Below are 144,179 nucleotides of genomic sequence, written 5' to 3' on the forward strand. Positions count from 1 at the left end.
ATAAACATATCCAGGTGTTAGAATGGCCAAGTCAAAGTCCAGACCTGAATCCAATCGAGAATCTGTGGAAAGAACTGAAAACTGCTGTTCACAAATGCTCTCCATCCAACCTCAATGAGCTCGAGCTGTTTTGCAAGGAGGAATGGGAAAAAATTTCAGTCTCTCGATGTGCAAAACTGATAGAGACATACCCCAAGCGACTTAGAGCTGTAATCGCAGCAAAAGGTGGCGCTACAAAGTATTAACTTAAGGGGGCTGAATAATTTTGCACGCCCAATTCTTCAGTTTTTGAATTGTTAAAACAGTTTGAAATATCCAATAAATGTCGTTCCACTTCATGATTGTGTCCCACTTGTTGTTGATTCTTCACAAAATACAGTTTTATATCTTTATGTTTGAAGCCTGAAATGTGGCAAAAGGTCGCAATTTCAAGGGGGCCGAATACTTTCGCAAGGCACTGTACACTCAATTAGTATTTGAAAGCATTGCCTTTAAATTGTTTTACTTGGGTCAAACGTTTCGGGAGCCTTCCACCTGCTTCCCACAATAAGTTAGGTGAATTTTGGCCCATTCCTTCTGACAGAGCTGATGTAACTGAGTCAGGTTTGTAGGCCTCCTTGCTCGCACACGCTTTTCAGTTCTGCCAACAAATGTTCAATAGGATTGAGGTCAGGGCTTTGTGATGGCCACTCCAATACCTTGACTTTGTTGTCCATAAGCCATTTTGCCACAACTTTGGAAGTATGCTTGGGGTCAATGTCCATTTGGAAGACCCATTTGCGACCAAGCTTTAACTTAACTGGTGTTCTTCGGCTTGCAAGCCTCCCTAGTTTTCCTCCAAACATAATGAAATGTTAAAAATATTAAACAGAATTGCTTTATCCACGCATATATAACAAATATATTTTATCTTTGTTCTGCCCCAGAACAAGGAAGTTAACCCACTGTTCCTAGGGCGTCATTGTAAATAAGAATGTGTTCTTAACTGACTTGCCTAGTTACATAAAATAAATTAATAAATACATTTACAAAAATAAATTGAAATACTATTAGTCAGGTCAATATTATAATTAACAGTTAACAGCAAATACATACCCCAGCTACATTTTTACAAATGTTCAAGCAAAGTGAATTTTTTTTGCTTTAGTAAATTACGATTTTATGGAAAATGTGACTCTTCCTCTAGTATCCAATACAATCGGGTTTGCTTTGGCACGCTTGCACCCAAAGCAGCATGTCAGAATGGGTTTTGATAGCAGTTACCATATATTGATTGTCAGGCTAGCAGGATGTGGTTTATTACGACCTTATTTATGGAGAGTAGATTTCCATCTCTGCAGTGAACCGATGTGGTGTTGAGGTTTCGAAACAAGTGTGACACCAACTTGTATGTTTTAGCATATTCAAACACTTTGACAAACACACAGGTGTTATGCATCAAGTTGATTCAAGTCCATTCTTTGATTAATGAGCCTATCTCAATGGTTTCTGCATGGAACAGAGCGAGGAAGGGTACTGGTCCGATCCAAATTGGTTCGAAATTGGTTCAACATTTTATTAGAAGTGAACCGCACAAAAAAAAACAATAAAGAGCCACCGACACATGAAGATATGGCGTGCTCACAGGCAACTACACATAAACAAGACCCCACAAAACACAGTGGGGAAATGGCTGCCTAAATATGATCCTCAATCAGAGACAACGATAAACAGCTGCCTCTGATTGGGAACCATACCAGGCCAACATGGAAGTAAAACAACCTAGATTACCCGCCCTAGTCACACCCCGACCTAACCAAAATAGAGAATAAAAAAGGCTCTCTATGGTCAGGGCGTGACGGTCGCCCTGGATAAGAGCGTCTGCTAAAGGACTAAATTGTCAAATAAAAATGTAAAACACGCAGACAGACACAGACAGGTATAAACACACATGTGCACACACCCAGATTTACAGGATTAGGTATACACTGTCTTTAATTTATACTAATTCTTGTACATGTTCACATTGGGTGGCCTCCCAGCTAACTACAAACGTTCCCACAATTTTAAAGAATGTTCGTCGCCAGACCCACTGGCTCCAGGTCATCTACAAGTCCATGCTAGGTAAAGCTCCGCCTTATCTCAGTTCACTGGTCACGATGGCAACACCCATCCGTAGCACGCGCTCCAGCAGGTGTATCTCACTGATCATCCCTAAAGCCAACACCTCATTTGGCCGCCTTTCTTTCCAGTTCTCTGCTGCCTGTGACTGGAACGAATTGCAAAAATCGCTGAAGTTGGAGACTTTTATCTCCCTCACCAACTTCAAACATCTGCTATCTGAGCAGCTAACCAATCGCTGCAGCTGTACATAGTCTATCGGTAAATAGCCCACCCATTTTTACCTACCTCATCCCCATACTGTTTTTATTTATTTACTTTTCTGCTCTTTTGCACACCAATATCTCTACCTGTACATGACCATCTGATCATTTATCACTCCAGTGTTAATCTGCAAAATTGTAATTATTCGCCTACCTCCTCATGCCTTTTGCACACAATGTATATAGACTTCCCTTTTGTTTTCTACTGTGTTATTGACTTGTTAATTGTTTACTCCATGTGTAACTCTTTGTTGTCTGTTCACACTGCTATGCTTTATCTTGTCCAGGTCGCAGTTGCAAATGAGAACTTGTTCTCAACTAGCCTACCTGGTTAAATAAAGGTGAAATAAAATAATAATGAAATAAAAAAATGTTCCTTTACGTAACATTTTCATAGGATTGTCACAGTGAGGACTGTTTCCAAGATACCATTCCATCAATGTCAGCTTTAATATTGCATTGGCTTCTTTTTTTGGTATTTTACCCACTTTTTCTCCCCAATTTCGATCTTGTCACATCGCTGCAACTCCCCAACAGGCTCGGGAGGCAAAGGTCAAGTCACGCATCCTCCGAAACATGACCCTCCAAACCACGCTTTCTAACACTTGCCCACTTAACGCAGAAGCCAGCATCACCAATGTATTAGAGGAAACACTGTTCACCTGACGACCGAGGTCAGCCTGCAAGCGCCCAGCCCGTCACAAGGAGTCACTAGAGCACGATGAGCCAAGTAAAGCCCCCCGGTCAAACTCCTCCCCTAACCTGGACGACGCTGGGTCAATTGTGCACCGCCCTATGGGCCTCCCGATCACGGCTGGTTGTGATAAAGCCCGGGATCGAACCTGGGTCTGTAGTGATGTCTCTAGCCCTGCAATGCAGTGCCTTAGACCGTTGCGCCACTTGAGATTGCGCCACCTCAGATTGTGGCTTCTATCAATGTAATTGTCTGCATCATTTCCAAATCGCTATTTTTAAAACAAGCCATAGAAAGTTGGTTGCCATTTCAGTTTAATTAGCCAGAAAAGACAGAACAAACATTACAACATATATTATGATTAAACTCAAATATACTATTTGATTCGAAAAAAAATGAAAAACTCATAAATAGTAATCGTGGAGTTGTCACACGTGCAGCTAACAAAAATATATGGAAATGTCTGCTCTATCCAAAATTACAAACAACTAATTGCAGCATTTACCACCCAAAAAATGGAAGAGATACATAAAATACATGAAAAGGTATGCCAGTTTAATTTAAGGACCAAAAAATTGACAGATGTGCCATATAGATTGCAAAATAGTTTGGAAGAGATTTTTGATGTACCGATTCCATGGCACATGGTTTATGAACGAATACACAAAATGCCAGAATCAAAACTTAGCGTTTAAACAAAATTCTTGAAACCAATAGATTGTTATACATCATTTATGGGGGGGGGGGGGGGGGGGGACACACACAACCATCCCAGCTCTGCAGATTTTGCTGCGAAGAGACAGAATCATCCGATAGTTTGTTTTGGTACTGTCCACATGAAGCTTGTTTTTGGTCACAGGTTAAGAAATGGCTGAAGAACTGCAACATTTACCTGGAGCTAACTCTGCAAATAGCACTGCTGGGTGATCGGAAAAGTCATTGTCAATCGATTAATAATATAATAATATTCGTAGCAAAAATGTTTATCTTTAATTTATTCTGTAGAAACTATGAGAATAGAAAGCACAGTTGAACAAAACTGGATGGTGTTCAGAGATAGATGGTAGGGATTGAGTGGAGCTGAAGGAACGGACTAAAAACAAACCAAATATAACTAATGTAAAGTATACTGTGTCCATAAAATGGATATAGTATGTAGAAGCCTAAGTGTTGTTGTCCATTAGTTTACTCCAATTAGGGGAGGGGTGGTAGGGTTAGGGGAGGGGTGGTAGGGTTAGGGGAGGGGTGGTGGGGTTAGGGGAGGGGTGGTAGGGTTAGGGGAGGGGTGGTAGGGTTAGGGGAGGGGTGGTAGGGTTAGGGGAGGGGTGGTAGGGTTAGGGGAGGGGTGGTAGGGTTAGGGGAGGGGTGGTAGGGTTAGGGGAGGGGTGGTAGGGTTAGGGGAAAATAGTGAAGGAAAAACAAAGGAAAAATATCATGTCAAAATATAACTTTACACAGAACGTGGTTACCATGTTCTCAGAATATTCAATATTAACGTTCGTATTCTATATTCTGAGAACATGGTAACCACGTTCTGGGTATGTTTGGTGTGATGCTGATAGAATATTCGCATAACAATCAGGAAATTGGACACATGAATGTTCTTGAAATGTGTCTAGAACATGAATATCTTATATTCTGAGAACATGGTAACCGTGTTTTGTGTGCCGTTGATAGAATATTCTCCTAACTATCAGAAAACTGAACACATTAATGTTCTTGCAACAATCCCACGAAACACGTCTAGAGCATTAATACCTTACATTCTGAGAACATGGCAACCATGTTCTGTGTATGTTTGGTGTGATGTTGATGGAATATTCTCTTAACCCTCAGGAAACTGGACTGGAATATTAATATTGTAGGCTATATTCTGAGAACATGGTAACCACGTTCTGTGTATGTTTGGTGTGATGTTGATGGAATATTCTCTTAACCCTCAGGAAACTGGACTGGAATATTAATATTGTAGGCTATATTCTGAGAACATGGTAACCACGTTCTGGGTATGTTTGGTGTGATGTTGATGGAATATTCTCTTAACCCTCAGGAAACTGGACTGGAATATTAATATTGTAGGCTATATTCTGAGAACATGGCAACCACGTTCTGGGTATGTTTGGTGTGATGTTGATGGAATATTCTCTTAACCCTCAGGAAACTGGACTGGAATATTAATATTGTAGGCTATATTCTGAGAACATGGTAACCACGTTCTGGGTAAATCCTGCTTGACGTTAAAATAATTTCCTCCTACCTCCTAAGGCAAAAACATTCTAGATAGGTTAGAGTTCAAGTGGTTCTTCGCGGTTCGGCAATAAAGGGAAAGGAAGGGTGCTCAACAACGAAATAAATCACGAGAATGGCTTACCAAGAAAATGACAAAATTGCTAATTCGAGCTAATAAGGAGTTGGAACACTCACCAAAAAAAGGCAGTGATTCATTTTTGCTCACTATAATCCATTGTACGTGTGACTAATGTTTCGGCATCAAGCTAACGTCTTCCTCAAATGAGTCCTCTTCAAAGTTTTTATTGGTAAGCCATCCACATGCTAAATAGGTTCTCAGGAGGTTTTTGCCAACACACAAAGAATGTTCCTGTAGCTAACGGCAAAATGGACACTCAAACATCAGGGAAAACTAACAGGTAACACTACAAAAAAACGTTTTATCTCACTAGAATTGTTAGCTGGTCTGTGCCATATTGAAGATGAACCTACGGTGTATCCAGCGCCCTTTCCATTTCAGTCATCTCGTTTTGCTATTGTTTGTTTGTTATTTGTGTTCATTAGTTCATTTATCCACCTATACATTTTGTGGACCTAATAGCCTAGCTTGTGTTTCACTGTTGTACCTGTAGACGGGTTCAAGGTTCCCAAAGGTGCCATCGTCATGCCCTACTCCCTCCACCGTGACCCGCGCCACTTCCCCCAGCCAGAGGTTTTCCCGCCCGGAGCGCTTCCTGTCGGAAAACTGCGTCAGGAGACAACCTTACGTCTTCGTTCCCTTCCCCGCTGGACTCCGCGATCGCATTGGTCAGAATAGGAGACATTTAATACATTCAATTAAAGTAGCACTTAAAGTAGTACAACATTTTAGAAAATTGGTAAATCAACATCATTCCATTTGAGATTAATGACACAAGATTGGTCACCTTTGGCGGCAATTTTCAACTTGAAGCCAAAATAAAAGATTTTTAAATAAAACAAGGATTGGGTTGTACAATGTCACAGGTATTGATCAATGTTTTATCAGCTTGAAAGTGGACTGTCCACTACAGTGGGCCTGTCCTACGAAGATGCTTACAAGCTATCACTACCTTAATGATAGTGACAAACTAAAGTTTAACTTCAGACAACAACAAAAAACAACATGGAGGATTAAAAGTGTGTATCCTCACATGCTCTTGTTACACCCGTGCCCCCAGGTCAGCGCTTTGCCGTGATGGAGGAGAAGGTGATCCTGGCATCCATCTTGCGCTACTTCAACGTGGAGGTTGTGTCAGAAGCGGGAAGACCTCCGTCCACTAAGGGAGCTCATCCTTCCCCCCCTGAGAATGGCATCTGGATCAAACTGGAGTAGAGGAATCAGCATCAGCACTCACAGGATGCGTCCCAATGATATCTCATTTCCCCTGAAGGGCACTTCACTACTTCCTACGAATCTAAAAGCATTGGATTAATGGAGACGTGGGCTAGAGGGGAGTTTCTACCATGTTTCTTACACCAGTCATTTCCTTTTCAATCAGTGAAGGAGATGTACTAGAGAGCTCATATCTTTGCATATCTACCTCGAAGTGAAAGTAATACATTTCTTCTTCTTTGACTTTAACAAGTGTATTGGCAACAAATGTTCAGCAAAAGTTCCCAAATAATATAGACAGAACTTCAGCCTCTTCCAGGCTAATCAGTCTCCTATGGGGGCTCTAGATCTTTCTTTGATGACAAATTGGTTATTAGTGACTAATTGGGTTACCCGTAAAGCAAGGTGGTGAGCCAATCAGAAAATTGCATGTTGCCGCCTGATCTATGGTCAGTTTTGCATTGCCCCCCACCTAAATCCTAGATCTAGAAAAAGCCTTGAAATGAAGACCTCTCACAGTGACAGGGTTATAAATGTATACGCGATGAAGATTGCGATTAAATAAAAACATCTCACTGACATCAAGCGACGTGTGTCCTGACATATCCGTGTCCGACAACACAAGTGTCCTTGTTAGGACTCAGTTATTGGAAGCTATTATCATTTCTCGAGAAGATGTTATGATGTTCAGTATGTTATTATCTGAGAACATATTGAAATAGTACTGATAATGGAGGCTGTGGTTGTCAGGTTCATTGTTGCATGTGATGTGGTGAAAAGGGACCTACTGTTTATTCTCCACAAGGGGGTGATAGTGGTCCTCTTTTCCCTCCTGTTATTGACAGGGAGTGTGTATGTGTGCCCACGCATGTCAGTGACAGTCTCACGATGTGTGTTAGTGTGCATGTCAGTGGTTGTTTGTGTGCGAGTGTGTGTGTGCGTGTGTCCACATCAGTGGCTGTGTGGTGCGTGTATTGTCTGTATGCTACATTTGTTGGGGGTATGTTCACTCTATGAATGGGTGAGCACTCAAGGACAAGACACTGCCACCACCTGCCCTGCAATCTGCACGACCACAACGAACCACATCGTCAGAACAACAGAAGAAATAAAAGACACCCCAGAGGGCTGCCAAATCTGAATGAGAGAACTTTGATGTGGCAACCCTCCCATCTTTTTTTCAGACTCCTCCTTTGCCTCTACCTCTCTCTCCATCTCCCTCTGCCTCCCTCTCACTCTTAGCTCCCTCTCCCTCCAGCTCCAGTCATCTCCCTTTTAAAGAGAATCTCAGATGCCGTATTCACAAACTGTCTCAGAAGTGGTGATCTAGGATCTGTTTAGTCTTTTGCTCATTATGAATACGTTTAGCTGATCCTAGAACGAACCTGATCCTAGATCAGCACTCCTACTCAGACACCCAGAGCTCCGATCAATGCAATCGACCTTGTGTGGCGCTCCCCCAAACAATAGCTTTCAAAGACAGGGAGCGAGCGGCAAGGGAGAAAGCCTAACCACTATCTGCAAAGGCTGTTGTTAAATTCCCCAAAGAGGATGTGTCCAAAATACAAATAAGAAATAGTGCTGGATAGCAGGGAGGGAAGAGAAGGAAAGAGAGGAAAGTATTGATCGTTTATTTCTGAAGAGTGATAATGTTGAGGTGGGGGCAGGGGTTGTTTAGGGATGATGGGCATTCTCTTGTCCTTTCTTGTGGTTCCACATCTGTGGGAGGAGCTATAGGAGGACAGGCTCATTGTAATGGCTGTAATGGAATAGATGGACTGGTATCAAACAGATTAAACATATGGCCACCACGCAACCGTCCTCCTATAGCACTTCCAACCAGCCTCCACCGTTCCACATACTCCATGGGGTGTGTGTGTGTGTGTGGTGTGCATGTGTGTGTACGAGGATATGCATATGTTTACAAGCATACTGTATATATGAGTTCCTAAAAATAAAATAAAAACAGCAAAGCAAGGGAATTCTGTCGCATCACCTCTCGGACCGAATCAAACAATCTCATTGGTTCGTGCCGAGACATACCTCTCAAAATACACAGGGACGGACTTATAAATAACCCTCGCTCTCAGCCACATTCTCTCTCACACACACACACACACACACACACACACACACACACACACACACACACACACACACACCACCAGTGATCGCTTCATCCCTCTGTCTCACAGAATACACCTCTCTCTCTTGCTCTGGCCCCGCCGGGCTCTCCAGTCACTGTGGTAACCTACGAAAACAAGACAGTGGCAAGTCAAGTACAAAAACACCAGGGAAATAGTAAAGCTCGCCTCTGGACCTCTGCACAATGCTTCAGAGCACAGTGATGCGAGAGAGAGAGAGAATAGGGAAAGAAAGAGCAGGAGGGAGAGACAGGGAGAGGGAGAGAGTAAGTGAGGAGAATGAGAGAGGTTGAGAAATTCATCACCCCTCCGTCACTCCCTTCATCACCTCTCCATTACCCTCTTCATTACTCCCTTCATCACCTCTCCATTACCCTCTTCATTACTCCCTTCATCACCTCTCCATTACCCTCTTCATCACTCCCTTCATCACCTCTCCATTACCCATTCATCACCCCTTCATTACTCCCTTCCTCACCCCTCCATTACCCTCTTCATAACTCCCTTCATCACCCCTCTATCACCCCCTTTATCACTCCCTCCATCACCCCCTCCATCACTCCCTTCATCACCCCTCCATTACCCTCTTCATTACTACCTTCCTCACCCCTCCATTACCCTCTTCATAACTCCCTTCATCACCCCTCTATCACCCCCTTTATCACTCCCTCCATCACCCCCTCCGTCACTCCCTTCCTCACCCCTCCATTACCCTCTTCATTACTACCTTCATCACCTCTCCATTACCCACTTCATTACTCCCTTCATCACCTCTTCATTTACCCTCTTCATCACTCCCTTCATCACCTCTCCATTACCCTCTTCATCACTCCCTTCATCACCCATTCATCACCTCTCCATTACCCTCTTCCTTACTACCTTCATCACCTCTCCATTACCCTCTTCCTTACTACCTTCATCACCTCTTCATCACTCCCTTCATCACCCCTTCATTACTCCCTTCATCACCCCTCCATTACCCTCTTCCTTACTACCTTCATCACCCCTCCATTACCCTCTTCATTACTCCCTTCATTACCCCTTCATTACTCCCTTCATCACCCCTTCATTACCCCCTTCATCACACCTCCATTTCCCTCTTCATCACCCCCTTCATCACCTCTCCATTACCTGCTTTATCACTCCCTTCATCACCCCTTCCTTACTACTTTCATCACCTCTCCATCACCCCTTCATCACCTCTCCATTACCCGCTTCATCACTCCCTTCATCACCCCTTCATTACTTTCTTCATCACCTCTCCATTACCCTCTTCATCACTCCCTTCATCACCCCTTCATTACTCCCTTCACACCTCTCCATTACCCTCTTCCTTACTACCTTCATCACCTCTCCATTACCCTCTTCCTTACTACCTTCATCACCTCTCCATTACCCTCTTCATCACCCCTCCATCACTCCCTTCAACACCCCTCCATCACCCCTTCATTACTCCCTTCCTCACCCCTCCATTACCCTCTTCATCACTCCCTTCATCACCCCTTCATTACTCCCTTCATCACACCTCCATTTCCCTCTTCATCACCCCTCTATCACTCCCTTCCTCACCCCTCCATCACCCCCTTCATCACCCCTCCATCACCCCCTTCATCACCCCTCCATCACCCCTCCATTACCCTCATCACCCTCTTCATCACCCCCTCCATGACCCCATTTTATGTTGCTCCTACGGACCAAGGACACATCTTCTCAAATTAACAGTTATACACATTGCATTCAGAAAGTATTCAGACTCCTTATTCTAAAATGGATTAAATTGTCCCCCCTCATACATTTTTTAAATATGAATTATGACATTTACATAAGTATTCAGACCTTTTACTCAGTACTTTGTTGAAGCACCTTTGGCAGTGATTACACCTTAAAAGTGTTCTTGGGTATTTATTTATTTATTTATTTCACCTTTATTTAACCAGGTAGGCAAGTTGAGAACAAGTTCTCATTTACAATTGCGACCTGGCCAAGATAAAGCAAAGCAGTTCGACAGATAAAACGACACAGAGTTACACATGGAGTAAAAACAAACATACAGTCAATAATGCAGTATAAACAAGTCTATATACGATGTGAGCAAATGAGGTGAGAAGGGAGGTAAAGGCAAAAAAGGCCATGATGGCAAAGTAAATACAATATAGCAAGTAAAATACTGGAATGGTAGTTTTGCAATGGAAGAATGTGCAAAGTAGAAATAAAAAATAATGGGGTGCAAAGGAGCAAAATAAATAAATTATTTAAAATTAAATACAGTTGGGAAAGAGGTAGTTGTTTGGGCTAAATTATAGGTGGGCTATGTACAGGTGCAGTAATCTGTGAGCTGCTCTGACAGTTGGTGCTTAAAACTAGTGAGGGAGATAAGTGTTTCCAGTTTCAGAGATTTTTGTAGTTCGTTCCAGTCATTGGCAGCAGAGAACTGGAAGGAGAGGCGGCCAAAGAAAGAATTGGTTTTGGGGGTGACTAGAGAGATATACCTGCTGGAGCGTGTGCTACAGGTGGGAGATGCTATGGTGACCAGCGAGCTGAGATAAGGGGGGACTTTACCTAGCAGGGTCTTGTAGATGACATGGAGCCAGTGGGTTTGGCGACGAGTATGAAGCGAGGGCCAGCCAACGAGAGCGTACAGGTCGCAATGGTGGGTAGTATATGGGGCTTTGGTGATAAAACGGATTGCACTGTGATAGACTGCATCCAATTTGTTGAGTAGGGTATTGGAGGCTATTTTGTAAATGACATCGCCAAAGTCGAGGATTGGTAGGATGGTCAGTTTTACAAGGTATGACGCTACAAGCCTGGCACATCTACATTGGGAAAAGTTTCTCCCATTCTTCTCTACAGATCCTCTCAAGTTCTGTCAGGTTGGATGGTGAGCGTTTCAACACAGCTATTTTCAAGGCTATCCAGAGATGTTAGATCGGGTTCAAGTCCGGGCTTTGACTGGGCCTCTCAAGGACATTCAGAAACATGTCCTGAAGCCCACTCCTGCGTTGTCTTGCCTATGGGCTTAGGGTCGTTGTCCTGTTGGAAGGGGAACCTTCGCCCCAGTCTGAGGTCCCGAGCGCTCTGAAGCAGGTTTTCATCAAGGATCTCTCTGTACTTTGCTCTGTTCATCTTTGCCTCGATTCCGACTAGTCTCCGAGTCCCTGCTGCCGAAAAATGCCCCCACGTCATGATGCTGCCACCACCATGCTTCACCGCGGGGATGGTGCCAGGTTTCCTCCAGACGTCGACAGAGGAACTCTAGAGCTCTGTCAGAGTGACCATCGGGTTCTTAGTCACTTTCCTGACCGATGCCTAGCTCCCCTGATTACTCAGTTTGGCTGGGCGGCCAGCTCTAGGAAGAGTCTTGGTGGTTCCAAACTTTTTCCATTTAGGAATGATGCTGCATACGTTTTTTGGGACCCTTCCCCAGATCTGTGCCTCGACACAATCCTGTCTCAGAGCTCTACAGACAATTCCTTTGACCTCATGACTTGTTTTATTGCTCTGACATGCACTGTCAACTGTGGGACCTTATATAGACAGGTGTGTGCCTTTCCAAATCATGTCCAATCAATTTGAATTTACCACATGTGGACTCCAATCAAGTTGTAGAAACATCTCAAGGATGATCAATGATAACAGGATGCACCTGAGCTCAATTTCGAGTCTCATAGCAAAGTGTCTGAATACTTATGTAAATAAGGTACTTAAGTTTTTGTTTTTTCAATACATTTGCAAAAAATTCTAAAAAACGATTTTCACTTTGTCATTATGGGGTATTGTGTGTAGATTGCTGAGAATTAGTATTTATTTAATCAATTTTAGAATAAGGCTGAAACGTAACAAAATGTGGAAAAAGTCAAAGGGTGCGAATATTTTCCGAAGGCCCTGTACATAGTTATCACTGAATGGAACTCTTTACCAACTCATATTTCCCAAGCAAAAAGTACATTTACATTCAACAAAATATTTTTTAAATCTTTGAAACCAGATGGACCATGTGACTGGACAGATACTGAATCTGCTTATTGAATGTTACATTTTACCTTTCAGATATATAAGATGATAAATATTTGTTTCGACCTTGTGTTGCGCTCCCCCAAACAATAGCTTTCAAAGACAGGGAGCGAGCGGCAAGTGAGAAAACCTAACCACTATCTGCAAAGGCTGTGTCCAAAATACAAATAAGAAATAGTGCTGGATAGCAGGGAGGGAAGAGAAGGAAAGAGAGGAAAGTATTGATTGTTTATTTCTGAAGAGTGATAATGTTGAGGTGGGGGCAGGGGGTGTTTAGGGATGATGGGCATTATCTTGTCCTTTCTTGTGGTTCTACATCTGTGGGAGGAGCTATAGGAGGACAGGCTCATTGTAATGGCTGTAATGGAATAGATGGACTGGTATCAAACAGATTAAACATATGGCCACCACGCAACCGTCCTCCTATAGCACTTCCAACCAGCCTCCACCGTTCCACATACTCCATGGGGTGTGTGTGTGTGTGTGGTGTGCATGTGTGTGTACGAGGATATGCATATGTTTACAAGCATACTGTATATATGAGTTCCTAAAAATAAAATAAAAACAGCAAAGCAAGGGAATTCTGTCGCATCACCTCTCGGACCGAATCAAACAATCTCATTGGTTCGTGCCGAGACATACCTCTCAAAATACACAGGGATGGACTTATAAATAACCTTCGCTCTCAAAATCAATTTTAGAATAAGGCTGAAACGTAACAAAATGTGGAAGAAGTCAAAGGGTGCGAATAGTTTCCGAAGGCCCTGTACATAGTTATCACTGAATGGAACTCTTTACCAACTCATATTTCCCAAGCAAAAAGTACATTTACATTCAACAACAAAAAAAAAAAAATCTTTGAAACCAGATGGACCATGTGACTGGACAGATACTGAATCTGCTTATTGAATGTTACATTTTACCTTTCAGATATATAAGATGATAAATATTTGTTAAAGTTGGTAAATGTACATGTACATGTCTTTTTTGTTAGTCTTTTTGGGGCACCTATCTGCCCCTGACACCTAACCCCAGAGCTATGACTCTCTTGTGCCTGTCTAGCTCCCATATCCTTCCTGTCCAGGGAGTTTCTCTCTCTCCGGTCTCTCTCTCTCTCTCTCTCTCTCTCTCCGGTCTCTCGCTATCTCTCTCTCTCTCTCTCTCCGGTCTCTCTCTCTCTCTCCGGTCTCTCTCTCTCTCCGGTCTCTCTCTCTCTCTCCGGTCTCTCTCTCGCTCTCCGGTCTCTCTCTCTCTCTCTCTCCGGTCTCTCTCTCTCTCCGGTCTCTCTCTCGCCGGTCTCTCTCTCTCTCTCTGCGGACTCTCTCTCTCTCTACGGTCTCTCTCTCTCCAGTCTCTCTCTCTCTGCGGTCTCTCTCTCTCTTCGGTCTCTCTCTCTCTCTCTCTGCCTCCCTATTTGCACGTCTCTCTCTTTCATGTCTCCCTTCATCTCTCTCTCTCTCTCTCCGGTCTCTCTCTCTCTTTCATGTCTCCCTTCATCTCTCTCTCTCTCCCTCCATCCCACAATCCCATCTCTTCTCTTTCAAGTGAGGGTTGCCCCCCACTGAAATCCCAGTAATCCCAGTCTATGGAAGTATTGCAGCAACAACTGTTAGGTAATGCAATCTTGTGAAGCTCCAACAAATATCACCCACCCAGGTTGTACTGTACTGAGTGTCAGAGTAGGATCAGTTTTACCTTTTGGAAGATAATGAGATTAGATGGACAGGGGGGACCTGATCTTAGATCAGCAGTCCCTTCCTTTTAGAGGCCCTGGAAATAAAAGAGGGCCCAGAGGCAGTGGCGTCATGCCTGTATCTGTTCTCTGTTCTAGGAACTCAGTGAAGTCATACAGTAATCTGAGTAGACCCGACGAAATAGGCAGCCTCTCCCTTCCTCTCTCTCTCTCTCTCTCTCTCTCTCTCTCTCCGGTCTCTCTCTCTCTCTCTCCGGTCTCTCTCTCTCCTCTCTCTCTCTCTCTCTCTCCGGTCTCTCTCTCTCTCTCTCTCCGGTCTCTCTCTCGCCGGTCTCTCTCTCTCTCTCTGCGGACTCTCTCTCTCTCTACGGTCTCTCTCTCTCTCCAGTCTCTCTCTCTCTGCGGTCTCTCTCTCTCTTCGGTCTCTCTCTCTCTCTCTCTCTCTCTCTCTCTCTCTCTCTCTCTCTGCCTCCCTATTTGCACGTCTCTCTCTTTCATGTCTCCCTTCATCTCTCTCTCTCTCTCTCTCTCCGGTCTCTCTCTCTCTTTCATGTCTCCCTTCATCTCTCTCTCTCTCCCTCCATCCCACAATCCCATCTCTTCTCTTTCAAGTGAGGGTTGCCCCCCACTGAAATCCCAGTAATCCCAGTCTATGGAAGTATTGCAGCAACAACTGTTAGGTAATGCAATCTTGTGAAGCTCCAACAAATATCACCCACTCAGGTTGTACTGTACTGAGTGTCCCAGAGTAAGAGTAGGATCAGTTTTACCTTTTGGAAGATAATGAGATTAGATGGACAGGGGGGACCTGATCTTAGATCAGCAGTCCCTTCCTTTTAGAGGCCCTGGAAATAAAAGAGGGCCCAGAGGCAGTGGCGTCATGCCTGTATCTGTTCTCTGTTCTAGGAACTCAGTGAAGTCATACAGTAATCTGAGTAGACCCGATGAAATAGGCAGCCTCTCCCTTCCTCTCTCTCTCTCTCTCTCTCTCTCTCTCTCTCCTCTCCTCTCCTCTCCTCTCCTCTCCTCTCCTCTCCTCTCCTCTCCTCTCCTCTCCTCTCCTCTCCTCTCCTCTCCTCTCCTCTCCTCTCCTCTCCTCTCTCTCTATATTTAAGGGCTTTATTGGCATTGGAAACACATGTTAACATTGCCAAAGCAAGTGAAATATATCATAAACAAAATATTATATGAAATTAACAGTGAAAATTACACTCACATAAGATTTAAAATGTAAAATTATGTCTATATGCAGTGTTTGTAATGATGTGCAAATAGTTCAAGTACAAAAGGGAAAATAAACATACAATGGTGTTTGTTCTTCACTTGTTGCCCTTTTCTTGTGGCAACAGGTTACGCATCTTGCTGCTGTGATGGCACACTGTGATATTTCACCCAGTAGATATGCGAGTTTATCAAAATTGGATTTGTTTTTCGAATTCTTTGTGGGTATGTGTAATCTGAGGGAAATATGTGTCTTTAATATGGTCATACATTTGGCAGGAAGTTAGGAAGTACAGCTCAGTTTCCACCTTAATGTGTGGGCATTGTGCACATAGCCTGTCTTATCTTGAGAGCCAGGTCTGCCTTCTGTACATATTCAAATATTACCTTAAGTTTGAGTCAGTCTCAGTGGTCAGGTATTCTGTCACCGTCTACTCCCTGTTTAGGGCCAAATAGGATTCTAGTTCTCTAGTTTTTTTTATAAATTCTTTCCAATGTGTCAAGTAATTATACTTTTGTTTTCTCATGATTTGCTTGGGTCTAAATGTGTCTTTGTTCTGTGTCACACACACACACAGTCTGTCTCGCCCCCCTCCCTCTCTCTTTCTCTCATTCATTCAGAGGTGTGTGTAGTGTGTTTCCCTTACGTCTCTGCTCACTTCAGTGCCTTTTTATTTGATTCAAACCATAGATTTATTAGTGATTGGTAACGCAGCAGAACCATGTGTGTAACAATCCTCATCGGGAGAAAGAGAGGAGGACCAAAATGCAGCGTGATGATTATCCATTTTTAATGGGATACTTAAACAACGAACAAAAACAATGAACCGACAAAAAAAGAACAAAGACGAAACAGTCCCGTACCGTGACTAGGAACACTGGAAACAGGAACAATCACCCCCACCCCACAAAACAGGCTACCTAAATATGGTTCCCAATCAGAGACAACGACTAACACCTGCCTCTGATTGAGAACCATATCAGGCCAAACACATAGAAACAGACAAACTAGACAAACCTCATAGAATGCCCACTCATATCACACACTGACCAAACAAAACAGAAACAAACAACGCAAACTATGGTCAGAGTGTGACAATGTGTATGATTCTGTTTTTTTGGGGGGGGTTGCTTTGTGAGATTCACTTCCACTGTGACTAGGATTCTTGTTTGGACTAAAAAGTTTGGATGCATTGGTTTCCTCACTCATTCTCTATTGTCTGAAATAGTTTGGGGGGGGGGGGGGGGGGGGGGGGGGTGTTTGGGTTTGTTTAGCCAGTATCAGACCCAAAGAGGATGATAGAAAACTCAACAGATCACAGGGTCTCAAAACTCAGAATCTCTCTCTCTCTCTCCCCTCCCTACATCTCTCTTCTTCTTGCACTCTCTCTTTCCCTCCTTCTAGCTCTCCTCCCTCTCTGCCTTCCTCTCTCAATTCAATTCAATTCAATTCAAGGGCCTTTATTGGAATGGGAGATATATGTTTACATTGCCAAAGCAAGTGAAATGGATGAACAAAAGTGAAATAAACAAACAGTAAATATCTCTCAGAAGGATAAGTTCAGCAGGAGGGAAACCTGTGGAAGTGCTCATTAGGATGGGGAAAGCACGTTTCTGACCACACAGCGTTCTGGGGTCATTTATTATTTGTAATGTAACCTTTATTTAACTAGGCAGGTCAGTTAAGGACAAATTGTTACTTACAATGACTGTCCTACCCCGGCCAAACCCTGACGACGCTGGGACAACTGTGTCTGGACGTGTGCGTATGCGAATGTGTGTGTGTGTGTGTGTGTGTATCATGCAGGGGCCATGTTTTTTTGGAGTGACCTTTGCCCTCTCTACAACTTAACTCAAGTCTATTCCTGGTTCACTAACAATTTAGTCTGGATAATATTTTTTACTACCACACATGGACACATTACAACCTTATGACAGGTGGTAATGGGTCTAACTTCATACTGCCTTTCAGGGCAATATGTTAAAAAATTTTGACAAGCTAAAAAAGCATGGTGGACATACAAAGTAGCCTCATATAGTAGCCGTGCTGGGTCAGACACAGTGTTTGCATCGCAAACAGCGCCCTGTTCCCTTTTGTGCACTTCAGGGCTCTGGTCAAAAGTAGTGCACTATATCGGGTATAGGGTGCCATTTGGGACAAAGCCCTGTCCCGTCCAAACTGAATTACTTGAGTAGTGCTCAATCAATCAATCAATCAAATTGTATCTATATAGCCCTATGAACAAGATGTCAAAATGAAGCTGCTGCTATCGTGAACAAGTGGCTTTTGCTAAATAGATTTGATCTTAATGAGACTAGCCTGTAACCTCCTACAACCACCCAGAAGTCTTACGGGTTTACATTCTGTTTTGCAACACGGATTACATCTGGCTATGGGTGGAAGATGTGAGCTTGGTGCCCTCACCGTTTTGTCAGACCAATCAGCGTCCTTTGATGAACTATGGGGGTGGTTTAGTTGATGGCGAACGCGAAGCGCCACTGTTGACAGGCACCATTGGGCTTTAGTTCAGTTGGCATTTCTTGGCTGAAGCCAAGGCAGTAAGTAGATAGCTATGTCAGCTAAAATGCTTTTGCAGCCAGGTCATCAGGATGCAAGTCAGTATTCAACGTCCATCCATGTCCAAGGACGTCGGGAGATGATGTGGAAACCGGCCACTAGGGGCAACCATGAGCGCAGTTAACTTAAATTGGGTTTTTGTTTTGCTATGGCGTTTTGCTAAGCATCTGCCTCTGATTCCAAAGGTTGCAAGTTCGAATCCAGCGATAGAAATTTGTTTTTTGTGATTTTTTTTCAAGCCTATCCCAAACCTCAACCCTTACCTTAACCATGCTGAGTTAATGCCTAACTTTAAGATTTTGGGGATAACGCCTCAACTTAAACCCTAACCTTAAAAACTCTAAGCTAATGCCTAAACTTAACCTTAAACACTACAATAATATACTTCGAAAGTTGATGTTTGAGAAAGTTGGACGAACGTCTAATTCTGACGTGAGACTGTGAGACCTAGTTGGTTTATGTCTTGGTACTCGATGTGCCTTTCTCTGCAAAGACGACAAGTGCTGGTTTTACTTCTGCAAAATGCGGCGCTGTGGCATCTGTTTTCTGACTGGTTGAATATGATCCAATTACTTTTAAAATGGGTTTTTCTGCAACACCACTCGGGCAAAACGGCTTCAATTGTATCTCTTCCAGAATGATAGTGCAGCAGTAATCAGTCTGATAATTAGGAGCCTAATTTACTTGTATTAAAGGATAAATATGCTGACAATAACCAAGCCTAGAGCCTAGGGTTTTGAATTAGCCCTTAACAACGTTAATCCAACACACAAACTGCTGATGTTCTGGGTTGATTATAAAGGTAATTTGAACAGATGGACCTACCTTCTACTGTGAGACAGACTATTTTGAGTCGGTGGTCTGGCTCACGGCATCTGGACTCACTCACTGAGACACGCACACACACACGCGCACACACACGCGCACGCACACACACACACACACAAGGATAATGGGGAGAGGGAGAGCTGGAGGGAAAGAGAGTGAATGAAAGACAGAAGGGGAGAGAGAGAGAGAGAGAGAGAGAGAGAGAGAGAGAGAGAGAGAGAGAGAGAGAACATAGCCCACACAACCTTTTTAATGAACTGCCATACTCACAGCAGACATATTAGTGGGATGTCTCCACATTAAAGTTACGTTCGCATGGCAGAGGAGGTTTGGGTGACAACCCCTCAACAGCGTGTGTGTGTGTATAAGGGGAGGTGGCAGTGTAAAGTATCTGCCATGTGCTGACATTTGTGTGTGTCTGTGTGTGTGTGTGCTTGTACGTGCGTGTGTGTGGGCATTTGTGCAGAATAAAGCGATCATAAATGTACTTATAGGTCGCAGGGGCGCAGTTTCCTTTGGTAAAATAAACGTAACCTAACCGCGTGTTGCCGTTTCGAGTCAGTTCCACTATATTTCCCCAGCTCAGCTACAAGCAGTCTCCTCAACCTGTCTCTATAAGTCTGCACATTCCCATATAGTGCACTACTTTTGATCAGATCCCAATGAGCCTTGAGCAGAACTAGTGCATGGGGTACCATTTGAGATGCAATTCATGTTTCTATGTCAGAGTTTGTAGTTTATCTTGATATTCTGTGGTACTAATCATGTGGATTCTGCTTTGCATCACATACACACAGAGAGAGAGAGAGAGAGAGAGAGAGTTAGAGAGCGAGAGAGAGAGAGAGAGATGCACATGACATTATATTCTCTCATCCTGACCTATATATTGTGATCTAACATATCTTCTGGATTTACATCCGTACATCTGTCTAAATCTTTCTGTCTCTCCATAACAATTGTAAATATGTTATTTGAATAAATAGTACTTTCTCTATCATAGTAATTGGAATCAATTCCAATAATTGATATTAAGCATAATCATTAGGATAATTTTAATAATGCAATAGGCTAGTCAACATCCTTATATCGACATGTTATAAAAGGTGCATGCTATCTGCTCCTTTAAGTGTGAATACATCGATGTGGGAATGGATAAAATATGAACTATTCCTCAGAAATAATGATCAACGAACGCATGAATAAATGAATGAGTCGCTGGAAGCAAAGCAATAATTGCGAGGAGAGCTCGCAGCCAGGCTTCAAAACACACCCGGGGAAAAAAAAGGAGTGCCGCCCGGTGCCGTCCACTGTTTTTCCCTCTTTCGGGCGCTGAGAGGCAGCATTAGGCTACCACTTACCCGTCACCACCCACGACAGGCTCACTGTAATAACACAATGTTAACATGGGAAGGTTTGGAGTTGCCTCTGAATGTCACATACCAACAATGTGATGCGTACACATATAGCCATGTACGTCTAGACTCTGACACGCGAGCATTGTGACTAGAAGGATAAACAGAAGGTTGTCTACGGGAGCTATAAACTGGCAATATGGAGAGGAGGAAAGCCACGGGAGAATACCACGGCATCCCTGTATCCAAAATGTAGACTACATTTTATGGGACGGGCGGTACGTTTACTTCGCTAATTGGAAAAGTTATAAAATATACAATGATTATCAATGGGTCTTATCTGAACAGGTCGTCGCTGGACCCGTACGAGGAAGTGCTGAATCGCCCTCCGTGGGTTACTACAACTTTGGGGTGCTTCCTCATATTCACTATAGTGGTTGATATTTTGGGCAACCTTTTGGTGATATTCTCTGTCTACCGGAATAAGAAGCTAAGGAATGCAGGTGAGTAATATTGTGCATGAGGTCGGAGTAGCCAAAGTATTGTATTGTGTTTATAAACAAGTTTCAAAGTGTTGTAATTGACACAACATTATTGTTTTGATACATTTGAGTCCGAAATATGACAACAATAGACCCGCGTTTGGGTAAAGTTGTGTACACTTCGCGCGCAATTGTCGAAATGAACAAGAAAAGTAGGCTTATTTGGGATTCAGAAATTGTGATAGGCGTACTACATACATCGATGAAAATCAAAAAAGCGCATTGGTCTATCCCAATTAATTTAGCTTGGGTTTAAAAGCTACGGTGAAAGTAATGTCCCGGTGCCATTTGGAGGTAGCTACCCGAGCGTTATAGAGGATTCCATGTCAATGTTGGTAGCCTGATTTTATACCTTATGATGCTATACCCCAAACAATGTATGTTATATACCGGTAGGTTTTATATAGGCTAAATCGGCATGTCATGAAAGTTAGATTATCGCCCTCGTATTATAACCGTGTATGGACGCGCAAGCTGCTCTGACCAGACCGAATAACCATGTCTAACTAAACATTTCTCTGTTTAATCTCCGAGCGAGCAAAGATGAAATAATAACTAGAGAGTGTCAACGAATGAGGCTCTTCCAAGAATGAAAAATAGACTCGCGGGGATTGATTGACACGCGCCGCCCGAAGCCACTCAAGAGAAACTACAGAATGGACAGCAGTGTATTTTTAGGAAACATTTGCGCCACAGCCTCGGCATGCTTAGCTCGGGATTGCGTTTCACATCCTATCAATAGCATGTAACTAAACTTGGAAGTTGAATGAGAACGTCTTGTACTATCCGTTTTATTTTTCAATGGAACATTTGGATTTAGGTGACGGAACATGCGTCACGTGCGCACTTCGGTTTTATGAATTGGAATCGGAGTGGGGCTGCTGTGTCTCGACCAGCCCATTAACACCAGATATTATATAATGTAGCATAATGCTGTTTATGGGATAATGTTGTGTAGTGTGGATATCTTAAATTCGTTATAGTATGGTACTGTGGCGTGATTATTTAACGTATTGTTTGGATGATTATATTCCAGTGATTATATTCCGAAGTACTGTACTGCTGTAACCAACCCTGTGATAAGAACCTATGGCATTATTGTGTGAGAAAACGCAATAATATACACATCATAAAAACGAAATACATCGTGATTTGATAAGTTAGGCTGTTGAGAAAATATACATTTTGTCCTACATTATTACAGACTGGTGTGTTCTCCAAATACCAAGTGGACATGCTTTGCGCTCCGGTGCTGCTCTGGCCATTCAATGACAGATTGGAATTCTAGACGAGCCCACATTGTAGATAGATTTGAGTGCTTTATCGTTTACTGGAATGTGTATCTAGCTAAATCACTATTTTTTTTACCCCTCAGATTATTTTTTATTTTCTTTGATGTTTCATGTTATTAGTTGCGTTTGTTTGTCACAGCCTAGAAATAATGTCAAACGCAGAGGATTTGTTTTGTGAATTAAGCCAAATGGATTTGTGCCAGTCAAATTAAGGCCCTCCCCCTAATGTGATGAATATGGTTATTATAAAGACTTCCTGTAATTCCTCGTCCCACCCCCCTCTCTATCTTTATTTATCCCTGTAATCACTTCCATTTGAAAAAACATACACCAAATTGCACAATCGCTGTGTCCTGGATATGAGCTTTTAATAGTTTATACAGTAAATAGAATCGAAGATACCATCAGGTGCAGAGAAAATACAAGTTTGATGACATTTTATGCTGCCCAGTCTGTGACAAACACAGATACTTATTTAGGGAGCACATCTTTGATCTTTGAGGAGGGGAGGTCCGATTCATTTAAATGTAAGTGCACAGAGTTCAATTGATTTATCAAGTGCAGTCTCTCTGTTCATCTCAACAGTCTGACGCGGTTCCTTCTCCTTCTTCTGAATCAATAATGGCTGCATCTCAACAGTCTAAAGTGACGCCAACTCCTTGTCTCATGTCCTTCATTTGCACTGGTATGAAAGTCCTAATTGTAGTCCCAAATTATTAAACTGCTTCACCTGTTCCGTCCAGCCCTGCCCGTTCACATCAGTGCAGATGAAGGAAAGGAGACAAGTCGAGGAAGCAACTTTAGACTATTGATATGAAGCCGTTTTTTTCCCCCAGTTCAGAGTAGCTGAAGTAGCACTGCTTAAAACTAACAATATGTTAAGTATCTAAGATGTGCCAAATCAATTATCTCCAGTTTAGGTCTCCAGCTAGGCATTTGGTTTGCTAACTTGCTGGCTAAGTGGCTAACTTGCTAGATCAAGCTTCTTGGTTACAGCCGAGACAATTAATCCCGTCCTCGATTAAGATCCCCGCTGCCTTGCTTTTATATTAATTTAAATTTAATTTCTATGCTTTGAAAGAAATAGCGCCCCTTGTCTGCACTGCTGGCAATGCTGTATACCCCGGTATGGTACAGGAACGGTATGAAGGTATGAAATACCGCCCAACCCTAGTTAGAATATTTTTTTCGATGAAACCATTCACAGTACATTGACATTAATATCCATTCAGTCTTTTGTCAGCTTTCTACACAACAATAATTGGCTTTGTATGATGTCATCAATAATGGACATATGTCACAGGCTTTTTGAAAATGATTTCTCTCTCTTAACACTGTTTCCACAACAGCATTTGGCGACTACTAACATCCCTTAAGCAGGCCAGCCACCCGGTTTCCCTGTATCCTTAGGTTCATACCTTTCAGGAGCGTTTGCAATTTCTCAGCCCAGTTCCCAAAGATGGTGCCTGTCCTTCTATTCAAGCCAAAGAAAAAGAGAAACCCTGCATTGGCAAATCGTATACCTCATGGCGGCCATATTGATTGACACAGAAACTTTTCTTTTGTACTTTCTAGGTCTATCTGCCCATGTGGCCTGCCCCTCTGCCAGCGAACAGAATGGCTGTGCCGCAGGAGAGTGTGTGTGTGTGTGTGACTGCACATTGAACTCTGATCTGAAGCACTCTCTCTCAACCCAGCGATGTTGCATTGTTTTCCATCCTTTCAGAAGCAGAATGTTGTTTGTGTGCCAAAGTTTTATATAGACGCTACATGCACGCACACGCTTGTGTGTGTGTTTGTAGTACACCAGGCACAACAACAGTGTTTACTTCTCATGTTGTGTATGGTTGAGGGCAAGTCATTGAATTGAATTCATCATTCAGGTTGTAACAGACAGTACATCTTGACAACAGAGAACTTGAAGACATGACATACATGTAAAGTGCATTCGGGAATATTTTCAGATCCCTTGACTTTTTCAACATTTTGTTACATTACAGCCTAATTCTAACATGGATGAAAACTAACATATCCTCATTAATCTACACACAATTACCCATAATGACAAAGTGAAAATAGGTTTTTATAATTTTTTGCAAATGTTTTAATAAATACAAAACAGAAATACCTTATTTAGATAAGTATTCAGATACTTTACTATTAAACTCGAAATTGAGCTCAGGTAGATACATCCTGTTGCAGTTGATCTTCCTTAAGATGTGTTTACAACTTGATTGGAGTACACCTGTGGTAAATTCAATTGATTGGACATGGGTTGGAAAGGCACACACCTGTCTATATAAAGGTCACATTTGACCTTGCATGTCAGAGCAAAATCCAAGCCATGAGTTTGAAGGAATTGTCCGTAGAGCTCCGAGACAGGATTGTGTTGAGGCACAATATCTGGGGAAGGGTACCAAAACATTTTTGCAGGTCCCCATTCTTAAATGGAAGGTTTGGAACCACCAAGACTCTTCCTAGAGCTTGCCACCCGGCATAACTGAGCAATCGGGGGAGAAGGTTCTTGGTCAGGTAGGTGACTCCACCAAACAGGCCTTTATGGTAGAGTGGCCAGACTGAAGCCAGTCCTCAGTAAAAGGCACATGACAGCCAGCTTGGAGTTTGCCAAAAGGCCCTTAAAGAGACTCAGACCATGAGAAACAAGATTCTCTGGTCTGATGAAACCAAGATTGAACTCTTTGGCCTGAATGCCAAGCTGGAGGAAACTTGGCACCATCCCTACGGTGAAGCATGGTAGTGGCAGCATCATGCTTTGGGGATGTTTTTCAGTGGCAGGGACTGGGAAACTAGTCAGGATCAAGGGAAAGATGAACGAAGCAAAGTACAGGGAGATCCTTGATGGAAAACCTGCTCCAGAGCACTCAGGACCTCAGACTGGTGTGAATGTTCACCTTCCAACAGGACAACGACACTGAGCACGCAGCCAAGACAACGCAGGAGTGGCTTCGGGAGAAGTCTCTGAAAATCCTTGAGTGGCCCAGCCAGAGCTCATACTTGAACCCAATACAACATCTCTGGAGAGACCTGAAAATAGATGTGAAGCGCCGCTCCCCATTTAAATAAAGTAAAGATATCTTAATAGAAAATGACTCAAGTGAAAGTCGCCCAGGAAAATGCTACTTGAGTAAAAGTATTTGGTTTTAATTATACTATAAGCATCAAAAGTAAACTTCACTTCAAATTCCTTATATTATGCAAACCAGATGGCACCATTTTTTTGCTTTTGAAATTTTTTACAATAAGCAAGAGGCACACTCCAACACTCAGATGTAATTTACAAAGAAAGCTTTTGTGTTTAGTGAGTCCGACAGATTAGAGGCAGTAGAGATGACCAGGGATGTTCTCTTGTTAATGTGCGAATTGGACCCTTTTCCTGCTTAGCATTCAAAATGTAACGAGTACTTGTCAGGGAAAATGTATGGAGTAAAGAGTACATTATCTTCTTTAGAAATGTAGTGAAGTAAAAGTTGTCAAAAATATAAATAGTAAAGGACAGATACCCCAAAAAACGACTTAAGTAGTACTTTAAAGTCTTTTAACTTAAGTACTTAACACCACTGGTATTTTTACCTGTTTTTCTAAATCTGATTCTACTGCTTGCATCAGTTACCTGATGTGGAATAGAGTTCAATGTAGTCATGTCTCTATGTAGTACTGTGCACCTGTTCTGGACTTGGGGATTGTGAAGAGACCTCTGGTGACATGTCTTATGGGGTATGCATCATGGCTTTCCTGGCTGTAAATACATTAGAACTCACTCCCAGATGCCTTAGTTACCTCACAAGGGCAACAATCATAACCACATAACTTCATATAAAGTTACTTTGAAATGATTTGTGCATGCAAAAAAAAAGTATAATATCCTCAGATTGTGTTTTTCTGTCTCTGATGTGGAATGGAAAGTTTTCTGTGTTTACGCTCATGAGAACACTTCCTTCACTATGGCCTGACAGAGCTTGAGAGGATCTGCAGAGAAGAATGAGAGAAATCTCCGCCAAAGTGCTTCAACAAAGTACTGAGTAAACGGTCTGATTACTTATGTAAATGTGATATTTCCATTTTGTTTCAAGAAATTTGGTAATATTTCTAAAAGCCTGTTTTGCTTTGTCAAGATGGGGTATTACAGTACCTGTCAAAAGTTTGGGCACACCTACTCATTCCAAATTTGTTATTTATTTTTACTATTTTCTACATTGTAGGATAATAGTGAAGACATCAAAACTATGAAATAACACATATGGAATCATGTAGTAACCCAAAAAGTGTTAAACAAATCAAAATGTATTTTATTGAGCTTCTTCAAAGTATCCACCCTTTGCCTTTAATGACAGCTTTGCACACTTTTTTAACCCCTTTTCCTCCCCAATTGGTAGTAGTTACAGTCTTGTCTCATCGCTGCAACTCCCGCACGGACTCGGGAGAGGTGTAGGTTGAGAGCCATGCGTCCTCCGAAACACAACCTAGCCACACTGCTTCTTGACACAATGCACATCCAACCCGGAAGCCAGCCACACCAATGTGTTGGAGGAAACACTGTACACCTGGTGACTAGGTCAGCGTGCACTGCGCCCGGCCTGACACACGAGTCGCTAGTTTATGATGAGACAAGGATATCCTTGCCAGCCAAACCCTCCCTAACCCGGATGGTGCTGGGCCAATTGTGCGCCGACCCATGGGCCTCCCGGTCGCGGCCGGCTGCAACAGAGCCTGGGCCCGAACCCAAAATCTTTGGTGGCACAGCTAGCACTGCGATGCAGTGCCTTAGACCACTGCGCCACCTGGGAGGCCAGCTTTGCACACTCTTGGCATTCTTTCAACCGGGTAGCCATTTACAGGCAACATTCACACTAAGCTAAAGGGTAGAGCTGCCGCTTTCAAGGTGCGGGACTCTAACCCGGAAGCTTAAAAGAAAACCAGCTATGCACTATGATGAACCATCAAACAGGCAAAGCGTCAATACAGGGCTAAGATTGAATCATACTACATCGGCTCCGACGCTCGTCATATGTGGCAGGGCTTGCAAACTATTACAGACTACAAAGCGAAGCACAGCCGCGAGCTGCCCAGTGACACGGGTCTACCAGACGAGCTAAATCACTTCTATGCTCGCTTCGAGGCAAGCAACACTGAGGCATGAATGAGAGCATCAGCTGTTCCAGATGACTGTGTGATCACGTTCTCCGTAGCCGACGTGAGTAAGACCTTTAAACAGGTCAATATACACAAGGCTGTGGGGCCAGACGGATTACCGGGACGTGTGCTCCGGGCGTGTGTTGACCAACTGGCAGGTATCTTCACTGACATTTTCAACATGTCCCTGATTGAGTCTGTAATACCAACATGTTTCAAGCAGACCACCATAGTCGCTGTGCCCAAGAACACGAAGGCAACCTGCCTAAATGACTACAGACCCGTAGCACTCATGTCCGTAGCCATGAAGTGCTTTGAAAGGCTGGTGATGGCTCACATCAACACCATTGTCCCAGAAACCCTAGACCCACTCCAATTTGCATACCGCCCAAACAGATCCACAGATGATGCAATCTCTATTGCACGCCACACTGCCTTTTCCCACCTGGACAAAAGGAACACCTACCTGAGAATGCTATTCATTGACTACAGCTCAGCGATCAACACCATAGTACCCTCAAAGCTTATCATTAAGCTAAGGATCCTGGGACTAAACACCTCCCTCTACAACTGGATCCTGGACTTCCTGACGGGCCGCCCCCAGGTGGTGAGGGTATGTAGCAACACATCTGCCACGCTGATCCTCAACACGGGGGCCCCTCAGGGGTGCGTGCTCAGTCCCCTCCTGTACTCCCTGTTCACCCACGACTGCATGGCCAGGCACAACTCCAACACCATCATTAAGTTTGCTGACGACACAACAGTGGTAGGGCTGATCACCTACAACAACAAGACAGCCTATCGGGGGGAGGTCAGAGACCTGGCTGGGTGGTGCCAGAATAACAACCTATCCCTCAACGTAGCCAAGACTAAGGAGATGATTGTGGACTGCAGGAAAAGGAGGACCGAGCAAGCCCCCATTCTCATCGATTGGGCTGTAGTGGAGCAGGTTGAGAGCTTTAAGTTCCTTCGTGTCCACATCACCAACGAACTAGAATGGTCCAAACACACCAAGACAGTCGTGAAGAGGGCACGACAATGCCTATTCCCCCTCAGGAAACTAAAATTATTTGGCATGGTCCTCAGATCCTCAAAAGGTTCTACAGCTGCAACATCGAGAGCATCACTGCCTGGTATGGCAATTGCTCGGCCTCCGACCGCAAGGCACTACAAAGGGTAGTGCATACGGCCCAGTACGTCACTGGGGCTAAGCTGCCTGCCATTCAGGACCTCTACACCAGGCAGTGTCAGAGGATTACCCTAAAAATGGTCAAAGACACCAGCCACATCTCTACTACCACATGGCAAGCGGTACTGGGCGGTACTGGAGTGCCAAGTCTAGGACAAAAAGGCTTCTCAACAGTGTTTAACTCCAAGCCATAAGACTCCTGAACAGGTAGTCAAATGGCTACCTGGACTATGGCTGGCTACCCAGTTGAAATGGCTACCCCCCAACCCTTCTTTTACACTGCTGCTACTCTCTGTTTATCACATATGCATAGTCACTTTAACTATACATTCATGTACATACTACCTCAATTGGCCCGACCAACCAGTGCCCCCGCACATTGGCTAAACGGGCTCTCTGCATTGTGTTCCGCCACCACCTGCCAAACCCTCTTTTATGCTACTCTCTGTTTATCATATACAGTGCCTTGCGAAAGTATTCGGCCCCCTTGAACTTTGCGACCTTTTGCCACATTTCAGGCTTCAAACATAAAGATATAAAACTGTATTTTTTTGTGAAGAATCAACAACAAGTGGGACACAATCATGAAGTGGAACGACATTTATTGGATATTTCAAACTTTTTTAACAAATCAAAAACTTTGTAGCGCCACCTTTTGCTGCGATTACAGCTGTAAGTCGCTTGGGGTATGTCTCTATCAGTTTTGCACATCGAGAGACTGACATTTTTTCCCATTCCTCCTTGCAAAACAGCTCGAGCTCAGTGAGGTTGGATGGAGAGCATTTGTGAACAGCAGTTTTTAGTTCTTTCCACAGATTCTCGATTGGATTCAGGTCTGGACTTTGACTTGGCCATTCTAACACCTGGATATGTTTATTTTTGAACCATTCCATTGTAGATTTTGCTTTATGTTTTGGATCATTGTCTTGTTGGAAGACAAATCTCCGTCCCAGTCTCAGGTCTTTTGCAGACTCCATCAGGTTTTCTTCTAGAATGGTCCTGTATTTGGCTCCATCCATCTTCCCATCAATTTTAACCATCTTCCCTGTCCCTGCTGAAGAAAAGCAGGCCCAAACCATGATGCTGCCACCACCATGTTTGACAGTGGGGATGGTGTGTTCAGGGTGATGAGCTGTGTTGCTTTTACGCCAAACATAACGTTTTGCATTGTTGCCAAAAAGTTCAATTTTGGTTTCATCTGACCAGAGCACCTTCTTCCACATGTTTGGTGTGTCTCCCAGGTGGCTTGTGGCAAACTTTAAACAACACTTTTTATGGATATCTTTAAGAAATGGCTTTCTTCTTGCCACTCTTCCATAAAGGCCAGATTTGTGCAATATATGACTGATTGTTGTCCTATGGACAGAGTCTCCCACCTCAGCTGTAGATCTCTGGAGTTCATCCAGAGTGATCATGGGCCTCTTGGCTGCATCTCTGATCAGTCTTCTCCTTGTATGAGCTGAACGTTTAGAGGGATGGCCAGGTCTTGGTAGATTTGCAGTGGTCTGATACTCCTTCCATTTCAATATTATCGCTTGCACAGTGCTCCTTGGGATGTTTAAAGCTTGGGAAATCTTTTTGTATCCAAATTCGGCTTTAAACTTCTTCACAACAGTATCTCGGACCTGCCTGGTGTGTTCCTTGTTCTTCATGATGCTCTCTGCGCTTTTAACGGACCTCTGAGACTATCACAGTGCAGGTGCATTTATACGGAGACTTGATTACACACAGGTGGATTGTATTTATCATCATTAGTCATTTAGGTCAACATTGGATCATTCAGAGATCCTCACTGAACTTCTGGAGAGAGTTTGCTGCACTGAAAGTAAAGGGGCTGAATAATCTTGCACGCCCAATTTTTCCGTTTTTGATTTGTTAAAAAAGTTTGAAATATCCAATAAATGTCGTTCCACTTCATGATTGTGTCCCACTTGTTGTTGATTCTTCACAAAAAAATACCGTTTTATATCTTTATGTTTGGGGCCTGAAATGTGGCAAAAGGTCGCAAAGTTCAAGGGGGCCGAATACTTTCGCAAGGCACTGTATGCATAGTCACTTTAACCATACCTACATGTAGCTACTACCTCAATCATCCCGACTATGTAGCCTCGCTACTGTTATAGCCTCGTAACTGTATATAGCCTCTCTACTGTTATTTTTCACTGTCTTTTTACTGTTGTTTTTATTTCTTTACTTACCTATTGTTCACCTAATACCTTTTTTGCACTATTGTTTAGAGCCTGTTGTAATGGTTTTCTTCATCTGAAGGAGAGGTGGACCAAAGCGCAGCGTGGTGGTTATTCATATTCTTTAATTTATAAAGAAACTACACATGAGATAACTAACAAAAACAACAAATGTGAGAACCTAAAACAGTCCCATCTGGTGCAAACACAAAGACAGGAACAATCACCCACAAACACACAGTGACACCCAGGCTACCTAAGTATGATTCTCAATCAGAGACAACTAATGACACCTGCCTCTGATTGAGAACCATACTAGGCCAAAACATAGAAAACCCCAAATCATAGAAAATCAAACATAGACTGCCCACCCAACTCACGCCCTGACCATACTAAATAAATACAAAACAAAGGAAATAAAGGTCAGAACGTGACACCTGTAAGTAAGCTGTTGTATTCGGCGCACGTGACCAATAAACTTTGATTTGATTTGTCCAAACTTTTGACTGATACTGTATGTGTAGATTGACGAGGAAGAAAAAACAATTTCCTCCATTTTAGAATACGGCTGCAGCGTAACCAAATGTGGAAAAAGTCAAAGGGTCTGAATGCTTTCCAAATGTACAGTATGTCTATATCACAGAGTCTGACTATAGAGTCTGGTGTAAAAGCTATATCAGGTCTACAAGCCATCTGTGTAAATTTCAAATTCATGTCTTTTCATGTATGCACATTACAAGTTTCAATGGTGTTACGGTAAACTTCAGATTCAATCTTCAAGTCCCAATGAAGTTCCTTAGCTCAAAGCACGATTCGATTTGCTACCGGATGTCCCCAAAGTTTGTTTTCATTTCATTAATGTTATTTTGGATCATCATAGAATCCAAACCCCACTGCCCCTCCAGAGTCTGTTGCTGTAGCTCCAAGCGTAATACATGATTTCTAAGCATATAATACGGCATTAAGTGCTTTGCGTATGTCTCCATTTACGACAAGCGTTTATGGCCCCTAAATATCCCACTGGCTTTGTTGTTAAACCTCTTTAACGTAAATTGGCACACAGCGTAGTGGCGTCAAATTAGAGAGCTCAGTGAAAAACAAAAGACAAATCCTCATTTTGGAGGGAAATTGAAATATTTTAATTGCAGTGATTCCCCCCAGGGTCCTGTTTGATTTTCATCTAGAGGGAAACCATTTTATATCCCAATTAAACTCTGGATCGAACAAGATTGAGGTTTGTACTTTTGGGACTATTCCATTGTACTAGTCACACCTAACCAACAGCAACTCTAAAGTATAAGAAAGTATTCAAATATTTCGATTAGAAAGATTGAGGTTTGTACTTTTGGGACTATTCCATTGTGCCAGACACACCTAACCAACAGCAACTCTAAAGTATAAGAAAGTATTCAAATATTTTGATTAGTTTAGATAGTATTTTGTGTGTTTTCACAGAAGTGTCTATTATATACAGAAATTGCACTGCATTCAAAGAGATTCCACAACAAAAAGAGAAACCTAATATAGTCACAACATCAGACATACAAATTCATGAATGTATTCCTATTTGACACAGGTCTGGTATTTACTAATCATCTGGATGGTGAATGGACAGCCTAGCATGTTTGAGTGACAGGAAAATACATGGGTGTTGTGAACAAAGCTTTTTGTCCACCTCTCTGATAATCTGCTGCTCAATATCTGTCATTGGAGTGTACCAGACAGAAGGAGAGTCCCATTTTGAACCTGTCTTGTGAAGTGCAATGTTCATTTGGCTGTTCATGTTCATTTGCAAAGTATTACCAGAATGTAGTGTGTTGTATTTACTTCACAAGGTTTGGAATGAGTACATTTTGGCACCGGGTCGATTTGTTAAATCCAGTTGCAGTAGTCAACTTCTATTGCGTAGTCGAAACAATATCAAAGTGAGCTGTCATGCTGTTCCATAAAGACAACACATAAAGTCAACACCACCTGTTTTCGAGAGACACGCTCAATAGGCTTGGGCACTATACCGTATATACCCTATACCGCGGTATTTTGAAATACCAATGGTATGATTTTCAACAGCGTAAAAAAAAGGGATAAATAAATTATCTCCAGCTCAGGGCTTCAGCTATGCATTTGGTTGCTAGATAAGTGGCTAGCTTGCAAGATCACGTTTCTTGGTTACAGCAGAGACAATCAATCTCCTCCTGGATCAACATCCCTGCTGCATAAATTAGCTTTGTGCGCCCCAATCGGCCCTAATTAATCGGCAATAAATCGGTCGACCTCTAATTTAAATCCCAAAAGCGTTCAAACAAAGCAGCAACAGTTCCGCTCTTTCTTCTGTAAGACTTGCCGGGAGCCCATTTTGACTTCGCTTTTTCTGTTGGCTTTTTCTGTTGGATCAGTGCAGCTATAGGTGATTTGAATGTGGGGTGGAGTGTCACACACCAGGTGTCCACTGCTATGTGAAATTGAACAACGGCTGGCTGATATGTTTGAAATGCCCCACCACTGTGAGCGCTGCTACATCTGACATATTGTTACTCAAACACTGTGCTTGCTCGCTTTCTCCTCTGGCTGCAGGGGAGAAAGCTATCATGAACAATGTCCTTGAAACCCCTGTTCCCATTTCTACAGAGACATCGTAGACACGTTGGTCGTATAGACTGTATTGTATACATGAGACATCACTCAATCTTGCAAAGGTGAATACCAGTAATCTGCTTCCGCAATCTCTCTGTAGACACAGTTCCTGTCTTCTTTAGTTGCATAACTGTCTCAGTTGGGATATGTCTAGCCTTGGTTGATATGCTCAAACTTTTCATCATGTCTGTCAAGAGTTTCTACAAAACCATCAGCCGAGAACCAGTCTTTTACCAAAGAGTTTGCCTCGCTACACTACACAAAGCACAACTTTCCTATCAAGGGAATTGGTACCATTCTTTCAGTATAAGAACATGTTTAAAAAAACACCTCAAGGCATCAAAACGATATCCAGGAAGTCACATTGCGATCAACATCTTTGTCAACTCTTACATGTGAACATTGGCCAAAAAAAGCTGCATGCTCCTGTTGACGTCCGTTGCCGCGGGGCGCTGACCACACTAGGAGTCAAGCAGTGGCGGAGGGATAGGGCACATTATCAGGACCGTTATCAGGATGGTGGGTAAACTCAGGTGACTCAGGTGAGAGTGGCCGCGGGGTTGCATGACATTGGGGTGCCTTCCCTGTGTGTATGTGTGTTGGTGGCTTCCCTGAGTGTATGTGTGTGTGTGTGTGTATTTTGTATTTTATTAGGATCCCCATTAGCTGTCGCGAAAGCAGCAGCTACACTTCCTGGGGTCCAACCAAAACATGAAACATGACGTAATACAGAACATTAATAGACAAGAACAGCTGTGTGTGTTTGAACCTTTCATGAGTTACGCCAACAATACTATTCTTTGTGACACTGTGGTCTTTTCTGGTGATCTGTAAATTGGCCAATGTGAATTCTATTGGAGTGCCGTCAGGTGCATGTGTCTGTCAAGCCACCCTGGAGCAGTGAGCAAACCTAATGAAAGGTTTGGATTGTGTGGTTTGGTTATAAGTCTGCTGTTATCCTCTATTGTGCTAACTCCCATGGGGATGGACAGAGTGGGGGGAAAGAGAGGTAAAGAGAGACTAATAGAGAGGGAGGGATACAGAGACATTTCATCTTTTGAATTTGTTAATTGAAGATGAAAATATAGCAATTTTCTGGGTCCCTCTTTTTTGCCTATTCCATTCCCACGGCACAGATGTCAATTCAACGTCTATTTCTTGTTTGTTCAGCATATTTGAACTGAAATGGCGTGGAAACAATGTTGATTCAAGCAGTGTGTGCCCAATGGGTTGCTATGTCTCTCTTTCTCTCTCTCTTCAATACTTTCACAAGTACCTTAAAAGCCCCTGTGCCCATCCCCCACCTCTTCCTTCCTCATCTTTATCCCCCACCTCTTCCTTCCTCATCTTTATCCCCCACCTCTTCCTTCCTCATCTTTATCCCACCTCTTCCTTCCTTCCTCTTCTTTATACCCCACCTCTTCCTTCCTTCCTCTTCTTTATCTCCCTCCTTCCTTCCTCTTCTTTATCCCCCACCTCTTCCTTCCTTCCTCTTCTTTTCCCCCCACCTCTTCCTTCCTCTTCTTTATCCCCACGTCTTCCTTCCTTCCTTCTTTCCTTCCTTCCTCTTCTTTTCCCCCCACCTCTTCCTTCCTCTTCTTTTTCTCCTCCCACCTCTTCCTTCCTCTTCTTTATCCCCACCTCTTCCTTCCTTCCTTCCTTCCTTCCTTCCTTCCTTCCTTCCTTCCTTCCTTCCTTCCTTCCTTCCTTCCTTCCTTCCTCTTCTTTATCCCCACCTCTTCCTTCCTTCCTTCCTTCCTTCCTCTTCTTTTTCGCCCACCTCTTCCTTCCTCTTCTTTTTCTCCCACCTCTTCCTTCCTCTTCTTTATCCCCACCCCTTCCTTCCTCCCTTCCTTCCTTCCTTCCTCTTCTTTATCCCCACCTCTTCCTTCCTCTTCTTTATCCCCGACCTCTTCCTTCTTCTTCTTTATCCCCACCTCTTCCTTCCTTCCTTCCTTCCTTCCTTCCTTCCTTCCTTCCTTCCTTCCTTCCTTCCTTCCTTCCTTCCTTCCTTCCTTCCTTCCTCTTCTTTTTCCCCCAACTCTTCCTTCCTCTTCTTTTCTCCCACCTCTTCCTTCCTCTTCTTTATCCCCACCTCTTCCTTCCTTCCTTCCTTCCTTCCTTCCTTCCTCTTCTTTTTCGCCCACCTCTTCCTTCCTCTTCTTTTTCTCCCACCTCTTCCTTCCTCTTCTTTATCCCCACCCCTTCCTTCCTCCCTTCCTTCCTTCCTTCCTCTTCTTTATCCCCACCTCTTCCTTCCTCTTCTTTATCCCCGACCTCTTCCTTCTTCTTCTTTATCCCCACCTCTTCCTTCCTTCCTTCCTTCCTTCCTTCCTTCCTTCCTTCCTTCCTTCCTTCCTTCCTTCCTTCCTTCCTTCCTCTTCTTTTTCCCCCAACTCTTCCTTCCTCTTCTTTTCTCCCACCTCTTCCTTCCTCTTCTTTATCCCCACCTCTTCCTTCTTTCCTTCCTTCCTTCCTCTTCTTTTCCCCCCACCTCTTCCTTCCTCTTCTTTATCCCCTTCCTCTGCTTTCCCCCCCACCTCTTCCTTCCTCTTCTTTTCCCCCCACCTCTTCCTTCCTCTTCTTTATACCCACCCCTTCCTTCCTTCCTCTTCTTTTTCCCCCACCTCTCCCTTCCTCTTCTTTTCCCCCCACCTCTTCCTTCCTCTTCTTTATCCCCACCTCTTCCTTCCTGTTCTTTATCCCCACCCCTTCCTTCCTTCCTCTTCTTTTCCCCCCACCTCTTCCTTCCTCTTCTTTTCCCCCCACCTCTTCCTTCCTCTTCTTTATCCCCACCTCTTCCTTCCTCTTCTTTATCCCCCACCTCTTCTTCCTCTTCTTTTTCCCCCACCCCTTCCTTCCTCTTCTTTATCCCCACCCCTTCCTTCCTCGTCTTTATCCCCACCCCTTCTTTCCTCTTCTTTATCCCCACCTCTTCCTTCCTCTTCTTTTCCCCCCACCTCTTCCTTCCTCTTCTTTATCCCCTTCCTCTTCTTTTCCCCCCACCTCTTCCTTCCTCTTCTTTTCCCCCCACCTCTTCCTTCCACTTCTTTATCCCCACCTCTTCCTTCCTCTTCTTTATCCCCCACCTCTTCTTCCTCTTCTTTTTCCCCCACCCCTTCCTTCCTCTTCTTTATCCCCACCTCTTCCATCCTCATCTTTATCCCCCACCTCTTCCTTCCTCTTCTTTATCCCCCACCTCTTCCTTCCTCTTCTTTTTCCCCCACCTCTTCCTTCCGCTTCTTTATCCCCACCACTTACTTCCTTCCTTCCTTCCTTCCTTCCTCTTCTTTATCCCCACCTCTTCCTTCCGCTTCTTTATCCCCCACCTCTTCCTTCCTCTTCTTTATCCCCACCTCTTCCTTCCTCTTCTTTTCCACCCACCTCTTCCTTCCTCTTCTTTATCCCCACCTCTTCCTTCCTCTTCTTTATCCCCCACCTCTTGCTTGCACTTCTTTATCACCCACCTCTTCCTTCCTCTTCTTTTCCCCCCACCTCTTCCTTCCTCTTCTTTATCCCCCACCTCTTGCTTCCTCTTCTTTATCCCCCACCTATTCCTTCCTCTTCTTTTTCCCCCACCTATTCCTTCCTCTTCTTTTTCCCCCACCTCTTCCTTCCTCTTCTTTATCCCCCACCTCTTCCTTCCTCTTCTTTTCCCCCCACCTCTTCCTTCCTCTTCTTTATCCCCCACCTCTTGCTTCCTCTTCTTTATCCCCCACCTATTCCTTCCTCTTCTTTTTCCCCCACCTCTTGCTTCCTCTTCTTTTTCTCCCACCTCTTCCTTCCTCTTCTTGATCCCCACCTCTTCCTTCCTCTTCTTTTCCCCCCACCTCTTCCTTCCTCTTCTTTTCCCCCCACCTCTTCCTTCCTCTTCTTTATCCCCACCTCTTCCTTCCTCTTCTTTATCCCTACCTCTTCCTTCCTCTTCTTTTCCCCCCACTTCTTCCTTCCTCTTCTTTATCCCCTTCCTCTTCTTTTCCCCCCACCTCTTCTTTCTTCTTCTTTTTCCCCCACCTCTTCCTTCCTCTTCCTTATCCCCACCTCTTCCTTCCTCTTCTTTTCCCCCCACCTCTTCCTTCCTCTTCTTTATCCCCACCCCTTCCTTCCTCTTCTTTATCCCCACCTCTTCCTTCCTCTTCTTTTAACCCCACCTCTTCCTTCCTCTTCTTTATCCCCTTACTCTTCTTTTCCTCCCACCTCTTCCTTCCTCTTCTTTATCCCCACCTCTTCCTTCCTTCCTTCCTTCCTTCCTTCCTTCCTTCCTTCCTTCCTTCCTTCCTTCCTTCCTTCCTTCCTTCCTTCCTTCCTTCCTCTTCTTTTTCCCCCACTTCTTCCTTCCTCTTCTTTATCCCCACCCCTTCCTTCCTTCCTTCCTTCCTTCCTTCCTTCCTTCCTTCCTTCCTTCCTTCCTTCCTTCCTTCCTTCCTTCCTTCCTTCCTCTTCTTTATCCCCACCTCTTCCTTCCTCTTCTTTATCCCCCACCTCTTCCTTCCTCTTCTTTATCCCCCACCTCCTCTTCCTTCCTCTTCTTTATCCCCCACCTCTTCCTTCCTCTTCTTTATCCCCACCTCTTCCTTCCTTCCTCTTCTTTATCCCCCACCTCTTCCTTCCTCTTCTTTATTCCCACCTCTTCCTTCCATCCTCTTCTTTTCCCCCCACCTCTTCCTTCCTCTTCTTTTTCTCCCACCTCTTCCTTCCTCTTCTTTATCCCCACCGCTTCCTTCCTTCCTTCCTTCCTTCCTTCCTTCCTTCCTTCCTTCCTTCCTTCCTTCCTTCCTTCCTTCCTTCCTCTTCTTTTCCCCCCACCTCTTCCTTCCTCTTCTTTTCCCCCCACCTCTTCCTTCCTCTTCTTTATCCCCACCCCTTCTTTCCTCTTCTTTATCCCCACCTCTTCCTTCCTCTTCTTTTCCCCCCACCTCTTCCTTCCTCTTCTTTAACCCCTTCCTCTTCTTTCCCCCCCACCTCTTCCTTCCTCTTCTTTTTCCCCCACCTCTTCCTTCCTCTTCTTTTCCCCCCACCTCTTCCTTCCTCTTCTTTATCCCCACCCCTTCTTTCCTCTTCTTTATCCCCACCTCTTCCTTCCTCTTCTTTAACCCCTTCCTCTTCTTTCCCCCCCACCTCTTCCTTCCTCTTCTTTTCCCCCCACCTCTTCCTTCCTCTTCTTTATCCCCACCCCTTCCTTCCTTCCTCTTCTTTTTCCCCCACCTCTTCCTTCCTCTTCTTTTCCCCCCACCTCTTCCTTCCTCTTCTTTATCCCCACCTCTTCCTTCCTCTTCTTTATCCCCCACCTCTTCCTTCCTCTTCTTTTTCCCCCACCTCTTCCTTCCTCTTCTTTTTCTCCCACCTCTTCCTTCCTCTTCTTTATCCCCACCTCTTCCTTCCTTCCTTCCTTCCTTCCTTCCTTCCTTCCTTCCTTCCTTCCTTCCTTCCTTCCTTCCTTCCTTCCTTCCTTTTCCCCCCACCTCTTCCTTCCTCCTCTTTATCCCCACCTCTTCCTTCCTCTTCTTTTTCCCCACCCCTTCCTTCCTTCCTCTTCTTTTTCCCCCACCTCTTCCTTCCTCTTCTTTTCCCCCCACCTCTTCCTTCCTCTTCTTTATCCCCACCTCTTCCTTCTTCTTCTTTATCCCCCACCTCTTCCTTCTTCTTCTTTATCCCCCACCTCTTCTTCCTCTTCTTTTTCACCCACCCCTTCCTTCCTCTTCTTTATCCCCACCTCTTCCATCCTCATCTTTATCCCCCACCTCTTCCTTCCCCTTCTTTATCCCCCACCTCTTCCTTCCTCTTCTTTATCCCCCACCTCTTCCTTCCTCTTCTTTATCCCCCACCTATTCCTTCCACTTCTTTACCCCCCACCTCTTCCTTCCTCTTCTTTATCCCCCACCCCAAATTGGCGGACTCAATCAAGTATAACCTAATGCTCGTCCGTGGGGAACCGTGCACAACATATGCATACAGTAGTTTATGCCGGGTTAGAGTATAAGAGATGTTGTGAACATGCACACACACACCCACGCACACACACTTAAAGGCTGACCACACCGCTCGCGTTGCTAAATATATTTAGAAATCTATGTTATTCAATTGTTCCACCCACACTGCGCGCGCCAACGAGCATCTGCATTGCCAAGGGCTAAAATATTCAGTTGACCGTTTTATTTCTGGATTAATTGTCGGAGTAGAGGACCTTGGGCATTTCAGGTAAAATAACAGCTCAGTGTTTATATCCTAGGACAAATTAGCTAGCAACCGCAAACTAGCTAAATAGGACAAATTAGCTAGCAAGTGCAAGCTAACTAGCTAAATTGCCATACATGTTTGTAAGCTTTTCGACCTGTCCCCAAATTAATGTCATCGGCTAAGAGTTTGTTTTGATATTTTAACCTGCGTGTTGTGATCGCGTGTGGTGTAGGGTGACAAAATACATTTATGCACGATGGCGCACGCGCGCAGCCGGTTTGGGTTCCGTGTTACGCCTCAATTACACTTACAGCACCATTGCGCAAAATGGTGTGCAGCATCATCATGAAAATTCAACATTCAGGTTCTTAAAAAAAAAAAAAATATTGTATTGAAAGCAAACAATATACTTGCAGTGAAGCCGCTCAACAACTACATAACATTAGTCATCTAACAGACTCCACATCCAGAGCGACACACAGAAGTAACCAGGGTCAACAGATCTCCCACAAGGTCAAAAAACGGGGACCTGAACCAGCGATCCATCAGCCACCAGCCCAAGCTCCCAACCGCCAGCCCTCCCAAGATCCCACCCACAGTTCCCCAAGAGCTGCCTCTCAACCATCCGAGACCCTCCCCACAGCCCCCCCCCCTGAGAAAATTTAATTATAATAATTAATTATAAATAATTATAATAATGACAAAAAAAAAATCCATTCCCCCACTCCCAAGACCCCCCCCCCCACCCAATGCACCAACAACCAACAAAATTAACAAAAGAGAAAAAAGAGAAAGACAAAGGAAAACCTGAAATAAACTATGCAAAAACCAACAAAGACATCAAGGACAACAACAATCACAACAGCAAGGTCAACTGAATATGTTTGAGTGCATGTATGGCACTATTTACCTGTGTGTCTGTCTGTGTATGTGCACATGTGTGCATTTGAATGAGTGTGTTCTGCTACCATTTATGTCAAGCCGTCTACACATACGATTTGATACATACGTTTGATAAATGCAACGCATGCGCCACACTGAACACACTGCAGCTGCCTCTGACACACACAATGCTGCGAGGCAAACACAGGGTTCCATTGGAAATTAATGTGCTTCTGGTGTGTCAAAATGCAATGACACTGTATGTGTGATCAAGGCGTTACTGGGAAGCTCTCCCCTCCGGTGCGCCTGTCTGTTTCCCCAAAAGAGCTTGGGCATGATCCACTTATGTTTGTGACATCGTGGTCAGGTTTTATATGCGGATTGCGAAAGGACGTTATTTCGACATCTGTCTATAGACCAGAAAAATGGATCTGTGAAATCTACGACCAGAAAACCAATTTACAACCAGAAAATGTCATACATCGCATAACACATTTGGCCTTCTGGTTAAACTCAGGAATCATTACTACATTAACTTTGGAACTAGTGAACAGTTGAAGTCAGAAGTTTACATACACCTTAGCCAAATACATTTAAACTCAGTTTTTCACAATTCTTGACATTTAATCCAAGTAAAAATTCCCTGTCTTAGGTCAGTTAGGATCACCACGTTATTTTAAGAATGTGAAATGTCAGAATAATAGTAGTGATGATAGTAGTAATGATTTATTTCAGCTTTTATTTCTTTCATCACATTCCCATTGGGTCAGAAGTTTACATACACTCTATTAGTATTTGGTTGCATTGCCTTTAACTTGTTTAACTTGGGTCAAACGTTTTGGGTAGCCTTCCACAAGCTTCCCACAATAGGTTTTGGCCCATTCCTCCTGACAGAGCTGGTGTAACTGAGTCAGGTTTGTAGGCCTCCTTGCTCTCACACGCTTTTTCAGTTCTGCCCACACATTTTCCATGGGATTGAGGTCAGGGCTTTGTGATGGCCACTCCAATACCTTGACTTTGTTGTCCTTAAGCCATTTTGCCACAAGTTTGGAAGTATGCTTGGGGTCATTGTCACGACTTCCGCCGAAGTCGGTCCCTCTCCTTCTTCGGGCGGCATTCGGTGGTCGACGTCACCGGCCTTCTAGCCATCGCCGATCCACTTTTAATTTTCCATTTGTTTCGTCTTTGTTTTACACACCTGGTTTCCCCAATTACATCATTCATTACTTACCCTCTGTTTCCCCCATGGTTTTTGTGCGTGTTTGTTTATTGTAAGTTTGGTCCGATGTTTGTGGGCCTGGTGTTACTTCATGTATTTTAATGTTTTTAGTAAAGTTCCTTGTGTTACTCATCTCTGCTGTCCTGTGCCTGACTCCTCTGCACCAGCTACACCCAGATCCTTACAGTCATTGTCCATTTGGAAGACCCATTTGTGACCAAGCTTTAACATCCTGATGTCTTGAGATGTTGCTTCAATATATCCACATATATTTCCTGCCTCATGATGCCATTTATTTTGTGAAGTGCACCAGTCCCTCCTGCAGCAAAGCACCCCCCCACAACATGATTCTGCCATCCCCGTGCTTCACTCCAAACATAACGATGGTCATTATGGCCAAACAGTTCTATTTTTGTTTCATCAGCCCAGAGGACATTTCTCCAAAAAGTATGATCTTTGTCCCCATGTGCAGTTGCAAACCGTAGTCTGGCTTTTTATGGCAGTTTTGGAGCAGTAGCTTCTTCCTTGCTGAGCAGCCTTTCAGGCTATGTCAATATAGGACTCGTTTTACTGTGGATATAGATACTTTTGTACCTGTTTCCTCCAGTATCTTCACAAGGTCATTTGCTGTTGTTCTGGGATTGATTTGCACTTTTCGCACCAAAGTACATTCATCTCTAGGAGACAGAACGCGTCTCCTTCCTGAGCGGTATGACGGCTGCGTGGTCCCATGGTGTTTATACTTGCGAACTATTGTTTGTACAGATGAACGTGGTACCTTCAGGCATTTGGACATTGCTCCCAAGGATGAACCAGACTTGTGGAGGTCTACAATTGTTTTTCTAATGTCTTGGCTGATTTTTTTTGATTTTCCAATGATGGCAAGCAAAGAGGCACTGAGTTTGAAGGTAGGCCTTGAAATACATCCACAGGTACACCTCCAATTGACTCAAATTATGTCAATTAGCCTATCAGAAGCTTCTAAAGCTATGACATAATTTTTTGGAATTTTCCAGTGTTTAAAGGCACAGTCAACTTAGTGTATGTAAACTTCTGACCCACTGGAATTGTGGTACAGTGAATTATAATTGAAATAATCTGTCTGTAAACAATTGTTGGAAAATGTACTTGTGTCATGCGCAAAGTAAATGTCCTAACCGACTTGCCAAAACTATAGTTTGTTAACAAGATATTTGTGTGTGGTTGAAAAACGAGTGGTTGAAAAACTAGTTTTAATGACTCCAACCTAAGTGTATGTAAACTTCCGACTTTAACTGTGTCATAGATGAACGTGAACAAGAGACTCTCCACTCACCCCAGTCTTCAGAGTGATTAACTGATTCACAATGTACGTCCCAAATGGCACACTATTCTCTAGTGAACTTCTTTTGACCAGCGCCCATAGGGACTTTATAGAGAATAGGGTGCCATTTTCGGACAAACCCATAGTGGATGATAGGCACTTTAATGTTCTTCTTTAATATCCACTGTGAACACTTGGTCCCCTTCAAGCTTTATCTGAACGCTGCCTCGGCGTTTCCTTGTTATTATTAGATTGGCAGTTACATTTATTACAATCAGAACTCACATAAGTAAGAGAGAGAGAGAGGTGGAGAGAGGTAGAAAGATGGAGAGAGTGAGGTAGAGAGAGAAGGAAAGGTAGAGAGAGAGGGAGAGAGAGGATGAAGAAGAGCAGCGAGGTAGAAAAAGAGAGAGAAAGAAGGGGAGAGAAACAGAGTGAGAGAGGGATGGAAGGAAGGAAAACAGCATGACATATATGCAGAAACCAGCAAAGGATGACACGAGGTGATGAAACATCACTGTTGTCTTTGTGTGCCAGAGGAAAAGAGCAAGAGAGGAATACAAGCCAAAATATGAAGAAAAAACCTAAAGAAAAAATCGTATCTGGTGTGCCTCTTTTTATTTTGGGCAACAGATTTGTTGGAAATTATAAAGTATCACGATGCTCAAAGTGTCATTACAGAGACAAACTTTTATCAAATGGGTATTTGTGCTCAGCAGGATAGAAAGAAAGCCAGTTCCACCCCAAGGCGAGATGCGTTGACTCCTTCCATGTGATTAAAACAATTATCCTATTGTTTTTTTCTTCTTGTGCTTGGATCAATTACGGTATCTGGATTTTCAGCAGGGGTCGGAACTAAAATTATTTTCCGTTCTGAAAAGAAACCATAATAATTTTGGTTCCGTTCCTCTCTTACGTCCAGCTAAATAAAGTTCTGATCCGGTTCAAACCCCCAAAAAGTAAATGGTTAATATTGTTCCTTTCTGTTCCTTTTAAACGTCTGAAATTGGAGACAGCCTCGTATTTAAACCTCTGAAATCAATTTTGTACGTTTAGCTCGGCATTAAATTACTTCACCAATCAGTGCAGATGGAGCAGCTTGCTATAGAGCAGGCACGCTATTGTTTACATGCATTGGACAGACAAATGTAGGGCGTGTGATGCGGTTGACATTTTGTGGGTGGGGAGAGAGCATGAGACTGTGGAGGAGGAGGCTTGGCTTGAAGCGCTGGGCATCTCGTCATGACATGCATGATCTGAATTAGGCCCACAGAATTATACCTATGGAGGAGTGGCTTCCATGAAGGAACTTTGAAAGTCTTTGAACTTCCCAAGGTTGGTTTGATGTTGGACCAGAGCTAGCTAGCTAGCTAGCTTACACAGCTACTATTCCTTAATAGAAAATTACTCAAATAAAAGTGAAAGTCACCCAGTAAAATAATACTTGAGTAAAAGTCTAAAGGTATTTGGTTTTAAATATACTTAAGTATCAAAAGTATAAGTATAAATCATTTCACATTCCTTATATTAAGCAAACCACCATTTTCTTGTTTTTAAAATGTATTTACGGATAGCCAGTAGGGATGACCAGGGATGTTCTCTTGATAAGTGTGTGATTTTTTTCTGTCCTGCTAAGCGTTTGAAAATGTAACGAGTACTTTTGGGTGTCAGGTAAAATGTATGCAGTAAAAGTACACCATTTTTTTAAAGAATGTAGTGAAGTAAAAGTAAAAGTATTTTTACTTAATTAAGTACTTTTCACCGCTGGTGCAAATCGGCACCAGAATTAAAATAAAACACATCTTACCTTTTTGTAGTTAATAAATCCAATTTGAAACGTGATGACTATACTATCCTTAATTAATTAGCATTGAAAAAGTTAATCCATTCTTCTCGAATAAAAATCTTTCTCCCGTATTTCTGAATCACACTTGTAACATCAGTAGGCTACAGTAGACTATGCTTCGGAAGGGAGAGGGGCAGACAGCCTACACACGCACGAACACTGGTAAAGATTTTCAGCTAGCAGGCAGACACCAGAATAAGCTTCTGAGAATATGTTCACCAGAACGTTATTAACCGGTTCTCATGCTTTTAAAATAACGGTTCTGTTCCGGAACGGTATAGATTCACTTTCTTTCTCGGTTCAGATTCTGGTCCTAGAAAAATGTAGTTATTTTCCGGTTTTCTGTTTTGTTTCCTGAACCGGTTCCAGCCCCTCTGTCTGTGGATAAATTTACCCTGGAATCCTAGTATTCACCTAACACTGAAGGCGTTAAAGGGCTGGTTCTGTGAACCATGTTCACATGACAAGTAACCTTGCCTGAGACTTGAAGACTTGCATTAGCGCTCAGAGCTAATGCCTAAGCTTTAGCTCAGCGGGATAACACAGTCTTGTGGTGCACAGTTGACTCGGTTTCTAGCCCAGACATCCCATTTCAACATTGCTACATGGTCATTTCTCTCCTTAAAGAATTGAAAGTCTTATCACACTTTCAAACTCAATGCAGTGCGGATTACAAGGGCCAAAGACATGAGACGAGTATGTGTAATATCATTTAGCTCTTCTTTCCAGAAGGACTTACAATGAGCGCATACATTTGTTGTATATGTGACCCAGTGGGAATCAAACCTACGGCCCTGGCGTTGCTAGAGCCACGTTCCTATAACCTAAGGAGGTTATAGAGGACCAGCGAAACCACGTAGCTGTGAACTGCCAAGATAAGCCATTTAACGTACCTGTCCTCGTCACACGATATGCCAATATTACCCGATAGGTTTTCCATAGCCACCCCATTGTACTGACCAACCGCTAATGGCTTGTACTGTTGAGGCCTGCAGATGTGGTAACACATGCATCCCAAATAGCACCTTATTCCCTACATAGTGCACACATTTTTAACCAGGGCCCATAGTAGTGCACTATGTAGGGAATAGGGTGCCATTTGGGATGTAGACTTTGTGTCAACGACCGCAGTTGTACTTCACAGTACTGTATGTGTGACTATTGTGACAGGGCCGTCCATGTACCAGAGGACATTGGTGTCAGCTTCTCCCATAGGGCGGTATACATTCCCTTGTCTGGATGGACAAGTAAGCACCCCCTCTGACTTCTCCTCCATTGTCATTGTCACATAGTGAGAAGCTTTTGACTTATAAACAGCTATAGCAGCTCATGGCTCCGAGTAACAGCCTATATTTTCAGTAAATGCATCAATGAGGCCTTCGTTATGAATGAATGAATTGCGCTACATATAGAGATTGTGTAGTAGTAGCAGATTGTGTTGCCAGACTTTCCAAGGATATTTATACCTCCAGTATGTGAACTGTATGTCCCAAAACCGCAAAGACATCTCTTGTAGAATTGTATATATTGTTTTAGAATTTGCCATTGACTTGCAAGGATGGGGGATGAAACAGTAACTTTCCGTTTGCTAACGCCAATGTGAAAGTGGGTAAAAATTGTTTTGCTTCCAAGCTGTATGATTTCTTTTAACAGGCCATTAAACAAACTCTTTGAAATTGGGTTAGGGTTATTTCATAGACTTTCAAATCCGTTACACTCTCCCTCCGCCTGCCTGGCTGCTTAGCCCTTGTCCAAGCCAGCTAGTCCAGAGCCGCCCCCCCCGTGCACTCCGACGGCGATGAAATGGCATTTGAAAATGATGCAGTAGGAAATAAGATGATCTCGACCATAAAAAATACCCGCACGTCCAAAACTCGGCCGAGCCGTAGTTTCTCAGAGGCCTTGAGCCTGTCAGAAAACACTTTTGGATGTGTTATGAATCCAAAAGGAGTGACTGCCGTGCTAATGTGGTGGTGAAGACAGCCTGGCGTTTGTCTATAATTGATATCACCTCTGGTATTTTAGGGGAAAAGATAACATTGATGAGCATTTGGCGGTTGGAAGGTGGCTGCATGGGTGTGGTTCACGGATATTTCTCCTCTGTCAGAAATGGTGTGGCTTCCAATTTGAGTGAGCTGCGCTCTGTATCAAATGCCAAATCAGACCGTAGCAGCTTTGCTGTCGTTACCTTGTGGATTATCCCACATTTCATTCTGCTGCTCATATCAGAAGGAAATAGAGTGAGAGAGGAAGAGAGAGAGAGGAGTGGAGGGGAGGGAGGAAGAGAGCGACAGGAAGGGACAGAGACCGGAAGGGAGGCGACAGAGAGATAGGAAGGGAGAGAGACAGAGACAGAGACAGAGAGAGAGAGAGAGAGAGAGAGAGAGAGAGAGAGAGAGAGAGAGAGAGAGAGAGAGCGAGGGACAACAGGAGGGACTAAGCACACACCCCTGATGGGCCCCAGTGTTGAGGATCAGCGTGGGAGACCTGTTGTTGCCTACTCTTACCACCTGGGGGTGGCCCGTCAGGAAGTGCAGGATTCAGTTAAAGAGGGAGGTGTTTAGTCCCAGGGGTCTTACCTTAGTGATGAACTTCGTGGGCACTATGGTTATCCGGGAGGATGCTGTTGATGTGAGCCATGACCAGCCTACCGACTTGAGTGCTACGGGGCGGTAATGATTTAGACAGGTTACCTTCGCTTCCTTGGGCACAGGGACTATTGTGGTCTGCTTGAAACCTGTAGGTATTACAGACTCGGTCAGGGAGAGGTTCAAAATGTCAGTGAAGACACTTGCGAGTTGGTCCACGCATGCTTTGAATACACATCCTGGCCTTTGTGAATGTTGACCTGTTTAAAGGTTTCGCTCACATCGGCTACCGAGAGCGTTATCACCCGGTCATCCAGAACAGCTGGTGCTATTTTGCATACTTCAGTGTTGCTTGCCTCGAAGCGAGGATAAAAGGCATTTAGCTCATCTGGTAGGCTCACGTCACTGGGCAGCTCACGTCTGGGTTTCCCTTTGTAGTCTGTAATAGAGCCGGTGTAGTAGAATTCAATCTTAATCTTGTATTGTAGCTTTGCTTGTTTGATGGTTCGTCTGAGGGCATAGCGCGATTTCTTATAAGCGTCTGGATTAGTCTCCCGCTCCTTAAAAGCGGCAGCTCTAGCTTTTAGCTTGATGCTGTTGTTGCCTGTAATCCATGGCTTCTGGTTGGGATAGGTACGTACGGTCACTTTGGGGACAACGTCGTCGATGCACTTATTGATGAAGCCGATGACTGAAGTGGTATAGTCCTCAATGCCATTGGATGAATCCCGGAACACATTCCAGTCTGTGCTAGCAAAAAAGTCCCCTAGAGTAGCATCCGTGTCATCTGACCACTTCCGTATTGAGCGAGTCACAATTACTTCCTGCTTTCGTTTTTGCTTGTATGCAGGAATCAGGAGGATAGAATTATGGTCAGATTTGCCAAATGGAGGGCGGGGGAGAGCTTTGTGTGTGGAGTAAAGGTGGTCTAGAGTTTTTTTCCCCCTCTGGTTGCACATGTGACATGCTGGTAGAAATGAGGTAAAATTAATTTAAGTTTGCCTGCGTTAAAGTCCCCGGCCACCAGGAGCACCGCTTCTGGATGAACATTTTCTTGTTTGCTTATGGCCTTATAGAGTTGGTTGAGTGCGGTCTTAGTGCCAGCATAGGTCTGTGGTGGTAAATAGATGGCTACGAATAATATAAACTCAGCAAAAAAGAAACGTCCTCTCACTGTCAACTGCGTTTATTTTCAGCAAACTTGACATATGTAAATATTTGTATGAACATAACAAGATTCAAGAACTAAGACGTAAACTGAACAAGTTCTACAGATATGTGACTAACATAAATGGAATAATGTGTCCCTGAACAAAGGGGGGGATCAAATTTAAAAGTAACAGTCAGTATCTGCTGTAGCCACCAGCTGCATTAAGTACTGCAGTGCATCTCCTCCTCATGAACTGCACCAGATTTGCCAGTTCTTGCTGTGAGATGTTACCCCACTCTTCCACCAAGGCACCTGCAAGTTCCCTCACATTTCTGGGGGGAATGGCCCTAGCCCTCAACCTCCGATCCAACAGGTCCCAAACATGCTCAATGGGATTGAGATCCGGGCTCTTCGCTGGCCATGGCAGAACACTGACATTCCTGTCTTGCAGGAAATCACACACAGAACGAGCAGTATGGCTGGTGGCATTGTCATGCTGGAGGGTCATGTCAGGATGAGCCTGCAGGAAGGGTACCACATGAAGGAGGAGGATGTCTTCCCTGTAACGGACAGCGTTGAGGTTGCCTGCAATGACAACAAGCTCAGTCCGATGATGCTGTGACACACCGCCCCAGACCTTGACGGACCCTCCACCTCCAAATCGATCCCGCTCCAGAGACAGGCCTCTGTGTAACGCTCATTCCTTCGCTGATAAACGCAAATCCGACCATCACCTCTAGTGAGACAAAACCGTGACTCGTCAGTGAAGACCACTTTTTGCCAGTCCTGTCTGGTCCTGCGAGGGTGGGTTTGTACCCATATGCAACGTTGTGCCTGGTGATGTCTGGTGAGGACCTACTTTACAACAGGCCTACAAGCCCTCAGTCCAGCCTCTCTCAGCCTATTGAGGACAGTCTCAGAACTGATGGAGGGATTGTGTGTTCCTGGTGTTACTCAGGCAGTTGTTGTTTCCATCCTGTACCTGTCCCGCAGGTGTGATGTTCGGATGTACCGATCCTGTGCAGGTGTTGTCACACGTGGTCTGCCACTGCGAGGATGATCAGCTGTCCGTCCTGTCTTCCTGTAGCGCTGTCTTAGGCGTCTCACAGTACGAACATCGCAATTTATTGCCCTGGCCACATCTGCAGTCCTCATGCCTCCTTGCAGCATGCCTAAGGCACGTTCACGCAGATGAGCAGGGACCCTGGGCATCTTTCTTGGAGTTGAGTTTAGATGAGAACTCTCTTGGTAGATAGTGTGGTCTACAGCTCATCATAAGGTACTCTTCCTCAGGCGAGCAATACCTCTAGACTTCTTTAATATTATACATCGCGCACAAGCTGTTATTTACAAAAAAGACACACAGCCCCACCCCTCGTCTTACCAGACGTGGCTTCTTCTCTGTTCTGCCAGTGCATTGGTAGATTAATCGTCATCGTAGGTTATCAATTTTAATTTTCCATAGATTGCATATCAGCAAGTAGAACGGATGGCTGTAGAAGTTTTCTTGCTCGCCTACGGATTCTCAGAAGGCAGCCCGACCTGCGCCCTCTTTTCCTCTGTCTTTTCTTCATGCAAATGATGGGGATTTGGGCCTGTTCCCGGGAAAGCAGTATATCCTTCTCGTCAGACTTGTTAAAGGAAAAATAATCGCTGTTCTGATGTCCAGAAATTATTTTCGGTCATAAGAGACGGTAGCAGCAACATTATTTCTAAAATAAGTTTTAAAAAATAGGTTACAAACAACGCAAAAACGAACAAAATGGCACAGTTGGTTAGGAACATGTAAAACGTCAGCCATCCTCTTCGGCGTCGTCTTATAACTCATCTCATATCGGCACCTAATTATCGTGATAATGTTGTACCGTGAGGTCCCTGGCAATTCCCAGCCCTACTTTATAATATATTTAAGCATTACATTGTCATATGCTGTCAACAGTTTCTAATTCCCTGTCCAAACTGTCATAACAATATTAACTTATCCAGTATTGTCTGTCGGGGCAGAAGGCATGAGAATAGAGTGAAATCATTTTGACTTCTTTCTTTTACAAAGAATCCCGGTCATTTTACATTGTTTAGTTCTCAAAGTGAGTTTAGACTTCTACCCCTGGTTATCCATACCCTAAATCTTCCTTGCCTCTCTTGCCACAAAGACACTGATCTTTGGTTAGTTTAGCATTTTACCCACTAATGGTTAAGGTTAGGATTGGGGGATGGGAAGCTGATTCTAGATCTGTACCTGGGAAACTTCACCTTGGAGCACTTTCCTACAAAGGGATGCCTTCCTTTGGAAGAGAAGTCCCAGATGGCATCCCAAGCCACGTCCTCAGAGCATTTGCAGACCAGATGGCTGGAGTGTTTACAGACATATTCAATCTCTCAATATACCAGTTTGTTGTCCCCAATTGCTTCAAGATGTCCACCATTTTTCCTGTACCTAAGGAAGCGAACGTAATTTAACTAAATGACTTCTGTCATCATGTAGTGCTTTGAGAGTCTAGTTAAGGATAATATCACCTTCACCTTACCTGACATCCTAGAGCCACTAAAATTTGGATACCTACCAAACAGATCCACAATTGCCATTGCACTGCACACTGCCCTATCTCACCTGACTGCAGCTCAACCGTCAACACCATAGGGCCCTCCAAGCTCATCACCAAGCTCAGGGCCTGTCATTCCAAATAATGTCCCCCTGCCAAAAAGTGTCACCCTCTGCGTCACAATGGGACTCGATAAACTTTTAGCGTCCGTTGCTATATCAACAGTGTGATGACCTAATGATATGAATTTTGGAGATCACGACAGCATAAATGATGTTCCTTTCAACAAGGCTGATTCCCGTGACAATTTCGCTGTTTAGAGTTTAGTTGAGCTAATCAAATGACAACGTGACTTTGAACTGCTTTTGGGTACCTCGTTAACATTACAACATGAAATCCATGTCTTAAACTTTGCTATACGTTTCGGAAATGGCAAAGGAAACTGCTTGACACATTCAAGTTGCCTACCTTACAGATCACAAAGGCAGCTAATTTACACTACATTCATATCCGTTTGATTCATACACTGGCTTGTCTGGCTGCCATGTTTTTTAAATTTAGCCTGCCTTTTCCTTATCGACACTGAAATGATATAATTTCAGTAGTCCTCTATTGTGATTCATGTTGTTCTATCTCACATAGCTCATTAGCACCCCCATGTGGTTGAATATATATGTATCTATTGTCGGGTCCTGGTATACAACAATGAATCATGTGGAACAAATAAATACCATCAAAGGATACCTTACAACTTACAATAAGGAACACCTTGTGAAACAGAGGTCAAAACTAACCTGGCAATATTTTGGATTTTAATACAAACTTTTATATATATTTTTTGTACAATTGGGTCACTCACATCGCAATCGAAGACTAAAATACCAAATTCTGGTTTGTGGAATATTGAGGAGGTGGTTGCTGTGTGGGTGTGAGGTTCTGCCTGTCAGGGGGACTTGAAGAGGGAGACTGCAAAGTCCAGGCACTGCTGCTCTCGTTGTTGTGTTTTTAGTTCATCTGTGTATCTCACATATTTTGTGCACAGTATGATAGGGCAAGAACACTTTCTTAGCAGATAATGACAACATGACAATAACAGTAGCTGTAGATGATGTAATGAAAGTTGGAGGGTAGTTGGTAATGGAGGACATCTGGTGGATCCATGACTGGGTGTTGGATGGCAGAACCACTAGGTCCTGGAGAACAGGAGCAAAGTTAAAGGGAACAGGGTAGGAGACAGAGACGTAAACAAGCAAACACACAGGTTACACTTTACTGTGAGAAAATCTGATGGATTAGTGCAGTGTTATAAATGGGAGATATCAACACTTTTGGAAGGTATAGCCTACCTCAAGCTGGTCCCCCTCCGACTCAAAGCACAGGGAATCAGACTGATCCGAACTTACTGGTTCTGGTGAATGGGATACCCCCTGGGGGGGGCTCGGGGAGTCGATGGTCTTAAAGTCATTTGGAGAGGTAAATTGAAGAGGTATATTTTTTAAAAGCTCAGCATAACTACTGTTTCTTGCTTCCTCAAATGTCAAACAAAGCTTAATATACTTTGTCTATTGGGCTTCACCGAAGTGTAGGGCGTCAGTGCTTTCAATGGTCGACCATCAAACTGCTCCAACTGGAGAAGATTGTTGGCTTCCACCGAGGTAAACCTAGGAAGAGAAAAATATCAGTGTTAAGGAAGCTAAAACTATCTTCAGGTTATTTTGTGTGCAAATTAAAATAGTTTTTATCTGAGATTTTTTATATTCACCTTAATAGATGGTGACCCCAGCTAGGAGCAAAAGAGCAGCGAGGTTATCCAGTTCTCGCCTTCCTTTCGTCCTTCTTCCAAACCAAGTAATTCGTCCAGATGTCATAGCACTTGGTCTCCTTCTTGATTCTGCTCCGATAGGTCTCCTTTTGTTTCTCCTGCGCCCTGTCGAGGTTCAGTCTTACCTTGATTGATAACAGGAATTTAAAAAAATTAGATTTCATATCACAAATACATGTCTTGCATATCTCTCGGAGGGCCAGAAAATAAATGAACAGCAGACAATCATTTTTACCTGGTTAAAAACATCCACATCCTTCTCAGTCCGTGCCTGAAGGTAGTGCCTGAAGGTGGTCCTCGAAGGCATTCTGGTCTGGTTCGACAACTTCCACCACATCAGGTGGGGTCTCAGTGATCTGAAAGTACGTTATACAAACATAGCAATAGACAAACAACAACACTAAGTCAATCACAAATTTGAAAGACTACAGTATATACAATAATTGTATATAAAATTGCATTGTTTACCTCAGTCAACAGCTGCAGCTCCCGTCTGTACTCGGTGGAGGCCTGGATACTGTTGTTGTGTGCAAAGAGAATTACCTTCAGGTTGTTCTCCCACCCTTCCTGGTACCAATCAAGAGACTTTCCCATGGCAGTCTTGAAAGTCTGGTTGGTCCATTCACCAAACCTGGAGGAGGGGTTAGGAAAGTGGTTTCTATTGACAATGTAAGATATTGAAATACGTCTGATTATGTACCATGGAAAAACTAAAACAAATTGTAAAAAATAAATAAAACAAACCATTGGTGACAGAATATAACTTCTGTACCTTGTTCCAGCATTCATGACCTCGGTCACTCAAGATGACCTCAGGAGAGCCGTGTGTGTTGGAAGATGTCCATCATTGCCTTGGAGGTGGCCTCGCCAGTCTCGTCCTTGTTGGGTATCATACAAAATGAAATCAATTTTTGGTTCCAAGCACCCTTTTTAATGGGTTACAGAAGGGAATTTAGAGTTAAGCGCGTACTCTTCCTTTACTAACCTTAATGGGTATCGCCTCCACCCACTTGGTAAAGTGATCGGTAGCCGTCAGACACCAGCTGTTGCCATTCCTGGATTTCGTGAAGTGTTCGATGAGGTCCACCCCTATGATTTAGTGCAGATTTTCATATTTGTAAGGACACTGACACTCACTCACACACACATTCTATAATATTGAACTCTGCTGTGGTCAAATAAAGCAACCATTACAAAACAACTGATCAGTGCAGAATTTGAATTGGGACACCTACTGATCAGGTGCCAAGGTGAAATAAGCTTCAACTCTGACACCACATTCTTCGCCTTCTCAAACTTCTGGCAGGCTAGACAGGGTACTGACCTTTAAGCAATAAGTGTCAAATTGAAACATTGTGGGCTCTCTGATATGACATTAATTGAAATCCTAATCATTTCAGATATAATAGAATGTGATTGATAAACAAAAGGTTATTTCACTTGCCCAGCTGTCCACCTCCTTGACAATTCCCCATTAGAAGAAGCGTAGGTTGATTTTGGCAATCATGCTCTTCACTCCGAAATGGCCAGAATGCATCTCGGTCAGTACGGCCTCTTTCTCCTTAGTAAAAATCGCCCTCCTGCATGGCTGGCCATCCTTCCCTCATAGGTACATGTGATTGCCTAACAAGTTGGAAGAGAAATACTCTAGTCTAAGTACATTTGTATTTCTGCCTTTCGTTCTCTCTTTCTCTCTCTTCATCTCTCTCTCTCGCTGTCTTCCACTCTCTTCCCACCTCTCTCTACCCTCTCTCACTTTTATCCTTTCTTTCTCACTTTCTTCCTCTCCCCCCTCTCTCTCTGTGTCTGTCTAGCAAAGACACCTAGTTTGGAATTACCATAATTGCTTGATCAAGTTTAACTTGTAGCTAGACACCTCCACATGACAGACATATAACTGGAGTCAATGGAATGGTATCAACCTCGTCACGTGTTTGATACCATTCCATTTACATTCCAGACATTATTATGAGCCATCCTCCCCTCAGCAGCCTCCACTGAACTATATGTTTAGCTAGCAACATGTAGATGACCAATTAGCTAGATGGAAAACGGTTGTTGAAAAAATGGTTGTACATAGTTAAATCCGTCCAGTTACCTAATAGAAGTGAACTGCTTAATGTCTGAATGTTGTGCCTCTTGTCGAGATCAGTGATGCCTTCATAGTACTTCGCCTAGTTGTAAAGATAAAAGAAAATCTCCTCGAGGGATGCCATTGAAACGCAAGCTACATTCAAACAGAAAGCTACAATAACAGTTACAGTAGCTAGCTAGCTAACATTAGCTAAATAAAACTGTTTGGCTAGCTAGCTGGCTACCTGACTAGGCAGGCTGAGGTAAATAAATTGCTAGCAATGTCAATCTAAAAACATCTTAAATGATTTCTTCCTATTTAACAATATTTTCTTATATGAAGACAAATAAATGGTAAAGTAAGAGTGTTCTCTTAGAACTTCCACCACCCTCCTGCCTTCGTGAGCCCTACGAGGTAAAATAGAGCCACGCATCCAGCATAGCATAGCAACGGACGCTTTGATTAATCTCGTAATCTGGTCAAAATTTTGTTCTAGCAACAACCCTTGCAATGGAAGCCAGAATTGATCCAATCCCATTGTGATGCAGGTAGGGGGGGAGGGGCACTTTATGGCAGGGGAACACTATTTGGCATACCAGGCCCTGAGTCTGAACCCCTCCCTGTGCAACTGGGTCTTGGACTCCCTGGTGGGCCGACCCCAAATGGTGAAGGTAGGCAACAACGCCTCCGCCACGCTGATCCTCAACACGGGGGCCCCTCAGGGGTGCATGCTCAGTCCCCTCCTGTAGCCCCTGTTCAACCATGACTGTGCGGCCACTCACGTCTCCAGCTCAATCATCAAGTTTGCTGACGTCACAACAGTGGTAAGCCTGATTACCAACAACATGAGACAGCCTACTGGTGAGAGCCCAACACATCATCGGGGGCACACTGACTGCCCTCCAGGATATCTACAACACCCGGTGTCACAGGCCAAGAAGATCATCAAGGACCTCAGCCACCCGAGCCACGGCCTGTTCACCACACTACCATCTAAAAGTCAGAAACAGTACAGGTGCATCAAACTGGGACCGAGAGACTGATAAACAGCTCCAAGCCATCAGACTGTTAAACAGTCACCACTAGTCAGCCTTTGCCCAGTACAGTGCCCTAAACCTTATTCACTGTTAATAGCCATCTACCACCCGGTACCTCTACCCTGCACTTTAGAGACTGCAGCCATATGTACTTTAATAATGTTTAAGAAGATTTACATACTGTTTTACCCATTTTAGATGTATATACTGTATTCTAGCCATGGCTTATCCTACTTATCCTAATATAAAGGTGTGTATGTCCAATAAACATAGATTTGTTTTGACGTACAATCCATGTTCTGGGTCTCAGTGTTCTGAGCTCTAAGTTCCCATTGCACACGTGTGGCATGAGTTGGAGTGTTAATCTCAATGTCCTGGCTAAATTCCAAACCTGGCCCTCAGTTTCCAATGGGCTCATTCAACCTCTCTATTCCTGTCGTATTTGTAAATGAGAATGTGCTCTTAATTAACTTAATTTCCTAGCTCCCTAGTAGCTGACCGGTTCTACTGATACTCTTTATTTCAGTCCTGGGATCAGATTCACAAAACACTTCTTACGCAAAAACTTAAGAAATAAGAAGTTCATAAGTTAGTTCGTAAGTGCAATTTCCCAACAATATCATAAAATTGAATGATTTTCTCAGGAACTTCTCAATGATGTTTGTTGCTTGGCAACCATTTTAGCTAGCTAGCTATCTAACTAGCAATGACAGCTAGCTAGCAATTTTGTTAGCATATTTCTTACTAAGATTACTGTTCTAAAACATGTTCTTGGGTTTAAATTAATCAATACGGAAAATTTCAGATGACGTTTGTGAGTGAATTAAACATGTTCAATTGCTTTCTTGAGCTTTTTCTCTCACTACCCTGAGTTTAAGACAAAGGGTATCTTGGAATTAAGAACATTTCCAATAACTTCATTTTCAAGAATCAAATGTATTCTTAACTTTTTGCTTAAGGAGAAACATAAGAAATAGCACAAGATAATTTCCAATAAACTTTTTGAGGAATAGCAACTTTGCTTAACTTTATTCTTAAGTCTATAGTTAAGGAAAAAATGGCAGTTAAGAGGAAATGTCTTAAGAAGGTTTTGTGAATCTAGGCCCTGGACCTCTATACCGGAGGAGTATGTAGTTAATTACTTGCATCAGATGTATTAGTACTGTCCTGTCCTAGAACGCATACCCTGTGGTTCTCCCCAGGACCTTGATTGAAAATCCCTGCTCATTACTCTAGAATCTAGAGGCACCTTTTGACTTCACACCATGTCATGTGAAGATTCAAAGGGGGTGGAGCTCCACTAGTATAGAATGTGTGTGTATTCAGCCCAGACTCAGTTGAGCTGTATCTACAGACTGAGAATGACTAATTCATAATTTATTTGATTTAGCTCTCTCTGCACACTCCCAAACTGCAACGCTCAGCTCCGTCTCCCAAGTCTCTCCTGGTGGTATGTGTGTGTGTGTGTGTGTGTGTGTGTGTGTGTGTGTGTGTGTGTGTGTGTGTGTGTGTGAGGCTACGGTTTCCCTGGAACATTCTGCCCAATTCTGTTTGCTAAGTTTCTGCCTGCTGGTATGTTTCTAATCACCACCCAAGAGTTGCCCGTGTTTTCAAACGTTGAACTCTCTAAGACCTGAAGACTTGTGCTGTAGGTCCCTGAGGTAATAGCTCAGCAGGCTAAAACACTGTTGTGGCATGCAGGATCTCTCCAGTGTGAGTATCTCTGTATCTCCACTGTGTGTGTGTGTGTATCTCTGTCTCCAGTGTGCGTCTGTGTGTGTGTGTGTATATCTCTTTCTCAAGTGTGTGTGTGTGTTTGTGTGCCTCTCTCCAGTGTGTGTCTAAGCACTCTTCAATGTTTCACATTGTTCACAAAAGTTCCAAGATAGTGTAGCAGTGCAGACATGGTTTGATGTTCTCCCATGTACATTTTGTATCCTATTTTTTAGGAGCGTTATCATTGTTTTACTTTACTGCGGAGCCCCTAGTCCCATTCAACATGCCTGAGATACCTCCTTTGTCCCACCTCCCACATGTGTGGTGACCTCACCCAGCATTACTAGAGCGTCCAGAGATGCAACCTCTCTTATCTTCACATCAATGCCTGGGTTTACCTCCACTTTACCCGCACCCCACCATACCTCTGTCTGTACATTATGCTCTGAATCTATTCTACCACGCCCAGAAATCTGCTCCTTTTATTCTCTGTCCCCAATGAACTAGACGACCAGTTTTGATAGCCTTTAGCCGTACCCTCATCCTACTCCTCCTCTATTCCTCGGGTGATGTAGAGGTTAACCCAGGCCCTGTGTATCCCCAGGCACTCTCATTTGTTTTCTTCTGTAACCGAAAAAGCCTTGGTTTCATGTATGTTAACATCAGAAGCCTCCTCCCTTACTCACTGCTTTAGCACACTCTACCAACCCTGATGTCCTTGTCGTGTCTGACTCCTGGCTTAGGTAGGCCACCAAAAATTCTACAACATTTTCCGTCAAGATAGAACTGTCGAAGGGGGAGAAGTTGCAATCTACTGCAGAGATAGCCTTCAAAGTTCTGTCATACATCCCAGGTCTATGGCGAAACAGATCGAGCTTCTAATTTTAAAAATGAATCTCTCCAGAAATAAGTCTCTCACTGTTGCTGCCTGTTATAGACCCCCCTCAGCTCCCAGCTGTGCCCTGGACACCATATGTGAATTGATTGCCCCCCATCTATCTTCAGGGTTCGTTCTATTAGGTGACCTAAAGTCTTACAATCGAAGCTAGATGCCCTCAATCTCACACAAATGATCAACAAACTCACCAGGTACAAATCTAAATCCGTAAACATGGGCGCCCTCATAGATATTATCCTGACCAACTTGCCCTCCAAATACACCTTTGCTGTTTTCAATCATGATTTCAGCGATCATTGCCTCATTGCCTGCATCCGCTATGGGTCCGCGGTCAAACGACCACCCCTCATCACTGTCAAACACTCCCGAAAACACTTCTGCCAGCAGGCCTTTCTAATCGACCTGGCCCGGGTATCCTGGAAGGAAATTGACCTCATTCCGCCAGTCGAGGATGCCTGGTCGTTCTTTAAAAGTAATTTCCTCACAATCTTAAATAAGCATGCCCCTTTCAAAAAATTTCAAACTAAGAACAGATATAGCCCTTGGTTCACTCCAGACCTGACTGCCCTCGACCAGCACAAAAACATCTTGCGGCGGACTGCACTAGCATTGAATAGTCCCCGCGATATGCAACTTTTCAGGGAAGTCAGGTACCAATACATGCAGTCAGTCAGGTATGCAAAGGCTAGCTTTTTCAAAAAGCTCCCAAAACGTTTTGGGACACTGTAAAGTCCATGGAGAATAAGAGCACCTCATCCCAGCTGCCCACTCCAATGAGGCTAGTTAACACTGTCACCACTGATAAATCCACGATAATCGAGAATTTCAACAAGCATTTCTCCATGGCTGGCGATGCTTTCCTCCTGGCTACCCCAACCCCGGCCAACAGCTCTGCACCCAAAGCCTCCCCAGCTTCCCCTTCACCCAAATCCAGATAGCAGATGTTCTGAAAGAGCTACAAAACCTGTACCCGTACAAATCAGCTGGGCTAGACAACCTGGACCCTCTCTTTCTAAAATGATCCACCGCCATTGTCGCAACCCCTATTACCAGTCTGTTCAACCTCTCTTTCATATCGTCCGATATCCCAAAAGATTGGAAAGCTGCCGCTGTCATCCCCCTCTTCAAAGGGGGTGACACTCTAGACCCAAACTGTTGCAGACCTAAATCCATCCTTTCCTGCCTTTCTAAAGTCTTCGAAAGCCAAGTGAACAAACAGATCACTGACCATTTCGAATCCCACCGTACCTTCTGCACTGTGCAATCCAGTTTCCGAGCTGGTCACGGGTGCACCTCAGCCACGCTCAAGGTACTAAATTATATCATAACCGCCATCGATAAAAGACAGTACTGTGCAGCCATCTTCATCGACCTGGTCAAGGCTTTCGACTCTGTTAATCACTGTATTCTTGTCGGCAGACTCAACAACCTTGGTTTCTCAAATGACTGCCTCGCCTGGTTCACCAACTACTTCTCAGACAGAGATCAGTGTGTCAAATCGGAGGGCCTGTTGTCCGGACCTCTGGCAGTCTCTATGGGGGTACCACAGGGTTAAATTTTCGGGCTGACTCTTTTCTCTGTATATATCAACGATGTCGCTTTTGCTGCGGGTGATTCCCTGATCCACCTCTATGCAGACGACACCATTCTGTATACATCTGGCCCGTCTTTGGACACTGTGTTAACAAACCTCCTAATGAGCTTCAATGCCATACAACTCTCCTTCCGTGGCCTCCAACTGCTCTTAAATGCTGGTACAACTAAATGCATGCTTTTCAACCGTTCCCTGCCCGCACTCGCCCGCCCATCGAGCTTCACTACTCTGGACGGTTCTGACTTAGAATATGTGGCCAACTACAAATACCTAGGTGTCTGGCTAGACTGTAAACTCTCCTTCCAGGCTCATATTAAACATCTCCAATGCAAAATAAAATCTAGAATCGGCTTCCTATTTCGCAACAAAGGCTCCTTCACTCACGCCACCAAACATACCCTCGTAAAACTGACCATCCTACCGATCCTCGACTTCGGCGATGTCATTTATAAAATAGCCTCCAACACTCTACTCAGCAAACTGGATGCAGTCTATCACAGTGCCATCCATTTTGTCACCAAAGCCCCATATACCACCCACCACTCTATGCTCTAGTCGGCTGGCCCTCGCTACCAATTCGTCGCCAGACCCACTGGCTCCAGGTCATCTATAAGTCTATGCTAGGTAAAGCTCCGCCTTATCTCAGCTCACTGTTCACAATAACAACACCCACCCGAAGCACGTGCTCCATCAGGTATATCTCACTGGTCATCCCCAAAGCCCACACCTCCTTTGGCTGCCTTTCCTTCCAGTTTTCTGCTGCCAATGACTGGAACAAATTGCAAAAATCACTGCAGCTGGAGACTTATATTTCCCTCACTTTAAACATCAGCTATCTGAGCAGCTAACCGATCACTGCAGCTGTACATAGCCCATCTACAAATAGCCCATCCAACTACCTCATTCCCATATTGTTTTTTATTTACTTTTCTGCTCTTTTGCACACCAGCATTTCTACTTGCAACATCATCTGCACATCGATCACTCCCGTGTTAATTTGCTAAATTGTAATTACTTCGCTACTATGGCCTATTTAAATAAAGGTGAAATAAAAAAAAACTCTGTGTTTGCTCCCCCCAATCCCACAGTAGGCGAGATCACACAATGCAGTATAGAAACTAAAAGTGGCATCAAAAGTGCCACACACGGTGTGCCACCAAATCGGGCAAATGTGTTTAAAAATGAATACGGTCCTGATACCGGGAGCCCGGATTCAATGGAATAGTGATGAGTGGGGCTTTCTGAAAGCCTAACCCCACGTTTAGGCCTGTACCCGGTATTTCTCTGTCTCCTGCGAGGCAGCTCTTCAGGGTGGGAGGGGTGTCTTATTAGGGTTGTGGCGATACTCGTAAGTATCGTGGCAAGGAAACAAAACATGAAGCGAATTTAATCTCTGAAGAGAAACAGTCCTAATGTTCACCTGGAGTCACATTTGTTTGTTTTGCAAGCTCCCGAGTGGCGCTGTGGTTTAAGGCACTGCGTCTCAGTGCAAGAGGTGTCACTACAGACCCAGGTTCGATTCCATTCTGCATCACAACTGTCCGTGATTGGGAGTCCCTTAGGGCGGTGCACAATGTCCTAGAGTTGAGCGGGTTAGGGTTTGGCTGGGCTAGGCCATCATTGTAAATAAGAATTAGTTCTTAACTGACACACACATACCAGAGGTCCATTTAGTGAAGAGAAGTCATCTCAGACAGGCCCAGCTCCTGAGCTCCCATCAGCATCAGATATGAATTTAAAATGGAAAATTAATGTGTTCATGCAACAACAACAAAAAGTTGCATCGAACAGTATCGCATCAATTCATTCCCCTAATCATACTGAATCGTTTCAAACTAAAACATATAGTTTCTGTATTATATCTGAGCCCATGCATCTAGATGCATATTGAATCGTTCATCAAAGGAGAGATGCACATCCCTAGTGTGTGTGTGTAGTTGTATTACTATCTGTGTGTGTTGCTATGATTTAATCTGTTTTAGGGTGTGTTTATGTGTGCGTGTGTGAGAGAGAGAAAGAGAGAGAGAGAGAGAGACACAGCTTATGTATTTCTGGGGCCTCTCGCCGAGCTGTCAGAGAAGTAATTACAGGAGTATCTGAGCTGTCTGGGATGGAGGGAGAGAGTGGTGGGAGGCAGGCGAACGGATGGGATCTACTCACTGTTGTGGAAAATAGGATTCATTTTCATGTTAAATTGAAGATAGTGGATAATTTTTTAATATAGGGATTAATAAATGTCACTAAATGCTCAGAACTCAGTATTGGCACGTCCATGATGGTGAACATGTTGCATAAACATGGCCAGAGACCTGGAGGTTAGAGGAGGTCAGAGACCTGGAGGTTAGAGGAGGTCAGAGACCTGGCTGTGTGGTGCCAGGACAACAACCTCTCACTCAACATGATCAAGATCATGTGATCAAGACACGCGATCAAGGAGATGATTGTGGACTACAGAAAAAGGAGGACTGGGCACGCCCCCATTCCCATCGACCCGGGCTGTGGTGGAGCAGGAGTAGGTAGCCTACACAGGCACGGCACACACACTGGAATAGATTTTCAGCTGGCAAGCAGACACCGGAATATGTTTCTGAGTGACAGAGTGAGGGCTTTGCATACCTGCTTTGTGCGTTTTTTTGTGGGACTGGAAAAAATAACTTTATTAACTGGTTACCGTACTTTTAAAATAACGGTTCTATTCCGGCACATTATAGATCACTTTCATTCCTGGCTCTGGTTCTGTTTCTCAAAAAATATAATTTTGAGGTTTTCGGTTCTGTTTCCTGAACCGGTTCCAACCCTTGCTAGTAGTTGCAAAATGGAGCCCAAACCCTGCATAATTGGTTTCCTATATGCAGGAAACCCACTGGGCACAGATGTAAGTTCAACGTTTTGATTTACATTTGGTTGAGTTGTCAACTAATGTGAATTCAACAAAACATTTCACCATTGTATTGGATTTAGGTGAAAAGTTGGGTGAAAAAAAATGAAATTCCCTTACATTGATGCCTTTTTCAAAAATCCTATCAGTTCTCCACGTTGATTCAACGTCATCGTTGAATTTTTGTTGTTGAAATGACATGGAAACAACGTTGATTCAACCAGTTTATATGGGAAGGAAGAAAAAGGAGGGGGAAACTTCTTCTCTGTATATCACGATGCTATGGGTTTTCTGTCCATTCTTCTTAATTAGTGTTCGCGTTCCACAACCTAATGGGATTTGACTGCAATATATGGTTTGTTAGCCTGTTAGCCACCTAGCGTTCCTTGAGAGAAAAAACATGGAGAATAGCCCCAGAATCACTTCACAACGTCCTTGTGTCAGTTTGTTTCCCCCCTATCTGAGTCACCTCATCAGTCCCCTACTGTGCCGTGCCCAGGCTTGCCTCTCCAAAACTCACACACCCACCCAAAACAAATTCACCTGGGTGTCTAATGGGAGGTGGAGGGAAGGTGATAATCGCACTGTGTTGGCTATGGACAACACTTTGATTCCTGCTGCTAGGCCATCCCTGGCCTGTATCCTTATGCCACAAAGCTTAAAATCCTTTCGAAAATAATGGAGTTGGCCCCTGGGGCTTGCCCAAAGCACCCGGGCAGGTGCCAACTCTCCTGTGATACTCCTGATGTGGTGACCATCATTACAGTGGACCTCTGGTGGGACACGGAAATCACTTTGATCCTCTGATATTTATTAACGGCAGAAAAAGAGTTGATGGGATTGGAACTTAGGACCGAATGGGGTTGTGTTTGTGAACCCACTCAGTATGGATCCAGAAACGGGCAGCCTTGCTATTTGACATCCTTTTCTCTAGCGCACAGTCCAGCACAGTGCAACACAGTGCCAGTGTAGTGTCCTAGTTTTGCATTCACAGTGCCCAGGAAGTGGATCAGGGACTGCAGCTGTGGTGCACTGGGGGCGTGGTTCTGTGAATATATTTTTCTCTTACTACTGTATCTGATGGTGGATCTCTGAAAAAAGATTGATGCCGAAGGGTTGCCGTTTTACAATCCCGTAACCAATTGTGCTGTTGTGTATGTTTTTTCGCGTTATTTGTAACATATTTTGTACATAATGTTTCTGCCGAGAGCTTCTAGATATCAGGACAGCGATTACTCACCCCGTACTGGAGGAATTAATTTTTCTTCACGGGAAGGATTTACTTCAGATGCCCGACAAGGTCCCCATCCCGGTCATTCCGACACTCGTCGGATGTGGCAGGGCTTGCAAACTATTACAGTCTACAAAGGGAAACACAGCCGCGAGCTGCCCAGTACACGCGAGCCTACCAGATGAGCTAAATTACTTTTATGCTCGCTTCGAGGCAAGTAACCCTGAAGCATACATGAGACCATCAGTTGTTCTGTGACTGTGTGACTGTGTGATCACGCTCTCTGTAGCCAATGTGAGTAAGATCTTTAAACAGGTCAACATTCACAAGGCCGCAGGGCCAGACGGATTACCCGGACGTGTACTCCGAGCATGCACTTACCAACTGGCAAGTGTCTTCACTGACATTTTCAACCTGTTCTTGACTGAGTCTGTAATACCAACGTGTTTCAAGCAGGCCACGGTAGTCCCTGTGTCCAAGAACACTAAGGTAACCTGCCTAAATGACTACCAACCCGTAGCACTCACGTCTGTAGCCATGAAGTGCTTTGAAAGGCTTGTCATGGCTCACATCAACACCATTATCCCAGAAACCCTAGACCCACTCCAATTTGTCTTCCTCCCCAACAGATCCACAGATGATGCAATTTCTATTGCACTCAACTCTGCCCTTTCACACCTGGACAAAAGGAACACCTATTTGAAAATGCTATTCATTGACTACAGCTCAGTGGTCAACACCATAGTACCCGCAAAGCTCATCACTAAGCTAAGGACCCTGGGACGAAACACCTCCCTTTGAAACTGGATCCTGGACTTCCTGACAGGCTGCCCCCAAGTGGTGAGGGTAGGTAACACATCCGCCATGCTGATCCTCAACACAGGGGCCCCTCAGGGGTGCTCGCTCAGTCCCCTCCTGTACTCCCTGTTCACTCATGACTGCATGGCCAGGCATGACTCCAACACCATCATCAAGATTGCAGATGACACAACAGTGGTAGGCCTGATAACCAATAACGATGAGACAGCCTGTAGGGAGGAGGTCAGAGACCTGGCCGTGTAGTACCAGGACAACAACCTCTCCCTCAACATGATCAAGACAAAGGAGATGATTGGGGACTACAGTAAAAGGAGGACAGAGCACACCCCTATTCTCATCAACGGGGCTGCAGTGGAGTAGGTTGAGAGCTTCAAGTTCCTTGGTGTTCACATCACCAACAAACTATCATCAAACTATCATGGTCCAAAAACACTAAGACAGTCATGAAGAGGGCACGACAAAGCCTATTTCCCCTCAGGAGACTGAAAGATTTGGCATCGGTCCTCAGTTCCTCAAATGGTTCTACAGCTGCACAATCGAGAAAATCCTGACTGGTTGCATCACTGCTTGGTATGGCAACTGCTCGGCCTCCGACTGCAAGGCACTACAGAGTGTAGTGTGTACGGCCCAGTACATCACTGGGGCCAAGATTCCTGCCATCCAGGACCTATATACCAGGCAGTGTCAGAGGAAGGCCCTAAAGTTAGTCAAAGACTCCAGCCACCCTTGTCATAGAATGTTCTCACTGCTTTCGCACGGCAAGCGGTATCGGAGCGCTAAGTCTAGGTCCAAGAGGATTCTAAACAGCTTCTACCCGCAAGCCGTAAGACTCCTGACCAGCTAATCAAAGGGCTACCCAGACCCGTATTTTACGCTGCTGCTACTCTCTGTACCGGTTCCCCTTATATCGTCTCGCTATTGTTATTTTACTGCTGCTGTTTAATCTTTTTTTTTTCTTCACTTAACACTTTTTTTTTCATCTTAAAACTTCTTTAAGCATTGTTGGTTAAGGGCTTGTAAGTAAGCATTTCACTGTAAGGCTTTATTCGGGGCATGTGACAAATACGATTTGATTTTGTGAGCAGCTGAGGTAAGGTGCAGTGGTCCCCTGGGCTACGACAAGCCGTGACCCACATGGCTCACCCAACCCACACCCCCCTCAGGGCATCAAGTACAGTAGCCCTTACACAACAGGCCATGGCCCCATGTGAAGCAAGTAGTGCTGAGCGATTAACCGAAATGTCGTTGATTTTCATTTTTTTACAACTAATTGACCGTCACCTGTTCAATGATTTCCATTTTGTTCGAGATTGATAGCTGATATTCAGCAGTCATAAAAGTTTGCCTTATTTACTTTGAAGACCTGTTACAGTTTTCAACCCATATAATCATATAATCAAAATATTATTAAAAAAAATAATTGAACAGAAACTGAACTGACCTCAAAAAGCACTAATCGTTCAGAACTAGAAGCAAGATGAGTGTTTGGGAAAATTACGCAGCTATGTTATTGTGTAGCAGTCAGTACATCCTAACAGCTAGCTAGCCTAAAACGCACCTTTTCAGATCCTCGTGTTGGACTGAATCGTAATTTCGCAGTCATAATGACACACTGAAGATGTTGTCTGGGGTTGTTCCACCTGCAGGCCAGTGCTACATCTGGAACGGTGACACAAACAGCCTTTGTCACGCCGTTCAGGTATGAGCAAAATACGATACCTTAACTAGCGCCCGTTCACCGGTTTGATGTTTTCCGTCTATGTTTTCGGAGGAGAGGTTGCAATTAACATTGGAGACACCAAAACGTCACAAATGAAGGATGGTGTAATCGGAGTGACAACATGACAGTGAACAACTCCGCCCGGGGGGGTTCTGTCTGGCTCCACGACCAACATGGCTGGTCCTGTCATCTCGCTTCATTGCCACCAGCTGTGTGGGCCATGTTGACATCCAGTGTGACACCACCCATGGTGTTTTGTCATCGCGGCTTCCTCAGCTTCCCGAGGAGAGACAGTGAGTGCGCCGGACAGGTACATGCACAGCGTATGATCCTCAAAGCCGCGACACGCTGTGGTCTAGCGGTGCGTAAAAATTGACTAGCAGCCTGGCAAATTGAGAATGAGATCGGGAACTAGGGAGGATGAGCAACTTTGGTGGAATTTTTTTGTGGCATGTTCTGTGAGTAGGTGCAATGTGGGATTCAGTTGACTCAAGTTTATCTGAGTATTGTTAAACCACAGCGCTATCACACCCTAGGATTTGTCCTGCTGTGCCGAACACTAAGATAAATGAATAGGGAATAGGAAGAACTTGACGATTGCTTTCTGATTTCCACGAATATAACAGTGAAAGCCATTTCCTGAAAGGTCTTCAAGCGCCCATAAAAGTACTTTGTTTCACTTAACAAAATGTAAATTTGCACAGAATTAAAAACTCACTCTTGTCTGAAGAGTTCTCTCTGAATACAGACAGAGAGAAGCACCCTGACCTGACAGTCTGTCTGCAAGACATCTTATGCCAAAAGCTGCACCCTTGTCTGAGAGAAAAAGAGACAGAATCCCAGATGGAAAGTCAAGTCAAGTCAAAAGCACTCTCCGAAATGTCAAGAGCTAGGTAAGGGCCTTGAAATATCTGTGGTAATGTGAATCTCTTGGGGCTGCAGTCAGGTTCTCTCTTCTCTCCTCTGGCACTAGTCCGCCCCGTGTGACAGCTCTCGACTCCTGTGATTTATTAACTGGTGGCAATGACAGTTCACGTGCGGTAGCTTACCGCAGAATCAGATTCATGTCTCGAATCGTAGGATTTGTTTTGTCTGTGTCGTCTTTTGTGGTCGTCTTGTCTATTCCGTTGTTGCTTTGTATTCTTTCATCTTTTCCTTTGTTATGTCTGCTGGTGTGAATTGGTCGAATGCCGAATGTTTACATATTGCATATAGGATAACCTATTGCGTTTTATATGTTCTACAAGGTTGTGGTGCTTTATGTATTGATTGCAATTGCAGAATCTTCCTATGCCCAGAGAGAGCGAGAGAGCGAGAGAACAAACCAGGCAGGCAAACCCAAATCTACCAAACTATTCTGACTGGTTAAGGCAAGGGTTAAGGTTTGGTTTAAGGTGAAAACAGAAAAAAACAGAGCATAGCACTAGGATTAAACCTGTGATCCTCTGAGCCACGTGCCTACTTGATGCGTGCTCACGTTGCCTCTAGTGGATGGTATCGAAGGCACCTCCTGATGTCCTGGGGACCTGGACAGAATATTGAAGTAATATCTGGTGTGATCCCGCTGATACTCTACACTGCTTGCATTAACAGATTGTTTCACCGTGCTTTCTGGGGCCTGGCCATTTTCATTTCTAAGCCGTTCGTGTTATGGTCTCCGCTCTTGAAATAGCCTTAGTAGCGAGGAGAGAACAGATTAACTCTGGAGAGGCGGGCCTCATCATTCATGCCTGTCACCAGCCCTCATTCATAAACACAATATCTGCAAATCCAATAATGTCACAAAAGTTTTTGTTTGTTTGTAGCCATCATATTCTATCTTTGTTGTGCTGGTGGCAGCGGTGGGATATTTTGGGTTAATTCCAACTAGTCCCTACTAAATACCCGCCATGCCCATCTGTGACACCACATTACTTTTGTGAAAGAAACACTTGAACTATTAACCATTTTATCGATGGCCAAGTACAGAAGGTGAACGTTAAATGCGAAGTTACAATTCATGAATGTTAGATATGCATTCACCAACATCTATGTTTTATCTGCACAAGCAATGTTCATGACACTGTTCACACCCCTCTTGTTTTGCTGTTTTTAAGCTAATTCCCTGCAATATTTTACACATTTATGTCTTATGTATGTTCATGTGATATCGGAGTGACTCAAAGTTTACAACAAAATCAAAACAACAGATGACATGGGCTAGTTATAAATAGCTCTCTCTACAATGACTGACATGACAAGAGGAAAACTGCTGATGCAAATTGCACCTTGTGCATTTTACTATTACAACTTTCAAGTGCACTGTAATTTGAAAGTCCAACTGAGTCCCTTTTTCATTTGTTCATCTCCCCTAGTTTGGGAACCGCTTGTAACAATGTGTGCTGAGAGTCGGGAAGCAAGTTCAGGGAGTGAGTGTTTTAATAAATAAATGAAACAAACACGCAACACAAACAACACACTGGCATGACCCAGGAACAGAAACAATAACGCCTGGGGAAGGAACCAAAGGGAGTGACATATATAGGGAAGGTAATCAGGGAGGTGATGGAGTCCAGGTGAGTCTAATGATGTGCAAGTGAGCGTACCGATGGTGACAGGTGTGGGCCATAACGAGCATCCTGGTGACCTAGAGGCCGGAGAGGGGGCACACGTGGCACCGCTGCCATACATTATCATAGATGACTTTTTAACAGCTAGGTAGCCTATGCATAACACAGTACCAGGGGCAATAGAGTTAGGGCCCTTGTAACCTTCTCCGCTTACTGACACTTCGACCTTGGTGCCTCGCTGACCCTCAAGTTGCGTAGTTTACACTTTGACTCTAGGTGTTAACATTCCCACCTCATTAGCGGAGCGTAACCGTGAGGCTACATTTGCCCGCCGCTGACGGGCTTGGACTCACTCCGACTCGCTCTACCTGCTGTCCTTAAAAAAGGGCCGCTCGAGGTATTGAAGGTATCTTATCCATGCTGCTTCATTGCAAAAAATGTATCTCCACTGCCTGCCAAAGAAAAAGACCAGGGGGGATTCCCTCATGCATAAATCCTTATCAAAGTTGGTGGCAAGTGAATGAAAATGAAAACTTGGAAGAGCTGGGCTGTATTTCCCCTTAGGCTAAATTAATACTTTGAGTGGTGTGTCAATCACCGGGTCTAGCCTCCACGGTGACAAGAGCTGATAGAAGCCAGGCCTCAGGGCACTTGAAAGCCAGCCGAGCTGCCTGTACGGGCTCTGTCTCACAACCTTGTCAAGGTTTAGGCTCTGTATGAACACTCCAAGCAGCTCAAATAGTCTAAACCCTGGTCCCAGCTTTGCTTTAGCGAGTCTCACGTTGAGGGGTAGTGCAATCCTGGTCTTATAGGTTTTAAAGACGAATTCCTCGACCCTTACTGTCTCCGACCGTAAGCTCTCACCACACAGCTTGAGAAACATCTCTTTGTTTTAGCCGCCAGACCTTTTGTGAAGTCTCTTCGTCCTGCTAATCGTGACAATAGCAGGTGCACATAATCCTCTTACAGAGGTCTCCTGGATCCTGACAGATCCAAGAGGACGAAGCTTAATTTATTGCAGGTAAGGGGGGGGGGCAGAAAGAGAGGGAACGCGCCGGGCAGACCTGTGTTTTGTTTTGCTTATGTGTCTGTGCCACCGGCGTCCCGGAGAGACTGACACATTTCCCAGAGGCGTCTGGGAACTGATCTGTGTGATAGATCGTAGCTGGAAGTCAAGGAGTGATGTGTGTGGAAAGACAATACTTCAACGCTACTGCAATGTTGCTGAGTCGTTGTAGCGATGTTGTAGAAGCGTGGTACTATGCTGTCTTTATGTTTAGCTCACGTCTGACACACAAGGAACTCGTCACTAACAGGACCAGGTTTTTGACACACATACAGTACTGTAGGTACTGTAGGTACTGACCGAATCGTAATGTCTGTGGTAAATTTGGGTTGACTTTGCATATCCTTATGGGGCTAGTCAGGGACCATCAGTAAATTACACATTATACATGAGGAATATGTTAAAATTCCAGTAGCTCTAAATTACAATGACTAAAAAACCTAAAAACAACTATAAATTGTAGAAATTCATATACAAATAATGAAATAATTTAAAGGTGTGCAACATGAAAATATTGTCTCTTTGACATTGTGTAATTTATTGACAGTCCCTAGCTAAGAAACAAACAAACACACACACAAACACAATGACATACACATTTACACAAGCATATGCAGATTCAAAGGCATTGTTTTTCTCTCATCATAAGCACCTAGTTGTCAAAGTAGTTGCCTTGAAGCAGATTGCTGTGTAGTGAGGTATGCAAAATGGTCAATGTAGATAAATGAGTCAACCCTCGCAGGCTGAAAGAACCGAAACACAATTACCTGTCCGTCCATTCAGCCACTTATTTAGTGACATTAACATTGTGTTTGTCTTGATGACTTTGATTGTGCTCATTGTGAAAGGATAGAATATTTACTAATTACCATGGTCTTTTTCTCTCTCCTCATCTATATGTTCTTTCTCTATCTTTCTCTCTGTTCTCTCTCTATGCTCTCTCTCCCTCTCCCTCCCTCTCTCTCTATGCTCTCTCTCTATGCTCTCTCTCCCTCTCCCTCCCCCTCCCTCTCTCTCTATGCTCTCTCTCCCTCTCCCTCCCTCTCTCTCTATGCTCTCTCTCTATGCTCTCTCTCCCTCTCCCTCCCTCTCTCTCTATGCTCTCTCTCCCTCTACCTCCCTCTCTCTCTGTGCTCTCTCTCTCTATGCTCTCTCTCTCCCTTTCTCTCCCTCTCTCTCTCTCTCTCTCTCTCTCTCTCTCTGTGTGTCTCCAGGCAACATCTTTGTGGTAAGCCTGGCTGTGGCCGACCTGGTGGTGGCCATCTACCCCTACCCTCTGGTCCTCACCTCCATCTTCCACAAAGGCTGGAACCTGGGCTATGTCCACTGCCAGATCAGCGGTTTTCTCATGGGTGTCAGTGTCATTGGCTCCATCTTCAACATCACCGGCATTGCCATCAACCGCTACTGTTATATATGTCACAGCCTTAAGTACGACAAGCTGTACAGTGACAAGAACTCAGTGTGTTACGTCCTACTCATCTGGGCATTGACCATTGTGGCCATCGTGCCGAATCTCTTCGTGGGTTCGTTGCAGTATGACCCCAGGGTGTATTCGTGTACGTTCGAGCAGTCGGCGAGTTCGGCATACACTATCGCCGTGGTCTTCTTCCACTTCATCCTACCGATCATGATCGTCACCTACTGCTACCTGAGGATCTGGATCCTGGTCATTCAAGTTAGGCGACGGGTCAAACCGGACAATAGACCAAAACTGACGCCAAACGACGTGAGGAACTTCGTGACTATGTTTGTGGTGTTTGTGCTATTCGCCGTGTGCTGGGCACCGCTCAACTTCATCGGGCTGGCGGTGGCCATCAACCCAGAGGTGGTGGTGCCTCTCATCCCTGAGTGGCTCTTCGTGGCGAGCTACTTCATGGCCTACTTCAACAGCTGCCTTAATGCCATCGTGTACGGGGTGCTCAACCAGAACTTCCGGCGCGAGTACAAGCGCATCGTGGTGTCGGTGTGCACGGCGCGAATCTTCTTCCACGGCAGCTCCAATGACGCGGCCGAGCGGCTCAAGAGCAAGCCTTCGCCGCTCATCACCAACAACAACCAAGTCAAGGTGGAGTCTGTGTGAGAGGACCAGCTGGTCCCAGTGCCCTCCCTACCCCTCCCCCATGGCACGAACCCTTCGATGTCTATACATCTGTAAAGTGGAAACCAGCAATATGGCGTAAGCTCGAGCTTCACCATTTCGCTCCTTGTACCTATCCAGTACACTGCAGATCTATAAACATCGGAGGGGTAAAGGAGCCCAGGGGAAGGGGTAGGGAGCGATTTGGGACTGGGTGATACTAACACATAGACACACACATGGACAAAGGGGGAGGGGGGATTAAAGGAACCAATGTGACATAAAAGAGTTAAATTAGTTTAAAAAATTCAAGTGAACGGAGAAAAATTACCAAATACAGAAAACCTTTCCGGACCGTCCGTGATCTGTGCTATCTTCACCTCTGTACAATCAAAGCGAAATGGGGTAAATGTATCTGTCTTTTGCAAAAATCACTTTTGTTCGTTTTTTTCGATACCTAAAAAATATATAATGTACTTTGTTTTCATGTTTACAGTGATGATAACAGTGACTATGTATGACATATTATATGTTTTTATTTTATATGAAGTATATGTTATATAGATATACAAGAATATATATCAGGTTCATTTCACCAACATCGATAATCCGATGAAAGAAAATGACTAGGGTTGCAAAATTCCTGTAATTACTCAAAAGCTCCTGAGTTTTTCAGAAATTCCAGTTGGAATATTCCCAGAATCAGGAGGGAATAAACAGGAACCTTCCAACCAAGATTGATGGAAAACTGGGAACATTAGTGGAGTTCCATGAATTTTGCAAACCTACAAATGACAAATATATCATGCCATGAAAGCCAGAACATTTCTGCAATGTCTGGTCACAGACATAACCAAAAGTGTTTTACAGATTTGACCGATGTTAATGATCATTTTTTGTTGGGGTGTGACACTGTTACACTCCTTCCTTTTGGAGGGGGAAGCAATATGTTTGGATTGCTGCTTGTTTCACAATGCCCTGCGGAACTGTTTCCATCGTTCGGTGGAATAAATATGTTTTGTAAGCATGGGATTTCTTTCTGACTCACTTCTCATTCCCTTTCTGTCTCTTTCTCTCTCTATATCTCTGTGAGCTCTTTGTATGCATGGATCTGAGGAATCGATCATATGAAAAATAAAGGATCAGATGTAGACACGGGGGCTCCTATTTCAGTACAGCACAACAGAACACGAGCGCACACACACATATTGCAGTTCAGTTTGTTCAAATCCAATGTAATATTTTTTTAAAGATATTTTCTTGGAAAGTTCTTTCGTTATATTGATACATAAGGAAATATACTTAGTAAAGACAGTTGGGTCAAATGGATTACCTTGCCATCAGCCAGTACATTTTTACGTTTCCTTATGACATATTTGATGAAAGCCTTTGTCAGACGACGCTCGCTAAGATAAATACACTTTCAAACCCACTGAATACACTTTCATTGCCTTAGAAAACACACCAATCTCTCTCAGGCTGGGGCTGTATCGATGCGCAACGTTAATTGATGTCCCCCGACTTGGCTGATGTCCTGGCTCCACAACCCTATTTTTTTGGCCCAGAACCAGAGATCGACAGTGCTACAAAGCTACAAATCTGCTCAGGAAATATGTGATTCAACCTGGCCCATGTAAAGGCTCAATCACTAACAGTAGCTGTAAACCAACTCGATATCTATCCTGGCTGGAATTCACATTTTTTATGGTAAAATGGACTATATCAGTTTGGATTCCAGGCGATTTGAAACCATTATCTCTCATTGCAAAAGTAAATTTGTTTACCACTGTTAATGATATAATTTGATAGCTTTCAGTTATTCTATTTCTAACAAACAAGATGTTTCCTTCAAACATTTGAATACACTTCCTGGGCCCAGGACTCTATAACAACTAGCTGGAAATAGTGTTCGACTTGGGATGAAAGAGTTGTCTTTTCCAATTCGGTCCATTAGACTAGTTCACCAACTCACAAATGCTATAAAGCTATAAAGACCTTTGATTATTCACTTTTAAGGGTTCATACACATTTTTCATGACATCTCCATTACCTTTAACCACATTTCCATGACTACTATTACAGCCTACATTAGAAACTAAAGCATTATTGACACTGGGAAGCTGCTGTTACTGATCCCATGCAGGTCTACCGTCATCTGCCGTCATCCCAGCCAACCGTTGACAATTTATTTAGGCTATCTACAGTGCTGATGGAAAGGTGACAATGACATTAATGCTTAGTTAGCTATTGTTAACTAGAGAGATAGCCAATTCAAAACATGACTTGTAGTAGTTATCTAGTTAGTCTGTTACCTGCTGCTAAAATGTTGCACTCTCGCTATTGGGGCAACGGCCCATTCGCACTAACACACACCCAGCTAGCAATGAGGAATCGGCCCAGAAGCGGCCCTCTTCTGTGGGGCCGGAACTGATTCAATCGGCCCGGAATTGTGTGCCAGATTCAGCCCGGAATCAAAATGAATGACTTCCCAGAATCCGTTTCCATCTACCGGCATCGTACGAGAATCCACCCAGAAGCTGCCCGATGCAAATTCAAATAAATGTGTTCAAAATTACCCGATTTAGTCATTTTAAATATTAAGAATATTAATTTTATACATACAAATTATACCCATCCACAAAAGAAAAATAGTGTCGGAGGAAACACCATACACCTGGCCCACCACAGGAGTCACTACAGCATGATGGGACAAGGACATCCTGACCAGCCAAACCCTCCCCTAACGACGCTGGGCCAATTGTGAGTCGGCTCATGGGTCTCAAACCAGCATCTATAGCAACGCAGTTTGTACTGCGATGCAGTGTCTTAGACCTCTCCACCACTCGGGAGACTCCATCCTCAAAGTTTTTAATGCTTATCAATTGCCTTGCACAAAGTATCAAAATACTAAAATACTACACAGGACTCTTAAACAATTTCATTTAAATGTTAATTGTATTTTTCGATCAAAGAAATAATTAGAAAATATGGAAAAAATAAATAATGAAATAAAGTCAGAAGTTTACATCCACTTAGGTTGGAGTCATTAAAACTTGTTTTTCAACCAGTCAACAAATTGCTTGTTAACAAACTTTCGTTTTGGCAAGTTGGTTAGGACATTTACTTTGTGCATGAGACAAGTCATTTTTCCAACAATTGTTTACAGACAGATTATTTCAATTATAAATCACTGTACCACAACTCCAGTGGGTCAGAAGTTTACATACCCAAGTTGGTTCACAAGTCTGGTTCATCCTTGGGAGCAATTTACAAATGTCTGACAGTACCACGTTCATCTGTACAAACAACAGTGCACAAGTATAAACACCATGGGAGCATGCAGCCGTTATACAGCTCAGGAACGAGGGGCAGGGTAGCCTAGTGGCTAGCACATTGAGCTAGTAACCTAAAGGTTGCAAGTTTGCAACTGCACACGGGGACAAAGATCATACTTTTTGGAGAAATGTCCTCTGGTCTGATGAAACAAAAATAGAACTTCTTGACCATCGTTATGTTGGAGGAAAAAGGAGAAGGCTTGCAAGCCAAAGAACACCATAGAAAATGTGTTGCCAGAACTGAAAAAGCATGTGCGGAGGCCTACACACCTGACTTAGTTACACCAGCTCTGTCAGGAGGAATTGGCCAAAATTCACCCAACTTATTGTGGGAAGCTTGTGGTAGGCTACCTGAAACATTTGACCCAAGTTTAACAATTTAAAGGTAATGCTACCAAATACTAACTGAGTGTATGTAAACTTCTGACCAACTGGGAATGTGATGAAATAGATAAAAGCTGAAATAAATCATTCTCTCTACTATTATTCTGACATTTAACATTCTTAAAATAAAGTGGTGATCCTAACTAACCTAAGACAAGGATTTTTTATTAGGATTAAATGTCAGGAATTGTGAAATACTGAGTTTAAATGTATTTGGCTAAGGTGTACCACATCCCCACATCCTAGCCATAAGTAATACTGCCGAAGGCGGCCCAGAATCGAGACACATGATGTCGTCTGAGTCTGACTCTCAGCCGAGTGCCCTGACTCTCAGCCGGAATCGGCTCTGATCCACTATGTTAATTTGTTGGGATTGATAATATTTTAAAGTGTGCCTTCATGAATTACATTAGCAAACATTATTAAACTAATTTCCATGACTTTTCATGACCTCATTGACAACTTGGAACAGCGCATCGTGCACATTCAGGCTGGTGCATTTTCAGTCTGCACATTCTCGAACAGCCTGCTGTCACACACAGATTTACAGATAATTAAACTTGAACAAAGCGGATTCATGAAATGAATACCCACTTTCAATTGCCATTCGATGAAGATCCCGTCATCATTCCACTTTGATCAATCTTTTTTGCATGTCAAATCCTTTTTGCATGGGCCGGCTATAGGCTACTTTGTTTTACAGTGATGAGTATTGCCTTTGTTGAAGGACGAATGTCATAGGCTCCTCGATTGTGTGTGACGCCAGACAGCTAGTCTTACTGGGGTTCGACACATAATGGACAAAACATTACAGACAAAATACTTTACAATTTACATACATTTTAAAACATTAACATATTGTGTGTGTGTGTGCGCATCTATCTGTCAGTCATGCATGTCAGTGTACATGTACAGTGGCTTGCGAAAGTATTACAACCTTAAAATAGATTTTTTGGGGGTTTGTTTCATTTGATTTACACAACACCTTTTGCAGCAATTATAGCTGCAAGTCTTTTGGGGTATGTCTCTATAAGCTTTGTACATCTAGCCGCTGGGATTTTTGCCCATTCGTCAAGGCAAAACTGCTCCAGCTCCTTCAAGTGGGATGGGTTCCGCTGGTGTACAGCAATCTTTAAGTCATACCACAGATTCTCAATTGGATTGAGGTCTGGGCTTTGACTAGGCCATTCCAAGACATTTAAATGTTTCCCCTTAAACCACTCAAGTGTTGCTTTATCAGTATGCTGAGGGTAATTGTCCAGCTTGAAGGTAAACCTACGTCCCGGTCTCAAATCTCTGGAAGACTGAAACAGGTTTCCCTCAAAAATGTCCCTGTATTTTGCACCATCCATCATTCCTTCAATTCTGATCAGTTTCCCAGTCCCCGTCGTTGAAAAACATCCCCACAGCATGATGCTGCCACCACCATGCTTCACTGTGGGGATGTTGTTCTCGGGGTGATGAGAGGTGTTAGGTTTGCGCCAGACATAGCATTTTCCTTGATGGCCAAAAAGCTCAATTTTAGTGTCATCTGACCAGAGTACCTTCTTTCATATGTTTGGGGAGTCTCCCATATGCCTTTTTGCGAACACCAAATGTGTTTGCTTATGCAATGGCTTTTTTTCTGGCCACTCTTCCGTAAAGCCCAGCTCTGGGGAGTGTACGGCTTAAAGTGGTCCTATGGACAGATACTCCAATCTCCGCGGTGGAGCTTAGCAGCTCCTTCAGGGTTATCTTTGGTCTCTTTGTTGCCTCTCTGATGAATGCCCTCCTTGCAAGGTCTGTGAGTTTTGGTGGGCGGCCCTCTCTTGGCAGGTTTGTTGTGATGCCATATTCTTTAATTTTTTGATAATGGATTGAATGGTGCTCCGTGGGATGTTCAGCGTTTAGGATATTTTTTTGTAACCCAACCCTGATCTGTACTTCTCCACAAATTTGTCCCTGACATGTTTGCAGAGCTCCGACGTCTTTATAGTGCCATTTGCTTGGTGGTGCCCCTTGCTTAGTGGTGTTGCAGACTTTCAGGCCTTTCAGAACAGTTGTATATATACTGAGATCATGTGACAGATCATGTGGCACTTAGATTGCACACAGGTGGACTTTATTTAACTAATTATGTGACTGAAGGTAATTGGTTACACCAGATATGATTTAGGGGCTTCATAGCAAAGGGGGTGAATATATATGCACACACCCCTTTTCTGTTTGTTTTTTTAAAGAAGTTATTTTTTCATTTCACTTCACCAATTTGGACTATTTTGTGTATGTCCATTACATGAAATCCAAATAAAAATCTACAAAAAATGACAGGTTTTAATGCAACAAAATAGGAAAAACCCCAAGGGGGTTGAGTACTTTTGCAAGGCACTGTATACACACAAGAAGTAGGTCACATAGGTGAGAGGTGTTGTGCCATGAGGGGTTGCTTTATTTGTTTTTGAAACCAGGTTTGCTGTTCACTTGCACTATATAAGATTGAAGCAAGTTCCATGCACTCATGGCTCTGTTTAATACTACAGTATATGTTTCTTTGATTATGTTCTGAACCTGGGGAATGTGAAAAAGACCCCTGGTGCATGTCTGGTGGGGTAAGTGTGTGTGTCAGAAGTGACACAGTCTTTCTTAGCCAAGACTGGCATACATAGTACAAATATTAGCCCTCTGATTACAATGAAGAGCAAGACATGCGGCTCTGTTCTGTTCAGATGCAGCTTAACTAGGTCTTTCTTTGCAACACTTGACCATATGATCAAGATTATATAAAAGTAGAGCCTGCAGGACTTGCTTTGTGGAGTGTGGTGTCAAAAAAGTAGAGGATATATTTTTTATTACAGACAGAACTCTCTCTATCTTCACAACCATTGCATCTACAGTATATGTTTTGACCATGAGAGTTTACAATGCTCTTAGTTCAGGACTAGTGTGGCAGGTAGCCTAGTGGTTGGAGCATTGGACTAGTAACTGAAAGGTTGCAAGATCAAATCCCCAAGGTAAAATATAAATACAAAATCTGTTGTTCTTTGAAAATAGATGTTTTTCTTAACTGACTTGCCTAGTTAAATAAAGGTAAAATAAAATATAAATATTTTTAAATGACTGGCCACCTATTCCAAAACAGACTGCAACTCTTTGTTAATAAAGACTTTCAGTGACTTCATTAGCTGTGGTTGCTGATGCGTATATGGTTGAATCATCAGCATACATGGACACACATGCTTTGTTTAATGCCAGTGGCAGGTCATTGGTAAAAATAGAAAAGAGCAGAGGGCCTAGAGAGCTGGCTTGCAGTACACCACACGTTACATGTTTGACATTAGAGAAGCTTCCATTAAAGAAACCCCTCTGAGTTATATTAGATAGATAGCTCTGGATCCAGAATATAGGAGAAGTTGACAAGCCATAACACATACGTTTTCTCAAAAACAGGTTTTGGTCAATAATATCAAAGGCTGCACTGAAATCTAACAGTACAAAGCCCACAATCTTATTATCAATTTCTTTCAACCAATCATCAGTCAGTTCTGTCAGTGCAGCACACGCTGAGTGCCCTTCTCTATAAGCACGCTAAAAGTCTGTTGTTAATTTGTTTAGAGAGAAAAAGCATTGTATTTGGTCAAACACAATTTTTTCCAACAGTTTGCTAAGAGCCAGCAGCAGACTGATAGATCTGCTGTTAAAACCAGTAAAGGCCGCTTTACCCCTTTTGGGTAACAGAATGACTATGGCTTCCCTCCAGGCCTGAGGACAAAGACTTCCTCTAGACTCAGATTAAAGACATGACAGATAGAGTCAGCTACCATCCTCAGTAGCTTTCCTTCTAAGTTGTCAATGCCAGGAGATTTGTCATTATTGATCGATAACAACAGTTTTTCCACATCACCCACTCTAACTTTACAAAATTCAAACTTACAATGCTTTTCTTTCTTTCATTTTTTATAATGCATGAGTACGATGGCACACTTTTCATTGCAGGAATTTCCTTCCTAAGTTTGCTCACTTTGCTAATGACATAATCATTCAAATTATTAGCAACATCAAATGGTTTGGTGATGAATAAGCTATCTGATTTAATTCATATAAAGTACTCATAATATTTTTTTTCATAATTCTTTATATCGTTCATCTTGACTTCATAATACAGTTTCTTCACCTTTTTGTTGAGTTTACTCAAATCATTTCTCAGTTTGCAGTAAGTCAGACGGTCAAATGTGTAGCCAGACTTATTAGCCACTCCTTTCTTAGCCGCTCCATCTCTTTCAACCATACAGTTTTCAATTCCTTATCAATCCATTTAGCCTTAACAGTTCTAACAAGTGCGTTTCTTAACAGGTGCATGTTTATCAATAATTGGAAGAAGCAATGTCATAAATTCGTCAAATGCAGCATCTGGATGATCCTTATTAATCACATCAGACCAACAAATATTTGTAACATCATCCACATAAGAGTCACAGCAATTTTTTTAATTTTAATTTATTTCACCAGGTAGGCTAGTTGAGAACAAATTCTAATTTGCAACTGCGACCTGGCCAAGATAAAGCATAGTAATTCGACACATAACACAGAGTTACACATGGAATAAACAAATCATACAGTCAATAATACAGTAGAAAAAAAGAAAACAAGAAGTCTATATACAGTGAGTGCAATGAGGTAAGATAAGGGAGTTAAGGCAATAAATTGGCCGTGGTGGCGAAGTAATTACAATATAACAATTAAACACAGGAATGGTAGATGTGCAGGAGATGAATGTGCAAGTAGAGATACTGGGGTGCAAAGGAGCAAGATAAATAAATAAATACAGTATGGGGATGAGGTAGATAGATGGGCTGTTTACAGATGGGCTATGTACAGGTGCAGTGATCTGTGAGCTGGTCACACTCCAACACATTATTAACAAAATATGCATTTTTGTTTAGTGAGTCCGCCAGGCCAGACGCAGTAGGGATGACAACGTGTTCTCTTGAAAGTGCATGAATTTGACAATTTTCCTGTCCTTCTAAGCATTCAAAATGTATCGAGTACTTTTGGTTGTCAGGGAAATAAATACAGTATGGAGATGGGGTAGTTGGATGGGCTATTTACCGATGGGCTATGTACAGGTGCAGTGATCTGTTAGCTGTCACTGTGGATGTCACTGTGATAGACTGGATCCAATTTGTTGAGTAGAGTGTTGGAGGCTATTTTATAGATGACATCGTCGAAGTCGAGGATCGGTAGGATAGTCAGTTTTACGAGGGTATGTTTGGCAGGATGAGTGAAGGATGCCTTGTTACGATATAGGAGGCCGATTCTATATTTAATTTTGGATTGGAGATGCCTAATGTGAGTCTGGAACGAGAGGTTACAGTCTAACCCGACACCTAGGTATTTGTAGTTGTCCACGTATTCTAAGTCAGAGCCGTCCAGAGTAGTGATGCTGGACGGGCGGGCGAGTGCGGGCAGTGATCGATTGAATAGCATGCATTTAGTTTTACTTGCATTTAAGAGCAGTTGGAGGCCACGGAAGGAGAGTTGTATTGTATGGCATTGAAGCTCGTCTGGAGGTTTGTTGACACAGTGTCCAAAGAGGGGCCAGAAGTATTTTATTTAACCAGGTAGGCTAGTTGAGAACAAGTTCTCATTTACAACTGCGACCTGGCCAAGATAAAGCATAGCAGTGTGAACAGACAACACAGTTACACATGGAGTAAACAATAAACAAGTCAATAACACAGTAGAAAAAAGAGTCTATATACATTGTGTGCAAAAGGCATGAGGAGGTAGGCGAATAATTACAATTTAGCAGATTAACACTGGAGTGACAAATGATCAGATGGTCATGTGCAGGTAGAGATACTGGTGTGCAAAAGAGCAGAAACGTAAATAAATAAAAACAGTATGGGGATGAGGTAGGTAAATTGGGTGGGCTATTTACCGATGGACTATGTACAGCTGCAATGATCGGTTAGCTGCTCAGATAGCAGATGTTTAAAGTTGGTGAGGGAGATAAAAGTCTGCAACTTCAGCGATTTTTGCCATTTGTTCCAGTCACAGGCAGCAGAGAACTGGAAGGAAAGGCTGCTAAATGAGGTGTTTGACTTTAACGATGATCAGTGAGATACACCTGCTGGAGCGCGTGCTACAGGTGGGTGTTACCTAGCTACTTATAGATGTCCACATATTCTAGGTCGGAACCATCCAGGGTGGTGATGCTAGTCGGGCGTGCGGGTGCAGGCAGCGAACGGTTGAAAAGCATGCATTTGGTTTTACTAGCGTTTAAGAGCAGTTGGAGGCCACGGAAGGAGTGTTGTATGACATTGAAGCTCGTTTGGAGGTTAGATAGCACAGTGGAAGGGCCAGAAGTATACAGAATGGTGTCATCTGCGTAGAGGTGGATCAGGGAATCGCCCGCAGCAAGAGCAACATCATTGATATATACAAAGAAAAGAGTCGGCCCGAGAATTGAACCCTGTGGCACCCCCATAGAGACTTCCAGAGGACTGGACAACAAACCCTCCGATTTGACACACTGAACTCTGTCTGCAAAGTAGTTGGTGAAACATGCAAGGCAGTCATTAGAAAAACCGAGGCTACTGAGTCTGCCGATAAGAATATGGTGATTGACAGAGTCGAAAGCCTTGGCCAGGTCGATGAAGACGGCTGCACAGTACTGTCTTTTATCGATGGCAGTTATGATATCGTTTAGTACCTTGAGCGAGGCTGAGGTGCACCCGTGACCGGCTCAGAAACCAGATTGCACAGAGGAGAAGGTACGGTGGGATTCGAGATGGTCAGTGATCTGTTTATTGACTAGGCTTTCGAAGACCTTAGATAGGCAGGGCAGGATGGATATAGGTCTGTAAAAGTTTGGGTCCAGGGTGTCTCCCCCTTTGAAGAGGGGGATGACTGCGGCAGCTTTCCAATCCTTGGGGATCTCAGACGATATGAAAGAGAGGTTGAACAGGCTGGTAATAGGGGTTGCGACAATGGCGGCGGATAGTTTCAGAAATAGAGGGTCCAGATTGTCAAGACCAGCTCATTTGTACGGGTCCAGGTTTTGCAGCTCTTTCAGAACATCTGCTATCTGGATTTGGGTAAAGGAGAAGCTAGGGAGGCTTGGGCGAGTAGCTGCGGTGGGGGCGGAGCTGTTGGCTGAGGTTGGAGTAGCCAGGAGGAAGGCATGGCCAGCCGTTGAGTAATGCTTGCTGAAGTTTTCGATTATCATGGATTTATCGGTGGTGACCGTGTTACCTAGCCTCAGTGCAGTGGGCAGCTGGGAGGAGGGGCTCTTGTTCTTCATGGACTTTACAGTGTCCCAGAACGTTTTGGAGATACAGCTACAGGATGCAAATTTTTGCTTGAAAAAGCTGGCCTTTGCTTTCCTGACTGACTGCGTGTATTGGTTCCTGACTTCCCTGAACAGTTGCATATCGCAGGGACTATTCGATGCTATTGCAGTCCGCCACAGGATGTGTTTGTGCTGGTTGAGGGCAGTCAGGTCTGGAGTGAACCAAGGGCTATATCTGTTCTTAGTTCTGCATTTTTTGAACGGAGCATGCTTATCTAAAATGGTGAGGAAGTTACTTTTAAAGAATGACCAGGCATCCTCAATTGACGGGATGAGGTCAATATCCTTCCAGGATACCCGGGCCAGGTCGATTAGAAAGGCCTGCTCGCAGAAGTGTTTTAGGGAGCGTTTGACAGTGATGAGGTGTGGTCGTTTGACTGCGGACCCGTAGCGGATACAGGCAATGAGACAGTGATCGCTGAGATCCTGATTGAAGACAGCGGAGGTGTATTTGGAGGGCCAGTTGGTTAGGATAACGTCTATGAGGGTGCCCTTGTTTACAGATTTAGGGTTGTACCTGGTGGGTTCCTTGATGATTTGCTTAGATTGTAGGACTGCCGGGGTGTTAAGCTGAAGCTATCTGAAGCTATTTACAAATGGTGTCCAGGGCACAGCTGGGAGCTGAGTGGGGTCGGTAGCAGGTGGCAACAGTTAGAGACTTATTTCTGGAGAGAGTAATTTTTTAAATTAGTAGTTCAGAATGGTATACAGAATGTATACAGAATGGGGTCGTCTGCGTAGAGGTGGATCAAAGAATCACCAGCATCAAGAGCGACATCATTGATGTACCCAGAGAAGAGAGTCGGCCCGAGAATTTAACCCTGTGGCATCCCCATAGAGACATCCAGAGGTCCAGACAACAGGCCCTCCGATTTGACACACTGAACTCTATCAGAGAAGTAGTTGGTAAACCAGGCGAGGCAATCATTTGAGAAAAAAAGGCTGTAGTGTCTGCCAATTCGACAGAGTCGAAAGCCTTGGCCAGGTTGATGAATACGGCTGCACAGTAATGTCTCTTGTATTTTGCAATATATTTTGTATTATCTCTTATACACTATTTCAGGGCCAGCTTTTGGCTTTCCTGGCTATAGCCAGTGGTTCTTCCTTTAAAAGTTGCGTCGTACTGCAGCACAGCTTGCGGGCTGCCTCAGAATTCTATGGTACGTTATTTAAGTGTCAGCCAATGTTGCCATTAATGCTAATTAGTGCTAGTTTAACCACCAGAGGGTGTCTTTGATAAGCATTTGACTGTTTTTAATATTAAGAAAAGCTAAGAAATGTAGCTTAATTAATTTGATTAATACTATGGTGTTTCTATTCCAAAAATTAACAAAAAACGAAACCCTCTGGGTTTCCGTTAGGAAAATATGACGCTGTACAAAGTGACTGGTCGGGAGTAGGCTGCTAAGTGACTGCGAGTGAAGAGCAAAATAATCCTAACATTTCCATACCCTAATTGTAGGCTAACCAATACCCAAACGGAGATTCAGTGAAATAAAAATCTCATCGATTTATCAAGACCAGTCCCCATGCTTGTCTCAGAGCAGCGTGAAACGGTGCTGAAATAGTTGACCACGCACACATCACTGACAAACTGAAATGGTCCAACCACACAGACAGCGCGGTGAAGAAGGCGCAGCAGCGCCCTCCGATCCAACAGGTCCCAGACGTGCTCAATGGGATTGAGATCCGGGCTCTTCGCTGGCCATGACAGTACACTGACATTCCTGTCTTGCAGGAAATCCCGCACAGAACGAGCAGTGTGGCTGGTGGCATTGTCATGCTGGAGGGTCATGTCAGGATGAGCCTGCAGGAAGGGTACCAGATGAGGGAGGAGGATGTCTTCCCTGTAACGCACAGCGTTGAGATTGCCTGCAATGACAAGCTCAGTCCGATGATGCTGTGACACACCACCTCAGACCATGACGGATCCTCCACCTCCAAATCGGTCCTGCTCCAGAGTACAGGCCTCGGTGTAACGCTCATTCCTTTGATGATAAACGCGAATCCGACCATCACCCCGGTGAGACAAAAACATGACTTGTCAGTGTAGAGCACCTACGGGAACTCCCCCGTTCAGCTGAAAAGGGGGCGCAGGGAATTCAAAAATATTCTTTAGAAATATTCAACCTCCACACATTAACAAGTCCAATACCTCAAATGAAAGATAAACACCTTGTTCATCTACACAGCATGTCAGATTTTTTTATGTTTTACAGCGAAAACACAACATATATTTATGTTAGACCACCACCAAACCAAAGAAAAAACGTAGCCATTTTTTCCAGCAAAAGATAGAAATCGCAAAAGCAGGATAAAAGAAAATCAATCACTAACCTCTTGAACATTTTCATCAGATGACAGTCATATGACATGTTACACAGTACATTTATGTTTTGTTCGATAATATGCATTTTATATCCATAAATCTCGGTTTACATTGACGCCATGTTCAGGAAATCCTCCAAAATATCCGGAGGAATTATAGAAAGCTACGCCAGATAACAAAAATACTCATCATAAACTTTGACTAAAGATACATGTTCTACATATAATTAAAAAGATACACTGGTTCTTAATGCAACCGCTGTGTCACATTTTTTCTTATGTTACGGAAAAAGCCTAACATTGCAATAATCTGAGATGGCGCTCAGACGTAACAATATTTCTCCGCCATGTTGGAGTCAACAGAAATACAAAATTACAACATAAATATTCCCTTACCTTTGATGATCTTCCATCAGAATGTAGTGCAAAGAGTCCTAGTTCAACAATAAATCGTTTTGTTTCATAATGTTCAATTCTAGTGTCCAAGTAGCAGCATTTGCTACCACTTTCAGCTCAAATGCCCAAAAAATGACTTCTGGTCCAGGATAACTTTGCATCAAACCTTCCAAATGACATATTACAGGTCGATGAAACTGGTCAAACTAAGTGCAGAATTAATCTTCAGGATGTTATAATCATATAGATCCAATAGCATTCCAACCGGATCACTCGTTTTCATCTGGGGCTGATTGGAACAGCCGAAGCACTCAAACGCGCCTCAACCACATGGAAATCTTTTGCGACACCTACTACTTTCCTTCCCATTAGGTCAAAGTTCGAAGCAAATGCTCCATTACACTTTCTACTGAATGAGGACATCTAGTGGAAGACATAGGAAGTGTTTCCAGATCCATAACTTGTCGGGAAGGGAGGGGGCGATGACGTCAAATTGCCCCAACTTTCAGGATTTCAAAACTAGTTTGGAAGATTGCCTGCCCTGTGAGTTCTGTTATACTCACAGACATAATTCAAACGGTTTTAGAAACTTCAGAGTGTATTCTATCCAATATTAATAATACTATGCATATATTAGCAATTTAGGACAGATTTTGATGCAGTTCACTATGGGCACGCAATTCATCCAAAGGGGAAATACTGCCCCCTATCTCTAACAGGTTTTAATTGCCTACCATCTGTAAGCTGTTAGTGTCTTAACCACCGTTCCACAGGTGCATGTTCATTAATTGTTAATTGTTTAAGCATGGGAGACAGTGTTTAAACCCTTTGCAACGAAGATCTGTGAAGTTATTTGGATTTTTACGAATTATCTTTGAAAGACAGGGTCCTGAAAAAGGGAAGTTTCTTTTTAAGCTGAGTTTCTTTTTATTTATCACAATTTTCTTTAACCAATTTTGGCCGACAGACAAGTTCCTTACTTTTTCTCCCTTCCACTTGATAAAGGTTCCAATTGATCAAGTAATTTCTCATTTCTGCCCTCCCAATTCATATTCATTATATAAATAGGCCCTTTTAATTTTGTCTGGCTTGCAAAGATCTTAAATATTTTTGCTAACTTTCTATTAAAATGTATTGGAGTGAGATCATTTCTTTCTTTCGGGATATGTATACCGAGTATGTCCACATCCTTGTCAGTCCATTTTATTGGTAAACTACACAGTAATGTAAAAGTTATATTTTTTTGTGATTTTGTGATATAGTAAGAACAAATAAATCAAGGTTGTATCACGCATCTGATTATTTATCATGAATAGGATTTATTTGATTTATTTTCTTTACATTCTTCATTGTAACCACAATGTCACAAATAATTTAACACAACATGAGCTAATTAACTAATTAAACAGTCAAAACATGTCTTTATTAAAAAGGATCAGAAAGAAGGTTGGTACTTATTTATTTTGATCGAAAGCAAATTGAATGAGTGAGTCACTCGGCTTTATGCAGACAAATCCTCACTGGACTATTTCATTGCGTTTATTCTTCACGTCATCAAAGAAGGACTCTGGGTTTCAGAAACTCACTTCATATAGAGGGGCTATCACTTTTTCACACTGTGGTAAATAAAGCCAGTTAGTTACTTAGAATTATTTATTTCTGTTTTAAGAGGGAGAGAAACCAAAAGCCCACCGTGCCTATTTTTCGAACATCGTCAGTCCACATGTCAAGTGTACTTCCCCCATTGTATTTACCCAAGTTCTCTCTTAACTCCAACACCACCGACAGTTTTTCGTCGTTGTTGCCTGACGCAGGACTCTCGTGCCAGAGAAGAGAGACTCTCAGACTGAAAACACCTCCCTTAACTTAAGAAAAGATAGTCAATTTGTGCCACAGTTTAGACCACCCGAAAGATCAGCATTCTAACTCCCCCTTGTGATAGTGTGGTGCAATAACAGAATGCCGCAATCTACCATCAACGGTCGCAGCATGAGCTCAACACTTCTAGGAAGAACCACTGTGATCACTGCATCCAATGGGTACAGATACAGCCTTAGAACAACGTTCTACAGTATTAGTTCAAGTGTTATCAATACATGTGGATGATCTTGTTCCTGTAGAGTTTGGAAACACCCTGGTAGGTTGATTGATAACCTGAATCAGATTACAGGCACTGGTTACAGCGTGAAGCTTCCTCCTGAGGGGACAGCTTGATGGAAAATCTGTTAATATTCAGTTTCCCCATGAAAGTAGACCTCTCTGTTCACATCACATACACTATCAAGCATTTCACACATATTACTTAGTTACTGACTGTTAGCACTTGGTGGCCTATAGCAACACCAAGTTCCAGGTGAACCTGCAACCACAACATTTCAATAACACTTGACATAAGATATTCTCTAAGCCTTACGGGGATATGGCTCTGAATATATACAGCAACAACTCTCCCATAACCTTTCCTGTCTCTTCTATATATGTATGTTATATCCTTGTATTGCTACTGATGTATCATCAAATGAATGCTCTAAGTGAGTCTCAGAAATGGCTAATATATGAATGGTATCTGATGTTAGCAAGTTATTGATTTCACAAACCTTATTTCTAAGGCTACATACAGTTGAAGTCGGAAGTCTACATACACCTTGGCCAAATACATTTAAAGTTTTTCACAATTCCTGACATTTAATCCAAGTAAACATTTCCTGTCTTAGGTCAGTTAGGATCACCACTTTATTTGAAGAATGTGAAATGTCAGAATAATAGTACAGAGAATTATTTATTTCAGATTTTATTTCTTTCATCACATTCCCACTGGGTCAGAAGTTCACATACACTCAATTAGTATTTGGTAGCATTGCCTTTAAATTGTTTAACTTGGGTCAATCGTTTCGGGTAGCCTTCTACCTGCTTCCCACAATAAGTTGAGTGAATTTTGGCCCATTCCTCCTGACAGTGCTGGTGTAACTGAGTCAGGTTTGTAGGCCTTCTTTCTCGCACACGCTTTTTCAGTTCAGCCCACACATTTTCTATAGGATTGAGGTCAGGGCTTTGTGATGGCCACTCCTATACCTTGACTTTGTTGTCCATAAGTCATTTTGCCACAACTTTGGAAGTACGTTTGCGGTCATTGTCCATTTGGAAGACCCATTTGTGACCAAGATTTAACTTCATGACTGATGTCTTGAGATGTTGCTTCAATATATCCACATACATTTCCCTCCTCATGATGCCATTTATTTTGTGAAGTGCACCAGTTCCTCCTGCAGCAAAGCACCCCGACAACATGATGCTGCCACCCTCGTGCTTCACGGTTGGGATGTTGTTCTTCGGCTTGCAAGCCTCCCCCTTTTTCCTCCAAACATAACGATGGTCATTATGGCCAAACAGTTATATTTTGTTTAATTTCAGACCAGAGGACATTTCTCCAAAAAGTAGGATATTTGTCCACATGTGCAGTTGCGAACCGTAGTCTGGCTTTTTATGGCAGTTTTGGAGTAGTGGCTTCTTCCTTGCTGTGTGCTTCCTTGCTGTGTGGGCTTTCAGGTTAAGTCAATATAGGACTCATTTTAATGTGGATATAGTTACTTTTGTACCTGTTTCCTCCAGCATCTTCACAAGGTCCTTTGCTGTTGTTCTGGGATTGATTTGCACTTTTCCCTCCAAAGTACGTTCATCTCTAGGAGACAGAATATGTCTCCTTCCTGAGCGGTATGGCGGCTGCGTGGTCCCATTGCGTTTATACTTGCGTACTATTGTTTGTACAGATGAACGTGGTACATTCAGGCATTTGGAAATTGCTCCCAAGGATGAACCAGACTAGTGGAGGTCTAAATATTTTTTCCTGAGGTCTTGGCTGATTTCTTTTGATTTTCTCATGATGTCCAGCAAAGAGGCACTGAGTTTGAAGGTGGGCCTTGAAATACGTCCACAGGTACACCTCCAATTGACTCAAAACATGTAATGTAGCCTATCAGAAGCTTCTAAAGCCATGACATTATTTTCTGGAATTTTCCAAGCTGTTTAAAGGCACAGTCAACTTAGTGTATGTAAACTTCTGACCCACTAGATTTGTGATACAGTGAATTATAAGTGAAATAATCTGTCTGTAAACAATTGTTGGAAAAATTACTTGTGTCATGCACAAAGTAGATGTCCTAACCGACTTGCCAAAACTATAGTTTGTCAACAAGAAATTTGTAGAGTGGTTGAAAAACAGGTTTTAATGACTCCAACCTAAGTGTATGTAAACTTCTGACTTTAACTGTATGTTGCAGGAATTAATCATAAATGACGCAATATGCTTCAATATGCTTTGTGTCATTTTTTGGCATTGAGTGATTCCAAAATACAATATTTTGTATGTACACCATCTACCGATACAGATACAGTAGCTATACTAGTCAACCCTGTCTTCTGCATTTGGCCACAGGTTCTCACACACATCACATATTATGTCATCTTGGGCAATACACCTAGGAAAGAATCTTTTGGCATGCCTGGTCCACCCCTGGCAATCTTCTGCAGATATGTCCAGGCATCCAGCCTTCATTGCGTCCAGGAGGGACATTTGATCATGTGGATGGTGGTCATAAACCTTCCACCTCCACGAGGAAAATAATTCCTCTATGGGGTTGAGGAATGGAGAGTAAGGTGGGAGGAAAAGTGGCACCATCCTGGGATGGGCTGAAAACCACTCTGTGGCTGCACAGGAGTGGAGAAATGCCACATTGTCCCATACAATTACAAACGTTGGTCGATTTCGCTTCACTGCAACCCTTCCCTCACCTGGCAAACACCTTCCATAGAGGTCATTCAGGAATGAAATGAGACGCTTGTGTTGTGTGGCCCAATTAGCCGTTTGTGTAACAGCAATCCATTAGAGGATATTGCTGCACACATTGTGATGTTGGCACCCCTCTGGCCCCTGACATCCACTGTGGCTCTTTTCCCTATCACATTCCTTCCTCCACCGCCGTGTTTTGGCCAAGTTGAAACTAACCTCATCCACATATATGAATATATCAGGTGTTTGCCTGGCTTCAATCTCCATGACTCTCTAAGGCAACATAAGAGTTAGGCTATTACGGTAGTTTACATTATACCTAAAAAACATGCCATGGTGTGCCCTCTGCCCTGTTTGGTTTTGTTCAAAACCAGTTCTGTATGTTATAGTCATCTTAACTGGACATATTGGTTCCTAAATTGCTTGACTCGTTCAGAGTTCCTCTCAAAGAGGACAGTGTACAACTGCTTCATCCTAACTTGATGTTGTTTCAGGACTAGAAAGAGTTGTTATGCTTACATTGTGAATATTTCCAAATGGAATGTTAACTGCAAAACACTGTCCAGAATCTCTGTGAGTTTTATGCCATTGTTACTGATGATCATATCAACAATTGCAGTTTCCTGCACAGCAGTGAAAATCCTCCCTTTACCACCCGTGGGAGGTAACTGTTGGGTCCTAAGCAGAAACACAAAAACAATTACACACAAGTGGGTTTGGAGGCTTTGCTCAATTTACTTCTGTAATGTGCAGTTCAGCCAGATGCCCTTGCAGAATGCACATCTTTCCTGTTGTTTTGCCGGAAATGTGTAACAGTAGATGATACTGTTGAGCGTTGCAGATTTGGCTGTACTCTCAGACCAGCCTCTCTCATTGATAGACCATGATTTATTGCACGATCAATTATAGTAGCCCTAAATTCATCTGAGACTACAGCCCTTGATCTTCCTCTGTCTTCTTCCACCACGCGTACGTACTCCTCTTCCTCTCCCAGTCACTCTTCTATCCTTCTATCTGTCAGCCGCTTCTCTATCTCTGTCTGGGTCCATGTTCACATCACAGTACAGCATTATTCCTAAGATGTCCCCTTTACAGTTTTTCTCAGTCGCTTTGGTGCATTTTTCACATCATCCCTAACATGTGCAAAATAATAAGTGCATTTCTCAGAACAATTTGTACAAACTGCAATATACAATATATATGTTTCTAAAGCTAGTCAGTCACAAAAAATCCTTAGTACATCTCTCAAAAGTAAATATTCATGCCAATAAATGTTTAGGCATGTTGTCAATGTAACTGTGTACTTTGACAGTATTACCTGATGTAAACTTAGGCTACAGTTTGGATGACAGTTACTGTATGGAAAATGCACAAGGCTGCACTTCTATGGCATATATCAATTTCAACAGTATTATTTACATATTACTGTATGTGGGTTATTGATTGAAAGAGACTGGACAACCCAAGGGGCACAAAGGAAAAAAAATGAAATTAGAAAGAAACACAGGAAACCACCCCTAAGGCACAACTTTGCCCGCAGCACTGTTGTGCTGTCTCTACACATCCAGACGTTCCTGTCTGTCGGCCCACATATTCTCATCCACATCACACCGGATATTTTCCCTTCCAATGCAATGTGGAAAGAATCTTTTGGAATGCCTTATCCATCCTCTGCAGGCGTCTACTGTGATGTCCTCACATGCTGCATCCATTGCAGCCAGCAGGGTCATCTGTGTGTGTGGCTGACGATCGTACACCTTCCACCTCCAAGCTGAAAAGAACTCCTCAATTGGGTTAAGGAATGGTGAATAAGGTGGGAGGAATTCTATGAGCATCCTCGGGTGGGTCACAAACCATTGCCTTATGATGTTTGATCGATGGAAACTCACATTATCACAAATGACCACATACATTGGCAATTCCTCTCTAAACAGACCCCTCTCACCATTAGGGATGAGAGCCCTGTAGAGAGTCTCTAAAAAGTTGAGTATATGCTGGGTGTTGTGTGGCCCTATAAGGGGGATATGGGTTAGGACACCATGCTCCGAAATAGCAGCACACATGGTGATATTTCCTCCCCGTTGGCCTGGCAAATCCACAGTAGCTCTGTGACCGACCCCGCCTTCCCCGACCCCGCCTTCTACATTTGGTCAGGTTGAAGCCAGCCTCATCCACGTATACAAAGTTGTGAAAGGGTTCACTTGATTCCAACTCCATTATACGCTATATCCCAGAACACACAGTTGAATTTGTTTTGGTAAGGAAGAGTGACATAAAATGTACATATATAGCATGTTCCTTCCACAGCAATGGAAATGTGTGCAGTTTATGCTTACTGTACTATGTATCACTATAAAATGACTACTGTAATATGAAGCATTGTAGGAAGTATACAGTATACTGCTTATATACAGTAACAGTGCACTGTACATTGGTGGACATACCTGTTCTCTCTTCGAAACGTTTGAACTATTGAGGACACGGTTGATCTCCCAATATTCGGCTGCACCCTTCAACCCGTCTCAGCCATTGTAAGGCCATGATTGACAACATGGTTTACAATAGTGGCCCTTATGTCATCAGATATGCACCTATGTCCTCTTCTGCCTCTTCCTCTGTTTTGCCTTCCACCACGCATCCTTGCTCCTCTTCTTCCTCCTCTTGGCTGTTGACCCTGTTCGTTTCCTGGTCCATCCATTATTGGAAAATTGCAACTCTGTGTTGTGGTCTGTCTATATATGCTTGCCAATTGATTCTTCATGAGATGCACCTTTGAGCAATTTAGACAACTGGTTGATTGTTGGTTGAACTAACACTTTACATTCCTTCATGAGTGAGGGTCAATTTCACCTGCACAATTCACCAATTCACGTTTTTGTACAAAAGGTTTAATAGAAATGTGTAAAACTATGTCTGACAGTTTATGACAAATAGTTCAACAATTGTGCATGTAATGGCTTATGCAAGGAACTAATGCCTAGATGTTTTGAGGGGTAAGACTATTCAACAGAGAACCATCTACTATATTTTGATCAACATGACATGAGCGATTGATCATGTGGAAAAAAGCTGACACTTGTAAATTATCAATTGCAATTTCTTCAAAGGAAAAGAAATTGCTTTAATGATGTGCACAAGTGACTAGATGATTTGGAATTTGTAGAAGTAGTATCAAGAATTGCGCTTTTGATCTAAAGAAATGCACCAAAGCGACTGAGATAAACTGTAATATAGATGGTAATGCAATTGAAAGACTAACACCTGGGTAGGTGTTCAGCTACAATGGGAATCAGCTGTGGTTGGTCTAATTGTTTTGATAGTATTTCATTTTGTAGATTTGGAATATGCTGTATTACTGTAGAAATGTAGCAATTTGCTGTCTTATTCAATTTTGTGTTATGTTAGGTTTAGAACTTTTTGAGTATGTAAACGTGCAAATTGGACTGTAGGTACATAGGGTTTTGGTGGTAGTGTCTGAGTGAGAAAATAATTGATACCATTTGAAAATTGTAGTAATTTAATGCATTTTGTGCTAAAGCAATACAAAATGATCCACAGTTTCGCCCACATAGACTGCTGTTGTGCTCACTGTGTGAAGAGTTTTGAAAAAGTGACCTAAGTTTTGAGAAATGGGTCCTAGCGATTGTAAAAAAAAAATGTAAAGGTAGGTGTTATGTTCCAATACAACTGCCTATAATTTTGACTCGCTTCTTGGGACTGGTTGGAAAACCTAGTCACTTCAACCAATGTTACTCCAAGGCTCTCCTTTATGGTATTGTACAGCGAGGTAAGTTGGAACCGTTAATGGCCAAATAGTTATTCCCAGTGTCATGGCAATTATAATGCTGTGACAAAACAACAACATATCCAGAGAAAACATTCAGAAATGGACAAATTAACCTAGAGTCGTTGTCCGCGCCCCCACAAAAATCCTATTAGGTTAATGAAAAATCTCTTAGTTTAAGCTTGAGATATCTGGTGCATTGGATGCGTCTCATCCCACCAACGTCACACTTCCACATTTTAGCAGGCACTCTTTTCCAGAGCGACATACAGTAAGTAGTGAGTGCATACATTTTCACACTGGTACCCTTTGGGAATCAAACCCACAACCCTGGCGTTGCAACGCCCTGCTCGACTAATGTTCTGCCATGTTCTACCAGCTGAGCCACACAGGACCATCTGTGGTGAATGGCCACAGCGCTAGAGTGGTGTTTGTCAGACTATAAGACATACAAAAAGTCGGTCTTCTCACAAAATGGTCTGTAGTGTCTGAATAGCTTGGCCCCTCTATGGAATGATGAGACTCTCGCAAAGACGATGGTGTTCTCAGTTTTGCTCTACGAACCCGGCAAGCGTCGTGGGACTTGTCTGAATTCGGTACAGCTGATCTGCCAACTTCTGTCTGTAGTGTCCGAACAGTTTGGGCTACACACTGATAACCCCTCTGTGGAGTGGTGAGACTCTCACGGACACTTACATGTCAGTTGTTTTGCTTTAGTACGGCCACAGGCCTCACAAGACTCGTCTGAAGGTCACCCGGTACCAGTTGAAAAAAAATGATGGAAGTACAGTGTCATGACATTGGCCTGGGGGTAGGTTTATGACAGTCATAAATACCTCTTCTCCCCCTTTTTCCTCTCTCTACCCTACTGATGTGACATTTGAAAATCCTCAGGTTAACATAGATATTCTGGGAACATCAGAAGGTAGGGGGAAATGAACTATATACTGGTAATCCGACCAATTGAACATATGCGGTGAATATGATGTCAGTTCGGTTGTCATCTGAGACATTCTCATCAATGATTGGATGACATAAATTCTACAGTGGAAAGTATGCACATTATAGTTATTGGATTCACATGGAATTGTTGTTCAAATTAAATGTTTGAATATAAAATAATTGGTGGAGAGATGAAATGTAATTTTAGCTTCCAAATGAGAGATTTGGGTTTTCATACGGTTAGGACTCTGCTCAATCAGTGGCCTGCCCCTGTGAAGAAACATGGGTAATAAAACTTTTCAAGCACACCCTTCTCGCTCCACTATATAAAGCCTTGACGAAAATGTAACCTCCTGTTCCAAGTACGTGAGGTCTGCGGCCTCTGCGTTAAAATTACTAACATGTCAACTACAGAACTAAGCCAACCTCGGCGTGAGCTTTGGTTGCGAATGGTATGAACTTTGAACTCTTATTCACTACAGAAGTGATACCTCCTAGTTGTTGAGTTAGCAACAGCAGCTGCAAACGTGGGCTAGGAAAGAACAGACAGAGTATCCCGTCTACCACAAAATGACGTTACTACAACGTATTCAATTTACCATCAGAGACATTCTTCAAAGGCCAAAGGACTCGGTTGGGCAACACGGCCTTCCATCTACCACCAACCTACCGAAGCGCAGCTCAGAGTAAATATTTATTGCATTTTCCTTTTCCAAATGGGCGGTCATTTAGAATGCATAAGATACTGTATTTACGATAGAGACACCACTTCTCCCTTTGTTCTTCAGTCTTCCCACTCTTTCACTCAAACCCAATCCCCCTTTTCTTTGTGTAACCAGCTGTCATATCTGTTCCGCCTGCTAGTGACGTTTTCCTTTATGAATTTGTAATCAATGTATGATTCATTCTGTGTATATGTAATTCTGTGCGATTAGTTTGGTATTTAGTACATAAATAATTAAACCCAATTCTGTATTGCTGATTCAACTTGTTAGCCAGGGTTCGTGAAGATAACCAAGAATTTACAGCTTTCAGATGAGACTGAATTATTAGTGACTGCTATTGATGTAAAATATTACTAGATCTTTAAGAGTTTATTCGGAAGATAAAAGCTCTATAAATATTATTTGCGTGGTGCCCCAACTTACTAGTTATTTACATGTACATGATTAGCTCAATCAGGTAATATTAATTACAGAGAAAGGATTTTATAGAATAGCATGTCATATCACTTAATCCGGCATTGCCAAAGACACGACAACAGTATAGTATGGAGACTGTTTAGTGCCAAACATTTTCGTATAACAAAGTGTTGAGATAAACTTTTGTTATTGACCAAATACTTATTTTCCACCATAATTTGCAAATAAATTCATAAAAATCCTACAATGTAATATTCTGGATTTTTTTCTTCTCATTTTGTCTGTCATAGTTGAAGTGTATCTATGATGAAAATTACAGGCCTCTCTCATCTTTTTAAGTGGGAGAACTGACTAAATACTTTTTTGCCCACTGTATTTTTTTGGTACTTCAAGGGGTCTTAAAATTCTACATCAAATAGCAAAATTATCCTTGTCATGACCGTATTAAAACAATTCCATATTTCTTAGTACAGTGACTTGACTATCGACTTGTCGATCTACAAGGCATTTCTAGTCGATCCCAAACATTTATGTAAAAACAACAACGATAAAGCCTTATGTTCCTATTTTTTTATTAGTTTCGGGCTGTTGGTGGTAGGTCCAATTCAGCTGCCCTGCGCACTATTGCCATTTCATGTGTCTGAAGGTACAAACTCTGCCTTCCCGTTGGGCCTGGAGAGGAAATCAAGTGCACTGTGTAACCTCTGGCCAATAAGATTGCTCAGATGACCGAGTCTGCAGTAACATAGCAGGCATAAAAGAAAGCTACGGCAACATTGATACTGTGAGATTTCAAAAAACGTTTAAAACCATGACTAGATAGAGACTGTCAACAAATACAGCAAAGAGCTGCTGTTTTTATGAGTGAGATCATGTTTAAGTTTTTACTCAGCACTGTCAACACGTTTTACTCAACACTTTTATAAGCCATAAAATGCACGTTCTTCCCATTTCCACTCAGCGCTACAACAAGCAGTGCAGCAGTGATGAATGAGTAGGAAAGTGGATCTATAGGCTTTGGTCAGTGCATTCAGAGCTGAGTGCTTGAATCCATTGTCTGTGTAAAGGCCTAAACCTGCAGTCTAAATCAGCCTCTTTTGCATTATCCATTCTGGTAATATTTTTTGCAGCTTTCCAGCTTTGGCTATTTTCGTCGGGCAGACTTGTGCGTCACAAGCCCCGGAACAGTAATGTGATTTTCGAGATGATCCAAATCAATATATGTGTATTAATAAAGGTGTTTGCATTCAAAAGCCTCTCACAGCCACCTCCTCCCCCACTCTCTGCTCTCCCATCTCTCCAGCCCTCCTTTCTTGTTTTCATAATAGCATCCCAGTAGGGGGAAGGAATCAACTGACACAATTCGTCATTCATACCAATATCAATGATACCGGATACGTTTTTCATAGACATCTTCCCCCCTCCTGACGATATCTGTGCGACAGTGACAGAGAGGCATGAGGCCTAAAAGAGCCATGCAAGTGGCTGTGAATGGGGTTTGAAAAGCGATCTGTCTGCCTTGTCCTTGCCTACAATTTCCATGACAGTGCCTGGGTTATGTTCATTAATGCACTCAATGGGTAACATTTGACGAAATTTTGTAATGAAAGTGAATGTTTGCAATTGGACAAGTACAGGTGGTCCCTGCATGTTTCAGAACTTTTTCTTTCGCCTAGTGCCCAATGAACACAGCCCAGGCTTTGGCCATGTCTGACACGCACCTGACCATTCCACAAGTAAAGACTACTGTCAGGTATGAAGGTAAGACCCAGATGCAGACAACGTCGAATTAACAATGGTTTAATTATCCAACAGGGGCAGGCAATAGACAGGTCAAGGCAGGCAGGGGTTAGTAAACCAGAGGTGGGGCAACGGTACCGGACGGCAGGCAGGCTCAGGGTAGGCAGAGGTCAATAATTCATAGGTGGGGCAAAGGCACAGGTCGGCAGGCAAGCTCAGAGTCAGGGGCAGGCAGAGTGGTCAGGCAGGCAGGCTCAGAGTCAGTAGCAGGCAGAGGAATGGCAATGAGCTTTGAGTTACATCAAATGAATGATGAGTCATTTTTCATCCCGCCGTGAACGCCAATCTGGCGGCCATTTTGACCTTCATCATAGCAGGAGTTGAAGGAACATGAAGCACAAAAACACACAAGCGTAATAAGGGGCTCCTGCTATCACTATTCACCCACCATCATTACCTTCGAGAGCTTAGGATCAAACGTCCCCCCGCCCCTTTCATCCACGCCGCTGTAGATAAGAAATCATTATTAGTATTACTGCCATCGTTAAGCAGTGGCTCCTTATCTAAGCCGGTTTATATCAAAAATAATTTTGAATGTTTTATGTATTCACCTAGGGTGATGTGAAAGGAGAAGGGAGGAAGGAATAAGGTGATTTGAGACCTGGGGAATTTGACTCTGGAGGCATTTCTCACCACTCCGTCTGGGCCGAATGGGTCACTCCTTCGCCGACCATTAAAAAAAAAAGAGGAGAGGAAGAGATGTCGCTATCAACCATTCAGACATGTAACAGGAGAACATAGACTTCATGAATCACTTGATATAAATCACGAGTGAGGACGGATCATCTGGAAACACTCCAGATATGGGAAGAGAGTATCTGCCACTGGTGACGAACTTCATCCTCTGGAGATCCATAGAGTTTGTAACACACACTACCGTGAACGCATAACGTGAATATCTAGTCCTTAAAAAAGGAAATTAGGAAAATAGTATGTAAATATACAGTTCATATACAAAAGTATGTGGACACCCCTTAACATCTGTGGATTTGGCCGTTTCAGCCACACCCGTTGCTGAAAGGTGTGTAAAATCGAGCACACAGCCGTGCAATCACCATAGACAAACATTGACAGTCGAATGGCCTTATTGAGGAGCTCAGTGACTTTCCAACAAGTCAGTTTGTACATTTTTGTTGCCCTGCTAGATCTGCCCCCGTCAACTGTAAGTGCTGTTCTTGTGAACTGGAAACGTCTCGGAGCAACAATGGCTCAGCCGCGAAGTGGTAGGCCGCACAAGCTCACAGAATGGGACAGCCGAGTGCTGAAGCGCGTAGTGCATAAAATTCCTCGGTTGCAACACTCACTACCGAGTTCCAGATTGCCTCTGGAAGCAATGTCAGCACAATAACTGTTCGCCGGGAGCTTGATGAAATGGGTTTCCATGGCCGAGGAGCCGCACACAAGCCTAAGATCACTATGCGCAATGCCAAGCGTCGGCTGGAGTGGTGTAAAGCTCGCCACCATTGGACTCTGGAGTGGTGGAAATGCCTTTTCTGGAGTGATGAATCACGCTTCACCATCTGGCAGTCTGAAGGACGAATCTGGGTTTGGTGGATGCCAGGAGAAAGCTACCTGTCCCAATGCTTAGTGTGGACTATAAAGCTTGTGGAGGAGGAATAATGGTATGGGGCTGTTTTTCATGGTTCGGGCTAGGCCTCTTAGTTCCAGTGAAGGGAAATGTTAAGGCTACAGCATATAATGACATTCTAGACAATTCTGTGCTTCCAACTTTGCAGCAACAGTTTGTGGAAGTCCCTTAACTGTTTCAGCATGACAATTCCCCCATGCACAAAGCAAGGTTCATGCAGAAATAATTTGTTGAGATCGGTGCGGAAGAACTTGACTTGCCTGCTCTCAACTCTCATCGGACACCTTTGGGATGAATTGGAATGCAGACTGATCTTAGATCAGTAGCCAGGCCTAATCGCCCAACATCAGTGCCCAACCTCACTAATGCTCTTGTGGCTGAATGGAAGCAAATCCCCAGTGGAAAGCCTTCCCAGAAGAGGGACCAACTCCATATTACTGCCCGTGATTTTGGAATGAGATGTTTGGCGAGCAGGGGTCCCAATACTTTTAGTCATGTGGCGTAGGTACTTAGCAAAGACTATATTAAAATCAAATCAAATTTTATTGGTCACATACACACATTTAGCAGATGTTAATTCAGGTGTAGCGAAATGCTTGTGTTCCTACCTCCAACAGTGCAGTAGTATCTAAAAACAATTCACAAAAATACCCCCACAACATGATGCTGCCACCCCCGTGCTTCAAGGTTGGGATGGTGTTCTTCAGCTTTGAAGCCTCCCCCTTTTTCTTCCAAACATAACAATGGTCATTATGGCCAAACAGTTATATATTTGTTTCATCAGACCAGAGGACATTTCTCCAAAAAGTACGATCTTTGTCCCCATGTGCAGTTGCAACCCGTAGTCTGTCTTTTTTATGGCGGTTTTGGAGCAGGTGCTTCTTCCTTGCTGAGTGGCCTTTCATGTTATGTCGATGTTTTACTGTGGCTATAGATACCTTTGTACCTGTTTCCTCCAGCATCTTCACAAGGTCCTTTGCTGTTGTTCTGGGATAATTTGCACTTTTCGCACCAAAGTACGTTCTTCTCTAGGAGACAGAACGTGTCTCCTTCCAGAGCGGTATGACAGCTGTGTGGTCCCATGGTGTTTATACTTGCGTACTATTGTTTGTACAAATGAATGTACAAACACCTCCAATAGACTCAAATGATGTCAATTAGCCTATCACAAGTTTCTAAAGTCATAATTATCTGGAATTTTCCAAGCTGTTTAAAGGCACAGTCAACTTAGTGTATGTAAACTTCTGACCCACTGGAATTGTGAAACAGTGAATTATAAGTGAAATAATCTGTCTGTAAACAATTGTTGGAAAAATGACTTGTGTCATGCACAAAGTAGATGTCCTAACTGACTTGCCAAAACTATAGTTTGCTAACAACAAAAATTGTGGAGTGGTTGAAAAACTAGTTTTAATGACTCCAACCTAAGTGTATGTAAACTTCCGACTTCAACTGTGCATTTGAGATGAGTAAAGTAGTATGTGAACATTATTTAAACATTATTAAAGTGACTACTGTTGCATTATTAAAGTGACTACTGTTGCATTATTAAAGTGGCCAGTGATTCTAAGTCTATGTATATAGTGCAGCAGCTTCTAAGGTGGAGGGTTGTTTAACCGGGTGGTAGCCGGCTAGTGATGGCTGTTTAACAGTCTGATGGTCTTAAGATAGAAGATGTTTTTCAGTCTCTCTGTCCCAGTTTTGATGCACCAGTAATGACCTCACCTTCTGGATGATAGCGGGGTGAACAGGCTGTGGCTTGGGTGGTCCTTGATGATATTTTTGGCCGTCCTGTGACATCGGTTGTTGTAGGTGTCCTGGAGGGCAGGTGTTTTGCCCCCGGTGATGTGTTGAGCAGACCACACCGCCCTCTGGAGAGCCCTGTGGTTACGGGTGGTGCAGTTGCCGTACCAGGCGGTGATACAGCCCGACAGAATGCTCTCAATTTTACATCTGTAAAAGTTTGAGGGTTTTTGGGGCCAAGCCAAATTCTTCAGCCTTCTGTGTGGGTGGACCATTTCAGTTTTTCCGTGATGTGTACGCCGAGGAACTTCTGCACTGCTGTCCCGTCTATGTGGATAGGGAGTGCTCCCTCTGCTGTTTCCGGAAGTCTACGATCAGGTCCTTTGTTTTGTTGACGTTGAGTGAGAGGTTATTTTCCTGGTACCACTCTCCCATCACCATTAAATCATTTTTTTTATTTCATTGTGGGTTTCTTTGTTCCCACTAGTCCAGTTTCCCTATACCACTACTGGCCATACTACATAGAACAGTAATCAGCAGTAAGGACGAAAAAAGTGGGTCTGAAATAACTACAGTGGGGAGAACAAGTATTTGATACACTGCCGATTTTGCAGGTTTTCCTACTTACAAAGCATGTAGAGGTCTGTAATTGTTAATGACAGACCTTTTTACTTAAAACAATTACTTAAAAATCATACAATGTGATTTTCTGGATTTTTGTTTTAGATTCCGTCTCTCACAGTTGAAGTGTACCTATGATGAAAAATGACAGACCTCAACATGCTTTGTAAGTAGGAAAACCTGCAAAATCACCAGTGTTTCAAATACTTGTTCTCCCCACTATATAACCAGTTGTATTGTTTCTGCACTTTTCATCCACTTGAATATTGTGAGAAGTGGTCCTTACCCTTCATCACTACCTTGGTAGATTAGTACTCAATCATTTGTGCCCCGATGCTTTTCTAGCTAGCACATACCATTCTGAGAACCATATGTGCCCTTCGAGCTTCAAGAAACATGTGGTTTTGAACCGGGAAATACCCTCACACATGGAAGTAATTAGAAAGCATCGTAAAGCAAAGGACGAGTTGAAAATATCGAAAGCATCCAGAACGCGGAACGCACTGCAGCCTCGTGCGGCACCCTCAACGCAGCGTTGTGGACTGCTCCATTGACAATGCATGACGTCCGTCGGAAAGCAAAGCGTTTGATGCATCTGGTGGACATTGGCCAGGGCTGTGAACGTGCCGTGTACAATCTTCTAGGCATCTACCTTTTAACCAGTCCTTTACATTGTTTAGACTGAAGTGCAGTCATATTTCATTGAGCACGTGGGGATATTTTTTAGAACCTCTGTCAGGAGATAAGAAAGAGTGTGCTTGCACACGAGCGGTTAATTAGGTCACGACCAATGTCAAGCCTGCATTGGAGCTGCAAGGTGTGTGTGTGTTTGTGCATGCATATGTGTGTGCGTGCATGTGTATGTGAGAGCATGTGTGCATATGCGCGAGCGTGTGTGCATCAATGCATGAGAGTGGGCGTGTGCCGGTGCGTGTGTGTGTGTGTGTGTCCGCATGTTTTGCATCCAACTGAATTTGGCCGACACTTATTCCCACTCATTGCATTTTGATACCACACGTTTTACTGGCAGATTTGTAGATGTGGTTTTAATGAACAGAAAAGCTGTAATCCACCCAAAACGTGACTGACTGCTAAGAGAGCAAGCAGTGAAATATGTGACAGATCAGTGAGAAATGTGAAGAATAAAGGTGGCTTTTTCTTCTTGGTCATTTCCAATGACCGACTAGACTGTAAAGCATTTTTTTGCTTTGTTTTTCATAGTTTTCATTTGCAATTCAGTTCAGTTCAGTTCAGCTCACTAGTTTGAAAAGGCTACTAGTTAATTAACACAAATGTCACATAACTGTCGCACCACCACCTCTTCAATATAGACTCAATGTCTCCCTCCCAAAGCAGACCCAACATAACTTATTTTTCCCTTCAAAAGTGTCATTGAGACGCATATCTAGTCGTCTGTGGCGGACCTTTCGCTAAATAGCCGTGGACTTCGCATTGACCTCTCAAAGTGTAACAGACCAAAGATCCCACTAAAGGTGTTTGAGTCCGAAATAGCACCCTATTCCCTACTTTGTCCATTACTTTTGACCAGAGCCCTATGGCCCTTGGTTCAAAATGAGTGCACTAGGGAATAGGGCACCATTTAGGACACAGCCAGGGTTTCCAAAATGGCTAAAGCACTATATTAAGAGATGAGGCTGCTAGTGCCGGTTTATTTATTAGAGCTTTTCATTATAAAGTGGCATATTCAGACTGCCCAATAATCTATTCCGGCGACATCACGGATGATGTCATCTGAATGCGGAATTAGCGTGTGCAGTGGCGTCCTCTTTGTGAGCTTTCTACATTTAATGACTGCCATTAAAAGCAGACTGCACCACAAGGCTGGGACAAAATGAAAATGATGGGTGGAAACACACAAGGAACGACGGAGGGAGCCAGAGGGATGCCCCTAGCCGGAGCAAGGTCCTAGGTGGCCATTCCGGCCTCTGAGTTTTTCGTATGTATGTGTGCGTGTGTTTTTTTTACCCTAACAAGGCTGGAGGAGCATGTGGCTCACTGGGTAGGCAGTAATAATGTTATAGACAGAGTGCTTAGATGACAGTGTGGTCTGTCACACACACACACACACACACACTCGCTGCAACAAGCTCTCAAAGCTATGTCCTAATATCACGTTGAAGGTCTATGGACTGAAATGGTTTGTGGGAGGTCTGTTCAATAGATTATGGAGAATAGAAGAGTGTCGTTGTGCTGGAGTTTCTTCCTCTATGCAGCTAAGTAGGCTATATAAGGCATGGAAAGAAATCTATTTTACAGGGATAAAATATGCCTCAAAAGATAAAGATATTTGAAATCAAAAGCAACAAACCCTTTAATTACGTCAATATTTCCCATAACGCCTCCTTGTGAATTTCTGCCCCTGTAAAAAAGCAATACGAATAACAACACTTATGAGAATTTCAAGACTCATTCCCACAAAATCCCCCAATCCTTCAAAAGAATTGCAATTAAATTGAATCCCTGAATGTAAACTCTCTTCTCTTCTGACAACAATCCTCTGACACCTCCAGACTTTGCTGATGGGCAGACGATGATTTGAGGACTTAAGCCATGTGTATATTTTCACATTCCCTGATTCCGCTAAAAGTCCAATATTCCTTTGGGATTAATGCCAAAATCGGGGTAAGGGATCGGAAGGCTTAGGGAGGGATAGAGGAGGGATAGAGGAGCTCATTTTCTCTTTCATATGACAGATGGTGGTTGGAGCCATGGATATAGGCGCCTCAGAACTCAAGGTGCTTCAAATGTCTATTTCCTATTAATCACTGGCCATTGCGACGTAATAGGAACAATGATAAATTTAAGTTGTCAGTGTGTGTGCCAATAGGCTGGTCCTTTCATTAGACATAATGAAGAGGAGAGACAGTCTCTTCTTAGTGTGTGTGTGTGTGTGTGTGTGTGTGTGTGTGTGTGTGTGTGTGTGTGTGTGTGTGTGTGTGTGTGTGTGTGTGTGTGTGTGTGTGTGTGTGTGTGTGTGTGTGTATTAGAGGTTGACCGATTAATCGGAATGTCCGATTAATTAGGGCCGATTTCAAGTTTTCATAACAATCTGTATTTTTGGACGATTTTTTAATGTATTAGTATTCTTTTTTTACACCTTTATTTAATCTTTATTTAACTAGGCAAGTCAGTTAAGAACACATTCTTATTTTCAATGAAGGCCTAGGAACGTTGGATTAACTGCCTTGTTTAGGGGCAGAATGACATATTTTTTACCTTGTCAGCTCAGGGATTCAATCTTGCAAAATATGCAGGGTATATGCAACAGTTTGGGCCGCCTGGCTCATTGTGAACTAATTTGCCAGAATTTTACGTAATTATGACATGACATTGAAGGTTGTGCAATGTAACAGGAATATTTATATATATTTATATATATCATTCAAACAGCACTTTCGTGCATTTTGCCAGCAGCTCTGCTGTTTATGACTTCAAGTCTATCAACTCCCGAGATTATGCTGGTGTAACCGATGTGAAATGGCTAGCTAGTTAGCGGGGTGGGGTCTAATAGTGTTTCAAACGTGGTTGTTCCTCTTGCTCTGCATGGGTAACGCTGCTTCGAGGGTGGCTGTTGTCGTTGTGTTCCTGGATCGAGCCCAGGTAGGAGCGAGGAGCAGTACGGAAGCTATACTGTTACACTGGCAATAGTAAAGTGCCTATAAGACCATCCAATAGTCAAAGGTATATGAAATACAAATGGTATAGAGAGAAATAGTCCTATAATTCCTATAATAACTACAACCAAAAACTTCTTACCTGGGAATATTGAAGACTCATGTTAAAAGGAACAACCAGCTTTCATATGATCTCATGTTCTGAGCAAGAAACTTAAACGTTAGCTTTCTTACATGGCACATATTGCACTTTTACTTTCTTCACCAAAACTTAGTTTTTGCATTATTTGAGGCTAAATTTATTTTATTGATGTATTATATTAAGTTAAAATAAGTCTTCATTCAGTATTGTTGTAATTGTCATTATTACAAATACATTTTAAAAATCGTCCGATTAATCGGTATCGGCCTCTTTGTCCTCCAATAATCGGTATCGGCGATGAAAAATCATAATGTGTATGCGTGTGTGTGTGTGTGTGTGTGTGTGTGTGTGTGTGTGTGTGGGGGGGTGTATGTGTTACTACATACAGAATTGTACTGTACATCTGCACACAAACATTATTTTATTGGTGCACACACACACACAAAACCCACACACTACTACCCATGCGTTTATTCCTGTAGTTGTTGAGACACCTCCAGCCTCTGCTCTGGCCCCATGTCATAGAAGACAAGCATCGATTATGTAAAATTTTGTCCCCTTAACAGCAGTGGGCATATAGGTCCCTGGGGCTGTCATTACAGATACAGACAGACACAGAGGTCAGAAGGCAGTGTAACCGCTGCAGGCGACCAGATCAGACCATAGCTACAGTAGCCTGTGTGTGTGTGTGTGTTTGTGTGTGTGTGGGTATGTAGGTCTGTTATGGTGACCGTATTACCGCCACGCCAGCGATCACGAGTCATGACTACAGTCAAATGCCACATGACCTATTTGTCACGGTAGCTAGGCTTCTCCAAGCTCTGATGCTGCTGATGGTCATTAGTAGCCTACCAAACTTGCTAACTGCCTGGTACTCAGCACTCTATTGTCACTCAAATCACTCTGGCATCAATGCAAATGTGATCGAAAATCTAATCATACACGTCATAAGAATCCATGAGCTCATGTTGCACAACATTTCTATAGGCTATGCAAATATGTAAGAAAAGTTTTTCAATGGCCTCTATTAAAAAGAGGAGGATCCCATCAGCTTTCTAAAGGCTAGGCCTACTATATTTATTTCTCAACTTTCCTAATATTAAGCACATTGCGTCTCTTTACAACAAGAGTATAACCTACTTGGCTGGCATGAAAATGAGCCGTGGGAAAGGCATCCTCCATTCACTATTTAAGTGCATAGATGACATGTATTTGTTTCCTCCTGCCCCTGTTTCGAGACGAGTGCATGATAATGGTCCATTCTAAATCTAAACAAAAATCACACACATATTATTTACATATGTAAAGACGAGATTAAATCAAGAATAGTCTGATGGGTGCCAATAGTAGCCTATCAAATGTGAATGTTATCACTTGTGAACGATGCCACGCTCGTGTGCAGTAAGGCAAGAAATAGCGCATGCCTTTTTTCTCTCTCTCTACTGTTTCAATTCATAGTCGCACACCTCATGTAGCATAGCCCGTAGGCCTATGTTTTGATAAGGTTTGTAGCACAACTAAAGTGGCCAAATAACTTCTTCAAATGAAGCACATTAATCTGCTTTACAACCGGTGTAGAATCTAACTGGCATACATAGGTGGCGCGTGAGTTTCAAGTTTGGGGAAGATCATTTTCACCATAAAAATGTACCATCATAATAAAGCATGTGGTGGAATGATTGTAATCGAAAGGAGAGACCTTCAGATTTCTTCAAAACAATGAAACTTTATTCTTTCAATTACTGCATTAATGGAGCTAGTCGGTAACCACCCCTTGGGGTTATCACGGCGAACTCGACGAGCTTGGTTTGAGCCACAGCATTTTATAGCAAAGTCCATCCTCATTCAGTCTATATAACACAACAGATGTATGGAATGGGTCACACGGTTATGCTTTGTATGAAAGATACTTATAATTCACAGCCGACAGTATCTACTGTAACAACAGTTTTCATTGTGTAGAGACCAATGTCTGGCCCCCCCCATCTCCATACTAGCGCCATGTCTCCCTGGTACCATATAGACCAGAAACATTAACCCATGTTCTGGAATGTGGTATCCCCAAAGACATTGTAAATCTCCTGTCAGTGTTATCTCCCAGAGGTCAACTTTCAGTTCACACAGACACAATAGAGCGTTATAAGAACCCTATATTCTGTTGCATTAAACAACCATTTGATGCAATAAAAGTATTATAACATAAGCTTGTAATTTCCACCATAAGCATTACATGCATAATCACATTTGTGGTTGCATTTGAGAATGGTGTTTTCCCGCTAATTAATTGCATTTTGGAACATTCGCGCATATATCCTACTGCTGTGTGCACAATGCTGCGCTTATAATGTGAAGAAATAGCTTAATAGTCTATCAACATTTTAAGCTAAATGTTCTGATCTGTTGCATCAGCCACATTGTGTAAAAACATTTTTTTTTATGCTAGTGGTTGTATTCATTTGGAATCTATCGCATCCCACAACTGTCCCAGACTGTTTGGAATACTCATTTCTCGCACAGAATAGGTCAACTTTTGTACTATGGGGGATAGTAGATTGACCTAAGCTAGTACTTTTGCTGTTCGTTAGGCCTACTCATCTTTTTGGCTGACGAAAAGTAAATGTGGACAGTTATTCTGACATCTTCAATATGCGCCTCAGATAAGGATGCACACAGTTGCGTCCCCGATTTGTCTGTCTTCACTTGTAGCCTGTGAGAAGGACCCACGATGCCTGTGAAAAGGACCCGATCACGTGAAGGGCATTGGCTAATACCCTGACTACACTGCTCTCGTCACGTGCATGAGCGTTGCAGGCACGTTATTCAATTATTGCACCCACACTGCTCGCGCCCGTCAACGAGTGTCTGCGTTGCCAAGGGCTAAATTGAAGTCCTTTCTATTTCTGAAGCAGATCGCGCTGCAAGCCTTGCCTTTACCATCTCCTCATTGGTTTATAGAAGCAGGTACCCACATGCCATCTGCTCATTGGTTATACCCACGTGGGTGAGTGAAAGATGAACTGTTTTGCCGGTCGTCGTGGTAATACTATGAAAGTTTAGATGCCAATCACCATATAAGTTCAAAGCTGAAAAAGCCTGGAAGGAGGAGAGATGACTAGAAACAATTCGGTTGACCGTTTAATGTTTGGATTAATTGTTGGAGTAGAGGACCTTGTGCATTTCAGGTAAAATAACAACTCAATGTTTATATCCCAGGAAAAATTAGCTAGCAACAGCAAGCTAGCTAAATAGGACAAATTAGCTAGCTAACAAGTGCAAGCTAACTAGCTAAATTGCCATAAATGTTTAATGCTTTTCAATCTGTCTCCAAATTAATGTAATTGGTTCAGAGTTTGTTTTGATATTTTAACCTGCGTGTCGTGATCGCGTTTGGTGTAGGGGGACAAAATAAATGTATGCACGATGGAGCACACGCGCAGCCGGTTTGTGTTCCATGTAATAAGAGTTGATATACCTTTGTATAACATTTGTATCACAACTAAAGTTTCATAAATAACTCCAAATTACGCATATAGGAGGACCTGTTTATAAATCCCTTTTTACATCAGCAGATGTCACAAAGTGTTTGTACAGAAACCCAGCCTAAAACCCCAAAGAGCAAGCAATTCAGATTTAAAAGCACGGTGGCAAGGAAAAACTCCCTAGAAAGGCTGGAACCTAGGAAGAAACCTAGAGAGGAACCAGGCTCTGAGGAGTTCCAGTCCTCTTCTGGCTGTGCCGGGGGGAGATTTTTAAGAGTACATGGCCAGTAAAGGCCAGATAGTTCATCAAGATGTTCAAATGTTCATAGATGACCAGCAGGGTCAGATAATAACCACAGTGGTTGTAGAGGGTGGAACAGGTCAGTACCTCAGACTGAAATGTCAGTTGGTTGTTAAAGAGAGAGAGGGGGGGGGGGTCACATCTCTGCTAGAGGGATAGCGTCATGACATGCACATAACAAGACAGAGCGTTTTTCTGATTGATCAATTTGCACATTGATTCCAACGCTTCCATTGACTTAAGTGGTGGTGTGTGTGGTTGCCATACCGGAACATGTTTACCCTAAACAAGGGTGAGAGGACAGATGCCGATAGGGAGGTTAGAGAAGTTAAGACTTAAACCAAAACAGACAAACTTGTCAATTCGACTAAACCAACTTTCACTCAAAAATGGAACATTCAATCGCCGCCATTACTCATGTTATGTTTTGGTTAGTGTTAGCACTACTTAAATGCTCTGTCTGTAATATGAGCACGTTCGGAGTAAAATAATATCCTTGTAGTTAAGATTTCGGCTGCTAAAAAGTGGTTTAATTAGACATTCACGATTCTCTCCTGCCATCTGAGTAAGCTTTCTCCCATACTTGCGATGTTATGATAGCTAGCTCTAAGACTTATGTTGGCCGTGCTGTTTTGGTGGCATTACCAACGGATTAAAGACAAGGAATAGCAAAGCAGGCCTGTTTGACTTCACAGGCGTTCACATGTCCCCACGCTGATCCCAGGAAGCAAGGGAGCCGTTGACCCCAAAATGGTGCCATCTACGGGCGAGACGAGTGGCAGTTTCTCCTTGAGACAGGCGATTTACCATTGATGGGCGACTACTGCTCGTGTAGCTCAGCTGTATAGTGCACTCTATGGATCCACACATGGAAAATCCCTGTGACTGGCCCTGTGGATTCAATCTTGTAGTGTTATTAGGAGAGACAGAGAGCAAGAGAGAGAGAGAGAGAGCAACAAAGGGAAAGCGAGAGAGAAACACAAATATATAAATACAATGCACATTGCTGAGATCCATGAGAAATAGAGATTTGACAACCACACATAGTCGGACTTGTTTATCTGACAGATTCCAATGCATTTCTCATCCCAGTGCTTTCTGTGGAGGTGACAGACCGAACATGTTTGTTCAATGCATGAGAGGCATCGCATGAATTCGTATCAGGGCAATCAAGCAGATAACCTACTGTATGTTTTCCATTTTATTTAAATAGATGGAGGCAGAGAGAACAAGGGAGGAGAGATAGCAAGATAGCGTGTGTGTGTGTGTGTTTGTGTTTACTGTATGTGTTCTACAGATAGATAGAATGTGCGCGTGTGTGCGTGTGCATGCTTGTGTGTTAGTTACGGTGTGTGTCTCTGTCTGTGTCAGAGAGCGAGAGCACCAGAGGCTGGAGCTAAGAATAAAATGTTTGACGCCCTGTTGGTTTACATGCTGCTTGCATGACATATTCTCTGCTGGATGAAATGACATTTATGTGATGTCAGCGCGTATTAACCATCCCCCAAAACACAACTAACTTGGCGACACTCGCACAGGTTTGTGGGAGGTCGAAGAGTATCCTAGATCTGTCCTACCCCACCAGACCTAAGTAGCACGTCTAGCAGAGTATAGGGCCCGAGCCGTGATAGAGAACATGTCAGGAAGGCAGGAACCTTCATGGGGACTCCTTGTATCTCTGGGGCAAGTTTGGGGATCAAAACCACATACTATAGCAACCTTAATCCATCACCTATAGCAACATTATCAAGAGGTTTAATACTTTTGGTATTAAAGCTAAGGTGCTGGATTGACCAATCACTGGACTTGGGTTTGTCTCTCGGTCGGGGCTACGCCTCAAATACACTGCAGTACATTACAATCAAGGTCTTCACTTTATCCTCAAGGAGTTCTAACATAAACAGAAATCTCTAGCGGTTCCCCTGTTGGTCGGCATGCTAATTTGAAAGGATTCCTGGACCCAGAGTGAAGCCTCGCCATGGCACAGAGGGACTTCTTCCAAAGCCTTTTAGCACAGAAAGGGACATTTCTATTTTTTTTTAACTTCATATTCATTTTTTATTTTTTTAATGTATTTTACCTTTATTTAACCAGGCAAGTCAGTTAAGAACACATTCATCATCTCCAGCACCACCCCAACATCAACACATGTGAAAATGGTAGGGAAAAAATGAAGCTAAGTGTTTCCAATGACATCTTCAACCATTAGCAGACAATTAGGAGGCAATGCCTACTCATAATTGGCTTAAAATCACAAAATGCACACCGATGATGTCATTGGAAACACTCATCTTCCTCTATCTTTCTTTTACTACAAAACCGAGAAACACAACATTTTCACATTATGTTCATGTTGGAGTGGTGCTGGAGATGATGAAAATGAAGTTGAAAACGGTTTAAATTTCCCTTTAATACCCCTCCTCGTTCTCCAGCCATCTGCAAAAACGAGAGAGCTGTTTTTAGAAGACAGAAACTATGCCGGGAGACCTAGTTGTGTAATCAGGTAGCTTCGGTGGAGCCAAAAATAGACGAGGCGTCAGCTCTTGTCAATTGTTAATGCCCAGGATGGTGATTAGTTTTGAGAAGCCCACGCACAACAAGTTCAGTGACAGAGGGCTAGCGGGAAAAACAGGAAATACAGGCAGACTGGGGCAGCTCAAATTAGATTGGGTCCTGGTCTTACCTTCCCAAGGGTCCATTATGTATGTTTGTGTTTGTGTTTGTGTATCCTGTGTGCTGTGTGTTGGTGGGAGGGGTGAGATAAATAACCTTTTTTTTTAATGTCACATGTGTCACGGGTGTAGGCTTTACGTGGAAATCCTTACTTAAGAGCACTTCCCAATGATGTAGAGTACATTTAGTTAAAATGAAAGATAAATTATTACTTGTAACTCAAGAGGAATAACATACACGAGAATGGAGTTATATACAGAGATTACCAGTACCAGATCAATGTGCAGGGATACAAAAACAAACTGAAATATCACATTTACATAAGTATTCAGACTCTTTACTCAGTACTGAGAATTGGTCCGAAGCCACTCCTGCATTGTCTTGGCTGTGTGGTTAGGGTTGTTGTCCTGTTGGAAGATGAACCTTCACCTCAGTCTGAGGTCCTGAGCGCTCTGGAGCAGGTTTTCATCAAGGATCTCTCTGTACTTTGCTCCGTTCATCTTTCCCTCAATCCGGACTAGTCTCCTAGTCCCTGCAGTTGAAACACAACCCCACAGCATGATGCCACCACCATGCTTCACCCTAGAGATGGAGCCAGGTTTCCTCCAGATGTGACGCTTGGCATTCAGGCCAAAGAGTTACATCTTTGTTTCATCAGTCCAGAGAATCTTGTTTCTTATGGTCTGAGTCCTTTAGGTGCCTTTTGGCAAACTCCAAGCGGGCTGTCATGTGCCTTTTACTGAGGAGTGACTTCGGTCTTGCCACTCTACCATAAAGGCCTGATTGGTAGAGAGCTGCAGAGATGGTTGTCCTTCTGGGAGGTTCTCCCATCTCCACAGAGGATCTCTGGAGCTCTTTCAGAGTCGCCATCGGGTTCTTGGTCACCTCTTTTACCAAGGCCCTTCTCCCCCGATTGCTCAGTTTGGCCGGGCGGCCAGCTCTAGGAAGAGTCTTGGTGGTTCCAAACTTCCTTCGACCTCATGGCTTGGTTTTTGCTCTGACATACACTGTCAACTGTGGGACCTTATATAGACAGGTGTGTTCCTTTCCAAATCATGTCAGATCAATTGAATTTACCACATGTAGTCTCCAATCAAGTTGTAGAAACATTTCAAGGATGATCAATGGAAACAGGATGCACCTGAGCAAAATATTGAGACTCATAGCAAAGGGTCTGAATACTTCCACTACTTGTCAAATGTTTTAGAACACCTACTCATTCAAGGGTTTTTCTTTATTTTTACTGTTTTCTACATTGTAGAATAATAGTGAAGACATCAAAACTATGAAATAACACATATGGAATCATGTAGTAACCAAAAAGGTGTTAAACAAATCATAATATATTTTATATTTGAGATTAGCCACCCTTTGCCTTGATGACATCTTTGCACACTCTTGGCATTCCCTCAACCAGATTCATGAGCTAGTCACCTGGAATGCATTTCAATTAACAGTTGTGCCTTGTTAAAAGTTCATTTGTGGAATGTCTTTCCTTAATGCGTTTGAGCCAATCAGTCGTGTTGTGACAAGGTAGGGGTGGTATACAGAAGATAGCCCTATTTGGTAAAAGACCAAGTCCATATTATGGCAAGAACAGCTCAAATAAGCAACGACAGGCCATCATTACTTTAAGACATGAAGGTCAGTCAATATGGAACATTTCACTAACGTATTTGATTTGATAAAAAATAAAAAAATCCAGAGAAAATTGGAATCCCTCGCAAGTTCTTCTGAGACTTAAAGGGTCTCATATATGGTCACAGATCCACAAGGTCTTATTGGAGTATATCTTAAAGTCAATACAAAAGTGAACAAATAAGTTATAAACCCTCAAAAGCAGTCTATGTGAAACGTAGAGGGTTTCCTGCCCCTTAAGTACCTCTATCCTCATCCTTCCACTTCCACAATGTGCCGTCACCCTGCCCGGGGTCCTTGCCTTCCTCCAACAAACCAGGAAGTAAGTAACCTCCCTCTGGAAACCTTTGTTCCAGCAGAGGTGGATCAGTAAACGTTTTTTGCATGATGACTAACCTAAGTTCCCAATGCTAATGCCTGTTTTGTTTTTTTAGCTCAGTGGGATAATGGGGCATTAAGTCGTGCAGGTGACCCGGGTTCAATACCAAGTCGGTTACGTCCAACAGTGTACTTACTATGAGGCACTGGCCTATGTGCTGTACTGTCTATAGAGCTAGAACACCTAACTTCAAGCACTGACCCGAGATCAGCTAAAGCCACTACTGTTGTACATGTGTGCTGTGCTGTCTATAGAGCTAGAATTCCTACCTTCAAGCACTGACCTCAGCTAAAGCCACTACTATTGTACTTACTATGAGGCACTGGCCTATGTGCTGTGCTGTCTATAGAGCTAGTTCACCAAACATCAAGCTCTGACCCAATATCAGCTAAAGCCACTACTATTGCCTATATGTCCATCAGTATTAGCTGAGGAAAACTTTAATCTACAGCTATTCACACATATTACACATGAATGATTGGGATAATACCATTTCACTAATACCAGAACACAATGCCGATGTCAATCCACTTCATACCAATAGTGACATACTATTGACCTGGGTTCAAATACTATTCAAAATCATTTCAAATACTTTAGCTTGATTGAGCTTGCCAGTTTCAATGGGACCATTGAATGCACCGAGCTGTCTGTTTAAACTACTAGCACACAGTTCAGACACCAATGCATACCCCACAAGACATGCCACCAGAGGTCTCTTCACAGTACCCAAGTCCAGAGCAGACTATCCCTAACCCTAACCCGACTGTATATCTGTAGTATTTGAACCCAGTTCTGCAGCCAACTACGACTATCAGAAACCATCAAATCACAAAAATCACTTGGAACGTGTGCTGCACCACAATTGACACAGATTCATTTGGAGGTAGTAATCAGCATAGCAAAGCAAGTTGACCCTTGATTATCTAATTACGCTGGAGCAGTGTGCAAATAGATTACCCCGACTTCTGTTGCCACCGTCCTTTGTTTGCGCCATCGGTTAGTGCAGACATCGGCAGAATAGATGGAAGGAAAAGGAAAGCAGGAGAAAATTGGAGGAAAAGTGAAAAGGAGAGGAGAGGAGAGGAGAGGAGAGGAGAGGACAGGAGAGGAGAGGAGAGGAGAGGAGAGGAGAGGAGAGGAGAGGAGAGGAGAGGAGAGGAGAGGAGAGGAGAGGAGAGGAGAGGAGAGGAGAGGAGAGGAGAGGAGAGGAGAGGAGAGGAGAGGAGAGGAGAGGAGAGGAGAGAGTGAAATAGGTTGAGGGAGAGAGTGAGAAAGAGAACAAGACAGAGAATGAATGAATCGGGAATTAAACAGCAATTTTGGAGTAGGAGCGGAGTTGTAGCAGGTGGAGGGATTTTATAAAATAATGCGTTCTCGATAAATAGCGGAGGGCCGGAGTACCTCATCTCATGAATAATTCATGAGGGAGATATTAAAAACATGCTCACTCATATCGGGCACCGAGGAGTGGGGAGCTGTGCACAGTGCCGAGGTATTGTTAGCTCCTACTGTTTCGGCAGGCACGCAAAGAGTCAGCACTCTCAACAGAACGGCTGGGCTGATAGCAAGATAGAAAATAGGAAATGCCAAAGACAACAGAGGAGCTTCACTGCCCAAGTATCAGTTATTTCATTTAAACTTCCCTGCCAGCGTTGCCGCGCTTAGCATCAGAAGGCTTAGAGGAGTGACATTTCCCTTCTTCGCTGTTCGATGCCGATGGTGTGGTTTGTGCTATTTGTAATTTCTTTGTTTTGCAAGAGAGAGAGAGAGAGAGAGAGAAAAAAAAATGTTGACATGAACCAAACATGTACAGCTAGCTAGGTGTGATTGGGGTCACTCCGTCACTCCCTCAATTCTTTCATTTCCCCTCCCTAACCTCCCTGCCTCCTCAGAGAGATTTGCCATTGGAAATCCATCTCCATTTTATTGTTCTCTAATTGACTCTGTGTTTCATTTTTTGGTACATCAAACCGGCTCCAGGGAGATTGGGAGAGGCCGTTAGGCAGGGAGTGTTTGGTCTAGGCCAACATGTATGTTGTCTTTGAAAGAATGAGAGATTTCTTGAATTAATTCCGATTTAGCAAACCTGCTTGCGTTTTAACAAAGTGTATGCTATTCTACAAATCACGTAAAAGTGTAGCTGATGATTTATGCATATGTAAATTGGAGGGTGCTCATTGATCGTGTCCCCGCTTATAATTATCTGGGCATTTGGACTGACAAAAAGGGGGGATGACTGAGCAAACCGTTCAGTCGAAATCATATCATTCAGATCCCTTGGGTGGATCTGCTTTTAGTTTTTTTTGCATCTCCAATGCATTTTAAAACTGTAGGAAACATTGCCTCTAGGGCATTTCAGAAGATTGTCAGAGGACCTTTTCACGGAGGTATGTTCATGTGTATATGGATGAGTCATTTAATGTGTCTATTGTATTTGGACGTGAACTGCGGTGCTACACATCTGGAAACTAACCTTGGTCTCAGCAAAGACGAAGAAGAAGCTATTACAATGAACCCTCCCTCTGATATCTCCGCCTACCAGCGTACTCTGATTGAAATTGATATTTTACATTTCTGGCTGGTTTTGACTTGTACATTTTGCAGCAGTCATAGTGGTTGCAGCTATACCATAGTATTTAGAAAAGAGGTGTTTCAGGGTGTTTGTACAATGCAGGATATACCAGATTGCGAGGTAAATGCCTCCCTGTCATTTTTTCACCTTCCAAATCAGCCCCGCTTGATGTGAAATGAAACGGGGCTGAGCGATGACGTCGTCACGATTAGAGTGTGAAAATTGTCCCCAGCTGTCACTCATCTCATCGTTGAGGCAACCATCAAAGCACCCAGACATAGTAAAGCCAAGGGCACAGCAGAGCGATAAGACAGACAGAGAAAGACAGAAAGAGATGGAGGGAAGCGAGAGAGTGAGGGGAAACCAAAATTCATATGGCAAAGAGAACGAATGGGAAAAAATTAAGAAAGGGGGGAGTGAGAGAGAGCAAAGGAGAAGGAGGGGGTGAAAGGGATTGCGATAAAAAAAATCTGAGAATAAAGAGAGGGTGAGCGATTGAATGAGAAAAATGGGATTAGAGAGAGAGAGAGAGAGAGAAATAAATCAGATGACAGAGAGAATGTGAAAGAAGTTAGTGTACGGAGGATGTGGGAGATAAAACAGAGTAAACTAAAGATGTCTAGGCAATAAGAGAAAGATTATGTGACAGATATGAGAGAGAGAGAGAGAGAGAGAGAGAGAGAGAGAGGAAATTACAATATGCAGAACCTTGTGGGTTTGGGTGGAACTCGCACAATCAAGCATGGGGCTCATAATCTGATCCCCAAATGCCGCCCAAATCCAGTCATCACTATTCATCCACGCACTTGCCAAATACAGACCATGGCACACTCACAGGAATCTTTAGCCATCCGTATCATTTAGATTCACTTAAGCCCATTCTGTAGCCCAAAAACACAGCATACCTGTCATTGGAAGATCCTGAAGGACAGAGAGGATGACAGAAAATGACTGTCTAGTTGCCTCAAAAATGCTAAGATCCTTTGACATCCATTCTCTCTCCATTTCCGATGTGAGTCATTCGATTCAGGTAGGGTAGTCGACGCATTAAAGAACGAGTGTGTAAGTGGTAAGATGGGGTATAATAATGCGCATTACCTACATTTTACATTACCTACATTTTACCTTGGCCCATACACTCTAAGCTGTGTTTAGATAATTCAGCAGTTCGAGAGAGGCCTCACAAAATGGTCAATCTACCATAGTTATGCATGGATGTAGTGGTAAGTACAATTATGGTAAAAGCTAAATGGAGCTGGAAGAGCTGTGAGTAGCATAAATGCTAACAACCCATGATTATATGTATTTACACTCCATTACATCGCTATACGAATGAATTAGAGTGACTGCCAGAGAAGCTACATTGAAGCTACGACTTTAAATGTGTCTAAGACTGTATAAGCATGCTGTGCTTAAGCCTAGGCGTCATTCCGATCTCAGGCAAGGTCTCTCACCCGAACCACCTCTGTCACATTAGGACCAGTCCAGCTGATGTCATCCAAGTGGGGTCCTTGATAAAACTACAATCTCCTCCGGTATTTGGACGGTGAAGCAAAAAAACTTTAATTTGGCTCAATACTATTGGATTGGAGGTCCACGTTTTATTTGAGGCGCCGACTGTACAGAATGTCACCTTTTATTTTGAGGATAGTCTTGATGCATATCTGTTTTACTGTTTAGCAATTCAATGAAAACATTCGTAGAGGAAACATGCTTTATTGTCTCCGTGCGTTCAGCCCCTATACCGTGGTTCTCCCATCCTCCTCAACTTTTCAAGTCACAAGCCTCCACTGGTGTACATACAGTCACTGGTATATTTGTTTGCAATGTTTGTCGGCTTTTTACCTTTGAAATGACTCCTACAGTAAATCCTTACGAAAAACGGAACTTATTCAATCCCCCCTCTTAATTTGAAAATGCACAAGGCTCTAAGTATTTAAGTACCAAAACCATACCATTCCAACCTGAGATTGACAGCTTCTAAATTACATCTGGTAGCGGCAGGCGGTGGCAAATCCCGCTTCAGGAGTCTTGTCTAATAGCTCTGAAAGAGACACACAATAGGAATGTGTAAAAATCCCCTCCGTAATCTGTGTCTGCTTAGATAGGGCTTGGGGGCTCAAGCAGGTACGAATCAGGTATATGTCGGCATAATGAAAAGGGCTTTATGTTGCCTGAAAACGCTTCACACCTCTCAAAAGAAAATAAGGGATTAACCCTGTCCTGGGTTTCCCCTGTAACCACACCCTTCATTCGCTGGCTACCTCATTTGTCTCTTTATAACTTTTCAGCAAGAATTTGAAATGCCAAACTGAGGAGAAACGTTGTGCTTGACAATACCGTCTAGGCGCAGGCGATGCACCTTGTGATGTGTGACGGCAGCCATTGCAATCGAAGTACAGGCAGGTGAGGCACGTATAGATAGAGAGACAGGCCTTTAATCATCATTTTCTGTTGTGTGAAGGAACTGTTTATCTTGCTCTCTTTTACTCTCTTTACCTGTCACTCACGACTACATCAATCTGTCTCTCTCACCCACACACACCAGTGGCGACTGTCGTTCAGTGCAAGTGGGGCAGAGCTCCACCTGTTCAGAGCCCCACCTGTTTAGAGCCCCACCTGTTTAGAGCCCCACCTGTTTAGAGCCCAACCTGTTTAGAGCCCCACCTGTTTAGAGTCCCACCTGTTTAGAGCCCCACCTGTTTAGAGCCCCACCTGTTTAGAGCCCCACCTGTTTAGAGCCCCACCTGTTCAGAGCCCCACCTGTTCAGAGCCCCACCTGTTTAGAGCCCCACCTGTTTAGAGCCCCACCTGTTCAGAGCCCCACCTGTTTAGAGCCCCACCTGTTCAGAGCCCCACCTGTTCAGAGCCCCACCTGTTCAGAGCCCCACCTGTTTAGAGCCCCACCTGTTTAGAGCCCCACCTGTTTAGAGCCCCACCTGTTTAGAGCCCCACCTGTTCAGAGCCCCACCTGTTCAGAGCCCCACCTGTTCAGAGCCCCACCTGTTCAGAGCCCCACCTGTTCAGATCCCCACCTGTTTAGAGCCCCACCTGTTTAGAGCCCAACCTGTTTAGAGCCCAACCTGTTTAGAGCCCCACCTGTTTAGAGTCCCACCTGTTTAGAGCCCCACCTGTTTAGAGCCCCACCTGTTTAGAGCCCCACCTGTTTAGAGCCCCACCTGTTTAGAGCCCCACCTGTTCAGAGCCCCACCTGTTTAGATTCCCACCTGTTTAGAGCCCCACCTGTTTAGAGCCCCACCTGTTTAGAGCCCCACCTGTTTAGAGTCCCACCTGTTTAGAGTCCCACCTGTTTAGAGCCCCACCTGTTTAGAGCCCCACCTGTTTAGAGCCCCACCTGTTTAGAGCCCAACCTGTTTAGAGCCCCAACTGTTTAGAGCCCCACCTGTTTAGAGCACGAACCGGTTTAGTTACATTACATTTTTTTTAAATGCCTGTTTTGTGTTCTATTATGGCATTAATACATGTCACATATCAGTGTGCAAACAATGCACACATAATAATAATTTCTTGAGTAAGGCAGGTCCAAAATGCAGGTGTTTCAGTCTAGCTCAGTGCTTTCTATGGTGGTGGGGCAGACAGTGGAAAATACGGAGTGTAGGGGTTGGTAATGTTCTCTAGTTGCGCCGTGATTGGCGCAGTGTTCTGTCACTCATGGGGACACCACATCACCTCAGAATCTATGGGGAGAGCTCGGAAATTCAAGCCCCTTGGGTGCTGCCATAGCGTTACATTAGAAGTGCCCATCCAAGAAGCTCAAGGTCATTGGTCACAGATAAAATTATGTCAAATCACATTATATCTACCGTAGCTTTGATTGGACTGATCGTGTCAACATCATACTTTCAAAATCTTAGCTAGTAAGCTAGATAAGCAGTCATCATTATGAATCAAGTTGACAATGTACTGGCAAATCCTTTTCAATCATTGTCATACTGTATGAAGAGAAATTATATCGGTGCTCATCGGCAATTGGACATAAACATTACACAACAAGTTGGAAATCGCAAATTCACCAATGAGTTGTTCGGAAGGAATTAGTGGCTAACTGCAAGCATTGCAAAGCAATCACTAGCCTGCTATTCAGTGGAGTGGGTGTGTGGTCCAAGTCTGGGATTAAGGGTCTCTTTTCCAAGCTTAATAGGATAAACATTCACATGCAACACCATGGGTCAGAAAAGATTGAATACATTGGTCTTGCTGTCAATCCAACATGACTTCTGGAAACTCAGAACTGGAAACTCTCAGTGAGTTCAAGACAACTGGGAACTCTGAAAGAAATTGAAAATACATTTTGAGCGGTCATCCAACTCGGTAAAAAATATATATATATTGTATGCTGCTGCATAAATGATGTAATATGCCAGGAAGATATGTATACTGTAGCTAAGAAAGTACTACTAAGTATATGTTGTGTAGTAAGCTGTTGGTGGTGTATCCTATAGCCTGATTTTGAGAAATCTCATCATAGAATACTGCAAGAGCTTTCATTGTCTGCTTAAATGCCCCCTTTATTTATCCTACAGGTCTGACTAGGTTTTACAGGGAGAACACTGTAAGAACGGTCCATGATCTGAATTCTGTAGCTGTACATTTCAAAAGTGCTAAACCAATAGTTATTTTGACTACATCCTTCCTAGCATTAATTAATGTCTTTATCGAAATTACCCATACTCATTGTCCCTTTATGCCATAGTTTGTACATCTCAATTTACAATAGAAACCACATTTGTTTAAGTAAGTCAGCCATATCAGCTATGTTTTTTTAAAGGCAGTAAATGAGGCTGAATGATCTGTTTCGCTGACAGATAAGGCTTTGCTGATAGCCAGGTGTAGCAGTGGTAAGGTGTTGGGACTGTTGAGAGAGCTTTATGTAGGCCCTTTGTGGGCACCGTTTGTCACTGTTACAGTGTAATTAATGTATTGTTTAGTGTTGAGTTGTGAAGTGGCTTTGCTGTAATGCTTAGAGAAGATCTCATGTCAAGTGTTATTGAAGTGTTGTGGCTGCAGGTTCACCTGCCTCATCTAAAGCCTATTCTTTTAGGGTGTTGCTATAGGCCACCAAGTGCTAACTTTGGAGCGATTTCAGTGCCAACAGAAATTGTATTTGAATTTAATATTTTGAATGTGTGTCAGGATATTGGATTTTCTCATTTTGAATTTGTGTTAGGATATTGAATTTGAATTCAACATTTTAGAATTTGTAATTCACAAATTGAATCATAAAATTCCTATATTGAACTTGTATTTCATGATTTGAAACTGATTTATATTGCATTCAGTTTTTAAAATACAATTTCATTAAAATTCAATATTCAAATTCAGTTTCTAAATTCAGATTCAAAACGGCTAGCAACAACATCTTGTTACTTTTCTAACCTGGGAAGTAGAAGAAAAATTATAAATTGAACTCTCTTCCAGCCAATCGTAAAGTAAAACAGGCTACCACCTGACCTCATAAATGGCTGTTGCATTGACTGTCTTTGCTGGCAGAAGATACAAGAGACAATAGTGATCACTGAGTAGTCATATTAACTAACTGTTCTAAGAAAGGCGTGTTCTTTAATTTTACACCTGATCAAGCATAAAGTTTTAACTGTGTGTCATAGTCACAGCACTAATTAGTGGAATGCAGGACAAGGGTTAAGGTTAGCTAGCTAGCTAGAATAGGTAAAACATTTAAAATAAAAGCTTGCGATCGCATTGATAACTTGGCTGCATGTTAATTGCAATGTAAACACTTTTGATAACTAAAACTAAGAGAAACTGTAACACATTGGTTGATGTTTAATATAATTTTCCCCGCGCAACCAAAAATACGCCAAACAGGCTTTTTATCAAGGCAGCTAGCTATCTATGCTAGCAACAGTTGGCCTGGTTAGCAAGATCCAGATGTAATATACAGTACATGACCAAAAGTATGTGGACACCTGTCAGTCGACCATCTCATTTCAAAATCAGGGGCATTAATATGGAGTTTATCCCCCTTTGCTGTTGTAACAACCTCCACTCTTCTAGGACGGCTTTCCACTAGATGTTGGAATATTGCTGCAGAGACTTTCTTCCATTCAGCCACAAGAGCAATAGTGAGCTCGGGCACTTATGTTGGGCTATTAGGACTGGCTCGCAGTTGGCGTTCCAAACTCATCCCAAAGGTGTTTGATGGGGTTGAGGTCAGGGCTCTGTGCAGGCCAGTCAAGTTCATCCACACCGATCTCCACAAACCATTTATGTATGGACCTCGCTTTGGGATGGATTGTATGGACCGTTGGGATGGATTGGAACGCTGACTGTGAACCATGGCCTAATCATCCAAAATCAGTGCCTGACCTCACTAATGCTCTTGTGGCTGAATGGAAGCAAGTCCCCACAGCAATGTTCAAACATCTAGTGAAAAGCCTTCACTGAGGAGTAGGAATGGGGGGGACCAACTCCATATTAATGGCAATGATTTTGGAATTAGATGTTCTAGTCTTCACATCTGGCCAAATGATGTAGATGTTGGAGGGTGTCAAAAATGTCACTACATTTGTGTCTGGCTTCTTTCTTTGTCTGCTAAACAAACTCCAGGAAGCAGGGCACAGCCTGGTTTCAAACAAACAGTGTACATATGCTACTGTATGAGAGTGGGGGGTAAACCATGGCCACATGTTAATGCATTTCAACATCTGGATCTGGCTAACCATGCCACTGTATAGGGTAAACTGTTGCTAGCGTTGTTTTGGTTGCTCTGATGAAATAAAACTAAACATCAACAAATGTGTTACAGTTTCTCTTAGTTTTATACTGAACACAATTATAAACTCAACATATAAAGTGTTGGTCCAATGTTTCATGAGCTGAAATAAAAACATCCCAGCTTATTTCTCTGCACATGTTTGTTTACAGCCATGTTAGTGAAGATTTCTCCTTTTCCAAGATAATCCATCCAAATGACAGGTGTGGCACATCAAGAAACTGATTAAATGGAATGATCGTTACACGGGTGCACCTTGTGCTGGGGACAATAAACAGCCACTCTTATCTCACAACACAATGCCACATATGTCTCAGGTTTTGGGGGAGCACGAAATTGTCATGCTGACTTCACAAATGTTCACCAGAGCTGTTGCCATTGATTTGAATGTTGATTTCTCTACCTTAAGCCACCTCCAATGTCATTTTAGAGAATTTGGCATCGTGTGGGCGAAGGATTTACTGAGGTCAACGTTGTGAACAGAGTGCCCCATGGTGGGGGTTGGGTTTTGGTATGGGCAGCCATAAGCTACCAACAACAAACACCATTTTATTTTATCTATGGTAATTTGAGTTACTGTGACGAGATCCTGAGGCCCATTGTCGTGCCATTCACCTGCCGCCATCACCTTTCAGCATGATAATGCACAGCCCCATGCCGCAAGAATCTATAGTATACACAATTCCTGGAAGCTGAAAATGTCCCATTTCTTCCATGGTCTGCATACTCACCAGACATGTCACCCATTGAGCATGTTTGGGATGCTCATGATTGACCTGTGTTCCAGTTCCTGCCAGTATCCATCAACGTTGCACAGCTATTGAAGAGGAGTTGGACAACATACCACAGGCCACAATCAATAGCCTGATCAACTCTATGTGAAGGAGATGTTTTTGTGATGCATGAGACAAATGGTGGTCAAATTTCTGATCCACTCCCCTACTTTTTTTTTTAAGGTATCTGTGACCAACCAAGACATATCTGTATCCACAGTAATGTGACAACCAATTAATTATACTGACATTTTATTTTAAAACTGAATGCAATATTATATTCAGTTTCAAATCATGAAATACAAGTTCAATTTTGGAATTTTATGATTACATTTGTGAATGACGAGTTTTTGAATTCAAATTGTTTACGTACACTACAGGAACAGGACCATGCATATTTATTGATGACATTTTTTCAGTACCCATTGGATGCAGTGATCACAATATTGTGGCTATATCAAGGAAAGCCACAGTTCTAAAAGCTGGGACTTAAAATAGTGTGTATGAGATCATGCAAACAATTTTGCTGTGACTCTTATGTGGATGATGTAAAAAAAAGAAATTGGGGTCTGATGTGATTAATAAGGATCATCCAGATGCTGAACTTCATAAAGTTATTGATAAACATGCAACTGTTAAGAAACTGACTGTTAGAACTGTTAAGGCTCCATGGTATTGATGAGGAATTGAAAAACTGCATGGCTGAAACAGATGGGGCAAAAGGGAGCGGCTAATAAATCAAATCAAATGTATTTATATAGCCCTTCGTACATCAGCTGATATCTCAAAGTGCTGTACAGAAACCCAGCCTAAAACCCCAAACAGCAAGCAATGCAGGTGGAGAAGCACGGTGGCTAGGAAAAACTCCCTAGAAAGGCCAATACCTAGGAAGAAACCTAGAGAGGAACCAGGCTATGTGGGGTGGCCAGTCCTCTTCTGGCTGTGCCGGGTGGAGATTATAACAGAACATGGTCAAGATGTTCAATGTTCATAAATGACCAGCATGGTCGAATAATAATAAGGCAGAACAGTTGAAACTAGAGCAGCAGCACAGTCAGGTGGAAGTTGAAACTGGAGCAGCAGCATGGCCAGGTAGACTGGGGACAGCAAGGAGTCATCATGTCAGGTAGTCCTGGGGCATGGTCCTAGGGCTCAGGTCAGTTGAAACTGGAACAGCAGCATGGCCAGGTGGACTGGGGACAGCAAGGAGTCATCATGTCAGGTAGTCCTGGGGCATGGTCCTAGGGCTCAGGTCCTCCGAGAGAGAGAAAGAAAGAGAGAAGGAGAGAATTAGAGAACGCACACTTAGATTCACACAGGACACCGAATAGGACAGGAGAAGTACTCCAGATATAACAAACTGACCCCAGCCCCCCGACACATAAACTACTGCAGCATAAATACTGGAGGCTGAGACAGGAGGGGTCAGGAGACACTGTGGCCCCATCCGAGGACACCCCCGGACAGGGCCAAACAGGAAGGATATAACCCCACCCACTTTGCCAAAGCACAGCCCCCACACCACTAGAGGGATATCTTCAACCACCAACTTACCATCCTGAGACAAGGCTGAGTATAGCCCACAAAGATCTCCGCCACGGCACAACCCAAGGGGGGGGGGGGGGCGCCAACCCAGACAGGATGACCACAACAGTGAATCAACCCACTCAGGTGACGCACCCCCTCCAGGGACAGCATGAGAGAGCCCCAGCAAGCCAGTGACTCAGCCCCTGTAATAGGGTTAGAGGCAGAGAATCCCAGTGGAAAGAGGGGAACCGGCCAGGCAGAGACAGCAAGGGCGGTTCGTTGCTCCAGAGCCTTTCCGTTCACCTTCCCACTCCTGGGCCAGACTACACTCAATCATATGACCCACTGAAGAGATGAGTCTTCAGTAAAGACTTAAAGGTTGAGACCGAGTTTGCGTCTCTGACATGGGTAGGCAGACCGTTCCATAAAAATGGAGCTCTATATGAGAAAGCCCTGCCTCCAGCTGTTTGCTTAGAAATTCTAGGGACAATTAGGAGGCCTGCGTCTTGTGACCGTAGCGTACGTATAGGTATGTACGGCAGGACCAAATCAGAGAGATATGTAGGAGCAAGCCCATGTAATGCTTTGTAGGTTAGCAGTAAAACCTTGAAATCAGCCCTTGCTTTGACAGGAAGCCAGTGTAGAGAGGCTAGCACTGGAGTAATATGATCAAATTTTTTGGTTCTAGTCAGGATTCTAGCAGCCGTATTTAGCACTAACTGAAGTTTATTTAGTGCTTTATCCGGGTAGCCGGAAAATAGAGCATTGCAGTAGTCTAACCTAGAAGTGACAAAAGCATGGATTAATTTTTCTGCATCATTTTTGGACAGAAAGTTTCTGATTTTTGCAATGTTACGTAGATGGAAAAAAGCTGTCCTCGAAATGGTCTTGATATGTTCTTCAAAAGAGAGATCAGGGTCCAGAGTAACGCCGAGGTCCTTCACAGTTTTATTTGAGACGACTGTACAACCATTAAGATTAATTGTCAGATTCAACAGAAGATCTCTTTGTTTCTTGGGACCTAGAACAAGCATCTCTGTTTTGTCCGAGTTTAATAGTAGAAAGTTTGCAGCCATCCACTTCCTTATGTCTGAAACACATGCTTCTAGCGAGGGCAATTTTGGGGCTTCACCATGTTTCATTGAAATGTACAGCTGTGTGTCATCCGCATAGCAGTGAAAGTTTACATTATGTTTTCGAATAACATCCCCAAGAGGTAAAATATATAGTGAAAACAATAGTGGTCCTAAAACGGAACCTTGAGGAACACCGAAATTTACAGTTGATTTGTCAGAGGACAAACCATTCACAGAGACAAACTGATATCTTTCCGACAGATAAGATCTAAACCAGGCCAGAACATGTCCGTGTAGACCAATTTGGGTTTCCAATCTCTCCAAAAGAATGTGGTGATCGATGGTATCAAAAGCAGCACTAAGGTCTAGGAGCACGAGGACAGATGCAGAGCCTCGGTCCGATGCCATTAAAATGTCATTTACCACCTTCACAAGTGCCGTCTCAGTGCTATGATGGGGTCTAAAACCAGACTGAAGCATTTCGTATACGTTGTTTGTCTTCAGGAAGGCAGTGAGTTGCTGCGCAACAGCCTTCTCTAAAATTTTTGAGAGGAATGGAAGATTCGATATAGGCCGATAGTTTTTTATATTTTCTGGGTCAAGGTTTGGCTTTTTCAAGAGAGGCTTTATTACTGCCACTTTTAGTGAGTTTGGTACACATCCAGTGGATAGAGAGCCGTTTATTATGTTCAACATAGGAGGGCCAAGCACAGGAAGCAGCTCTTTCAGTAGTTTAGTTGGAATAGGGTCCAGTATGCAGCTTGAAGGTTTAGAGGCCATGATTATTTTCATCATTGTGTCAAGAGATATAGTACTAAAACACTTGAGCGTCTCTCTTGATCCTAGGTCCTGGCAGAGTTGTGCAGACTCAGGACAACTGAGGTTTGGAGGAATACGCAGGTTTAAAGAGGAGTCCGTAATTTGCTTTCTAATAATCATAATCTTTTCCTCAAAGAAGTTCATGAATTTATCACTGCTAAAGTGAAAGTCATCCTCTCTTGGGGAATGCTGCTTTTTAGTTAGCTTTGCGACAGTATTAAAAAGGAATTTCGGATTGTTCTTATTTTCCTCAATTAAGTTAGAAAAATAGGATGATCGAGCAGCAGTAAGGGCTCTACGGTACTGCACGGTACCGTCCTTCCAAGCTAGTCGGAAGACTTCCAGTTTGGTGTGGCGCCATTTCCGTTCCAATTTTCTGGAAGCTTGCTTCAGAGCTCGGGTATTTTCTGTGTACCAGGGAGCTAGTTTCTTATGAGACATTTTTTTTGTTTTTAGGGGTGCAACTGCATCTAGGGTATTGCGCAAGGTTAGATTGAGATCCTCAGTTAGGTGGTTAACTGATTTTTGTCCTCTGGCGTCCTTGGGTAGGCAGAGGGAGTCTGGAAGGGCATCAAGGAATCTTTGTGTTGTCTGTGAATTTATAGCACGACTTTTGATGTTCCTTGGTTGGGGTCTAAGCAGATTATTTGTTGCAATTGCAAACGTAATAAAATGGTGGTCCGATAGTCCAGGATTATGAGGAAAAACATTAAGATCCACCACATTTATTCCATGGGACAAAACTAGGTCCAGCGTATGACTGTGACAGTGAGTGGGTCCAGAGACATGTTGGACAAAACCCACTGAGTCGATGATGGCTCTGAAAGCCTTTTGGAGTGGGTCTGTGGACTTTTCCATGTGAATATTAAAGTCACCAAAGATTAGAATATTATCTGCTATGACTACAAGGTCCGATAGGAATTCAGGGAACTCAGTGAGAAACGCTGTATATGGCCCAGGAGGCCTGTAAACAGTAGCTATAAAAAGTGATTGAGTAGGCTGCATAGATTTCATGACTAGAAGCTCAAAAGACGAAAATGTCATTTTTTTTTGTGTAAATTGAAATTTGCTATCGTAAATGTTAGCAACACCTCCGCCTTTGCGGGATGCACGGGGGATATGGTCACTAGTGTAGCCAGGAGGTGAGGCCTCATTTAAAACAGTAAATTCATCAGGCTTAAGCCATGTTTCAGTCAGGCCAATCACATCAAGATTATGATCAGTGATTAGTTCATTGACTATAATTGCCTTTGAAGTAAGGGATCTAACATTAAGTAGCCCTATTTTGAGATGTGAGGTATCATGATCTCTTTCAGTAATGACAGGAATGGAGGTGGTCTTTATCCTAGTGAGATTGCTAAGGCGAACACCGCCATGTTTAGTTTTGCCCAACCTAGGTCGAGGCACAGACACGGTCTCAATGGTGATAGCTGAGCTGACTACACTGACTGTGCTAATGGCAGACTCCACTATGCTGGCAGGCTGGCTAACAGCCTGCTGCCTGGCCTGCACCCTATTTCATTGTGGAGCTAGAGGAGTTAGAGCCCTGTCTATGTTGGTAGATAAGATGAGAGCACCCCTCCAGCTAGGATGGAGTCCGTCACTCCTCAGCAGGTCAGGCTTGGTCCTGTTTGTGGGTGAGTCCCAGAAAGAGGGCCAATTATCTACAAATTCTAACTTTTGGGAGGGGCAGAAAACAGTTTTCAACCAGCGATTGAGTTGTGAGACTCTGCTGTAGAGCTCATCACTCCCCCTAACTGGGAGGGGGCCAGAGACAATTACTCGATGCCGACGAGTCTGACTGAACATCTGACTGGCTGACTTACTGCACATTGAGAAATGACGTGACTCGTCTCAGCATAAAAAATAAGAAATTGTATTATGAAGCCAAGATCAATTAAATAAAGAATGATGGAAGAATCGTTAGAGTACTTTAATGAAATAATGGGCAGTAAAACACAATCAACTCCATCTTTTATCAAATCCGATGGCTTATTCATCACAACATTCTTATTTTATTGATTGCCTTATTGGCAAAGTGTGGAAACTTAGGCAGAAACTGCCAACATTGAACAGTGAACCATCGCAGTCATGCATGAAAAAAACTAATAATGAAAGAAAAGCATTGAAAGTTTGAATTTTGTAAAGTTCACGTGGGAGAGGTGGAAAAAGTATTATCGATCAATAATGACAAACGTCCTGGCATTGACAACTTAGATGGAAAGCTACTGAGGACGGTAGCTGACTCTATAGCCATTCCTATCTGTCATATCTTTAATCTGAGCCTGGATGAAAGTCTTTGTCCTCAGGCCTGGAGGGGAGCCAAAGTCATTTCACTACTCAAGAGTGGGCAAAGTGGCCTTTGCTGGTTCTAACAGCAGGCCTGTCAGCTTGCTGTCAGCTCTTAAGAAACTGTTGAGGGAAAAAAATGGTTTGACCAAATACAATGCTATTTATCTGTAAACAAATGAACAACAGACTTTCAGCATGCTTATACAGGACACTCACCATGTGCTGCACTAACACAATTGATGATGATTTGATGAAAGAAGTCTGAGTGCTAGTATCAATACTATGCATGCCAGCCTCTCATAGTATCAATACTATGCATGCCAGTCTCTCATAGTATCTCTCATAGTATCAATGATTTCATGGAACACCCTTCCATCTCATATCGCGCAAGTGAACAGAAAACTTATTTTTTAAAAAAGAAATAAATCAACACCTCATGGGGCAACGCCTCTCCCCCATGTGACCTGGTTGTTTTGCATGTACAGACATGTATGTGTAAATGATAGAGGCTCACACACTACATGTTCATGCTTTTTTATGTATGTAAATTCTAAAGTATTTTGGCTGTAATGGGATCCTATTAAAATCTAATCAGAAACACCAGGCTTACGGGCCAAGCCCCGGTCAGATGGAGGAGTGAGAGAGAAAGAGAAAGAGAAAGAGAAAGAGAAAGAGAAAGAGAAAGAGAAAGAGAAAGAGAAAGAGAAAGAGAAAGAGAAAGAGAAAGGGAGAGAGAGAGAGGGGAGGGAGAAATTGGCAAAAGGAGCCAAAACAGAGAGAGAGAAACAGGGAGAGGGAGATTGAGACTATAGTTCAGAGGGAGAAGACGAGAGAGAGAGAGAGGGACAGAATGTGAGAGAGATTTCCAGCTCATTATCCAAAAGAGCAAAGCCGGGGGGGGGACTAGGGCTAACTGGGTGTGTGTGTGCAATAGCTTCTCAATTAATTTGGCAATGCTCTGCCCTTAGAATATCCAGGTCAGCATGGCCTTGAACAGTGAGGCAAGGCAGTAAGGTTGAAGCTTGCTGATTGGTTCAGATTTGGTCAGGCCAGGATCGGGTTTTAACCACTTAATCATTCATAAATAAACTTGATATGAATAAAAACACACATTTTATGCTCTAATGTAACCAACGGAACGTAATGGTGAATCTAAGTGCAGGCAGTAGTGCTCGAGGTTCAGGGGTGTGTCAGAAATAGATTCACTATCACGAAAGGGCTGGAATGTTATGAATAAACAAGTTGTGGGTGTGTTGAGGCTTGGCACCTCACTGGCCAATCAGAATGTGCGATTTCTTCTCGTAAATGTATTTATCCTATTTTATGTATTGCCTTGGAATCAATTCCAATTGTTAGTCCGTTATAGTTTGTTAATAGCTTACAGAAATGAAATAACAAAAATGTAGACCTATCTTTACTAAATACGTTAATAACTCGAACCCATTTGCAGCCCACATCGTTCTAAGTAATTGCATGGCTTCAAAGCATTCACACTGATACAGAGGCTAGGCCTACTGTACATTGCATTATGACAGAGCATGGACATGTCAAACATTGTCAATAAGTAAGAGTAAATGAATTATTGACAAGACCTAAAAAGAGAACGAGTGAAAAATACTAATTCTAATCAAGGCAACAACTTATTTCAAACTAGGCTATGTCACATTTACAGGCACCGTCATTTCTCCCCGTGGTCATTGTAATATTGAAATTACACAGACAATGGAGCGTTTTATGCACATCCAAACTTTTCCACAGTGCCAGGACAGAGATCTAATGTAGACAGAAAGAGAGGATGTCCACTCACTGCTCCCAAACAGTGTTTTATGAACATCATCAAAACCATCTTAAAGATCAGATCGCGTTCACGCATTCCCAGGCGATGCATTGCAAACACACCACGGATGTTGTCACCATAAAACCAGGAATGTGAATCATTCTAATAAGGAGCCAAACCCTTTATCCACTGCTTGAACTACTTTGCGATTGCATTGGGCAGACCAGAAAAAGGCTTCAATGAGCTTGGTTTTTAATTGAATAAAAAACGAAACTGGATTAAAAAAATATATATTTTTAAATAGGAATCAAACAGGCACCAAATGCACATTAGGCTGCTCTTGTTCCATACGCATATGGGCATTGTGCTTCACAGCTGGATAGGCTGTGTTAAAATTCATGCCACAACCAACTGCGTTACCTCTATAACCAGCTTTTGGTTAGTCTTAAATATCCCTTTCAGCTCTGCCTGAAATTAGCACTTTGGATCATGTTTTTAAGGGCAGACCTCAAATATTTCCACCCCGCCCATCTGAGCCCAAGTGACCTGATAAAAGACAGCGACATTGCCGAACCTGGCAAAGAGGGCTGGAAAATGCCAGTGCGCCAGTTTGACACTGGCACGGCCTTAACGCCAGCCGAAAATAGAGCCCTTGGTGTGTCATCACAGTGTTCTGTGACTTGGTCAGACTCATTCAGGTGGAACAAACTTAAACATGCACCTTTTTTCGACACTGATTTGAATGAAATTAAGAAAACAGAATGTTGTCAACAGATTACAATGACAGTTTTTATGTAACCAGTTGCTGCCTAACCCTGCAAATGTAATTCTGTTAAAATACCCCAAATCATTGTCTTTTTTTTGTCTGGGTTTCCTGAGGAATCGCTCTATTCTGACAATAGCCAACAGACCTTTACAAGACCAGTGTGTCTGCAGTGTTGTTAAGATCGAGACCGCTAGCAGTGTAGGTGGAATCGGACACTCCAGACCGATGATGGGTCAACTACATGTGTCAGGCCTAACGGTGTAGAAACGGATTGTTGTGACTACCAGTTTTCCAAAAGTTGCCGAACAACTCAGGAGAGAGGCAACGTGTGAAATCTGATGAGGTCAAGCGTTGATGCGTGATCCGCAGACACACATACATTTACTCACACACACTCTCTATCTCTTTCTCTCTCTCTCAAACACACACCGGTTTGCTTTCCCTCGTCCTGTGTTGTGAGGGAGGGAAAATTTGCTTCAAAATGTCACAGACACACAATCCGAGGAATTCTCACCACTGATTGTTCATAGACGTTCCAACACAGCCAGTTTTGACCCCCCCCCCTTTTTTCTCTGAATAAAACCACACTATTTATGAGGTTGTTCAAGACCTCCAGCCTTATAAGGTAAGTGTAAAATATTCAATTTGACTCTTGAGGTCCTTCCATTCCAGATAAAGTTGGAGAGCATTTATTTTGTTAAAGAATTTGGATGGAATTGAAACTGGTAAGACTTGGAATAAATACATCAACCTTGGTAATATATTCTTTAAAATAGGGAGAGTTCTCCATCTCTGAATCGCTATGTTCTGATACCACACCTGTTATCGCACCGATCTAAGGCAGAATTACTAATATTGGTTAGAGGATGTGAAAATAATGTAAGGCTCGCTCGGTGGTTGGTGCTCAGGGTTGCTGGTTCAAATATGACCCCAACCCAATCTTATCCAACCACTTCTTATTGCCCAAACTTATAACTCAACCTATAACTCTGACTTTGTTAGGAATTACTTGCCTAAACCTACCCATTAACATGTCTTGCCTGGTATATCCACGCATATTTTTGGTTGGTCTACTCTGCAGACTAAAAGCCCCAATGGCCTTCCTCTTAATAACCTGAGCTAGAAATGAATTAAACCATATTAACGGAAAACACAGTCCCAAAAAGACGAATCGCTGGAAGCTAACAACTTGGCCAATTTTACAGCTGACTGTTCACATCAAATGTTATTGGTCACATACACATATTTAGAAGATGTTATTGCTACTGTAGCGAAATTCTTGTGTTCCTGGCTCCCACAGTGCAGTAGTATCTAACAATTCACAACAATACACAAAATAAAAGGAAAATAATGGAATTAAGCAATATATAAATATTAGGACGAGCAATGTCGGAGTGGCACTGACTAAAACACATTAGAATAGAATACAGTATATACATACGAAAAAGTAAAGCAAGTAAGTAAGTAAACATTATTAAAGTGACTAGTGTTCCATTAGTAAAGTGTCCAATGGTTCCATGTCTATGTACATAGAGCAGTAGCCTCTAAGTTGCAGGGTTGAGTAACAGGGTGGTAGCCTGCTAGTGAATACTATTTAACAGTCTGATGGTCTTAGAAGCTTTTTTTCAGTCTCTCGGTCCTAGCTTTGATGCACCTGTACTAACCTCACCTTCTGGACGGTACCGGGGTGAACAGGCAGTGGCTCGGGGGGTTAATGTCATTGATGATTTTTTTGGCCTTCCTGTGACATCGGGTGCTGTTGGTGTCTTGGAGGGCAGGCAGTGTGCCTGATGTGTGGGGCAGACCGCACAACCTTCTGGAGAGCCCTGTGGTTGCGGGCGGTGCAGTTGACGTACCAGGCCGTGATACAGTACAGCTCGACAGGATGCCCCCAATTGTGCATCCTGTTCGAGTTTCTGCCTACAGGAAGGGAGGAGCAAAATTAAGTCGTTATCTGATTTGCCTGAAGGGAGGGCGGGGCAGGGCCTTGTAGGCATTGCGGAAGGGAGGGTAGCTGTCATGGGATTCTTCCTGGGAAGGAGAGGAGGACCAAAATGCGCCGTGGTTTGTGTTCATCTTGATATTCAATGACGAAAACACTGAAACACACTATACAAAACAATAAACATATAACGACCGTGAAGCTAAATGAGAACTGTGATGACACAATCAATCAACATAGACAATCACCCACAAACAAACAGTGAAACCCAGGCTACCTAAGTATGATTCTCAATCAGAGACAACTAATGACACCTGCCTCTGATTGAGAACCATACTAGGCCGAAACATACAAATCCCCAAATCATAGAAAAACAAACAGACTGCCCACCCTAACTCACGCCCTGAACATACTAAATAAATACAAAACAAAGGAAATAAAGGTCAGAACGTGACAGTAGCGGTGATCGAGCATTTTAACAGTGCTATTACTACAGTCAATGTGTTGATAGTACTTCCAAATGTTCAAATTTGCTTCATTAAAATCTCCAGCTACAATAAATGCGCCCTCAGGATATGTGGTTTCCAGTTTGCACAAAGTCCAGTGTAGCTCCTTGTGAGCCGTTGTGATATTGGTTTGAGGGGGAACATACACGGTTGTGACTATAACCAAAGATAATTATCTTGGGAGGTAATCCTGTCGGCATTTGATTGTGAGGTGTTATAGGTTGGGTGAACCAAAGGACTTGAGTTTCTTCACGTTATCACAATCACACCATGAGTAGTTAATCATGAAACATACACCTCCGCCTTTCTTCTTCTTGGAGAGTTCTTTATTCCTGTCTGCGTGATGTACTGACAACCCAGCTGGCTATATGGAAGGGGACTGTGTACCTGGATAGAGCCATGATTCTGTGAAACAGAGTATGTTACAGTCCCTGATGTCTCTCTGGAAGGAGATCCTCGCCCCGAGCTCGTCCACTTAATTGTCCAGAGACTGAACATTAGTGAGTTTTATACTCGGAAGTGGTGGATGATGTGCATAACTCTTGAGTCAGACTAGAAGTTAATTTGAATACCTCTTTTCCGACGGCAGAGTCTTGGAGCAGCCTCTGGGATGTTCAATTGCCCTGGGGGATACAAATGAAGGATACAATTCGGGAAAAGGTCGTAATGCTGGTAATGCTGGTGAGTTAACACCGCTCTGATATCCGAAAGTTTTTTTCCGGCTGTATGTAATAACACAAAAAAACGTTCTGGGCTAATTATGTAAGACATAACACAAAATAAATATACTGCAAAGTTGCTTAGGAGCTAGAAGTTGAGTTGTCATGTCTGTCGGTGCAATGTTACTTAGTCCTTTTAAAAATATACACCACTAAAGATGCTAGCATGAAGAAGAAACTGCTCTCGCAGGTGAAAAGGGTAAATAGATATACATATTTTATAGAAATATATATTTTTAAGGAAGATCTAGCCAAGCCTCCGGCAGAGTGCCTTTTTAAATTAGGACAAAAACATTTTGGTGCAGTAATGTGACGAGATGTTGAAATAAATTAAATAGGATAGCCCCCGGATGTCATGGTGACTCCTAGGGTGGCAACACTACCACTAGGCCAGCCCCAAAGTGTGCGAATGAATTGTTCTTTGTGAGCCACTGACTCAAGTCCCCAACTCTGCTCCACGATACACCAACCCCAGTTTAAGAACTTAAGAACCACATTTTCTTATAATGTGAAACACCAATGATGGTTTATGGAGGCTTCAAAAAGCCTTTAAAAGTTATAATATAAACTCACCGGCCAGTTTATTATGTACACCTCCCCATTCATGAAATTGGATCGCTCCTGTAGACAGTGATCACGTGGCCATGGCTTGGTATATAAAGCAGGCAGACAGGCATCAAGGAATTAGTTACTGTTCAATCGAATGTTAGAATGGTCCAAATGAGTGACCCAAGCAACTTTGAGCATGGTATGATCGTCGATGCCAGGCACGTCGGATCCAGTATCTCAGAAACGGCCGCCCTCCCGGTCTTTTCACACAACAGTGTCTAGGTCTTGTTAATAAGAGAGGTCGAAGGAGAATGGCAGGAATCGTGCACGCTAACAGGTGGGCCACAAACAGACAAATAACAGCGCAGCACGAAGGTGGAGTGCAGAACGGAATCTCGGGTATGGACAACTCATCGATCCTAGTCACCAATGGGCTATTGCAGCAGGCGGCCACACCGGTTTCCTCTCCTATCAGCTAAAAACAACAAGAAGCGGCTCCAGTGGGCACATGATCACCAACACTGGACAATTGAGGAGTGGAAGATCATTGCCTGGAACAGTTCAGTTTACATGAGTGGCCTGCACAGTCCACAGACCTCAACCCAATAGAGCAGATTTTTGGGATAAGATGGAACGGGCTGTTCGCAGCATGAATGTACCTCTGTCCAATCTGCAGCAACTGCGTGAAGCTATTGCGTTAGCATGGACTGACATCCCTGTGAAATGTTTTCCCGACCCCTCGCAGAATGCCCTGAAGAATTCAGGCTGTTCTGGAGGCAAAAGGGTGGTCCAACCCTGTACTAGATGGGTGTATCTAATAGACTGTATACTATTTTAAGTGTGATCACATTTCCTAAAAACAACATTTGAACAGCCTATAGGTATTTATAAGGTGTCATAAGCTCAAATAAATGCTTCTGGCATGTTTTTTATTTCACTTCAAGGTAAATATTGGAAAGCCGTTATCTTATACCGACATAAGTACTCTATAGGTACTCAAATGTTTGCAGTTGGTCAAACATGATCTTTTTTTCAGATACATTTACAGAAACTTTCATAGAGCACTTCAGCTTCCTCTCCTGCTAGCCAGGAACCATTATTGATGTAATCTTGTTCCCCAGACACATCCTCCTTCCTCGAGTGGTCTGGTCGCCCCCCCAACCTTTACACATGGCCTTCGCTAAACCCAATAGAAAGATAAGAAAAAGTCCTGATCCAATAGAAAAAGCCCTCACCCATAGCCATTTGCTTTCTCTCTCGTCAATCATCTCTCTCCGAACTCCCCCCCCCCGAACCTCTGAAAACAGCCTCAAGCACACCGAATCTTAATGATAAGGAGTAGTGTTTCTGTCTGTAAGAAAGCCCTTATGTGGGGAAAACTCATTCTGGTTGGCTGGGTCTGGCTGCCTAGTGGGTGGGCCTGTACCCTCCAAGGTCCACCCATGGCTGCACTCCTGCCCAGTCATGTGAAATCCATAGATTAGGACATAATTAATTTCTTTCAATTGACTGATTTCCTTATATGAACTGTAACTCAGTAAAATCTTTGAAATTGTCGCATGTTGCGTTTATATTTTTGTTCAGGATAAATGCAAATGGAGGGCAAGATCGATGTATGCATGTCAGAACTAATTTCACTCCTACTAGGAGTAGTACTGTTGACCGAGTAGCACTGTTGACCGAGTAGCACTGTTGACCGAGTAGCACTGTTGACCGAGTAGTACTGTTGACCAATCACAGAGGAAGGAGCCAGAAAAAAAAACTGCCGAAGACCAAAACAAATACAAACTTAAAAAAAATTTGCGGGGACTGTTTCGAAGAATTACGGTAGACTTAAGTCTTACTGCTTCAGTATTCAAGGCCATGCAAACCTGGCTAAGTTCATTCTAGGACATCAACATCAAGGAAGGCAGATTAATGATATTCCAAGGGCCTGAATGCTAAATTAATTGAGAAGCTATTGCACACACACACACGTGCACGCACACACACACACACGTGCACGCACACACACACACACACACACACACACACACACACACCATATTCAGAACTTTAAATTATCTTTTGGATAACGAGCTGGAAATCTCTCTTTCTCTCCCTCTCCCTCTCTATCTCTGGCCTACAGTCTCAATCGCTCTCACTCTGTTTCTCTCTCTGTTTCAGTCTCCTTCTGTAACTTTCTCTCTCTTCCTCTCTCCCTTCTCCGTCTGACCCAGGGTTGGCCCCTAAGCCTGGTGTCCCAAAACTATAGTTCTCCCAAGGCTTAACTATGGTTATTAATGCTTTATAGCAGCTGGGTGTGTTTGTTGTCCACAAACACAACTAACAGATAATACATTATATATACACATAGTCACCTTTCCAGTGACATTATGTTGACCCTCACATACACAAACAAAAAGAAGACTATGATGCACTATTCATCAGGTGTCAGATAATGCGGGTCAGTCTTTCTTCACAATGTGGAATATGGACCATTATAACTGGAAGAGGCTGGGTTCCATTTTGACCTGACCTTTATGAAATATGTTGAAATTGTAATAGTGATGGCATGCACATCAAAGGAAGAGAAGCCAAGCAGTTTATTGCGTTCCCACCAGTGTTCCAAGCCACAGCAAAGCATTGATACAGGAGATTATGCACGGTGTTGTATATATATATTTTTTTATCTCGTTCACTTTCACTCTCTCTCTCTCTCGTTTTCCCTCGCAATACCTGAGCAAAAATTGGTACTGAATACATTAACTGTAAACATATTCATAATTATGTTTTCAATTTGCTTTCGTCGTGATATACATTTGAATCTAGTCTATTTTAACTCGTGGCGGGGAGAAGGTTGGTGCAGCATAAGGGAGTTGTGGAAAATTGGATTTTGGGCCTGGTGTATCGTGGAGCAGAGTTGGGGACTTGGAGTCAGTGACTCAGAAAGAACATCGATTCACATGCTGGGGGCTGTTCTAGTGGTAGTGCTGCCACCCTCGGATCACATGACTCAGACTAGCACTCATTGAGAGGCACCAAAGTCCACCAGGACATCCTGGGGGCTATCTTTATTTCGACACCTCGTCACTAAAGAGAGATTGAGATGACAAAAAAAATAAACAAATTACAAACATAACCTCACCAAAATGTTTTTTTTTACTCTTTTAGAAATGGGTGAAAATGTTACAAACGCCCTGTGCCGGAGGCTCGTCTAGCTGTTCCTTAAAAAAAAAAAAGAGCTGTTCCACTTTAAGGGCTGGATAGAAAGAGTATAGTTTCTTCCCTTACCGGCCAGGCCTCAAATTGTAACGGCGTTCTTCGTTTGTTGAAACAGAGTCGGACCGAAATGCAGCGTAGTGGTTAATCATGACTTATGATGAAAAAGTGACACATGAAATAACTAAACAAATACGAAAACAACAAACGGAACGTGAAACCTAATTACAGCCTATCTGGTGAAACTACACAGAGACAGGAACAATCACCCACAAAATACAAAGTGAAACTCAGGCTACCTAAATACGGTTCCCAATCCGAGACAACGAGAATCACCTGACTCTGATCGAGAACCGCCTCAGGCAGCCAAGCCTACACTAGACACACCCCTAATCAACCACAATCCCAATGCCTACAAAAACCCCAACAAGATACAACAAAATAAACCCATGTCACACCCTGGCCTGACCAAATATATAACGAAAACACAAAATACTATGACCAAGGCGTGACAGAACCCCCCCCCCCCAAGGTGCGGACTCCCGGACGCACCTCAAAACCATAGGGAGGGTCCGGATGGGCGTCTGTCCATGGTGGCGGCTCCGGCTCGGGACGTGGACCCCACTCCATAAATGTCATAGTTCCCCCCCTTTGCGTCCTGGGATAATCCACCCTCGCCGCCGACCATGGCCTAATAGTCCTCACCCAGAACCCCACAGAACTGAGGGACAGCTCGGGACTGAGGGGCAGCTCGGGAATGAGGGGCAGCTCGGGACTGAGGCAGCTCGGGACTGAGGGGCAGCTCGGGACTGAGGGGCAGCCCGGAACTGAGGGGCAGCCCGGTACTGAGAGGAAGCCCAGTACTGAGAGGAAGCCCAGTACTGAGAGGAAGCCCAGTACTGAGAGGAAGCCCAGTACTGAGAGGAAGCTCAGGTAGGTAGTAGGCTCCGGTAGATCCTGGCTGGCTGGCGGATCTGGAAGATTCAGGTTGACTAGCAGATCTGGAAGATTCTGGTTGACTAGCAGATCTGGAAGATTCTGGTTGACAGGCTGATCTGGAAGAATCTGGTTGACTGGCAGATCTAGAAGATCATGGCTGACTGGCGGATCTAGCTGCTCTATGCAGACTGACAGCTCCTTGCAGACTGGCAACTCTTTGCTGACTGGCAGCTCTGGCTGCTTCATGCAGACTGACAGCTCTGACTGCTCCATGCAGGCTGACAGCACCCCGCAGACTGGCAGCTCCCTGCAGACTGACAGCTCCTTGCAGACTGACAGCTCCCTGCAGACTGGCAGCTCCTTGCAGATTGACAGCTCTGACTGCTCCATGCAGGCTGACAGCTCCTTGCAGACTGACAGCTCCTTGCAGACTGGCAGCTCTTTGCAGACTGACAGCTCTGGCTGCTTCATGCAGACTGACAGCTCTGACTGCTCCATGCAGGCTGACAGCACCCTGCAGACTGGCAGCTCCCTGCAGACTGACAGCTCCTTGCAGACTGACAGCTCCCTGCAGACTGGCAGCTCCTTGCAGACTGACAGCTCTGACTGCTCCATGCAGGCTGACAGCTCCTTGCAGACTGGCAGCTCCTTGCAGACTGACAGCTCCTTGCAGACTGACAGCTCCTTGCAGACTGACAGCTCTGGCTGCTTCATGCATACTGACAGCTCCCTGCAGACTGGCAGCTCAGGCTGCTTCATGCAGGCAGGAGGCTCCGGCAGCGCTGTAGAGGAGGAAGGCTCTGGAATCGCTGAACAAACAGGAGACTCCGGTAGCGCAGGAGAGGAGAAAGGCTCCGACAGCGCTGGAGAGGCGAGGCGTACTGTAGGCCTGATGCGTGGTGCTGGCACTGGTGATACTGGAGCGAGGACACGCACAGGAAGCCTGGTGCGGGGAGCTGCTACCGGAGGACTGGTGTGTGGAGGTGGCAATGGATAGACCGGACTGTGCAGGCGTACTGGAGCTCTTGAGCACCGAGCCTGCCCAACCTTACTTGGCTCGATGCCCACTCTAGCCCGGCTAATACGAAGAGCTGGTATGTACCGTACCGGGCTATGCACCCGCACTGGAGACACCGTGCGCTCACTAGCATAACACGGTGCCTGCCCGGTCTCTTTAGCCCCCCGGTAAGCACAGGGAGTTTGCGCAGGTCTCCTACCTGGCATAGCCATACTGCCTGTAAGCCCCCCCCCAATACATTTTTGGGGCCGACTCTCAGGCTTCCATCCGCGTCTCTCCGCTTTTCCGCCTCTAGTTCCTCCTTGGGGCGGCGATATTCACCAGGCTGAGCCCAGGGTCCTCTTCCGTCTAATATCATCTCCCAAGACCAGAAGTCCTTAAATCGCTGCTCCTCACGATTAACAGGGAGAGTTGGCTCAGGTCTGACTCCTGACTCATCCACTCTCCTTCTGAGCCCCCCCCCAATACATTTTTTGGGGTGACTTTCGGGTTTCGCTCTGCGCCGCCGTGTCTGTTTCTCCAACTCCATTCGCCTATAGCCCTCTTCGCACTGCTCCAGCGAATCCCAGGCGGGCTCAGGCACTCTCTCTGGGTCGGCCGCCCACCTGTCTATTTCTTCCCACGTCGTATACTCCAAGCCTCTGCTGTCCATAACGTCTTCCCATGTCCATTCCTCCCTTCGCTTTTCCTGCTGTCGCTGCCTGTTACCACGCCGCTCGGTCCGTGTGTGGTGGGTGATTCTGTAACGCCGTTCTTCGTTTGTTGAAACAGAGTCGGACCGAAATGCAGCGTAGTGGTTAATCATGACTTTAATGGAAAAAGTGACACATGAAATAACTAAACAAATACGAAAACAACAAACGGAACGTGAAACCTAATTACAGCCTATCTGGTGAAACTACACAGAGACAGGAACAATCACCCACAAAATACAAAGTGAAACTCAGGCTACCTAAATACGGTTCCCAATCCGAGACAACGAGAATCACCTGACTCTGATCGAGAACCGCCTCAGGCAGCCAAGCCTACACTAGACACACCCCTAATCAACCACAATCCCAATGCCTACAAAAAACCCAACAAGACACAACAAAATAAACCCATGTCACACCCTGGCCTGACCAAATATATAACGAAAACACAAAATACTATGACCAAGGCGTGACACAAATATAATTGTTTTATTATGAATGCCATATCCCTAATCGTTTGCATTTGATTTGATTCATTTTGAAAAGGACTAAGTGACAGTTTTTATTTTACTAGGCAAGTCAGTTAAGAACAAATTCTTATTTTCAATGATGGCCTAGGAACAGTGGCCGTTCAGGGGCAGAACGACAGCTTTGTACCTTGTCAGCTCGGGGGCCAGGTTGTTTTGGGGGACTGTGTTTACTGTCAATATGGCTTAATGAATATCTAGCTCAGGTTATTAAGAGGAAGGACAGTTGGAGCTGTTAGAAGAACAAATTCTTATTTTACAATAACAGCCTACCCCCTCGGCCAAACCCTCCACTAACCCGGACGACGCTGGCCCAATTGTGCGCTGGCCCCATTCATCTTAAGGGACTGTAACAAAACCATTTTTCACCCACAGTAGTAATGCTAGATGGTTATGTTCTAACACACCTGTCATCAACACCTATCTAAGGCAGATGTAATGTTATTGGTAAAGAAGAAAGCTCAACGGTCAGTGTAATTTAAAATAATGCACGGCTCGCTCGGTGGTAGGCTGAGCTAAGCATGTGCAAGGTTGCTGGTTCAAATATCAACCCAATTCTTACCCATTACATTTATTGTGTAATCTGACTTGCCTAAACTTACCCTAACATTTCTTGCCTTAAATCACATTGGCTTCTGCCCTCGG

General features: G+C 43.4%; 1 protein-coding gene across 1 annotated transcript; it reads left to right on the forward strand.

Annotated features, from left to right (window-relative positions):
• Positions 1 to 20,467: 20,467 nt before the first annotated feature.
• LOC109894161 (melatonin receptor type 1A-A) lies at positions 20,468 to 73,809 on the forward strand. Its single transcript, XM_020487420.2, has 2 exons — positions 20,468 to 20,973; positions 71,791 to 73,809. The coding sequence occupies exons 1-2, from the start codon at positions 20,790 to 20,792 to the stop codon at positions 72,657 to 72,659; spliced, it is 1,053 nt and encodes a 350-aa protein (XP_020343009.1). The 5' UTR covers positions 20,468 to 20,789; the 3' UTR covers positions 72,660 to 73,809.
• Positions 73,810 to 144,179: the final 70,370 nt, after the last annotated feature.

The sequence above is a fragment of the Oncorhynchus kisutch genome, linkage group LG7 (genome assembly GCF_002021735.2).
Source record: "Oncorhynchus kisutch isolate 150728-3 linkage group LG7, Okis_V2, whole genome shotgun sequence".
Taxonomy (NCBI): domain Eukaryota; kingdom Metazoa; phylum Chordata; class Actinopteri; order Salmoniformes; family Salmonidae; genus Oncorhynchus; species Oncorhynchus kisutch.

Excerpts from the sequence above, each read along its gene's own strand:
- LOC109894161 (XM_020487420.2), top strand. The coding sequence starts at position 20,790 with ATGATTATCAATGGGTCTTATCTGAACAGGTCGTCGCTGGACCCGTAC. Across the intron at positions 20,974-71,790 it reads TAAGAAGCTAAGGAATGCAG|GCAACATCTTTGTGGTAAGC; the intron begins GTGAGTAATATT and ends GTGTGTCTCCAG.